Source organism: Lynx rufus, unplaced genomic scaffold, assembly GCF_022079265.1.
Source record: "Lynx rufus isolate CCGP_SWC_20201006 ecotype Redwood Valley unplaced genomic scaffold, mLynRuf1.p SCAF_25, whole genome shotgun sequence".
NCBI classification, from domain to species: domain Eukaryota; kingdom Metazoa; phylum Chordata; class Mammalia; order Carnivora; family Felidae; genus Lynx; species Lynx rufus.
Window position 1 is genome coordinate 14,802,680 of NW_025814840.1, and position 144,179 is coordinate 14,946,858.

At 45.2% G+C, this 144,179-nt stretch overlaps 1 protein-coding gene across 1 annotated transcript; it reads right to left on the bottom strand.

The window, feature by feature from the left end:
- Positions 1-13,855: 13,855 nt before the first annotated feature.
- Positions 13,856-68,254, bottom strand: KCNK1 (potassium two pore domain channel subfamily K member 1). The gene is made up of 3 exons (XM_047088719.1): positions 67,900-68,254; positions 18,179-18,574; positions 13,856-15,120 (listed from the first exon to the last, which is right to left on the bottom strand). The coding sequence occupies exons 1-3, from the start codon at positions 68,252-68,254 to the stop codon at positions 14,861-14,863; spliced, it is 1,011 nt and encodes a 336-aa protein (XP_046944675.1). The 3' UTR covers positions 13,856-14,860.
- Positions 68,255-144,179: the final 75,925 nt, after the last annotated feature.

Sequence of the window (144,179 nt, forward strand, 5' to 3'; positions counted from 1 at the left end):
GCCCGATGCGGGGCTCGAACTCACAAACCGTGAGATCATGACCTGAGCCGAAGTTGGACGCCCAACCGACTGAGCCACCCAGGTGCCCATCTTCTTTTTTTAGATTCCATTAATGAGTGGAAAATGGGTTCACTCTTTATTGGCTCATTTAAACATAAAAGTGGGAATTAGAGCATGGGAGGGGTAAGAAGTTTCACCCAACAGGTCAGCCACCTGGCACCCAGCGCTTTCTGAAAGAGGGAAGTTCGTGGGAGGTGAAGGTCTAGTTCCTTACCTGGTAGTTTTGCTGGTAGCTGTGTTGCACAGCCGGCAATGTGTTTAGTCAAGATGGATGTCTTTAGACACGGATGTCTCCACAACGAGAAAGCTCAGTCAGGCACTTCGGTTACAGAAGCAGAGGAAAATAGCAAAGCAGGAGAGAGAAGACAAGCAAAGAGCTACTGGAGGTTTAAATTTATGTCAAGAATAAAGAGAGGATGGGCGCGTGGGTGGTTCAGTCAGTTAAGCGGCTGACTCTCTATTTCAGCTCAGATCGTGATCTCACAGTTCCTGAGATTGAGCCCCGTGTCGGGCTCTGCGCTGACAGCACGGAGCCCGCTTGGGATTCTCTCTCCCCCTCTCTTCTCTCTGCCCGTCCCCCACTTGTGTTCTCTTTCTCTCTCAAAAGAAATTAATCAATTTTTAAAAAAAGAATAGAAGATACCCCTAATCAAAGCCTCTGCCCACTGCTTTCTTTTTTTTACCTGAAACGTAGATAATTTTATGCCAGTATAATAATATACACCTGTCTGCCTTCCTGTAGCCGCGGAGCTGGCTCTTTGCCCTGAGGTCCTATATGGCTCAGCTGGAGCTCTTGGACCCCCTGCATTTCAGACCCCCGAAAATAGGCTCGGCCATTTTCCAAACTGGGCCCGATGCTGACCCTGGGCAGCAGGAAGAAGCTAGAAGCAGGCCAGGGTCCTGGACTTTTCTTGCTTGCTACCAACTCTCATCGAAGTGAATTTGATTTCCTGCGCTTGGACAGGATCCTGCTACCCGCCAGCCTAGAACCCTTCTGTGACCTCTCACTGCGCTCAGGCCACAGACGCTGCTCCTTCACCTCCCCCTGGGTCTGCCCCTCCGACCTTGGCCCCCACCATGCCCCCACCCTCACTTTCTCTGCCGTGGCCACACTGATCCCTCATGATTGTCTTTGTGGTCCCTACTGTGGCTGGACCGTCCCCCCCCCCCAACCCCCGACCTTGTCCACATAGTGAGCTCCTGCTCATTCTCAAACCTTGCCTACGTCAAGTCTCTCCCTTGGGCTCCCAGGGCACCATGCACCTTTCTTTCAGGTCATCTGCACAGTTGCCACTCTAGCCCTTGGTCCTAGGCTGGCTTCCCTGGGAGGCTGGCTCTGAGCCGCAGAAGTCTGTTTGTGAGAAGTATGTTGGTGAGTGGTTACATGGGGTGGGGCTGCGGCTAAGATAGCCCTTGGAGTTTGTCTGGAATGGGGCAAGAGGGCTAGGCCTTTGAACCTGGCATTGACTGTCATCGGAGACTCCAGGGAGCAGGTGGCACCTTGGGCAAAGGCAGCTTTTGCAACGCAGGACGACAACTGAAGGACTCGGCGGTGAGCCATCGGCTGGCAACACTTCAGGCACTGGAAGGGGTCCTGGGCTGCCCACGACAGCGTCCACTACGGTGCATGTGCTATTTAGTCAACACCTCTCTTGGCCTCCACAGTGCAAGCTTCTTGAGGATAACATATTACTGTTTTACGAGTGCTTAGTGTAGTACTTGGCACAGTCCAGGATCTCCATAAATGCTGGTTGAAGAATAAATGAATCCAGGCTGAGTGACCAACCTTCCGGCTCTGCCAAGGGCCGTCCGTCCTGGTTTTAGCAACAAAAGCCCTACATCTCTGTAAAACCCTCAGTCCCAGGAAAACCGGGGCATCTGGTCACCCTGAGCCTAATATTCCCCAGTACTTTTACTGACCCTGATGGTGACAGAGTTCACCATCACTTCTGGCTCACCTGGTGGTCTGTTTGGCAGGGATTGGTTGGAATTATGTCACTAGCCTCCTTGCTCTTAAGTGAGGAGACAGACCTTGACTTTGGGTTAGGTTATCTGCTCCTAAGTCTTAGGTCCTACCACTCCTTTTCTACCTCAAGCCTCTGATTTCTGACCTACTTTGGTACAGCGTCAGTCTTTCCTATAACCCAGCAGGTCTGTCCAGATTCCTCATCTCAGGACACTCTGGTCTAGCTCACTCTGTTGCCATTTGAACATATAACACCGTGTGATATGTTGTGTGATATGTTATCTCACATTAGGTGCTACTTTACGAAGGAACGACTGTGTCCTTTCAAAACCGTAGGCTCAGTGGGAATCATGGGCTGGCCTGGGTCAGAGAAAGAATGATCCACCCGGGCCAACACTGCACAGAACATGGTGTGCTCCGTGTCGCCCTGTTGAGTCTGATCCATGTGGAGAAGTGGAGGGACAAAGAGACGCTTGGGAATATTCTTGTGTGCAAGGAACAGCACCGGGCTTTCTACAGTTCAGTCCTCAGTGAGGCTGTCTGATCCCTACAATCTTTTCCAATGCAAGCTTTTGGGGTAGAATCTGAAATGCAAAGATCTTGGCTTTTTGTGGTTTTTTTTTGGCAACTAGGATATTTGGCTCCATGGGTGCATTTCATTTTCACACTAAAGACCAAGACAATGAAAATAAGAATATCTCTTCCTCACCATGTAGCTCACGTCAGTGCTGTGCCTCTGTCCTAAGTGCCACAGGTCTTCAATGATCCCCTTTCCCCCTTGCACTTCCACCAAAGAAATAACTTACTTTTCTACCAATTCCCACTCCTTATAAACATGTCTAATGGGTATTTAAATAATGGTGATTGATGATGTGCCCAATAAATGTGGAGACCATTGGTATTTTGTTCCATTCTAAGGAGGAATAAATTTTAAGACAATTTTTAATGTTTATATATATACATATATATATATATTTTTTTTTTCTTTTTTTTTTGGGAGAGAGAGGGAGGCAGAGCATGAGCAGAGGAGGGGCAAAGAGAGAGGGAGACACAGAATCCAAAGCAGGCTCCAGGCTCTGAGCTGTCAGCACAGAGCCCAATACGGAGCTCAAACCCACAAACTGCAAGATCATGACCTGAGCCAAAGGTGGACGCTTAACTGACTAAGCCACCCAGGCACCCCATCTAAGGAGGAATAAATTAAAATGCAGAAGAGAGGGGCACCTGGGTGGCTCAGTCCATTAAGCGACTGACTCTTGATTTGGCCCAGGTCATGATCTCACGGTTCGTTAGTTCAAGTCCCGAATTGGGCTCTGCACTGACAGCGTGGAGGCTGCTAGGGATTCTGGCTCCCTTTTTCTCTGTCCCTTCCCCATTTTTTTTTCTCTCTCTCTCAAAATAAATGAATAAACTTAAAAAAATGTGAAAGCGATAAGTAGCCAGCCTGGCATCACCTAGCACACAGACCTAGCATTTTGAGAGGAGGAAGAAGAAATCTCTCCTGCCATCTTGGCATATCTACAGATGAAAACACAGTGTCTTCCTTCCAGGGTTGTTCACCTACAAATATCCACTAAAAGAAAGAAAATCAGAGATCTCGCAGTTCATACGTACACACTATCGACCAACTTTAAGAACTGTTTACCACAGTGCATATTTGCACCATTATTTTATGTAGATACAGTTGGGGAATGGTATGTAAATTTAATGGAGTAACCAAGAATAGTCATTACCAAAACATCACTGTGCAGTAGGCTCATGCAGAGCTACTCTATCGGATACGATTTCATATCTCTTTAATGATTCCAAAGGCACTGACATCTTCTGAATAGTCCCAGTGTAACTGTGACGAGCATTAATTATCATTTCGAAGCAAGAGCCAGTTAAAAAAAATTCCTAGTTGATAGCTGGTTTATTATTACCTGGACATATGAGGTTATAAACTGTCACATTTAAGTAGGCACAAGCAAATGTTGTTTCAGAATTATGTGGGAAACTCTTTCCCTCGTGGTAACTGATTTGAAACTGATCGTCACTGGGATCAGGTCCCCCCGCCTGAAGTGTGAGAGCTCACTGTGGGACCCGGGGACAACCTCCTCCAAATCTGGGTCTACCCAGGCGGTCATAGGACTAACACTTCGTCCATGAGGTCTCTTGGGTAGAGAAGTCATTCTGGAACTGGATGCATTTGCCAAATAACCTTCACCGGTTACATCGAGTGGAATAAAAATAAAATGTGTAGTATAATGCATTACTATAAAAGAGCTGTAGATGAAGTTGGTTCTGTAATTAGCCATCATTTTACCAAATTGGCTCCCTAAAATTAAGACTCTAGCCACATAAGAATAAAATGACTGGCATTAGATGTCGTGTGTGTGTGTGTGTGTGTGTGTGTGTGTGTGTAAAACTGGAATTTTATGCAGGATACAAAACGTTATTTAGATTATGGCTGAATATTTCAGAAGGTACAGGTGGATATATGTCTTTTGTTTCCAGTGATTCATATATGCCATTTAAAAAGTGGATCAGACCCACCGCATTATAGACATTAAGGCCACCACCCCTTCACTCTGGGTGTCTACACTGGCAGCCTCTCCTCATCCCCTTATCCCACGGACAGCCTCTGCTTGTCCCTTTATCCCAATTCTGCTTTCACAAAGCCGCCGAGTCCACCTGCTCGCTAAATCCAATGTCCTTTTGTTTAGCCCATTTGGAATTTTCCAGCAGTCGACACTTCGACCACTTTCTGCGTCTTGATACCTTCCTTCCAAATGGGCACCATACTAGGTCTTTTGCACACCTTCTATCATTCAATCCCTGGGAAGGTCTGCATTGTACCAAACCCAGCATTGTCACAAGCCAAACTCATCTTCCCTTCTCAGCTTGTACTTCTATCCTTCTTATTTGTTGGTTTGTTTTTATTGAGGAATAACTGACATACGATATCTTATTACAACATAGTGGTTCACACTGTGAAATGCTCACAAGATGTCTAGTTACTATCTGTCACCAAAGTGAATGCAATTATGACTATAGCCGCCATATTTATTATTATTAATAAGTCATCCCGTGGCTTATTTGTTTTATAAGTGGAAATTTGCTTCTTGACCCCTTTCACCCATGTTGCCTACCCCCCAATTCCCCTCCCCTCGGGCAGCCACCCATCTGTTCTCTGTGTTTGTAAGTCTAGGTTTCGTTTGGTTATTTTGTTTTTTAGATTCCACGTATCATCGGAATCATCTTGACGTTGGTCTTTCTCTGTCTGACTTATTTCACTGAGCATAATGCCCTCAAGTTCTATCCGTGTTGTCGCAGATGGCAGGATTCCATTCCTTTTTCACGGCCGAGTAATATTCCATGGGATATATACATACATCTTCTTTATCCATTCATCCACTGATGGACACGTGGGTTGTTTCCATGTATTGGCTATTATAAATAATGCTACAATGAACAGGGGGTACATACATCTTTTCAAATTCGCGTTTTCATTTTCTTCAGATACCCAGTAGTGGAATTGAGAATCATGTGGCAGCTCTATTTTTAAACTTTTTGAGGAGCCTTCATACCACCTTCCACAGGGGCTGCACGAATTTACATTCGCACCAACAATGCACAGGGTTCCCTTTTCTCCACATCCTTGCTCCCCCTAGTTATTTCTTGCCTTTTGGTAACAGCCATCCCGACTGATTTTAGAGCACGATTTTGGGTTTGGGTTATCAGCTTTTGTCCGCTTCTTCATTATAACTTTTATGAGTAGGTAGTCATGTTAATATCCCTTGAAAGTATTCTGGCCGTATTCCCTTACCGCTTCTTTCCTCCTCCTTTGTTTCCTTTTAGGAAACATGTTCAATCGGCACATGTCTTAGGACTGTGACAGGGTCCCAGCCGTCCTACCCAGCTCCAGTGCCCTTCCTGTGGTCTAGCCTGTGCTAACCTTCCTAGCACCACGCCTTCGGTGTCTGTGTTCTAATTCTCAGAGTGCACAGGCCCTTTGATGAAGTTTTCAAAACACCCTACCTAATATTTCTCATTATCCCTCATCATACGTACTTACCCGTATCATTATTATGTAAGAAACAAGCTGAATGTAGAAGCATTTGAATGTCGGGATTCAGAATGGTTATTAAATAATACTGGCACCTGAATTTTATTATGATGGGTCATGTGCCAGGCGCTGCACTAAGTACTTTTCAAGAAATCGCTAGGACCCTTACATCCCCAAAGAAGGTACTATTCTCCCCAGCTAGGAAGTGAGCCGACTGAGGTTAGCAGCAGCTTTCCCACAACCCCATGACCAGAGAAAGCTGTGCCTGGGGGGCAGGACCTGTGCCTCGAGCCAAGAACCCTGTATCACGAGAGCCCCATTCTACGGGCTGCCCGGCCAGGCTCGCATCTTGGCTTACACTGGCCACCTAGAATACCCTTACCCTCAGTCTCCAAGGCCCAGCTGCCCCACAAAACCTTTCCTACTCCTAAAGTGAAATACAAAATGGAGACCAGGCTTGAAAATTCCCTGAGCGGACAACAACATTTAAACCACGTGAGCCATTTAAACCAAGAGCTAACACTTGTCTATGTCGAGAACGTTGGTAAAACTTAGGTTATTTCTTGTAAATGCCTCTGGCAATCACGAAAGAAACTTAAGTCTCTTGCTAAATTGGTATGAGATAACCACTCTTCGCCAACCACCTGCCGTTTGGAAACCTCCATTGTAATAACCCATCATCGTGAAGGCTAAGCGGCTCCTCATTTTCACTTTCTACGCCATTCTGCAACGTCATGCCTCGTATCAGTTTTGGGTTCGAAAGCTCCCAGGTTGTTTTACGCACAACAAACTCTTCCCAGATACGAGTTTACTTACCCGGTTTTATTTTTCCCGGTTTCTGGACTTTTGACAATATCCACCCCCGCTCCCAGGGACCTCCTCCTCCTCTGAGTTCATTATCATTTTCTATCTGCCAGATACCACATTGCATTGGAATTTTATGGCCCTGTATTGCTAACTGGTGTGTGTTTATTCTCCACATAGAAGAGCAGGTGACTTCCTGGAGAACCTGCACCGTCCATCACTTCTACAGCATTAGCTGTCATCTTGCCTTTTAGGAAAATGTAGGAAAATGCCTACAATTGGTTGTAATGGTAGCAGCTAACAGTCACGAAAGAGTTTGCCACGGAAGCCCCAGGCACTACTGGCTCATTGCTTTGCATTCACCATCTCCTTACGCCCCCCGGAAACGCCCCCGGGTAGCCCTTGAGCTCTAACACCTGCACACAGCCCTTAGGTTCACCTGTTTCCACAAGAACCAAGCTCCTTCTAGAACCAGACTAGGGGAGATCTCCTAACCGCGACCCCTTCACAGCCTCTTTGCGTGAACTGGGGGCTCCACGGGCGATCTGGGCGGGGAGGCGTGAGCCATGTGCAAGAGAACTAGTAGGAAGGGTCCAAAACTTAAGCGTGCCAATGATGTCAAATTTTCTTGAATTTTTCATACACCCAGAGAGCCCATCTATTTACCTTTACAGGTAATGAGTGACTCACTGTGACACTGACTTATTTACAGTTTTGTTGTGATACTGAGTTTTAATCCCTGCTTCTGATAAATTGAAAAAGAAACGCGGGAAGTCTAGGCTTTCAGATGATTTTTGGCAGCTTAAATTGGATTTTTTTTTCTTTTCTGCATAAATAGTCTGTAACTTACTCAGGGGAACGCCTCATTCTTTCTCCGCCTCCAAGGATAGCATCTTTCTTGTCAGCTCACAGGTAAAGCTGGCAGGAGATGACCGTCACACGCACCCCTTCTTAGCAATCTGCCGCTCCAGGGGGATTTAGGGACGGGGATTCTCACGTTACGTATGTTACGTTACGTACACGTTACGGACGCGGGGAGAAAAGCCCACGTGATTTTGCTATTTTACCACCTGGGTGAAGAGCTATTAACAGCCACTTGACCTGATACTCCTCCTAACATGCGTAAGATACCTCTTTTCCTTCTGCCTTAGATGTAGCCATGAAAACTTGAGATTCAGAGACCCAAGTAATGCAGATCAGTCAGAAAGAAACAATTTTAAATATAGGTTATTTGGCTCTTTTCTTAAAGTCCCTCCACAGTGATCTGAAACATGTCTCTGATGGCACAGCCAGGTTCCCGCGGGCTGATATACGGGGCTCGTCTTTCTCCAGGGAGCGTCCCTTCCTAGGAACGGGTCACCAACAGGGACGTGTGGCGTCAACGTCTGGCCTGGCCCTGGGCTCTGCTGCTCTCTGACCCAAGACAAGGGCACCCAGGGCAGCCTGGTCTCTTACCTCCCCAGATTCAGAGGGAGCAGCACAGAGAAAATGATAGACCGTGAAAAAAAAAAGGCAGTCTATTATTTTACGTTGTCAGAGAGTTCTAACTGCTAGCTCGTGCCATAAATTATGCAGTGACCTTTAAAATCTAGCTTGGTCACTGCCAAATGGGTGGCAACAGGCTCAGTCCCGATGTTAAGTTCACATTGTCCTAAATTGCAATCACCACCTGGTAGATACCAAGTTGGTAACAAAGGCACCGAGGAAGGCTTTCATCATGCAAGTGAGGACATAAAAAGGGCACTCCTCCCACATTAATGTAGCATTTTAAAGCCATAATGTTTAGAGCAAGCACAAAGTGATGCAGGAGTTTCGGGTAAATTATGTTGATGTCTTTGAGCACCTATGGACTCTGGGAAATTAAATATCTCACCACCAATAGGCTCTGGATTTCCAGCCACAGCTTAGAAATGGAAATGAAGTGGCTGGGTCCAACCTATTCTTGATTTCTGCACAGGTCATCGTCTCATGGTTCATGAGTTTGAGCCCTGCGTCTGGCTCTGTGCCTGCTTGGGATTCTCGCTCTCCTTTCTGCCCCTTCCTGTTCGTGCACACACTCTCTCTCTCTCTCTCTCTCTCAAAATAAATAAATAAACATTTTTTAAAAAGTAAAAAAAAAAAAAAATGGAAAGGAAGTGCTGAGGTATATGTGTGACCATATACGTATAATGATCATAATTTATATAAATAATGGAAGAGGATGAAAAAAGCCCTCAGAACTCAATTTCTCCAACTAAAAATAAATAATATCTAATTTATTTATAGAAGTTTTTAGTGGTCAGGTAAATGACAGCAAGGCTATACATTCACAACCTTGCTATCTCATGCTGAAAAATGGAGAGATTTAGCCTAAATGAAGTTTTCAGACAGTGGAAGTTATATTTAAGAAGCAAGCCTCTTGGGGTGCCTGGATGGCTCAGTTGGTTAAGTGTCCGACTTCAGCTCAGGTCATGGTCTCGTGGCTCGTGGGTTCCAGCCCCACGTCGGGCTCTGGGCTGACGGCTCAGAGCCTGGAGCCGGCTTCAGATTCTGTGTCTCCCTCTCTCTCTGCCCCTTTCCTGCTCACACTCTATCTCTCTCTCTCTCAAAAATAAATAAACATTAAAAAAAAAAAAAGAAAGAAAGAAAAGCAAACCTCTTAAGGGAAGCCTGGCTGACTCAGCGGAGTGTGCAATTCTTTTTTTTTTTTTTTTAATTTTTTTCAACGTTTATTTATTTTTTGGGGGACAGAGAGAGACAGAGCATGAACGGGGGAGGGGCAGAGAGAGAGGGAGACACAGAATCGCAAACAGGCTCCAGGCTCCGAGCCATCAGCCCAGAGCCCGACGCGGGGCTCGAACTCACGGACCACGAGATCGTGACCTGGCTGAAGTCGGACGCTTAACCGACTGCGCCACCCAGGCGCCCCAGAGTGTGCGATTCTTGATCTCAGGGTTGTGAGTTCGAGCCCCACGTTGTCTGTAGAGATTACTTAAAATCTTTAAAAAACCTAACTTTAATCATTTTATAGGCAAACAGTAGTTGAACATTGTTAGGAAAATTACAATATTGAAATAACATGAACAAACAAATGTGCTAGCTATCCTGGGGGCTGTTTGTCCCTGCCTGGGAGGGCTCTGTGAGGCAGTTCCTTTCTGAGTCTGAGTCTGCCTTTCATGTTAGGCTCTCAACAGCCCTTCTCAGTGCACTTACTAGCTGTTAACACGTGGTTCTCCAAGCAGGTGGCACAGGGGATCCAAGTGGGGGGTGCAGGAACTGTGGACGCTTTTAACATTTATTTATTTTTGGGACAGAGAGAGACAGAGCATGAACGGGGGAGGGGCAGAGAGAGAGGGAGACACAGAATCGGAAACAGGCTCCAGGCTCCGAGCCATCAGCCCAGAGCCCGACGCGGGGCTCGAACTCACGGACCGCGAGATCGTGACCTGGCTGAAGTCGGACGCTTAACCGACTGCGCCACCCAGGCGCCCCCGTGGACGCTTTTAGAGGCACAGAGCCACGGCGTTAACTTTAAGGCTGCCTAAGGTAAGGACTGCCCAGTGACTCCTGCCAATTTGCACCGAGACTTGTAATTCTTTTGCCACCAAAAATTACAACACAAAGTACGCTAACTCCTACGTTGAGAACTATTGGGTAGCATTGCTCTCCTGTATTCTCTGTGGGTTCGAACCCAGAACAGTCACTTTATCGGAGCAGTGTGCAAAGTGTGGGTAAGCTATGAGGGAAGAAAAGGGGCTGGCTTATTAAATGTGCTTCACTGCCAGGCTGTGAAAATACTTACAGTTTTACTTCTGGGTTCCTTCCTGTGTTTTGCTTTAAATGTTTATTGAGAGAGAGAGAGAGAGAATGCGCATGTGAGCGAGTTGAGGGAAGGGTAGAAGGAGAGGGGGAGACAATCCCCAGCAGGCCTGTGCTGTTAGCACAGAGACCGATGCAGGACTCGATCCCACGAACCATGAGATCAGGACCCGAGCCAAAACCTGGAGTCGGAAGCTTCACTGACTGAGCCACCCACACGCTGCATTCTTACTGTATTTTAGAAAGCTGAGTTGTCCTGACAATACCTATTAGATAAATGTTTGGAAAGTTGTCTTCAGCAAACAATTTCATGTTTTGCCTTCACACAAAACACTCGGATGCACCCAATTTTCATAAAGTAGAACGCTTGGAAAAGAATACATCACTATGGGGAAAGCTTTAAAATTGTTAAAGAGACAGGTTGAAAATTGTACTGGGCAGCAGCAAATACGTAGCTGAGCTCCGTATGATTTCAGGCTCGGCATCACAAGGAAGTTTCGTTTCTAAATTTGCCAAGGCACGATCCGGTTGACCACGTACGCATTTCGGAAACTCGATCCCAGAGGACTGGTTTCCTCACTCGAGGATATCAGTATTTATCACAGCCCTCCTCGGCATGGGATGGCTGTATCATACGCCACACAATCACGAAGCCCTGCTCACTGCATTCCGAGTAGGAGACAGCTAATCTTACGGTCACCTTGCAGGGCGTGCTTGTTGGGCCAACTTGAAAACAAACTCTTATTCCAAGCAAAGATCCGCCGCTTTCACGAAGACATCGTACTACTGATAGCTTTAAAGGGTTTAAAAGGTTTTGCGTTGAATCTTTCAGTTATTTCGACGTCTCCAGATTTGTAAGTATCTCCCCATCCATTTTCCAAAAGGCACAGAAGGCTGGTTTGTGGAGTGTGGGCATGATTTTGTCAGGTGAGAAAAGTGACCCCGTGTCTTATTAATCTGATAACTCCCAGACGTTTTTTCCTTAAGTCACATCATATTTATTTGTTTGGAAAGCTTTCCCTTTTCCCACCCACGCATCTTCCTCTTCGACTTTTGAACATATGGCGTTCTAAATCTCCTGGGGGCATATGGAGACTACAGTCTCATACATGGAGTCATCTGGGCCAAACGTCTGTTTTGTGTATTTCCTTTATTACCTCCTTTTGGAGGCTGCTCCTAGCCTATGCGGTGCCTCTGACTTCTGGGAGGGTAAGAACGCTTCCTCCACCAACACGCTGTTCTCTGCTCACACTGAGCGTATCTGCTGCACCGAAGTCAACCTACCTACTGGACACACGTAACTTAACACTCACACGCAGGAGTGCTGTCCTTGAAGGACAAGGGTCTCTGCCGCTTCTCTATCCCGAGGGCCTTCTACAGGATTCTTTTTTTTTTTTTTTTTTTTTTTTTTGGGAGAGAGAGAGCAGGAGAGGGGCAGAGAGAAAGAGAGAGAATCCCAAGCAGGCTCAATACTGTCAGCACAGAGACTGATGCAGGGCTTGGACTCCAGAACCATGAGATCATGACCTGAGCCAAAACCAAGAGTCAGACGCTTAACCGACTGAGCCACCCAGGCGTCCCAAGATTCTTAAGAACTCAATTTAGAACACTCTAGCGCAAGAGCTGGATCCTTGGGCTTATCCTCTACTCATCACTCCCAATCGTCTTTGCTAGTATTCACTTCCACTTCCAGCTGCACCCTTGCTCGCCTCCAACTAGAGGGTTCCAAGGTCAGCATTGGCAGGTGCCGCGCTGGCCTGCTACACGCTGCTTGTCCTGCCCCTGTTCTCTGATTCACAGCTCGCTCCGCCTTCCGGACCACAGGGCAGCACCTGCCCACTGGTCAAGGACAAAAGACAAGCATAGAAAAGATACTCTGCCTTATAGTTTGCATCCAAAAGGGTGCGGGAGACAAAACTTGCCCCCCACGTTAGGACCCCCTGCTTCACATTAGAAACAACAAAAGCAATTTGAAGGGCGTTAAGGGTGTCTTCTCTGCAGCTTCATAAAAGCTTTGAAAATGACCTTGACACTTCGTTACTTGACGGCATCCTGATTCCAAGTTTTCCCGTTCTGCTCTTTCTCGTTCTCTGTAGTTTGGACTCGCCACTCAGATTAGTCAAGCGGTGGTGGCACCTGAGTTATTTTTTCCCGCATTGAATATAAAGACACTCTCCCCGTGTAAAATCCGTTTCTGCAATTTTTATCCTTCAACACCCCTACACCATACCAAGCACTGTGGTCACGGCGAACTTTCCGGACCCGATCATGTCCTTGATGCATGTCCCTATTTTCTAAAGAGTCTCTATTCCACTCCTTAACCAATCACCAACCCCGTCTAAGGGCAGTCTCCACCATGGGGACACGGTTGGCATGGGGTGCAGACAGAAACGTGTTACTGGATCACCCAGCATCACCCAGATCTAGAAAAACAGAACACGTTTGGAACTGAACACTGGAGGGGGGGGGGGGGGGTCTACTGACAGCATCACCGAAGCTCTGGAGCCAAGATACATCCTTCTTACAGCTTTGTTGCTCTGAGGCCAGATGGGATCTCCTACAACGAAGAAGGCCCTGCTCATCTAAGGCCAGCAGCCAGCAGGGCAAGGCCGGTAACTGTGTGCTCAGGGTGCACGTCATGGAGACGTTTCTGAGTGACGTCCCCGAGGTGAGGTCGCGCCACTCAGCTGCCTCACGAGCAGGGCACAGATTTCTATCAACATCTCGAGCACCACCTCCCAGGCAGGTACCCATGGGAGAGAAGACGCAGGTGAGGGGGTCACTGGGCATCAGTTGTCATGCAGGGTCTTTTTCTCTTCTAGAATTCTCGCTACAAAAAAAGCGTTTTAATGTTTATTTTGGAGAGAGAGAGAGAGAGAGAGAGCGCACAAGCGAGGGAGGGGCAGAGAGAAAGGGAGACACAGAATCTGAAACAGGCTCCAGGCTCTGAGCTGTCGGCACAGAGCCCGACGCGGAGCTCGAACCCCCGAGCTGTGAGATCACGACCTGAGCCGAAGTTGGATGCTTAACCGACGGAGCCACCAGGCGCCCCTCTCTTCTAGAATTCTTAAGTGTTCTGTGTGTATCACTTACATGTTGCCGTAATGGTTTCTATAAAGGAGTCCTTACATATTATTTGCATAGTCGAGAGCTTTCCTTGCTACATTAAAGCATAAAGATTGCAACCAGCTAGGATTTTTATTGATGTCAGCTTGTAAATTTAAAAAACTCTCTGATTAATTTGCCAGCATCTGTTCATCTGGGGCTTCTGTGTTCACGATCTGGGCTTTCGCACTAGGTGACTACGAATCACAAAATAACTTCCTTTACAAATCATATTCTTCATTCTTTGTCCACCTCCGGAGAAACGCTTACAGACATTTTAGACATCTGGTATCATTCCAATGCAAAGGGTAGAAACATTTATTGTAGAATATGACAGTAACTCACTCTTAAGTGTATTATTTCCCTTATTTTATTGTAGCAACTCTCGATTCTTCAGTATAAAGAGAAATCAAAAGGAAAAGTATCTACAATCTTGGGTTAAGAAGTATGCTGAGATCTGGTGACCTAAACCCTCTATGTACAAGATATAAACATATTTGGACTTGTTTGTACACAGTTAATGGCAACCTATTCATTATAAATAGTAGTTTTAAGTTAGATTCTACAAAAATAATGATCTTGGATGGGCACATGCAGACTGGTACACATAAACTTATTTATAAAACACATCTCTATGCCTCTCTCTCTCTCTCTTTTTTTCCTTTTAAATATAAATGTTCTATTTAGCCATCAGCTAAAACAATTTAAATGCAAATCCCCAAATCCCCAATTAAAAATATAAAATCCACTTCTCTCCACCGCAGTACACTTCTTCAAGTATTCTTTACCCATTAGCAAAGTCTAGGTAATTTTGTCCCATGGGAATCATAGGTACACATCCCATTTCTTCGGATATTAGACAGTCCTCCAGAGTAAAAGCTTCCTTTGTTCTGTTATTTTGGGGGGGTTTTTGTGTGTTTGTTTTTTGTTTTTGTTTTTTGTTTTTTTGTAAATATTTTGGACAGTAGGTATTTGTTAAAATACTTATCTTGGTGTCTACGTTCTCATACAAATAAACAAGACAAAGGGTCTCGCTCACTGCCCTCACCCGACTGCTCCCGGACAACACGGCAAAGCCCTTAGTTGCCTGCGGGGCCGTCGGGGTGGGCAGAGGATTGAGGGCCCACGAAAGGCTCGTTCTGCTTCCGGTCCTCCTTCGGGCCGGCTGCCTGGTCTGCGATGGACGAGAAGGACAGCTGGTCGTGCTCTATGATGTGCACTCGATCCTCGTCCTTGTCCTTCTTCACGTAGAACATTTTCCTGAATTTTTTCAGCTCGTGGAGTTCGCAGAAGGTTTCCAGAACTACCAGCATGGCAATGAGGCCAAGCAGAAGGTAACCTGAGTGAGAAAAAAAAAAAAGACAGTGTCCCAGTGGGATCGAGTCACGGATGAATCAAGGGACGCCACGGAAAGCGTGTGCGTGAAATCAAGTCATTGCCGCTTTCCGAATTTCTAGGAACGTTCTGAGGTCTGTGGCTCCAAGACGGGTTACCCACAGGAAAATGAAGAATGACTTACCCTTGTGCAAACGTGGGATGCTCAGGATCCCAGGGTGTAATTTTGGAGGAAACAAAAAGATGGGGTTGACCTGGCATCGTTAAAGGGAAGTAGCATCCTGCAATGGCCGCCACACAAGGGTAACGTGCCGGGGGAGGGCTCTCCACCTCGGCCTCATAATCAGCGGCTCTCAGAAAGCCAGTGACACACGTCAGAAGACTTTTTGATGGTCATGAGTGCTCAGAACAGAGGCTGACACTTTCTTAAGCACTCAATACTCGTGTCAGTATTTCCACTACCGAATAAGAAGTGCAGCGAGAGAAGTAAGCTAACTGAAAATCCTTCCAGGAATGGATGCAGACGGGGAACAGGTCTTGGCGTGTGGCGATTTGCACTTGACCGGGATCCAGCTGCCCACTAAGCTGTCCATTGTGGGACAGTTATTTTGGGGCCACGCGGACCACACTCACCGGTTGACTCTACCAGCTTCTTACTCCGAAATAAAAGATAACCCGTTGATTCAGGTTGAGTGGTGTTCTTTGAATTCGGTGAGGGGAAAATGGTGCTTTTAACTCAGTTCCTACACATTTAAAATCGGTTTCCAGAAAAAAAAAAAAAATTCCATCATGGAAAGGAACAGGAAAGTGGAAATGAAAACTAAAAATAACAAAAATTCCAATTTCATGGCCTAGTGGTAAAATGCTTGAGGACTGTCAGAAAACAAATGAGCGGGCTAGAAGGAGCGGCATAGTGGGAACGAGGAGGCGGACTATCTCAAGAATGCACGGAGATGTGGTTCTAGCATCTTTAGAATTTGGCTATTAAGTTTTGATGACAGCATGGTATATTTTAGAAATAGCAATGACATTGTTGAACTCATTGACAATTCCCCTCCTTTCCCTTTATCTAGTGTTTAGTGAAGCCTTGATCAAGCACTGGCAAAAATATCCATGGGGTTTCAGGTAAACACTGTGGGATTCTACCCTATCCACAACCCAATATGCCTCTGGAATATTCTTTTGCTCCGGTCAGCACATATGCTATGTAGACGGCTCCAGAAAACCCGGTTCATATTGTTACGAGCGTGAAGATGATCCGAAAGGATTTAGCGTCATGTGAAAAACTGAGGCGTGCGACAGTTGGGCAGAATTTATGAGAAGACTATAAACCCAAGAGAAAAGTAGGGCTAGCAAACACAATCTCAGAAACACTCAACTTCTCGGAGTCATAAACAAACTAAATTAAAACAAGGAGGTAATATTTTACCTGATGGGTGAAAAAAAAAAAGTTGAGATAATGTTTACCAGCAGTACCACGTGCAACAAGACCCTCCCTAATGCTACGGGTCTATACCACCCTGTGAGAGTGGAAACCGTTACGCCCACATAATTCTGGGGACGGTCTGAGCTCATAATGCCATTCGGAAAGCACCGGGTCACTGTGTTCTGTGAGTCACAGGACAGGCATATTCACTTTGGGCCGTCAATCCCACTTCTTGGAAAGACAGCAAAGTAGAAAAAGTGAAATGTACAAAAATATTTACTGTAGTGTTATTTATAATGCCCCCATGGCACGGTTAGATTATGGTATAGCCAGGGACGGAACATTATGTGGACATTGAAAATAATTACGGTAACTGGAGGAAATATGAAATCATCCTTGTAACCACTTGGTGAATATTTATGGAACTCGTATGGTAGCCAGGCATTGTTCAAAGCATTGGGGTTTGTGAGGGAAGTCTCTGTCCTGGGGGAGCCCGTGGTTTAATGGAGATGTGAAAATATACATAATTCAACGAAGCATGTTGTCAGGTTAAGACTACAAGACAGGGCCAGGACAGAGCATCTATTAAGATTTCCTAGGAGACATGACATGAGTCAAGTCTTGAAAAAATCTTGAGACAGCAGAAATGCAAACTGTTATACATCAAGATGCAAAAGATAGGAAAGGAGCACACAAAAATTAAGAATTTCTAAGTTCTTCATATCATACTGAATTTTAAGTTCTTACTCATTTACCTTGGGAGAAAGAGAATGTGCAGAGGGAGAGTAGAGACAGAGGGGGACAGAGGATCCGAAGCCTGCTCTGTGCCGACAACAGACAGCCTGACGCAGGGCTCGAACTCACGAACCGTGAGATCATGACCTGAGCCGGTCAGACGCTTAACCGACAGAGCCACTCAGGTGCCCTTCCATATCATACCGAATTTTAAAAAACTGTTTAAAAATTGTAAACCACTGGCTATCCGAATTTAAGATTTTCCTGGTAAATTGAAGAACACGATCGATTACTAATGGGCTACATTGTAGCCCTAGTTTTCTGGAACTTAAAACATTTGATAAAAATAGCAACTTTTCTTTTTTTAATTAAAAGTTGGTAATCCAGGGGCGCCTGGGTGGCTTGGTCGGTTAAACGTCCGACTTCGGCTCAGGTCACGATCTCACGGTCCGTGAGTTCGAGCCCCGCGTCGGGCTCTGTGCTGACGGCTCAGAGCCTGGAGCCTGTTTCGGATTCTGTGTCTCCCTCTCTCTCTGCCCCTCCCCTGTTCATGCTCTGTCTCTCTCTGTCTCAAAAATAAATAAACGTTAAAAAAAAAAAATTAAAAAAAAAAAAGTTGGTAATCCAGTATATTTTGTGTGGTGCATTTTTACGCTGTAATTTATAATGTTATTAGTAAGAAATTGATCAGTCATGTTATTAGTAAGAAACTGATCAGCAGTTTTAAGTACCTGGGAAAAAGTAAGTCTCAGCAGTAAGATTTTTGCATAAAGAGTTTGCAGATTTATCAGTGAAAAAGAGATCAGGGCTTTTATGAACGACTCCTCATTGGTAGGTGAGGAGGGGTGTGGGAATAGCAAAAGAGGCCAAGGAAGTAGAGTCCGGGAGCCTGGCTACTCACATGTGATCCCAATCTTATAGAGCTCTCTGAATTTTTGATTGTAGCCTTCTCCAGGAACGTAATCCCCTAGGCCAATGGTGCTCAGGGAAATAAAACAAAAATAAAACGACTCCAGAAAGTTCCAGTCATCCTCCAGGATGGAGAACACGGCCGCCGGGATGAAGAAGAAGCAGGACACGGTGACAAACCCGAGGAGAACGGCGTGGACGATGGCCACCACCTGCTTGGAGAAGCCCCAGCGGACATGGAAGTAGAGGACAGGCCTGCGGGTGACATGGATGGTGACACGCTGGACCACTGCCGTCAGGAACAGGAGGGTGAACGGGATGCCGATGACTGAGTAGATGATGCAGAAGGCCTTACCTCCATCTGACAAGGGCACAGTGTGGCCATAACCTGCAAGGAAGAGGGGGCCGGAAAACACATCTGTAAATGACAAGTGCCTGCCACCCACCCCTGCCCCCTCAAACCTAGGCAAAGAATCAGTCTTCGGGTCTGATACTTTTTTTTTTTTTAATGTTTATTTATTTATTTATTTATTTATTTATTTTTAATTTTTTTTTCAACGTTTATTTATTTTTGGGACAGAGAGAGACAGAGCATGAATGGGGGAGGGGCAGAGAGAGAGGGAGACACAGAATCGGAAACAGGCTCCAGGCTCTGAGCCATCAGCCCAGAGCCTGATGCGGGGCTCGAACTCACGGACCGCGAGATCGTGACCTGGCTGAAGTCGGATGCTCAACCGACTGCGCCACCCAGGCGCCCCAATGTTTATTTATTTTTGAGAGAGAACACAAGCAGAGGAGGGGCAGAGAGAGGGAGACACAGAACCTGAAGAAGGCTCCAGGCTCTGAGCCATCAGCACAGAGCCCGACGCGGGGCTTGAACCACGAACCATGAGATCATGACCTGAGCTGAAGTTGGACACTTAACCGACTGAGCCGCCCAGGCACCCCAAAGGGTCTGATACTTTAAAAGCTCCATCAGAATTTTTACTGCAGTAAAATTCAACAGAGGATGCTATTGCCCTTGATAAAACCTGACCAGCTCTTTCCAACACATCCGAGTCTGGTTTTGAATTTGCTGTCAGGCTGGAATAGACAGAGGTTCTGTGTGAGCAGGGGCTGATGCCCATTGTCCTAGACCAGCAGGGAAAACACACGAGATATGCCCCTCCACCCCTGCCTCCCAGGATCCTCATTAGTATCCAAACACCAGTCTACACTTGCATCCAAAACAGACTGCTCACAGAATTAGAGTTCTAACAGGGACGGCTGAACTATGGGCAGGCAAAGAAGACTCCATGAAGATAAAGACATCACAAAAGAAGAAAAAATTAAGATTTAAGCACACCAAGCCACAGGATGGAACGTTTCTTTTAAAATATTTTGCTCCATTATCTGGCTAAATGGCATATTCAGAAACTGTAAACTTTTTAAAAAATTTTTTTAACGTTTATTTATTTTTGAGAGAGAGACAGAGATAGAGAGCAAGGTGGGGAGGAGCAGAGAGAGAGGGAGACAGAATCCCAAGCAGGCTCCATACCCTCAGCGCAGAGCCTGATGCAGGGCTCGAACCCACAATCCGTGAGATCACGACCTGAGCCAAAACCAAGAGTCGGATGCTTAACCGACTGAGCCACCCACGCCCCCAACTGTAACCTTTTTTAGCCTTTACTCCCTCTTTGTTATTTCTGAAGGTTCCAAGATGCCATAAGTTCCCTTAAACAAACATTAAAGAAAAAACACATTAGGGCCAATGGTCAAAACAGAGGTCTGTTTGGCTTTCCACTAGGTTTGAATCATTCCCAAATTAAGCCATTCAAAAGACTCTTCGTCCAACAAATGCTGGCAAGAAAGAATCCAGGGGGCTGAGGCTCTGTGTACTATTTTTTTTGTTTGTTTTTAAAAAATTTTTTTTAATGTTTACTTATTTTTGAGACAGAGAGACAAAGTGTGAGAAGGGGAAGGGCAGAGAGCGAGGGAGCCACAGAAATCCGAAGCAGGCTCCAGGCTCTGAGCTGTCAGCACAGAGCTTGACATGGGGCTCAAAACCGTGAACGGCGAGATCGTGACCTCAGCCGAAGTCCGACACCCAACTGACTGAGCCACTCTGGTGCCCCTCTGTGTCCTGTTTTTAAAATTTCAGGAGCACTTCATCCTGAAAGGCCTAACAGGCCGCAACAAGTCAGTTCAGGAAAAAGCCAACAAAACGCAGTTTTGGGGGCTCCTGGGTGGCTCAGTCAGTTGAGCGTCTGACTTTGGCTCAGGTCATGATCTCACAGGTCATGAGTTTGAGCTCCATGTCAGGCTCTGTGCTGACAGCTCCGAGCCTGGAACCTGCTTTGGATTCTGTGTCTCCCTCGCTCTCGGCCCCTCCCCCGCTCATGCTCTCTCTGTCAAAAATAAATAAACATTAAAAAAATTTTTTTTAAAACGCAGTTTTTTGTGGAGCTGGGTTCTGAAGAAACCTCGTATGTGTGGTCACGACCGAAAAGTTCTTTCAAACCCTGATTTCTAAAACGTATCCCCCTTAAAAATAAACAACTCTGAAAACCCTTCGGCTCTAGATGCCGCGATTCCCTGCTCTGTGGCACCTGCTGGGGTAGGGCCCAGGTATGGGGGATGGAAGCTTTCCCGGTTCTGCCCCCGCACGATGTCAACACAACCGTCAGGAGGTTATCTGCTGGCCCAGAAGGCACTCCGGTTATGAATGCGCCGCAGGGAGTCCCAGAAACCTGCTGAAATTGTTTGCAGTGGGTCCACCCACCTGTCCATTTTTCTGTGACGACATTCTGGAATCTTAGATTCTCAAAAGCGTTAGGAACAGTCGTTCTGAGTGAGCCTCAGGGCCCAGAGCCGTGTGGCCTTTGCACACCCGACTGCTCCCGGCGTGGCGTGCTGGGTCGGGGCGCGGTAGAGAGGGAAGGGGACAGGTGGAGGCATCCGGGGAAGAGCAGGAAAGATGGGGCCAGCGTGCCAAATGATGTTCACGCCACAGAAGGAAGCAGGAGGAAGTGACTGTTTACTCTCAGGACTGAGCAAAGCTGCCACACGACGGGAGACCGGGGCCAGTAACCGCCACGAGAGAAGCGAGGCATCGGGAGGGGTGTTCCCGTGCTCAGAGACCTCTTGGAAAGGCCATCTTACTCAACCGTAACAAAGCCCCTGGAAAGTGATGGCAGACTTGGTTCTGGGCCTGTGCAAGTGCTAGGAGACCGAGGAGCCCGACAGAGATGCCAGGGAGGGCGTCCACCGTGGCAGGGATTTTGTGGAGGAGATGGAAGGCGGCGCACATCAGCGGGACTCGCCCAAAGCCCTTAAGTCCATGACTGTATTATGGGTCGTGGTAGTGTTTTCAAAAAGTATCTGTTCTGCAGATAGTAGAACACATCAGTTTCCTGTAGCCCACCTGTCCTGTGCCATCTGCTCTAACACAGTACCTGATTTCGCTGCTAGTAGGGAACAAAAGTGAACAAATGTCTAGTTTTAAAATATGTTAGGGTGTGATTTTCACTTCCAAATGACAACAGCTCTTTTCATTAGAACGTTAACTGAATCTCCATTTCCTAAAACATTATCCCCGAGCAACGGAGATCATCATTGCGAGACTCTACATCTCTCTCCGCAGTAAATGCGTGTTTGTGCCAGCAATCTGTTTCCGCTAAGAGATTTAAAATCAGCAGCACGTAGATTGCTTACTGAAAGCCCGTTTCTTCTCCTGGTGTTTACATAAATAATTTTTTGTTAATGGAAGACGAACTGTTAAATTTGCACTTCATTGGTATTCTCTATGCTTTCGGTACAGGCCATATTGGAGAATCCACTGCACAGCAATTCTTTGGCAATAGCCAGCTTAATGCATCACATGGAAACCAACCTTCAGTGCTACTGAATTTTTTTTTTTTTTAACGTTTATTTATTTTTTTGGGACAGAGAGAGACAGAGCATGAACGGGGGAGGGGCAGAGAGAGAGGGAGACACAGAATCGGAAACAGGCTCCAGGCTCCGAGCCATCAGCCCAGAGCCTGACGCGGGGCTCGAACTCCCGGACTGCGAGATCGTGACCTGGCTGAAGTCGGACGCTTAACCGACTGCGCCACCCAGGCGCCCCTCAGTGCTACTGAATTTTAATGAAGTGGTGAATAGTCTACTCAAGTTCAGTCAACTGAACCCCCCAGATAAATCATAAAGCAAAGTTCATATTTAAAAATCTCATAATTATATTCAAACCCATTATAAACTATGAAGAATGTAGCAAAATTTTAATAAACCTCACATATTTGGTGTTCTTTAAATTTTCTGAGGCTATTCACGTACTTTTGGGCATCGTAGGAGTGTATGTATAATGGAGGGGAGAGAGTCCTACATATGATAGTGTCCTAGTAAATATGGCTTCCCGTTTGGCCACTCTTACTATGACAGCCGTCACGCTATGCTAGCTAACATCCAATCTGGGGCTATGCCATGCTGGATCTGGGCCTTCTGGTTTTTCTGGTGTTTAAGTCCTCCCGAATGGAGTACAAGACAGAGAACCTTTGTGGGCTCCTGTTCAGTTCATTACAGCAAGTCACCGTGAGGCAACTTCCTCCCACCTATCAGATGTGTTTGGGAGAGGTACGGCTTACTGCTACCTCTTGTGACCCTGCACAGAGAATAAATATTGTCATTTACTCACATTCTTTAGTATGATGTCGTACAACACTTACATTTTCCATCAAGTTAGTCTGATACCTGCTTAAAAAAAAATCTACAAAAGAAGAAACTCAACTTCTGAAATCCACCCCAGTAGAGATACTGAAATAAATTACAGTGTTTCCTCTCCTCTAAAACAAGTATTCATTTGCAGTCCTGGCTTTCGCTTATTGGCTAATCTCTTTCCCAGTAGACCGTGAGCCTCTGATGGGGAAATCAGGTCCTTTTCTACTATGAAGCTCTCCAGGTTCCCCAACCACAGAGCCATCCAGTCCACCGAGAGCAATTAACACTGGAGTTGTAAGTGACTTCAAATTTGGGAGGGCCAGAAATTCACTAAGTGGCAACAAACAGGCTTCTGGTCACGTTGGCTTTGCTTGAAGTAAATTTTTGCTCCACAGTGTCAGTAAGTGGTTGACTTCTAGATACCTTGCACACAATAGGTCTTCATAGTTCATTGCTTTACAGCAATGTTTTCCAAAGATTCGCACGGGGATAAACTCTGTTCATCCCTTCCATCCATGTAGCTACAGGGCAGGGAATGCACAGCTTCTGTTACTTTGCTTATAACTGAAGTTGCTCACAAGGGAGAGAAGACTCCAGGGGAATCTAAACAGACTTGAAGAGAAATATCGGCAAAACCTGTTAGTGGGCTACATTCACTTCATGCGATGAAGGAGGCACGGATGGTAAGAGGGAACAGAAGTGAGAAGTCACTGGCGGTGCAAATGGCCATGCTTTTCTTGTTTATGTTTAGGAGCCCGTTCTTTTAGTATCTTTCGGATGCTTCTTGTTGATTCTACTCAATCACAGATGGTTTCTTGCTAACGTCCCAAGAGAGAGAGGCAGCGGTGTTCCTAGTTAGGACACTGCTCTGATCCTTTACCTTGGAGTGACCATTCTGAGAGATGGGCTGTATCAACACACTGCATTTAAAAACTACAGAATCCGGGGCGCCTGGGTGGCGCAGTCGGTTAAGCATCGGACTTCAGCCAGGTCACGATCTCGCGGTCCGGGAGTTCGAGCCCCGCGTCGGGCTCTGGGCTGATGGCTCAGAGCCTGGAGCCTGTTTCCGATTCTGTGTCTCCCTCTTTCTCTGCCCCTCCCCCGTTCATGCTCTGTCTCTCTCTGTCCCAAAAATAAATAAACGTTGAAAAAAAAAAATTTAAAAACTACAGGATCCTAGCAAATGGCCTGAATGTCATAGGTGGGAGCACCGTGCACGTTTTGCAATGTGAGTTTCAACCCAAAATGGCAGCACTGTGGAAGAGCAGTTAGAAATGGTAACGAGAGCAAAGGGGCCTCTGCCACATATCCATCAGCCTATGGAGACTGAGGTGCTAGAAAGGATGTAGGTGAGCTCAAAATCTCCAACAGGGCCACTTGCCATGTGTGTGTCTGAGTGTATGCAGAATTGCAAATTGCATGACAAGATTCAAATCCAAGAGTCATTATACACAGTTTACAGACGAGAACCCTTGAGTTTCTGAGAGCTTAGACAAGTTATTCGAAGTCAAAAAAGAAAAATGATAAGTAGAGCCCACAATCTTTCCATTTGTATCATCCATTTTGATACAAAGGTCAATGATGCCTCTAAAGCCAACTCAAGTCCTAACGTTATTTCTCAGGAGCTCGTGGTGACCAAGAGGCAGTGTTGGCCATCACCGCAAAAGGGCGCCATGTCTGGCCTGTGGCTCCATGGGGCTGCCTATGAGAAAATGAGCCTCAGGATAGGGCAGGAGGAAGGGAAACGGTGATCAGCAGGGACAAAGGACAGCACAGCGAGGTGACGGGGGAACGCGGAGCCTGGGTAATACTGCAGGTATCAGGGGCAGGTCGGCACAAAACCTATAAGGGCCATGGAGTGTGAGCACAAGCCAGGTGAGCCCCATGTTCTCGAATTCCAGTGGACCACCTGGGTAAATGGCAGGGTCATCAGTGGAGAAATGGAGAAGAGGACTGAGAAAATGAGAGAAAAACACGAAATCAGAACAAGTTAGGGGCGACCTTGGAAAGCAGAGTGTCTGCAGCAATAACTAGTATCAGGGATAGAAGCACAGAAAAAGGTTCACTAAAATTCTTATCTTCCCATTCCACTGTTAAGCATGTCGATAACCTGTGTGGAATCCCTGTCTGTAAACAAACATATACTTGCAGAGACACCGGTTAAATAAGACAGGCTGTCCAGTGGCCCAGAGAATTGGTTATAGTCCCAAGAATGTATAATATATATAGAGAGAGTATTTATAATATACATATCAGGTAATAGTTTAAGTAAAAATGATCACTTACTCAATGCATAAGTACATTTTCGTTGTGAAAGTTTCAAAAAAAATGACAGTGAAGGCGAAGTCTCCTTGGCCAAAGCTCCAGGTCAAAAGCAGCTTCGTTAGGGTACTCCGGTCCTTGGTAAGAGCAGCACACAGTGGTGAGTTGTGATCTTGTGATCACCAACATTCCCTTCTCGCCTTGTGTGCTACTCACGTTTCCAGCTCAGAAGAAAGCTTATTAGCAGAAACCTAAGAATAAATTCTACACTGCACGAAGAATCTACCAGCTCCCAGCAAAGGCCATTCCTGGGGGTTGACACACCCAGTTCCTAGGTGGTGCTGGCATAACCTAACTCCTTTTCTGGCACGGGTATGCAGGGACTGGGACTTCTGGGTGAGAACTGGCTTCCCTCGGGCCCTTTCACCTGGGCTCACTTTTATATGTGTCTGGTTTTTTGTTTACTTGGCTGATGATACTACCATTTTTTCCCTCTTGGCATCCTAGAGTCAACATATAATCTGTTCACATATAAACAACTGTTTGGTTTTTGATGATTCTGATTGAATATGCAGTTTTTCACAGTTTTCTACCTGTTATTACCCAACTGCAAAATAGTTAATTTTCTCATTGTATTTTAGTTTTTTTGATGTTTATTCATTTTTGAGAGAGAGAAAGACAGAGCACAAGCGGGGGAGGAGCAAAGAGAGGGAAACACAGAATCGGAAGCAGTTCCAGGCTCTGAGCCATCAGCACAGAGCCCAACGCGGGACTTGAACTCACGAACCGTGAGATCATGACCTGAGCCAAAGTCGGATGCTGAACCGACTGAGCCACCCAAGCACCCCATTAAATTTTCTCATTTTAAACTTTAAGTAGTTTGGCCAACTTAGGAATTCCTGTTATGGATGCTTTCTTTCTGAAGCATCACCAGTTTCCTGGGACTCTAAAACATTTTACCCCCTCCAAACTAATAATCCTAATACCTGACTCTCCTTGATCCCTACTGTTTCACTGCTATACATTCTCCCGAGCACTGTTTGACTATTTAGTTTTGCGATTTCTTACATAACCTCTTAAGCTCTCGATTTCAAATTACAATGATTCTTTGATGTGTTTCTTTTTTTCCTATTTCTAGAACTGTTTCTCCCTCATTTTTAAAGGCCTGTGTCCCTGTCATGTCTTCTCTCACACTGCCCTCTGCATAATTCTCACAAGCCTGGCTTCATAAAACTGTAGTTAGGAGACAGAAGTGAGCGTGCTCCATAACATTTTCAAACGACCCATCCTCTTTCCAGCCACTGCTGATGAGCAGGTAAGCACCTGGTGGACAGCCCGGCTTCCGATCCACCATCTTCCCTCGTGAGCCTAACTTTGTCAAGGTGCTGACGAGGCCAGTCACATTGTTCGGTTATGATGCGGGAACCCTTGCAGGAAGATGCTGTAAGTTACCCTAAGTAGAGGCACAGGGAACAATCAATCGGCCAAGGGCATTTTTTGCTTATCATCATAATTACACCTGCTCCCTGTGGAAAAAAAAAAAAAATCAGGTGATAATCTCTACCTTCCCAAACTCCAGCTTGTTCTATTGTCCCATCTGTTGAGCAGTGCGTTTGAAGGGCTTTGTTAGGTCACATGACCCACTACCCACCATGAGATTATAACCAAATTATGTCACCTTTTTAGTACAGCTTTCCCAGAATCCCAAGCAGTCACATTTCTTGGGTTTCCCCCAGGAAGGAACAGGAAAGGCAGGGTAAGCAGGCTTAGGATTGGCTGGTCTGAATAATGTCAGTGGATGTGGGTGCACAGAGACTGGCCCTAGTTGTCTAGCATCTGGCCCCGGGGTCACTAGGGCAGCAGGACAGTAGCTTGGAGGGTGAGAGCCCCAGAAAGGAGGTGCTTAGGGGTGTGGGCTCTAGATTGGTTGGGCTGTATATGAAAGGTGTGCTCACAGAGAAGCCCTTTATTATCTAAAATTGGTTAACCCTGCGAAGGGTGGTTCCTTCTGGGTCAGCAAGGCCCCAAGAGATCAAAGCATCAAATTGAAAAGAAATAATACAGGACAGCAAAGCAGGAGCCTACTTCTGGAAAGGCATGCCCAGAGCAGCGCCAAGCCTGAGGGGCCTGTTCTAGTAACCAAACCAGGAAGATGCAGTGGTCTGGATAGAGGGACAGAGAGACGTGCCAGAGAGCATTTTGGAAAAAAGTCAGAGAACATGGTCCATGAAGAAACTAACTTCTGTGCACTGAACTCCTAGAACCTTTAAATTCTCCCCAGGTTTGTTACTTGTTAACTCTGGGTTGCCCTTGCAGACCTGGGCAGAGTGTTCCAGACAGAAAAGTAACGAGAAGTGCTTGGTGTGTGAGCCCCAGGCACCATGCTGGGCGATTTATAAACACCATCTCCTTCAATCTTCATACCAGCCCTTGGAGATAAGCACGCAAGTCCCTCTTTTACAGAAAAGAGACTATGCAATTAGTTCTAACTGCGAGCATGTGAGGGAGGCAGATCTGAACCCTGCGTTTACCAGATCTTTTCAATCTGGCCCTCGGGGCTGTGGTGAGGAGGACGAAGGGAAAATAGAAAGGGGTGCGGCGGATTACATGGGAAATAAAAGCTGGAGAAATCCGTGGATACTTCCAAAGAGAAGAATACTCTGAGACAGACCTAAGACAATGACCGCAGGGCTTGGGCTAACCCAACCCTGGGCTTCCAGAAACTCTCCCGCCCTGCCCGGGTGATCCAGTGGCCCCAGGCTATGGGTGGGGGGGGGTGGGGAGAACACATCCTGGATCCTCCATTGACCTCAGACTTCTGTTTTCTAATTCTAATTTGTTGCCTTTGTCTTGGGGTTACTCCCAAGATTTCTTTCGGCCTTTGGTCTAACCTAAATGAAATCTCCAGGTCATCTCTGATCTGTCCGGTCCCAATTCCACGAGAAGAGCAAAAGAGGGCTTATCCGATTCTCACTGCGAATGCAAGCCACATAATCGCTCGCAGACATTAGCACCTGCCCAGAGGGGGCATTGCCATGGTCGTGCCCTGGTGTCCCCATGCCAGCTGCTGCTTATCATGCTCCCCCCCACCCAGCCCTTGTACGGGGGGTCAGCACACCTGCACGCGCCCAGGCTCCCACCTGCCTGTCACCCACGGCCCCACCCTTCCACCGCTGGGACATTGGTAGGAAGAGTTAACACTGACTCAAAGTCTGATCGTTCTTGAAAATGGCACAGCTGAAGAATCACACATTATATATACTCTTGTTGGTGTTTTTTATTATTTATTTTTATTGTCCCCTCTCACTCGTTCCTGACCATTTCTTAGGAATTTCTGTCAGCAGGACAACACAGTGAAGCTGAAGAAGGCCAAGGAACAGCGGGTCTCGTTTTTCCTAAAGCCCCAATATATTAGACAAGGCTTCCTGATGTAGAAACTGAAGCACTGTCCCCCCCACCCCTGCCACTTCCCTCGGGTTTGCCTTCGGGTTGGACATGATTATCCTGCAGCCATGACTACCACGAGGTTTAAAAGTGATTACACTGGAAAGGCTTCCCAGTGATACACTTTTACAACAAACTTTCACAATTCATGCTGTTGGCTTCCCTCCGCCCCCCCAACCCAGTATGCTGTGCAGGCAACTCAGGATTTCTTTCCCCCCGAAAGAGTTGGGCACCTTGCCCTGTGGAAGACTGGCTCAAAAGGTAATAGAAAAAGTGCGGGGTGACAAGGAGAAGACACGCCATTTACTTGGTGCTGAAATCCCGCTTCCCACCCATCACATTACGGATGGAGATCCTAGCCCGGCCCAAAGCTTAACTCCAGACTAGAAGAAGCCAAAGTATGTCCTAAACTCGCATGTGGTGTGAAGGGGCGGGGGGGAGCCCTAGACACCTGCTGAATCAAACCACATTTCCACTCTTCCCTTTACAGGGACTCAAAACAGTAATGTCCCAAGGGTTCTAGGGAGTCTGGGAGGGAAACAGGTGTCCATGGGAAAATGGCCTTGATGGGAAAATCTCTACACCTTTTGGAGGGAGAGCCTCCTGGAATAAAGTAAACGCTGTTCTTTTTCTTTTTCATCAGACTGTAAAGACTTGAAGGCTCTTGAACTTTGAGAACACAGGGTGGAAAGGTGCAAACAAAAAAAGTCCTTTGCAATACCACACTTGTCAACTAAGTGGTGCTTAGGGGAAGAGGAATCGGATTTCCTAAATGAAATCCAGGCTCTGCTTCTTACGAGCTGTGTGACCCTGAGAAACTTGATGCCTTAATTTCCTCATCTGTCAAATATGAATAATACTTCCTCCCCTCATAAAAGAACCCACATAGAGCCACGAGCACAGATGCGGGTGCATATGAAGTCCAGGGAAGTTAAACTTCTCTTCTGATGCTGAAAGAGATAGCTAATGGAATTATCTCGACAATACCTACACTCTTCCAGGTGTCTGTACTGTTCCTAGGCACAGTAGTTAGAAGTTCTCTTTTCTCACCTCTGTTCTCTGTACACATTTTAATTCTCCTCACATCCTTCCAGACATCTTTCACAGCAATGGTTGAAGCAGTCCCTCATAATGATTGAAGACCTAACAACAGCACTTAGGGAACAATTTGATATAGGAACTTTGTGGCCGCTCCATAGTTTGGGAGGCTACTAATGACCCGCCTCTCACCGCCCAACAGAAAAACCCAAAGACTCCCTTTCAGGTTCTCATTCCCTCCATTGTAAACTGACCCAATATGGTGGCCATTAACCAGTCACATTTCCAAGAGGAGATACCAGCAGATTCCAACGATCAAAGGTAGGTGAAAACTCCAGGTCCCCGCCCACAAAACTCCTCTAAGTGTGGTGTATTACAACAAAAAAGAGGCACAAAACAGTCATACAACTCGTTGTAGGCTGAGGGCAATTCAAACTCTCTACATTAGGTACTTGAACGAGTAGTTCGTTGAAAGGTCAGATGGAACGCTCTTCTTGAAGCCGGATTCAACTACCTTCTAGTCAAATCAGGTGACAAAATCCTCAGCTCCTTCCTTACGTGGCAGAGCACAGAACAGGACAGAGTCCTAGGCCTTGACTACCACTGTCAGGGACACCCATTTGCCGGGTGCATGAAGATTTTATGCCCGCTTCAGGCCCGGGGAGATGAACGACTTCTCTAGTTAATCCCCGTAAGTTCACCACCACCACTCTTAACTTGTGAAAAGAACCTCTAAGTACTCCTTATGCTAATTAATAGACTCTCTGGTCTAGCTATGGAGGTACCTGCTGAGATGGACTTAGGAAAGTAGATTCCTAGTTAGAGTCTTTCAAATGATAACTAACTTTCCCTCCAGCAGTCCTAATTAGCAACTTGGCAGGCTAACTCCCAGCCTCTGGAGTGCAGATTCCTTGAAAAGAGAGCTATCGCGTTCTCCAGGTATTAAAATGCAACATTTTTTCCTTCTGAGTGTCTGACAATGGACAGGCCTTTCCTTCTAGGGAATCTTGTTGCACTGGGTGCTGGGTTATGGCCCAGTCAGTGCAGGCTCCCCTTCAGGAGCAACCGTGAGTGGGGCCTTTGTGCTGGGAGGCCCGTAGCTGTAGCTGGTGTGTTAAATTCAGAATATGCAGATTATGATTTGCTGACTGAGGACGCACAAGCCACCCATATGAGGCAGCTCCCTCAGCATCCGAGCTCTTACTTGGGGGAAGAGAAAAAAACACAGGGTCATTCAACCCTGTGCAGTTTCAACCCACTAACCCGAAAGGAAGGAAGTCACAAGATTTAGGACTTACAGATCCCAGATACGGGAGGGGGGGGCGTGGTAGGGGGGCAGGGGGCTAAGCCAGAGGAAGGGCGTTCCTTCATCCTAGGTCTTGGGGGAGGCTGGGGTAGACAGCAGGCCAGCAAGCACCTGTTACTTACCAGATGGTTGGGGAAGAGGTCCGTAACTTTTTATGGGCTCGACTCTAAGGGTTATTTTCAAAGCTGCCCCAGGAAAAGCAACGTGGGAACACGGGGCAGGAATCCGCAGCTCAGGTCCTTATTTAAATGTCCAGACCCTGGGTGTGAGCAGGGTCATCGCTTCCCCAGGCGGCGACTCAAAATAGCCGTTTTCTCTTCACAGACTCAGTTTCCTGCCTTAGCCCCAGAGTATAAAGGTGGGGAGCAGGGTCACTTGCACCCACCCAGGACACGGACCTTTGTTACCATAAGCCAGGAGATTGGGGGGGCCCCGTCACCACAGCACCGCCTTGCCAAAATTTACTAATACGCCAGGAAAACATGAAAAGAAGGTGGGGGAGGCACGTGGGACGGATGAGGCACGGATGGTGGAATCGAGCGGGTGGACAGCTGGCCTGTGGGCACATGGAGTCCTCGTTACACAATTCTCTAATTTTGTACGAATTTTGTAATAACCTATCATAAAAAGTAAAAAAGTGGAGGCCTTGAAATGCGGACGTAAGGACAGCTTTTCATCTAGACAACCTCTGAGAGAGTTCTAGACTTTATTCATGCCTTGGAATCTCGCTTCTTACAGACAGCACTCCAAGTATAACAGAAGAATTAGAACCCAGAAGTGTGGCACATAACACACACTACAATCCAGCCAAATGTGATTTCTTAATTTAATGCCCTCTAAACCTACAATGATTCCATAATCTCCTTGGATGGAGGAGTTGAAACCTCACGTTGTTCTTTGAGGGCACAAACTCCTGGGCCAACAGCGACCTACAAGTCCAGGGGCTGACCAGATAGAGGGGAGTAAATTGTGGGTTTAAAAAAAAATTCTTTTTAAATAACTTTTTAATGTTTATTTATTTTTGAGAGCAAGAGAGAGAGAGAGAGAAAGGAGGAGGAGGGGCAGAGAGAGAGGGAGACACAGAATCAGAAGCAGGCTCCAGGCTCTGAGCTGTCGGCACAGAGCCCGACGTGAGGCTTGAACCCATGAACCACGAGATCCTGACCTGAGCCTAAGTCGGACATTCGACCTGAGCCATCCAGGAGCCCCACGCTCTGGGGTTTAAAGCAAGCCAGTGTCTGCTCCTGCACGTAGGACAGAATTCTTGGAGGAGCCCAGGTCCATCTGCCAGGCTGGAGGGGCGCCGCCCAGGGAGCAATCAACACAGGCTGAGCAACACACAGGCTGAGCCGGACGTCCGTCATCCTGTGAAACTAGCATGGCACACGAGGATGGAGGGCACAGCACCGGAGGAAAGGAGAGCTGGCGGCCAGCACCGAAAAGGCAAAGCCGCCCTCCCCATCAGCATCTGGCACTGGTGTTTATGAGATCACTGAGGGGCAGCAGGGTAGGGAAGGCGGTGGGTCCCGTGAAGGGCAGACACTCCCCCATCCGCCACGGCACGGACACCCTCCTCTCAAGGGACCTCACAGTGCTCACCCTGTTCTCCGCTGGGCAGTGTGGTCTGCCACGGGCTCACTTGAGCCCTAAACTTCAACTAATGTTGGCTGAGCCCCGACTGTGCACCAGGCGACGGGTCTGACAAGATCGTTTGTTTCCACGAGCGATTGCAGAGGCTCTGATTCATGAAGCTAGAACACCCTGGCTCGGGAGAAAGGACCCGCAGAAGCCAAACAATCACACGTACCCCTGGGAAGTACCGAGAGGATTTCATCCGCAGCAAAGTCCTATTTCGACGAGAAAGACTTAAATGAAATGAACAGAGGCGCAGATGACATCTCGTTTATAACACCGACAGGTTAATAAGGGGACTCGGGTACCACATTCCACAAGATTACACATTTGGTTCAACAAAGTCGTTCGGAATAAAAGTCTCTAGCTCACGGCTGGGATGGAGTTTGGGTGGAGAAAGCAGAGAGAGCGAGGCCTCACTGGTTGCCCCAGGTTTGGCGGGGAGATCTGCAAGCTCAAAACGCACTTCCCTTCAACTGGCTCGATCGGAGTTTTTATCCAAGCCGCTCCGGTGAGTCAGGTCTGCCTTCTCAAGGGCACCGGTGGTTTGAAAAATCCTAAAATCGGGGCATCTGGGTGGCTCAGTCAGTTAAGTGTCTGCCTCTTGGTTTCGGCTCAGGTCACGATCTCACGTTCACGGGTTCGAGCCCCGCGTCGGGCTCTGCGCTGACAGCGTGGGGCCTGCTTGGGATTCCTTCGCTCTCTCCCTGACCTTCCCCTGCTCGCTCTCTCTCTCTCACAGTAAATAAACTTAAAAAAAAAAAAGGAAGAAAAATCCTAAAATTAATTCTACCCTCATGTTCTGCAGTTTCTAAGCACCATTTGACCAAACCCGCTTCTCCTCCACCTTGAGACACTTTCTCCCTCGGTCTGAGACACACAGACTCTCCCTGGCTGTCCCCCAGTGTGTCCAGACTCTTCCCAGTTCCCTCCCCTGGTCCCTTCTCCTCGGTGGGCCTGCCACCTCAGGGCCCTCAAAATCCCCTCTATCTACACTCACTCCCTTTCCTGTGTCTTCTGCCTCAGGGCCCACAAAACGAGAAACACGGTGCTAACCCTAAACCTCTGCCCCCCCCCCCCCCCGGAGAGCTCAACGGGATCAGAGGCTAGCCGACCTGTGGCCTATTAGCAGCATCATCCGTTTTAGGCAGCTCCGCCCTGGGCAATCTCATCCAGACCTATGGCTTTCAACACCATTTACACCTGTGGCCCTTCAACCCTGGCAGGGCATTGACTTCACCGGGGGATGTCTTAAACACCATAGAAATTTCCTTTCAACTGCTCTAGGATGGACTGTGGGTATCAGGTATCTTTTTTTTTTTTTTTTTTTTTTTTCAAAGCTCCCCAAGAGTCACCAGTTAGGGCTGAGAACCAGTGACCTATATTTGATGACTCCCAAATGTACTTGCCTTCACCTGTTTCCTGAGCTCCAAATTCAGGCCAAACATCCAATTCAAAATCCCATCTGGGCCCTCTTGGGGCGCCTGGGTGGCTCAGTCGGTTAAGGGTCCAACATGGGCTCAGGTCATGATCTCACGGTTTGTGAGTTCGAGCCCCGCATCGGGCTCTGTGCTGACATCTCAGAGCCTGGAGCCCGCTTCGGATTCTCTGTCACCCCCTCTCTCTCTGCCCCTCCCCTGCTCATGCTCTGTTTCTCTCTCTGAAAAATAAATAAACATTAAAAACAAAGACAAAATCCCATCTGGAATGTGGCATAGGCACCTCAAAATTACCATGTCCACAAAAGATTTCTTGATTACGTCATGCTGAGGGCCTCCCTCCTCCCCACCCCCCCCCCCCCCCCCCCCCGCGCCCCGTCCCGCCATCACCTGTCACCATGGAACCTAGGCCCACATTCCCCTTGGTGGTTCTCATTTCAAGCAACAGCACTAGTATCTGTTTAGTTCTTCAGGCCAAGTACCAGCTAGATTTTTAAAAATTCTTCTCTCCCTGTCCCCAGCACATCCTATTGGTTCTACTTCCAGAAGAGGTTCTAAATCAGAGCACTCTTTATCATTCCCACACCTGTTGACCCAAGCCACGTGATTTCTTTCCTGTGTGACTTTCACACCCGCCCCCCCAGGAGCCCGTCCTCCACCCTCTCACGCACAGGAGACACTTGTGTCAGTTTCCCGTGGCTGCCGTCACAAATTACCACCCACGGGGCGGCTTAAAACAGCAGAAATGTGTTGTGTCACTGTTCTGCGGGCCAGAAGTCTGAAACCAAGGTGGGGGCGGGGCCCTCCACCCTCCACAGGCTCTAGGGAAGAGAGCCTCTTCCAGCTTCTGGTGGCTCCAGGCTTCAAGGAAGGTGGCTTCCTTGGCTTGTGGCCACATCACTCCAGTCTCCGCCGCCCGCTCCACACGGCCTCCCCTCTGCACCTTCTCATTTTCTGTCTCATTTCAGGACGTGTGTTGTCACTGTATCCAGGGCCCATCCAAATAATACAGATGATCTCATCTCCAGATTCTTCATTACATCTGCAAGGACCCTTTTCCAAAGAAGGTCATGGTTACCAGTTACAGGGGTTATGACCATAAATTTGGGGGGGGGGTGGGCACCATCAACCCAGTACAACACTGTGTCTTTTAATAGTGCAAATTATACCACATCACCTAGTTAGATTAAAGTGCTCCAACGCCTTTTCACAGCAAGTACCAGAAAGAGAATGAAATCCGACATTCCTTGCTGTTTCATAAAGGTTCTACAGGATTTGGCTCCTATCTGTAACCAAATTTCCTCCTACCATCCCCCTCACATATGACCCTGTGGACACCCCGGCCCTGGATCGACTCTTCAGCAAGTTCAAGCTCCGACCTCAGAGCCTTTGCACGTGCTGTTCCCCAGTCTTCCAGGACTAGTACATCCCCCTCCTGCTGGCCTCAGCCTCAGTATCACTACCGCAAGAGAAGGCTTTAAGGTCACCCTCTCTAAAGTAGCTCCATCCCCTTCCAGACACTGACGCCCCCTACCCTGCTGGCAGTTTCCTGCGGCACCAACCCCATCACGTGCCGACCGCCTCCCTAACCAAAACGGAGACCGGGGTCTCGTCTGTCGTGTTCACGGCTGCGCGCCTAAGCGCCTGGAAGAGCTGCTTCGCCAGTAGGGTGCACATCCCTCCACGTTCTAAATATTCTACCCTGAGCGTGACTGGTGGGGGTGGGGAGGGCCAGGTGAACTTAAACCACGCCCTGTCTGGAGAGGAGGCTATAGTTGCGGGGTCCGTATATGGACTCAGCCACATCACACCCAGGCAACAGGGGTGCAGGGGGGAGCCAATTTTAGCTACCCCTGCCCACTTGCTCTAAGACCCATGGGGCAGCCCACACCCATTGAAGAAATCCAGGTCTCCATTCACGTCTCTTCTGCCTTTTGTAAACGGGTCACAACAGGTACCGAGGGTAAGATAAGGAAGGAGAAGCACAGTGAGGGAGGAAGCACGGAGTTTAAAGGGAAGTCACTCTGGGAAAAGCCCGGTACCAAAAATAGGAGCTCGTCAGAGAAAATGGCACACGAGGGAAGCAAGAGCAAGACTGAATTCACACAGACAAGAATTCCAGTCAGCGCACGGTGGGTGGGCCCTTCCCTCACCCCCGAATTCCCATCCAGCCGTTTAAGTTCAACTAGTACTTACGTGCACCCCCCCGCCCCCTACACCAAGGCCCCAATCCGTACACACTCCAGGCCCCCACCTCTCTTCATCAAACCCAGCACCCCCCATTCCCACCCAGCTGGCCACGCCCCACAGCTGCCACTAACCCAACGTACAGACGGGCCGGTCAGCACCCCCCACCCCGCCCCCCGCCCTGCCTTCTCCAGGCTGGAGATCACCTCCACTGTCCACCCACCAGCTGCCTGAGAGTAAGCCCTCGCTCTTAACATCCAAGTGGACACCAAGGGCCATTGACTTTGGAAGACTTTCTCTCATTTACTCCTTTTTCTCTATCACCACCATGGTATCTTAGATGAGGCCTTTATCATCCGTCCCCCTGTAGGAACAGCCCCTGCTGGCTTTTCTCCTACCCTGCCCATCCCCCCACACTGCCATTTCTCACCACAAAAAGGGCTAAAATTCAGGTCCCTCCCGTGAGCACTCGGTGCCCGTGTGTCCAGCCTCACTGCTTGGTCACGGCTGGATCGAAGCGAACCCGGAGACGTTCTCAGGACACCCCGTGCCCTTTACACTTACGTGATTTTGCACACGCTGCTGCTCCCTTACCTGCTTCTGACCTGCCCCCGAGCCCCTCGGGCACTGGTCCCCACATAGGCTCCCACAGCAGCGGACACATGTTGTTGTGACAGCCACAAGGCACCCGGGACCCAGAGGTCCGGCGAAGCTGCGCATTTCCTTTCCCTGCCACCCCAGGAGCCAGGAGTGACCCCACGACATGGCTCTGACTAATGAGATCTGAGTGGGAATCTGCTGGAGGGAAACCTTTGTTTCCTCCTGCTTGGACCACCAGCAGCGTGTCTGGAGCTCAGGGCCTGTCTTGTGACTCTGAGGGCCTTGCATGAGGACGGAAACAGCCTGGGATGAAGGGACCAGCCACCTGCAGCAGCCAGCCCTACCTACGCCAGCAGCCGCTCACAGCCAGACCTTTATCATGGGAGAAAAACCGCACCCCCCACCCCGCCAATTTAAACCATTGCAAACTGCAATTTTTGTTTACCGTGGCTGAAAGGAATCTTAATTGGTATTCTATTATAACGATCCGTTTACAGGGTTCTTTAAGATATGCTTGATCCCTCGGGCTCTATCTTCTTTCTCCCTCTAACTCTGGAACCCAGCAAAGCCTGTCAAGTGGTGAGCCCCACTGCTACACGAGGCTCTGAGCATCGTCGCCCAGGAGGAAAGCAGTCCTACAGGCTGTTACAGGCAGACTGGAGGCAGACCTGACCTTTACTCTCAACGTTATTCCAGAAAAGCATCTCTTTTGGAGCAATTTACAGGGGTACCTGCCCAACAGATTACAAATACATATGGGGCGCCTGGGGGGCTCAGCCAGCTAAGTGTCTGACTTCTGCTCAGGCCATGATCTCGCAGTTCGCGCGTTTGAGCCCCACATCCGGCTCTGTGCTGACAGCTGGGAGCCTGGAGCCTGCTTTGGATTCTGTGTCTCCCTCTCTCTCTGCCCCTCCCCTGCTCACACTCTGTCTCTCTCTCTCTCTCTCTAATACAAACATTAAAAAAAAATTAAAATACATGTGCAAAATGTAACCAAACTTCCATCATGGGGAAATGAGTTCACATGATCACAAAATAACTTTCGAGGCTAATTCATTTTACCATTAACGTCTAACTATAATTAATTACTTCCATGTCTGTTTTATCCTTCAATGGAGATGAAATTAGCAATATAATGAGTCTGCTGAATTCAAGCTAATCACTAGGTCAAAAGCAAGGCTGGGCTTCCCCAAAGTCCCTAAGAGTTCAGCAATGAGAATGTGAATTACTCCTTTATTCCTCACCTGGCCAGCTTGCAATAAATCAGTCTGAGTTAAGCCCATAGCGACACCAATGCTGTGCAACTGTTAAGTCTTATAAGTGTTTCCACGACTTTTCAAATCTACCCCTGGTGCAAAAAAGTCAGATTTTATCAGAGGACTATTTTCCAATTTATTTAAATGTTACCGAAATGTTTAAAGCCTCAAACCAGGGGCGCCTGGGTGGCGCAGTCGGTTAAGCGTCCGACTTCAGCCAGGTCACGATCTCGCGGCCCGTGAGTTCGAGCCCCGCGTCGGGCTCTGGGCTGATGGCTCAGAGCCTGGAGCCTGTTTCTGATTCTGTGTCTCCCTCTCTCTCTGCCCCTCCCCCGTTCATGCTCTGTCTCTCTCTGTCCCAAAAATAAATAAACGTTGAAAAAAAAAAAATAAAGCCTCAAACCAGTATCATACGGCTTCCTCTCACTGCTGCTTCCCACACTCTCGGGGTGTTGTGCTTATGGTCTTTCTGTTTGGACAAGAGAATTCTCATCTTAGATCTCTCTTTGGATACGTTTGCTAAATCCCTTTTGCAGACCCTCAGGGGAAAACCAAGAATACTGAAGTTAACAGCAGCAGCCCCCCCAACAAACGCTTAATTTGTCATCAGTCTCTTTTCCGTTCATCCCCAACGCTCCAGGTTAGCAACCGCATAAAGCAAGAATGAGGCGGGAAGGGCCCCCCTGAGGATCTCTATCAGGTGACTTCCAACCTGGGCCACACATGTAACAAGGAATCAGCATTCAGTACTGCTTTGCAGAAAGGAGTTTTCAGGATAAAATTCAGGATTACAAAGTGAAAACAAACTGCAACCAAGCAAACATGAACAAGCCACAATGTCTAATTCACGGGATGACTGATAGCCTGTGGTTTTTTAAAAACTGGACAGCTTAAAAAGCAGATTCCGGGGCGCCTGGGTGGCTCAGTCAGTTAAGCGTCCGACTTCAGCTCAGGTCATGATCTCGCGGTCCGTGAGTTCGAGCCCCACGTCGGGCTCTGTGCTGACAGCTCAGAGCCTGGAGCCTGTTTCAGATTCTGTGTCTCCCTCTCTCTGACCCTCCCCCGTTCATGCTCTGTCTCTCTCTGTCTCAAAAATAAATAAACGTTAAAAAAAAAAAAAAAAGCAGATTCCTTTCCCCAGGATATTAATGGGGGGATCAAGTATTCAACATACACAGACAATGTTCAACGCTTTTTCAGCCGTTAGATTCCTCCGACTTTAAATGTTCTTGGCAGAGGAGTGAACAGGAAGTCTGCTGGTGAAAAGGAGGGTACCTCTTATAGGAGAGATTCCATCAGGTAACATAAAGTTGGCAGATACGAGAAATCCTCTCGTATCTAACCACAAAAAGCAGGAATATAGTTGTGCTTGTCAGATCTCTATGACACATCTACAATATAGCAAACACTTTCAGATGCTTTAAAAGCTGAAGGTTCTTCGAAGAAACAGGACCAGAGACATGTCCCCTCTTACCTTATGAAAAATAAAGATGTGCAAACAGAAAGAGAACATCTTAAAAAATGCAGAACAGTGGGGCAACTGGGAAGCTCAGGCGGTTAAGCGTCTGACTTCGGCTCCGGTCACGACCTCACAGTTGGTGGGTTTAAGCCCGGTGTCAGGCTCTGTGCTGACAGCTCAGAGCCTGGAGACTGCTTTGGATTCTGTGTCTCCCTCTCTCTCTGCCCCTCCCCTGCTTGGGCTCTGTCTCTCTCTCTCTCTCTCTCTCTCTCTCTCTCTCAAAAATAAACATAAAAAAAAACTTTTTAAAAATGTAAAACAGTGAATGATTAGGGGTCAGCTGAGTGGTGAAAAATGCACTCTATGATACAGAGAGAGGGAGGCAAGCACTACACGAGGTCAGTGGTAGACCTTTCTTTGATTTGGTCCAGATTCAGGGTCACATGAATGAAAAACTCAAATCCTGTATATCCCTCTCTTCTTTTGGTGCATCAGGACCTGAGCCCAATTGTAGGGCCAAAAGCCATGGGTAAAGACGCACGTGGGTGCAAAACTACAGGGAGCAGACTTTTGGTCGGAGGCAACTAATCATCATTAGGCTTACGGTTTACTCCTCCGAAGAGGGAGTGGTATCACTTGTTTTGTGGGCAATTACCCTGGGCTAGCAGGAAAAACCTATCTGCCACTTCCGTGGGTACACACTCTCCCCTTTAGAGCCAAACGTAGGAAGAGCAAGCTGCTTGGAGGAATCACGTGAATTCCTCCCTTTCTAAAAATACGACTTTCTGGCATAAAACACCACAGCGCATGGCTCAACTTAGTCACCCAGCCCGTGGCCAGTGCTGGAATGTGCATCACATCGCGCTCTGCACCAGCTGGGTCCCCATAGCCCTGCACCTGTGCCATTGGGCAGCTCGGCCAGAAAGGACGGCCATAAGACCGACCCCCACTTAGAGGAGGCTGGGAGGCTGGCAGCTTCTGGAATGTTCACAAAGCTGCTGCACGACGGAACTTATTCCGCAGGGCTTTCGTCCCATCCAAGGGGAAGGAAGCATTCTCATGTGTGCTAAGAAGCGGGTCAATTTTCTTCCTTCCTTCCTTTCTTTCTTTTTAATTTTTTTTATTTTTGGGGGAAATCGATCATCAAGCGCACACACATCTTCCCTTCCTAACCCGCTCTATGTGACATAAGGAAACAGCTGTCGTGAGCTCCCCGTGTAGGGCAGGCACGCTGTAGTGTCGGGGGAAGTGAAGGCACACGGGATCTCCCCACTTTAAAGCACCTCATCAGACACTCCATGGGCTTTGTTTTACTACTTAAGACACATAAGGGGTGACTATCCAAACCAACATTTCACTAACTTTTAAAATCAGGGGCGCCTGGGTGGCTCAGTCGTTTAAGCATCTGACTTCGGCTGGGGTCATGATCTCACAGTTCGTGAGCTCGAGCCCCACGTCGGGCTCTAGTGCTGACAGCTCGGAGCCTGGAGCCTGCTTCCCATTCTGTGTCTCCCTCTCTCTCTGCCCCTTCCCTGCTCATGCTGTGTCTCTCTCTGTCTCAAAAATAAATAAACATTAAAAAAGATTTAAAAAAAAAAATCAATGCTCCCTTTGGATAAACAACACAAGGAAAAGTAAACCCATCTCAGGAGAGAGTCTGGCTTCTCCGGGCGGGGGCAGGGGTGGGGGTGGGAGATAATAATACCCTTTTATGTTTTCTGTTTTTCCATAGCCCTGAACGTTCCATCAAGCATTAATTTCTATAACTGGCATGATAAATAAACATAAAATATGATACTTAGTATTCACACTACATATCCCTCCCCTCCCCCCTAGCTGCTGAGAGTCTCTGCTCTTAAGGGCCTTAAATGTTGAGTCTCATCAGCCCGATAAATAGAACCATTTAAAATGTAAAATGGTTTTCTAGGGCTTCAAACGACTGAATTGAATTCACTTTTAATGCAGAGGCTCCCAAAAGGACATTACATTCTGACCATTACAGTGTACCAAAAGAATAGAATTCCTATGGTGTAGGTTTCTACAAGTGAAAATCCCGGGGCGACTGGGTGGCTCAATATGTCCGACTTGTGATCTCGGCTCAGGACATGATTTCCCAGTTCGTGACTTAGAGCCCCGCATCGGGCTCTGCAGTGATAGTGTGGAGCCTGGTTGGGATTCTCTTTCTCTCATTTTTTTCTTTCTTTCTCTCTCTCTCTCTCCCTCCCTCCCTCCCTTCCTTCCTCCATCCCTCCCTTCCTCCCTCCCTCCCTCTCCCCTGCTAGCTCTCTCTCTCTCTCTCTCTCTCTCTCTCTCTCAAAACAAATAAATAAAGTTGAAAAAAAAAAAGTAAGAAAATCTCATCACTGGTCAGGCCCTGGTTAACCCACCAATCAGAAAGGTCGCCCTGAAAGCATAGTAGTTCTGTGTTTAAGAAAAGATAACCATCCACTGCCAAACAGAAATTCTGATTTGAAAGAGCTCTGAGGCTAGCTTGAAAGAAATGATGGTGAAAACTGAGAGATGGGCAGAAAAATCGGTAAATTATATCAGTGAGTTTTTTTCAAGTTTACTTATTTATTTTGAGACAGGGAGACAGAGCAGGGGAGGAGCAGAGAGAGGGAATCCTAAGCAGGCTCTGCACTGTCAGCGCAGACCCCAACGCGGGGCTCAAACTCACGAATTGTGAGATCATGACCTGAGCCGAAATCAAGAGTCGATGCTTAACCCACTGAGCCACCCAGGCGCCCCCGTATCAGTGAATTTTTAAAAATCCTTTTGTTTCCAATGCTCCTTACATTCTCCTCTCACTGAGAACACAGACGCCAACAGAAAAGAGCTCCCATAAGAACTCACTGGCTCATCTACCTACCGGTGACAATGACCTCCTCCCCCCCCCCCGCCCCAGCCTTTCTCTTGGGTTTCTGAGACCAGCTCTCCCCCCAAACCCATTCACCCACCCAAGGACACGGGTCAGCAAGTCTGCCTTCTTTCCATAAACATAGTTAAGTCTCCTCTAACCCACCACTTCCCTCCCAGCTACCGCCCATTTTCCTATTCCTCTGTGCAGCAGGATCCTCAGAAACCATTATCGGGGTGCCTGGGTGGCTCAGTCGGTTAACGGTCTGACTTCGGCTCAGGTCATGATCTTGTGGTTCATGGGTTGGAGCCCCGTGTCAGGATCTGTGTTGACAGCTCAGAGCCTGGAGCCTGCTTCGGATTCTGTGTCTCCCTCTCTCTCTGCCCCTCCCCCCTCATGCTCTGTCTCTCTCTCTCTCCTTCAAAAATAAACATTAAAAAAAAAATTAAAAAAAAAAAAAAAGGAAACCATTATCAACTTTCCGCCTCTAGTTCATCACCTCTCTCTCTCTCTCTTTTTTTTATAGACTTTACTTTTTAGAGCAGTTTTAGGTTCACAGCAAAACTGAGCAGAAGGTACAGAGAGTGCCCACATACTTCCTGCCCACACATGCGTGGTCTCCCCAGTTATCGGCATCCCCTACCACAGGAGTACGTTTGATACAATGGATGAACCCACACGGACACATTATCGTCTCCCAGAGCGTCCACAGTTTACAATGGGGTTCACTCTGGGTGTGTGCAGTCTATGGGTTTAGACAACTGTCTAATGACTTGTATCCATCATTACAGGGTCACGAAAAATAGTTTTGCTGCCCTAAAACTTCTCCGTGCTCATTCACACCCTGCTACCCAACCCCTGGCAACTGCCGATTTTTTTGATCGTCTCCATAGTTTTGCTTTTTCCAGAATGTCATATAGTTGGAATCATATGGCACATACTGTCTTCTTTCACTTAGCAGCATGCATTTAAGGTTTTTCCAAGTCTTTTCATGCGTTCGTAGTGCATTAGTGGTGAAGAATATTCCATTCTGGATGGACCACAGTTTATTTACTCATCCACCTACCTAAGGAACCCTCTCATTTTCTTTTGAATCTAACTCAGATTGGCCACTTACCCCCACCAACCCATGACCCTGCCATTGCTAAATCCAATAGCGATCTCAGCCTTCACCTACTGACCCATCAGCGGCATCTGAGACCACTACTCACACCTCCTCGCAACGTCTCCATCATTGATTTCTCGGCCTCCAGGCCACGGCAGTCACCTGGCTTTCCCATGACATCACCAATCACCTCTCAGGCTTTTCATTGGATCCTTCCTCTTTCCGACCTCTGATGTGGCATACCTCACACCCACACATCCAACCGCCTCCTCAGTACCTCCACTGGGCTGGCACATGGGCATCCAAAATTACCGCGTCCCCAGCTGAGCTCTGGGTCTCCCAACCTGCTTCCCTGGGTCTCTCTCTCCAGGCAGTGGCACCTCCGTCTCGCTGTGGCTCATGCCAATAACCCTAGTGATGCTCTGCTCTCTCTTCCACCTACGTCCAACCCCTCAGCCAATCCTATTGGCTCTACCACTAAAGAAGGAAGTCTGGAATCTGACCAATCCTCACCACCTCCCACTCTACGCTCATGGTCCGAGCCACGGAGATCTCTCCCATGATCACAGCACGAGCCCACCGATGGGTCTACCTGATCTGTGCAGCCTCCTGTACTCTGTTCCCCAAACAGCAGCACGGCGAGCTCGGGAAACAAGTCAGATTGTGTTACTTTTCTGCTTCAAATCTTCCAGCAGTGCTCACTCGCTCACGAGACCCAAGGCTCTCAGTATGGCTCATATGGTCCTACATGACAGGACCCACATCACCTCTCTCTAACTTCATCTGCTATTACATCCTGCTGTGTGCCCAGCTCCAGGGACACCGGCCTCGGAGCTCCATGACAGGCATGCTCCTGACTCAGGGCCTTCGCACATGCTGTCCCTGCTGCTTGGAATGGTCTTTCTTCAATTATCCATTTGGCCGGCTTCCTCAGGGACTCCGGGTCTTTATTCAAAAGCTGTCTCACTCAGAGAAGCCTACACAAGCCACCTTACGTAAAATATCAATGATCCCCTCAATTCAAACCTTACCTCACCCTTCCCCGCTTTATTTTTCCTTAGCATGTATTTTATTTACTTATATTGATAATATTGTCATTCTTCCCTTCTAGAATGTATATTCCACGGTGGGCATTTTGGTCTATGTTGTTTCCTGATGTCTCAGTATCCAAAAATGTGCCTGGCACAAAACAGCTGCCCAAAAGGTATTTTATGCTAGTAGTAATGAATGCATGAGTGAATGGGAGAGTAAATGAATTTCCCTTGGCTGAATCAAACCCGTAGCTTAATCTCTAACAAAAACCCAAGTTACTGGGCATTGGTACCTCATTAACATGGTACCGATCACACGGGAAGAAGTTCCAAACTTTCAAATAAAAACATACAGCTGTGATGTTACACTGGCTTAAACTTTCCATTTTATCAGCCACTTTTTAAAAGTATGAAAAACAACGAAAACATGATGGTTGGAGCCAGGTTCCCTTTGGGCTAGGAGTGTATTTGATCTGTTTATTCCCATATTTCAAGCCTAGCAGAGGTCAGCTCACAGTGGGAACTCACGAGATATTTGTGGCTTGAATGAACACTAAATGTGACTTTTATTTTGGTGAGCTGCCATTAGTTATTGAGTGTGCCAGGGTGAATATACCTCAGGGGTGCCCTGCAGGGCCCCTCCCTCCTATGCAGGTATACACGTAAAACCTTTCTATGGAAAAGATGATTATCTTTCCACTCAAAGGCTGATCACTGCTATTAGCAGCATTAAAGTGGTTCCTGAAATAGAAAAAAAAAAAAAAAAAAAAGGGTATTTACCCAGGTCAGAGATCAGGAGAATTACGTTGCTGAAAAGGCTTTGTACTTGAGACTGGTTTTAGGTTCAAAGCAGAACTGAACAGAAGGTACAGAGAGTTCCCATACACCTCTGGCCCTCACTCATCCACAGCCTCCCTCACTATCGACACCGCCCTCCCCTGTGGTACCTGTTACAACTGACGGACCTACGCTGCATCGTCACACAGAGTCCGTATTTCTCTAAGGGCTCACTCGTGGTGCCCCACGATCTACGGGTTTGGACAAATGTACGGTCCCTGGCATCCATCGTTACAGCATCACACAGAGTTAACTTCAGTGTCCTAAAAATCCTCTGTGCTCTCTGCCTTTTTATCCCTCCTCCTACCTCAAGATAATTCCATCTTAAAGAACTGGTCTATACGATGGACAGGTTAGACCAGAGGATAACTTACATTTAATTCTTTTTAATGTTTTTATTTCTTTTTGAGAAAGAGAGAGAGAGAGAGAGAGAGAGAGAGAGAGACAGAGTACGAGCAGGGGGAGGGGCAGAGAGAGAGGGAGACAGAATCTGAAGCAGGCTCCAGGCTGTGAGCTGTCTGCACAGAACCCAATGCAGGGCTCGAACCAATGAATCATGAGATCATGATTTGAGCCAAAGTTCGACACCCAACTGACTGGGCCGCCCAGGCGCCCCAAGAGGATGCGCCCCAAGAGGATAAGTTACGTTTAAACCTTCTGGAGTTGGGCCAAGGAGTGGAAGCCTTGAGTAACAACGAGGGTTATAATATGTCAACTTAACTTTGGAAGGAAACAATTGTTTCTTCTAAGTTTTTTTCAAATTTATTACTTATTATTTATTTTTGAGAAAGACAGAGTGAGAGCAGAGGAGGGGCAGAGACAGGAAGATTTTCAAGCAGGCTATCTGCTGTCAGCACAGAGCCTGATGGGGGGGCTTGAACTCACGAACCATAAGATCGTGACCTGAACCGAAATTAAGAGTCGGACCCTAAACCAACGGAGCCATCCATGTGCCCCAACAATTATTTCTTTCTATTTAAAGGGTTCTATCTGGGGGCACCTGGGTGGCTCAGTTGGCTGAGCGTCCGACTTCGGCTCAGGTCACGATCTCGCAGCTTGTGGGTTCGAGCCCCGCGTCGGGCTCTGTGCCGACAGCTCGGAGCCTGGAGCCTGCTTCGGAGTCTGTGTCTCCCTCTCTCTCTGCCCCTTCCCCACTCGCATTCCGTCTCCGTCTCTCTCAAAAATAAATAAACATTAAAAAAAATTTTTTTTTTTTTTTTAAAAGGGTTCTATCTGGATAAAACGATCACTTCATACTTAGATGCCTGAGTAGGATGCCCTGGCAAACTGAAAAATGTACTCTGGGATCTATCTACTCCCCAGGAAATGACGCTCTTGATTTTTCCTTCAGCTTTTCATTAATGGATTTGAAGGAAGCATAAGTATAGGATCATTAGCCCCAGTAGAGGTTTCTGGTGATGTTTCTCCCAAAGAGGAACCTGAGGCACATCAAAGACTGAAGGTCACCATACGTAGGGCGGCGGTGGCCACAAGACCATGAGCCCGGCTTCTACTTAACAGCCTGCCACTAAACCTTGTCAGCCCTCTCGGAATCTGTCAGAATCTCTCAGAGTCCTCCCAGGGCTGCCAGAACATTCCGACCGGAGTCCCCATCCTGCCGCTTCCTAATTGCTTTAGGTTAAACAAGACACTTACATTCTCCGGCCTCAATTTCGTATCTGTAAGACCGGGTTGATTAAGGTCTGCTCTGCTATCCACACACGAATGGTTTTGTTTTGTTTTTCCTTTTTAATGTTTATTTATTTATTTTTGAGAGAGAGAGAGAGCAAGCAGGGGAGGGGCAGGGAGACAGGGAGACAGAATCCCAAGCAGGCTCCATACTGTCAGTGCAGAGCCTGATGTGGGGCTCGAACCCACAAACCGTGAGACCATGACCTGAGCCAAAACCAAGAGTCTGGCACTTAGCCAACTGAGCCACCCAGGTGTCCCTCCACATACGAATGTTTTAACAGTCAAAGAGAGTAATTTCAGTGAGAGCAGCCGGAAAAATTTTAAAGCAATATCGAAATGGAGATATTCTTATGAAGTATTTATTGTTCCCTCCTTTATCTTATTCATGGTCATTGCCAAACACCTGTTGTCACAATCTCGTGTGCCCAGAAAATACTTGTAAGAGAATACACAGAACTACTCTTTTGTGTGGACTGTGGGCAGACGGGTATTCTAACACTCCACCCCACAGCCTCTCCTCAACGCCATGATGGTTTTTTCTTGGCATCTGCCATTAACAATTAAATCATGTGCTTCTTTAAATCAAATCATTTCCTTTCAAATCATCTCCCCGAACCTCAAAAACAAACAAAACATCTCCGCCAAAACAAAACATGGAATTTTAGACACTGGAAACTATTAAAACTAGTCTCCTTTTCAGACTGTTTCTACCACTGAACAAATTTACCATTTCATAGGGTATCACTCAAGATTTTAGACAAATTAGCACCACAAGTTTATTCTTCTATAAGGATCAAATAGGACTCCAAATTCTGTCTCACAAAATTGGCAGTTTAAGGAATGTGATAAAAATCAAATATTCTTAGATTCAAGAATTAGTTCTTGAATTCCTCAGAAAAACAACCATGGGTTTAATGGGCTATCAACATTTCCCAAGTATATTATGTTAATCTGGCTTTTTAAATGTATCAACCTAGAGGGAAATGACCTGGGGAAGAGCCCTCAAATACATACTCTAATGAAGTTTTCTTCTTAAAATGTCAGGTGTTTTTCTCTTTAAAAAAAAAAATATTTATCTATTTTGAGAGACAGAGAGAGCAGGGGAGGGGCAGAGAGAGACAGGGAGAGAGAGAATCCCAAGCAGGCTCCGCACTGTCAGCATAGAGCTCAATGTGGGGCTTAAACTCACAAACCAAATCGTGAGATCATGACCTGAGCTGAAACCAACAGCTGGACACTTAACTGATTGAGCCACCCAGGTGCTCCAAAATGTTAGTTTAAAAAAAAAATATTTTTAACATTTATTTTTTAGAGACAGAGACAGAGCACGAGTGGGGAAGGGGCAGAGAGAGAGGGAGACAGAATCTGAAGCAGGCTCCAGGCTCTGAGCTGTCAGCACAGAGCCGGACGTGGTGGGGCTCAAACTCACGAACCGCAAGATCATGACCTGAGCCGAACTCGGATGCTTAACCGACTGAGCCACCCAGGTGCCCCTGAAAATGTGTTTAAAAAATTTTTTTAACGTTTATTTATTTTTGAGACAGAGAGAGACAGAGCATGAACAGGGGAGGGGCAGAGAGAGAGGGAGACACAGAATCGGAAACAGGCTCCAGGCTCTGAGCTGTCAGCACAGAGCCGGACGTGGGGCTCGAACTCACGAACCACGAGATCGTGACCTGAGCCGAAGTCGGATGCTTAACTGACTGAGCCACCCAGGTGCCCCAGATGTCAGTTGTTTTTTTTTTTAAACATACTTTGAATACTTTCATACCTGTCAGAGGACTGGTCCGTCTAATACAAGATAGACTTCTAAGGGTCACAAAATTACCCAGGATTGACTGTAACCTCTTCTCCAGCCCTGCTTCTCGAGGATCTCACTGCTATTTTCACACAACTCACTCACCAGTAATCAACACTGTTTTCACTGAAACACAGGGAAGCAAACCCAAGTTAACAATGGACCCCCTAACCTTTGAGGGGCCAACGAGGAAGCCCTGTGGCACAGCAGGTGCACGCCAGATGCTGCAGAAGTCAAGCTGCCTGACATTTCTGGGAACAGACAGTACAGTCTTCTGGCTCCTCTCTTTAGAGGACAAGACCGGTAAGAGAGGAGAGGCTCCGCCAAACTAAGTTCTGAGAGCTGAGCTGCAAGGGAATCTGAAGAGGAAGAAAAGCCGGAGGGAAAGCAAGCAGAGATGTGGACCAGGAAGTGCACCCGGGGTACCTTCTGGGAAGAGGCACAGACCCAGGGTAATGAGGAAAGAGCGGCTGTGACCTCGAGATCCATACATGGACGACAGAGGCCCCCAATTACGTGAAGGGCAAAGCAGCATGCCCAGTGGCCAGCCCCCAGCAGGTGGTGGGCAAACAGTCGTAATTACTGGAATCACAGGACCAGACCCCTTGTGAAGTCCAGGCAGCAAGCCGGGGACAAACCTCTTCCAGGAGAGCCAGCAGCAGCGTCTGCACTGATCTCAAAAACAAAGACAGGGACGCCTGGGTGGCTCAGTCGGTTAAGCGTCCGACTTTGGCTCAGGTCATGATCTCACGGTTTGTGAGTTCAAGCCCCACGTTGGGCTCCGTTGTTGACAACTCAGAGCCTGGATCCTGCTTCAGATCCTGTGTCTCCGTCTCTCTCTGCCCCTCCCCCGATCATGCTCTGTCTCTCTCTCTCTCTCTCTCTCTCTCAAAAATGAATAAATGTTAAAAACAAAACAAAACAAAAAAAAAAAAAAAAACAACAAAGCTAAAACCCAGTACTGGTGGGATCATGAAAAAATGGTCCCTTGAATCTTAAAGTCCATTAACTGGCCTTAACCATCTCACGTGGTCAAAATGACTAATCAAACGTTCTCTGTGATTTCATCAGGTAATTTGGCTGTTTGCATGTCAAATCTTACGAGCTTCAAATCAGAGCTGATAATTTCAGGGGGAGAAAACAGTGCAACTCCATCCGTGTAAAAATGAGTTTGTGCAAAACACATCACGGAAGGAATTATTACCTTAGGCAGCAGACTTTGGGGGAATAATGAGAACATTCCCTGAACTGAGTGGGCAGGGCACAGGTTGACCCACGCTAAGAAGCTCTTCAGACAAATGTCATTTTGCCTTGTGTTAACAGGACACAGAGCCGTGTTTTCCTTCTGAGCCAAGCTAGGAGCACACACGTAGAAGCAGAGAACAAGGTGGGTACATTCTGTCATGGCGTCTTGGGCAGACACCATCTGCTGGGGGTGCTGCTGGGGGACACAGTTGGGCGTCTAGGACCAGGGCCTCTGGAGGCACTGGAACAGCAGTGCTCTGGCCCCGAATGGAAGGAGGCCAAACTAGAAGACAGTCCCAGTTGCTAAAGTTTCTAGAAGCCACAACTCTCTCTGCCTTGGCATTTAATGGGAAATAGGGAGCAATGTGTTTGGGGAAAAGGTGGACCCCGTGGGCATCTAATGAGACCAACCATAGGAGTGAGCTCGATGTGTGAGAACACCAAGGATGTTTCTTTAGGAACACACAGCTCGGTTCTAGCTTGGCCTCATTTCACTGATGAGGAAGTGAGTGGGGGGGGGGGGGGAGAAACTTGAAAACAAATAAATGGTCTCACCGTGTACCCCAACACACGCAGAGCACCACCTCCCAGAACACGCAGAGCAGATAAATAAGGGTGGGTGACTTTATCCCGCTCTGAGACAGAAGGGAGAGTGGCTTTCAAAACCACCCTGCACACAAGCCAGCAGGAATGCAATTAAATTCACGGTGAGCTCACATACGTCCTTCAAGGTGTTAGGGCACAACCAGACTTTTTTTTTTTTTTTTTTTTTTTGCTTCTAAGGAGAAACATAATGAAGCACGCCTAACCAAACTATGCCCTGATTCTCAGCCTCCCCCCAACAGCTATACAAACATGAGCTAACCAGTGAGGAGCTCACTCCCAATGTCAGAACCCTGCCATTCGGCGGCAATGGGAATCACTCGGATAGTCAGTAACCATCACGTCTATTAGAATTACTACTTACTGACAGAGGTATAAATAAGGCAGACCGTGGATGACACATGACTCTCCGGGCCCGGCTTCTTCCTTTTCTTTTTAAAAAAATTTCTTGAACACTTAATTCATTTTTGAGAGACAGAGCGCACACAGAAGAGGGTCAGAGAGAGAGGAAGACACGGATTCTGAAGCAGGCTCCAGGCTCCGAGCTGTCAGCGCAGAGCCTGATGCGGGGCTTGAACCCATGAACCACGAGATCATGACCTGGGCTGAAGTGGGACGCCTAACCAACTGAGCCACCCAGGTGCCCCAGGGTTCTTCCTTTTCAAGAAGGCATGTTAGAATGGAAGTAAGGGTGACGTTGCTATAGGAATAATACTCAACCCACTCTAATTGTTTCAAGTACATCTTTTAGAAATGCAAAGTTCACCTGCTGCAAGCAGCGGTGAATCAGGCGTCTGTGGCACTTGACTGCTCTGGGGTGCAGATGACCCAGGAGCCCTGGAGTGCGGGCCGTGTCTAACCCTGAGATCCACCAGAGCCCATGCTCAGAGCTGACGCAGCAGGTTTTGAAGAGATTAAACAATCTGATCAACTTTGCTTTGCTTTCCAAACATGCCCGCGGACTGGTCTATGTCTCGGGCTTGCCTATGAGCTATGGCAATACCGTGGCTAAAAGAGCGCTTTTCCTTCGGTCTAGGAGTCACCTACCCTCATCTGTCTGCTCTGCGTGCACATGTGGGTTCAACAGGGAACTCAGTTCTTGAGTTTTCACGCCTTTCAAATCAGGTAGCAAGGGGGAAAGGAGTCTCTGCAAGTGTGATCATGTGTGCACTTTAAAAAGATAAAAACCAGGGGCGCCTGGGGAGCTCAGTCAGTTGAGCATCTGACTTTGGCTCAGGTCATGATCTCGCGATCCCTGAGCTCGAGCCCCGCGTCGGGCTCTGTGCTGACAGCTCGGAGCCTGGAGCCTGCTTCGGATTCTGTGTCTCCCTCTCTCTCCACCCCTCCCCCGCTCACAGTCTCTCTCTCTCTCTCTCTCTCTCTCAAAAAATAAATAAATATTAAAAAAATAAAATAACAATCACATCTGGGGTGCCTGGGTGGCTCAGTTGCTCCAGCGTCTGACCTTGATTTCAGGTCAGGTCATGACCTCATGGGTGGCGAGGAGCCCCGTGTCGGGCTCTGCACGGACTAGTGTGGAGCCTGCTTGGAATTCTGTGCCTCTCTCCCTCTCTGTCTGCCCCCTCCCTGCGCCCCCTCTCAAAATAAATAAAAACTTAAAAAAATTTTTTTAAATCACATCTGACGAGAAAGAAAAGAAGATTATAAATGTAAAGATTTGCGCTAAGTGGTGCCTTTTCCTCAAAGCATCCACGAGGTTCACACAGCAGCTGTCATCACAGCTTTCCCTGTGAAGGAAGAACAGACTTGGGATACTGGACACCCTGAGGCAAAAACTGAAAACACTGAGCGATTAAAGAGAGGCCAGACATCTTCATTCTGAGTCCAATACACTGAGAAATTCCCTTGAGCAGTTACAAAATGCAAAGAACCGTATTTACGATACCTGTGTTTCTTTTTTTTAATGTTTTACTTACTTTTGACAGAGAGAGAGAGAGAGAGAGAGAGAGAGAGAGCGAGAGCGTGAGTGGGGGAGGGGCAGAGAGAGAGGGAGACTCAGAATCCGAGGCAGGTTCCAGGCTCCAAGCTGTCAGCACAGAGCCCGACGCGGGGCTCGAACTCACGGACTGTGGGATCGTGACCTGAGCCGAAGTCGGACGCTCCACCGACTGAGCCACCCACGCGCCCCAATACCTGCGCTTCTTTTAACAACAAAAGCTTCCCTAAGTCACAGCTTGGCCACTCGGGAGCGGGGCTGAAGTGGGGATTTTGGTGGGTCAGAAAAGAATTTCCTTAAAGCAGGTTACCAGCAAGGCCATGATACAGGGAATGGCTATTTTACTGGACTTCCTCGATCCATTGAGAAATGCTTGTTTGCAACGAACTGAAATACCAATCACAAATGCCACTTATAGCCACAGCCTCTACAGCTTAGTCATTATCTTATGGCTGAACCCGTGAGAACTGGGGCTGGAGGACCCTGGCCCCCACAGCCCCCTGTGTCCCCCAGAAGCACACCCGGTGTCTGGGGTCCGGCTAACCACGCATGTGTGGGGAGGTGAAGGAGCACAGACTGGGGCTCTTCCCTACAGTGCTCCCTGCCCCGTACACACCTGGAAAGACCTCACACTCCCATGTACGGCAGCCACTCAGCTTGTCCCTCAAGCCTCAGGGTGGGCGGGCTGCGGGGTTCGGGCTGTGGCATTCGTGGTAGGCCAGCCCGGAGTAACCCCTCTTACGCCATGGTGCCCCAGGGCCTAGGAGTCCCCATTTAAGCCCACCGAGGGGCTCTGTGGGGGGTCCTCCCCCGGCTCCCCCCACCCCGTCCCCACAAGTCTGCATGTCCGGGTGGTCTTTTGGGCAGTTCTCACTCTTCTTCAGTGCAACTCACAGCTTGCGTTCGAGCGACCGCCATGCCTCAGAGCCATGCTGCCCAGCTTCTCCTGTTCTCAGCCAGGCTGCAGGCCAGACGGTAAGAGCACATTCAGGAACCGACGTGGCTCCCTCTTGCCGGCCGAGTGAAGCGCAAACTCCGCTTGCCATCGTCGAAGCCCTCTGCCTCCACCTTTCCGCCTCTTGTCTGCCACTGGCCGATGCTGCCTGTTCACCTGCCATCGGTCGATGCCGCTGCGAGTCCCCTCTTCCTCTGCACGCTTCGGCCCAACTGGCCTCCCCCTGGAAACCCCGCAGCCCCACACGAGTCAGCGGTTAGCTCTCCACGAGTCTTTACGTGTACGTCTCCCCCCGCTAGACGGCAGGCCTTTTTTTAAGGTCAGGGATTATCCCTTTACAGTATTTTTTCTGTGTCCTCACGTGTGGGGTAGACAGGGTAGACAGGTTCTCGGCCAACCTTCCAGGGGCCTAGAACCCCCAAAGCCTAGAGCTGGAGGAAGGTCTTCTTCAGCCCCTTCACTTGTTATCGAGAGGAAACGACTCAGCTCTGGAGAAATTATCAGTGAATTTTTGTTGCCAGTGACTTGGCAGAAGAGACCCCAGGCTGCCCGCCCCCAGTCCACGGATCGATGTTTTTGTGCCTCTTATACCGGCCACCCTTCACTTAAGCCCCGGGGCTTATTTTTTTAAAGCTCCCTAAAATACACCTCTAAGCAACATTTACTTCGTTTATGTAGGGTTGTTCAGTATATCAGAAAATAAAAACTCCCCCTAAAAATAATGCATGATCTTCACTTTTCACTCAATCAGGCCGTATTTTTCCTTCTTCTTTTTTTTTTTTAAATTTTTTTTTTTAACGTTTTATTTATTTTTGAGACAGGGAGAGACAGAGCATGAACGGGGGAGGGGCAGAGAGAGAGGGAGACACAGAATCTGAAACAGGCTCCAGGCTCTAAGCTGTCAGCACAGAGCCTGATGCGGGGCTCGAACTCACAGACCGCAAGATCGTGACCTGAGCCGAAGTCGGCCGCTTAACCGACTGAGCCACCCAGGCGCCCCTCCTTCTTCTTTTTTAAAGTTGTTTTATTTATTTATTTTGAGGTGGGGCCGGGGTGGGGGGACACAGAGAGAGAATCCCAAGCAGGCCTCGTGCTGTCAGCTTAGAGCCCGACGCGGGGCTCGAACTCATGAACCGTGAGATCATGACCTGAGCCGAAGTCAAGAGTTGGACGCTTAAGTGACTGAGCCACCCGGGCGCCCCAAGGCTGTACTTTTCTAATATGAATTCAGTCTGATATCACAACAATCGAACTAGACAACTCCATTCCCTGGCTCCCGAGGGAAAAATCCGTCCCTTGAACCCCGGCTATGAGGGGACGCTGCTGTGCGGCCCTCCTGCCCTTGGCTGGTGGTGTACTGAGGAGGGGACAGAGCAGGATGGCCAAAGAAACTCTCCAGACACCCCCGACCCCCGCCAGCCAGGGGGAACAGGACGCAGCCTCACCAGGAGGAGGCGACTGCCAGCATGAATCGACACACAAAACGTAGTTGTGAGACATGAGAGCAGGAACCTGAACGTACAAGTTCAGGTGCCAGTGTGACATTTCAGCCACATCCAGATTACCTTCGCAAATGACAGGTGGGCAGCCTGAGTTGCTGGAAGAACAAATGTGGGTGTAGGTCATGTTCCAGAAACTACCATTGGCGGTGTGCTGCCTTTTTTCCCCCCTTTGTTAATTTAGTTTTGCTCTTTCCACCTTTGTTGGTTCGATTTTTAAAGGGAAGATGCACTGCAGAGTAGCAGGGGCAGGGAGGGAGGATGGGCCCGGCCGAGCGGATGACAGATTGCGTGTCCACACACGGGTGCTCCTCCCTGCTGTTTAGGGGCGTGAAAGCGTGGGCCTCATCCGCACCCCCTCCTGAGCGGTGCATCTGTGCAGGCTCCCCGTGGGCGAGCTCGTGTCCCGACCCCTGGGTGGCAGGTAGGTGGTGACGTGGGGTCTCCTCTCCCAGCTCAGAACTCAGGGAGGTCCTCTGATAGGGAGGCAACCTCTCCGGACCGCCTTTAATTAACTTAATCCCCTAACCACAGCCTTTAAATAATTGAGCTCCTTGGTAACCAGTGTTCAAACATTTAAAGAATTTTAGCTACAAGAATGCTTTAACCTTTAAATTCTAGTTTCAAACATTCCACTTTGCCTCCTGGTAAGTCACAAGCTGGTGGAGGTAGGGGGGAGGCTTGGACAAAATTCAGTGTTTGGGAATAGAGAGGGCACCTTAGATCATCCAAGAGTAGCTGGGAGCCCTGTTATTCAAATGACATCATTTCAAATGGTAATTATGGCAAACTTAAAAACAAGCAGAAGTGAAAATTACTCAGGTAGTTTTCCGGGTCCCATGATAACTTTGCCCTCTGTCACAAACTGTAAATACTCTTATTTGAAGGTGATCGACCTCCTAAAATTCTGAGATTGATTCCTCGTGGAAAAAAAAATTATGTTTTTCTTATTTACTTTCTAAAAACAGAAAAGACCTACACTGACTTCTTGGTAATTTATTTAATGTTAGGTGCATCTAAAAACCACACTGGAGAAGGTATTTATTTATTGCTGTTCTCTGGACAGAATATAAATTTTAAATTGAACTATTATGTCAGATACTAAATATCCTGTTGTTAAAATTTTAAGAAAAATATGAAGCAAATCTTCCTGTCCCGCTCTCCCAGTTTTCCATATGGCCCTATATAATATTAAATTAGAAAATAATATTACAGTTTAGAGACTGTTTCTTAGCCGGGAAGTTGAAGTATTTAAACTATTGTTAAATGAATTAATCAAATGGCAACTTGGTCGAGAGAATTCACATGCTTCACCTGCAATACGTTCTCTCTATTCTCTACCTATGGACATGCTATTTCTCAAGGCCAAGTTCAGGTATCACCCCTCAAAAGCTTTCTTCAAGTCTGAGTCACTAAATGACACACAGATGTGATGTGAAATCACAGCACGCGGCTCCAGTGCAAGGACGGCCCTGGGGACGCCACATCAGAGTGAGTGCAGCCACGTGTGGACCCCGAACACTCAGCAGGGACCTCAAGTCTGACAGGCCCATGACTGAGCTCCAGGCCTACCCCAAACCTGCTCCTTCCCCGGCCTTCTCTGTCTCCAGGCAGGGTTCAGATCAAAACCCTTGGGGTCATTCTTCATTATTCTTTTTCAACACCGCACATCCAATCTATTGGCAAAGCCTGTTGGTTCCGCCATCCATTTGTGTCTGAGATCTGACCACCTCTCACCACCTACTTCCTCCGCCTGCTCTAAGCATCTGGGATATTGGAAATGTCCTGCTTTACGCCCTCGGCTTCCTCTCTTGCCTTCCTCCACCAGCCTGAGTGAACTTGGTAGGACAATCGGTCAGATCACGTTACCCTTGTGCCCAAACACAAGGGGGTGATATCTGAACTTGGCCAGGGCTTTCCACCTCGCTCAGAGAAAAGCCCAAAGCTTTGCAGCGGCCTGGGACACCCTACCTCGTGTGCCCGCTTCCCTTCTCCTTGACCTGGTCACGCGCTGTCTTACTCAGCACCAGCCATGAGGGCTTTCTCGCAGCGCCTCCGATACGGGGATTGTGTTCTAGAACAGTTCCCCAGATAGCTGAATGATGCACTATCACCTCCTCTGGTTCTTGACTCAATGCCATTTACTCAGTAAGGCCTTTTGTGACTTCCTTATCAGAGACCACAGTCCTGGACCCCCCCCCCCCCCCGCCCCGCAACACACACCCAAGTCTCCCTATCTCCTTGGCTTCCTTCTCTGTTGGAGGGGATGCTGCTCCTTAGCAATCCATCCCCACACAACGTGCTGTGCATTTTACTCCATTCAGTGTACATCCTGCACCTCTTTCACTCCTCACACAAAACATAACACTTCTGACACCTCTGGTCGCCGTATGCGTGGATGGTTTTTTTCTCCACAACAAGCAATTCTGCACGACAGCAGCTGGTGTCCTGTGAGTCAGTCCCATTCCGACACTGTCTACTTGGAGATGGCATCAGATCCCACAGGTGAAGGGCTCGGTCCCGCAAAGCTGTCCTCACTTCCGAAGTCAAGTCCAGCTGGCAGCTGTACTTCTGACTTAGCGGCTATAAATCAGAGTTCCCACGATCCCTTCCTCAGGGTCAATTTGCTAGAAGGGCTCACAGAGCAAACAGTCCGTTCACTAGGTCACTGGTTCCTCATTTTATGACTCAGGAACAGCCAGATGGAGAGATACATGGGGCGAGCTGGGAGGGTCCCAAGGCAGGAGCTTCTTGTCTCTGTGGACTTGGGGTGTGTCCCCCTCCTAGCGTGGATGCGTTCACCAACCTAGAAGCTCCCTGAATCCCATGCTATTGGGATATTTATGGAGGTGTCCTCACAATGGCATGACAGATCATTAACTCCATTTCTAGCTTCTCCCCTCTCTGGATGATGGGGGTGGGGCTGAAAATTCCAAGCTTCTGATCATGGCTTGGTCTTTCTTGATGACCAGCCCCCATCCCTAGAGCACACGCAGAGCTGCCTTCCGGAACAAAAGATTCTCCCAGTGCTCTAATCAGGAATTTACAAAGCTTTTAGGAGCTCTGTGCCAGGAACCTGGGGCAGAGACCAATATATATTTTCCATTATCTCACACTTAATCATCTTATTTACAGGATCTCCTTCCTCCTACTAGACAGACATTCAGTTAGGCAAGATCCCCAAGTGCCTGGATCAGTACCTGGTAAACTTAAGTGCTCAATAAACATTTGCTCAGGAATGCATGCCTTTCTCCTCGCTTTGGATCACTTAGAGTCTTCCACAGTGCAGTGAGTAGACACGAGGCACTCAGATACAACTTTTTATATAAATAACTGTAGGAGGTCATTTAAGCAATGTGGGCCTCTGTTTCCTTATCAAGACAATGACAATATATCTGAGGTCTCTTGAAAATGAGTAACATCTTTAGAAATCTCCTTGCTTTACAGAAGAGCAAACAGACTCAGACAAGGGAAGAAACGTGCCTTCCTTTGCCTTTAATGAGGACCTACTGAGTGCTAGGGATGCCACAACGTGAGGCCAAGACAGCGCTCATTCTCAAGACCACCCTTGCGGGAAGAGAGACGTGAAAACAAATAATTCTGTCCAAGGTGGTAAGTGCTGTACCAGAAGAAGGGGATAGTCCGACATCAGGCAGGACACAAGATGCTGTGGGAACCAGAGAGGAGAAAGAGCAGGAACAAATGGGGTACACGTCTGGGAAGACGGGGAGCACAGCCAGCTTCTGTGCAGCCCCCAGGCCTGTGTGTGCCCAGCTCAGGATGCCGCACTCAGGGTGGCACTCTTCTCTTCTCCGGGACACGGGTGCCTCTCCTGTCTCCCCTCCTCGGTGCGCCTTTGGTCTAAAGGTCTCCTTCGGACTGTGCTGCAGACTCGAACCAGAGCCTGAATAAACCTCAAGAGGCTTCCACGAAGCTGAGCAGAGAGGGGGCGAAGGCACCACCTTGAGTAAATAGCTTAATTTGGGTCCCCATGCCGCTCTAAGCATGAATAGGGGATGAGCACTTATAATTGACCCTCCAGTGCTTATTTTTCTCTTGCAACTTAAGTATAATTAACACACAACATTGCATTACTTTCAGGTATACAACATGGTGTTTATACCAAAGTCTATATTTCAATACCTTTTTTTTTTATGTTTTATTTTATTTGTTTTTGAGAGTGCGCAAGACGGGAAGGGGCAGAGAGAGGGGGACAGAGGATCCGAAGCAGGATCTGTGCTAACAGCAGAGTCCCACGCAGGGCACAAACTCATGAACCGCGAGGTCATGACCTGAGCCGAAGGCAGATGCCCAACCGACTGAGCCACGCAGGTGCCCCTCAGTTCTTTTTTTTTTTTTTTTTTTTTTTGAGGTGCTATCCAGTGTTTTTATTTTTTTTTAATTTTTTTTCAATATATGAAGTTTATTGTCAGATTGGTTTCCATACAACACCCAGTGCTCATCCCAAAAGGTGCCCTCCTCAATGCCCATCACTCACTTTCCCCTCTCCCCACCCCCCATCAACCCTCAGTTTGTTCTCAGTTTTGTCTCTTATGCTTTGGCTCTCTCCCACTCTAACCTCTTTTTTTTTTCTTCCCCTCCCCCATGGGTTTCTGTTAAGTTTCTCAGGATCCACATAAGAGTGAAAACATATGGTATCTGTCTTTCTCTGTATGGCTTATTTCACTTAGCATCACACTCTCCAGTTCCATCCACGTTGCTACAAAGGGCCATATTTCATTCTTTCTCATTGCCACGTAGTACTCCATTGTGTATATAAACCACAATTTCTTTATCCATTCACCAGTTGATGGGCATTTAGGCTCTTTCCATCATTTGGCTATTGCTCAGAGTGCTGCTATAAACATTGGGGTACAAGTGCTCCATCAGTACTCCTGTATCCCTTGGGTAAATTCCTAGCAGTGCTATTGCTGGGTCCTAGGGTAGGTCTATTTTTAATTTTTTGAGGAACCTCCACACTGTTTTCCAGAGCGGCTGCACCAATTTGCATTCCCACCAACAGTGCAAGAGAGTTCCCGTTGCTCCACATCCTCTCCAGGTGCCCCTCAGTTCTTATTGGTAATATGCAATCCACTGACCACACTCGGAGAAATAAAAACTAGCATTTTTTTTAATTGTGTGTTTTTGTTTCCTCTGCTCAGCACCCACAAACTGTGCTTATATTGACTTTACATTACCTGGGTCACTGAGTCCCTGGGGAGCTTTCTGCCCAAACCTCACCACCGGGTACCATAACTAAATCTACAAAGGCTTCAGAGCTCGGGCTCTCATCTCACAAAGCATGTCAACTTGAGCCACAGCACCCAAAGCAAACAGAACCTGACGGGGAATCAAGCAGATAGTAGCCAATGAGGAAACACGGCCAATGTCAGACACAGCCCAGTTAATCTCTTTAAGAACCTATTCTGTTTCACAGATTAAAGAATGGAAACACAAGTACAATCAGAAAATACAAGACTGCTGGGTCTGCTTCACACCCAGGGAGAGAATCACGGTCCTTCCGGTTCTACTTCCTCTGTGCCTCCAAATCCCCCTCAGCCTCTTTCTTCACTTTGACCTTCGGTCAGGGGCACGGCCCTGCGATGGAGTGGCCACCAACTCTGAAGGCAAGGAATCCACCCAGAATGAATAAAGAAGTCAGAGCACAAACTGAGTCTGGGAGACAGAAGCATCACAGAAGTCTAGAGGACACCCCCAAAGTTGTCTGCTTTTTGAGAAGGAGACAACCCTTAGCTCCCACCAGTAACAGACAAGGTGATCATGGCACAGTCAGCAGAGAAGAGAAGGACTTCAGCAGTTCATGGATTTGGCTACAGTTGAGACCGAGTGAGGTTTCTTGAGAATAAAATCTAGCACAGTGCAATTCTATGCCAAAGAGAGGGTACGGTATAAACGGTTTCTCTGTCCCGGAAACCAGCTTGCGGGAAGTCGGACCACATGAAATCGCCGTATGGGTCAAAACAATGAAGCAATTTCACATGCTCCAACTTCAGAGTCCTCTTCTGTGCTAGAGACAACAGATGGTCTCCCCACCCTCAGCAGTCCAACGTGCGGTGCATGAAACAACTTGTCCTGAAAGGCACCAGATTTCCCACTGGGTTACCGGTACAAGAGAAAATGCTATCTGGACTAGATTTACAGTTATGTCATAAAAGCAAACGCATGCTTTCTTTCAAGTTATTATCATTTATAATGGCAACAGGATGTCCCGAGTGCCATAAAATAGGCATAGATAATAGCAAATGTATAGTTTTTGGGGAAAAAAAAACCCTTCAAAATGCTAAAGAAGCGATGTTTCAGAGACAGGGATGGGCTGACACATGAGTATTAGTAAATACTAATACATACTCTTTGACCATTAGTGGCTGGAAATATTTCTAGGATTTATGACACATTTCTCTGCCTTCCTAAATAGAGTCAGGTTGAAGTATTATTCCTGATCATTCAGGGATATCGATTATTACAATGTATCCTAAAATAATGGTGTCTTATTCATGCATATGCAATTGTTGGCATGTCATACATGGCAAAGACATAAAAATTCTGTTCCTTGTGTTCCTATATTTGTTTTTTTGTTTCTTTGTTTTAGCACAACAACAACCAAAAACCACAACAGTACTTCTGTATTACCTTACTAGGGCTACCATAAAAAAGTACCACAGATTGGGCGGGTTAAACAACAGAAATTCATTTTCTCATGGTTCTGGAGGCTAGAAGTTCAAGATCAAGGTGCTGGCAGGCTTGGAATCTTCCGAGGTCTCTCTCCTTAACTTGCAGATGGCACCTTCTCATCGGGTCCTCATTTTAACTTAATCACTTCTTATTTTTTAGATTTTTTTTTTTTAATGTTATGTATTTTTGAAAGAGAGAGCACAAGCAGAGGAGGGGCAGAGAGAGAGGGAGACAGAGGATCCAAAGCAGGTTCCCTACTGTCAGTGCAAAACCTGATGTGGGGCTCAAATTCACGAACCTCGAGATCATGACCCGAGCTGAAGTCGGATGCTCAATAGTCTGAGCCACCCAGGCACCCCATTAGTCACTTCTTCAGAGGATCTATCTCCAAATACATAGTCACATTCTGAAGTATAAGGATTAGGACTTCACCATTCGAATTTTGGAGACACATTCAGCCCATAACAAGCCCCTATGCCTAGACACTATGCAAATATCAAGCTCTTAACCCAGACACATCTGGACTCAAAGCAAGGCCACTACTAGTTTTGTGACCTAGCTAAGGTCCCTGAACCTAAATTTTACTTTCAGCCTCTTTTAAACTGAGGATAATGACCCCTACACCTCATTAGCTCTTTGACATAGGGGTACACATAAAGTGTTCAATAAAAGTTTGTTTTTAATAATATTGCTTTGGGGTGCCTGGGTGGCTCAGTCGGTTGAGTGACCGACTTCGGCTCAGGTCATGATCTCACAGTTTGTGAGTTCGAGCCCCGCATCGGGCTCTGTGCTGACAGCTCAGAGCCTGGAGCCTGCTTCCGATTCTGTGTCTCCCTCTCTCTCTGCCCCTCCCCCATTCATGCTCTGTCTCTCTCTGTCTCAGAAATAAATAAACATAAAAAAAATTAAAAAAAAACAGCACTCTCAACAATAGCCAAATTATGGAAAGAGCCTAAATGTCCATCAACTGATGAATGGATAAAGAAATTGTGGTTTATATACACAATGGAGTACTACGTGGCAATGAGAAAGAATGAAATATGGCCCTTTGTAGCAACACGGATGGAACTGGAGAGTGTGATGCTAAGTAAAATAAGCCATACAGAGAGAGACAGATACCATATGTTTTCACTCTTATGTGGATCCTGAGAAACTTAACAGAAACCCATGGGGGAGGGGAAGGAAAAAAAAAAAAAAAAGAGGTTAGAGTGGGAGAGAGCCAAAGCATAAGAGACTCTTAAAAACTGAGAACAAACTGAGGGTTAATAGGGGGTGGGAGGGGGGGAGGGTGGGTGATGGGTATTGAGGAGGGCACCTTTTGGGATGAGCACTGGGTGTTGTATGGAAACCAATCTGACAATAAACTTCGTATACTGAAAAAAAAATTTTTAAAAATAATATTGCTTTATTTTTCTGATGTTTGAAGTATTTGTCTTTTTGGGACCTTTTGCTTAGGCTTGCTTATAGCTGTACGTTTCCTTCTTCAATCCACTAGGGGCTTTGAAGCCAGAAAATTAAATTTGTTAGAATTAAACATAAAGGCTCCAAATCAAGACCAAAGGCTCTCCTGCACATAAAGACCACAGACTTCAGCACGTGGGATTTCAGATCTCTCTTCCAGGTCAATAGTTTGCTTGGCTGTTTCTGGGGGAATTCCTTTCCTCATTGGCATTTCTGTTCCAGATAGAATACAGTACCAAGCATGTTAGATAAGGCAATTCCAATGTGAGGTGTGGCTTTGTCACCATTCCAAATTTTAAAAAAAAGGGCGGTGGTGTCACAGATTTGACCAAAATCTAGTGACATTCTACAATAAACAATCATTTGTTTTGGAAATGGTTGGGATGGTAGCTACTAATCTAAATGCTGCATACCCCTGAAAATTTTAACCAACTAATTTAAATGCTGCATGCCACAGTGCAAAGAAGTCTCAGATGCTAAACTGTCTTCTGGAAAGTTTTCCCAAAGGAAGTACAGCTCTTAGAACTCCTCTGACTTAATTTTCAGGCTTATTCTAAAGCTGGGTTCGGCCAACTCTTTCTGCAAATGGCCAAGCTGTAAATAGTTGAGGTTTGGGGGCCACATGGCTCCTGTCACAAACCTGCCTTTGCAGCGGGAAAGCAGTCATAAATGATACCAAACAAATGGCTGTACGCCAACTCAAAGTTTGTATGGGTGCTGAAATGTGGTTCTTGTAAAACGTCAACGTGTCAGGAAACATGACTTTTCTTTTGATTTCTTTTTAGCCAGCTGAAAAGACGAAGACCATTCTTAGCATGGGCCGCAGAAAAAGAGGCAGTGGGTCAGATTTGGCCCAGAAGCTGCAATTTGCCCACTGCTGTTAGATTCTAAAAGCTCAACCCGTATTTGTTGTTAACCATAACCCAGTTTTCCTAGTGAAAATGGTTTCAAAGCTAAGGGTCAACCTGGAACCCCTGTTTCCTTCTCCCATGTTCTCTTCCTGAAAACGACCAATGCCATAGCAGCTCCCTACCTGACCGGAGCTGTAAAGGCCACTGTAAAACAAACCAAATTAGCTTCCTTTTCTGAGCACTCTATTTATTTATTTATTTTGAAGTTTATTTATTTAGGGGCACCTGGGTGGCTCAGTCAGTTAAGTGGCTTGAGTCTTGGTTTCAGCTCAGATCATGATCTCACGGTTTGTGGGCTCGGGCCCCACATGGGGCCCCATGCTGACAGTGTGGAGCCTGCTTGGGATTCTCTCTCTCTTCCTTTCTCTCTGCCCCTCCCCCCACTGGCTCTCTCTGTCTCTCTCTCTCAAAAATAAATAAACTTAAAATTAAAAAAAAAAAATAAAGTGTATTTTTTTAGTTTGAGAGAGAGAGAGAGAGCGAGTGCCAACAGGAGAGGGGCAGAGAGAAAGAGGGAGAGAGAGAATCTCAAGCAGGCTCTATGCTATCAGGGCGGAGCCAGGCGTGGGGCTTGAATCCACCAACTGCGAAATTATGACCTGAGCTGAAACCAAGAGTTGGATGCTTACCTGACTGAGCTAGCCAGGTGCTCCCCCGTTCTGAGCACTTTAAATAAAAGTTTCAAAACCTCTCTTCGTAAACAGGGATAAGGAAGGCAGCGTCGTGATGCAAGGCCCCATGCTTACAACTGACAGCAGCAGGGACTGAGCTATCATCCAGACGCCTATTTACAACACAGCAAAAAAGTGACAGCCTTACAGTCACATGCACACAAAACTTACTTTTACCAAACATCTGCATGATATAACCTTGCTCAGGGGGATGAATAAAGAAGTCACCTTACAGTAAACTGACATGTTCTTAATTATTTCTTCCTTCCCAAGCGTTCCTTACTCCTCGGGGAAAAAAAAAAAAATTTCACGGTATAAAAGTTACATGGGAAATGCCTCAGTCTATAACGCCTCCTTTTATTTCTCTACAGCCCTTCCCTCTGAAAAGGTAAAAGTGTACCACAGTTTCCCCTTCCACTCTCATACGGTTCCCACGCAGGTGTTGCTGCATTTTTTTTTTAATCAAGGAAAAGTAAAGAGACGTTCAGTTGTTTGAAATAATTCCCAGAGTCCTTGGCAGAGCGGAGACTGCAGATCATCCCTGAATCACCAACCTAAGTCTTCTTCCCAAGAGACCACCAAGCTCCTCGCATAAACTGGAAGCCTGGACTTTGTGAGATGCGAAGGTTCTGCCGTAGACACATCCCGTTCCTGTATCAAGGTGATGACCAGGAGAACAGCAACTTTGTAATCCCCACCGTTACCATTCTAGGCAACCATTCTAGGGTTGGCTGTACTGACTGGGTGACAATAAGCTCAGGGATTTGCCACCTACAGTGCGAGAGGAGTTAACCAAGCAAACCAACCACGGCCACAGCATGTCTACCATCTACCCGAAAGACAGGCACGAACCATAACTCCAATTCGAGTTGTCTAGTGTTTTTCTGGAACATATTTTTCTAGTAATGAAGTATACTGGCTTCACCCGACCAACTGTCTGACTTCCGGCCATGAGACCGGTGTTTTGCTACCACGTGGAACATCAAAATGTGTCAGATACCGGGTCGACACAAAACCGGGAGAAGAGTAGCTTTGATTTAGGGAATTCTGAAGTTTGCTGGAACCCTATCTGAATTAATGAAGTCAATTCTATCGAGGACAAGAATTCATTGATTTGCTAATGTTACGAACTGAGAGGCACCTTTTTCATCTAGTTTATCCTTAAGTGCCCCTTGCACCGGATTTCCTAAATGAACTCTTGTTTTGCATGAATACAGACTTTCTTAGGAACTACAATGTAATCTGAATACCAATAATAAGACATCTATCCCCACCTTTTTTCTTATTTAAACAGGAACAGCATTTTTCCTAATTAAAAAAAAAAAGAGGAGGAGACACAATCTAGGAAATAACTGTCTAATCGAGATGTAAACTCATATTTTTTTGAGACTTAATTAGCTGCTTATGATGAGGTTATACATGAGCTGTGCCAGTCCTAGAAAATCCCACCCAGTAAAAGCAAATGCATTCTTTTCCTCGCAACACTGTTCTTAGACTGTTCTACTCTTAAAATACCATTACTTAGAAGGTACTGAAAGTGATAAACTCTTCCCAATGTTCACTCAACACCGTGACCCAGTTGTAGACTTTCTGTAACCCAGTGGAAAGAGTTCTGCAGAGAATGAATATTCTCCATTCAGAACAAAAAAATGTACTGCAAAGGAAAAGCACGGTGACCTCTAAATGTTCCCAGAAAGGGACCCAGCTAAAGACAACGGAAGCGAACACTTGGGGACATATAGCTAAAGAGTGGTGTTGGCAAAGGTGAAAAGTAAGAGAATACGTCTTGTTTAGGGCTAAGGTTTTAACGTATCACAATACAAGCTAGAATTCTGTTTACTACAATTCAGAAATTCACCTCAGACTTCTAAACCATTGCTTTACAGGATCTTGGTGGAAAGTGTACTATTTACTATTACTCAGTACCACTTATTACTAAAACAATCCACTGGGTTTAGCCCAAGGGGAATATAAACAAATAAACCCTGGGAAGTGTGGAAGGGGTGGAGTGATGTAAGAGTTGGCACCACAAGAAGTTGATTCACCTGCTCCGGAGGTGGGGGCAGGGGCGGGTCCAGTATCCCGGCAGGGATCACTCCAGGCCCAGATTCTAGGACTACACTGGGAAGTAGTAAGTGTGTGCCCTTGTGCACGCCAAGATGGATTGTTCAAAGACTGGATCTCGTGGAGAAAAGGGGGGCTTCGCTGAGCATTCTTTGGGATACTTTCCAGGGTTCAAACATCAATTTATAAATGTCTCCAACCAAGTGTGTGTGCCCCACTTAGCCGCTGGGAAAAATGCAGCCTTCATTCACCTAATCCCGCAGAGTACGGGGCGCCCTGGGGCACTTGCCGGCCTCGGCTTTCACCCGAGGACGCTCTTCCATTCGTGAGCGTCCTGCTGGGTGAGTAGTGCGGGGTGGGGGAAGAGTCGCTGCGAAGTTGAAGGGTGGCCTCGCACACCTAAAGTTGAAAAAAACTGCTGAATCAGGGTGCCCCCATTTTGCCGGATCCTAGGCAATCGGATGCTCCCTTCCCTCACCCCTCCTCCTACTCTGAAAAGAAACCGGATCCGCCTGTCCGCTCGGAGGTCACCTGCGAAGAGCAGAGTGATGTCACTCGGCTACCCCCACAACCTCCCCCCAAACAGCAAAAAGCCGGGAAATCTATGCATCACCCAAAGAGAGGGCACCCTCCGGAAGGTGACCCTCCAGAGCGGCCTCGGCCCTGCGGGACGGGGTCAGGACGAAGGTGAGCGCCCTCGGAGCAGTGGACAGTTTCCAGCATCCCCTCGCCTCGCCGCGCGGCGGCCGGGATGCTCCGGATTCCTACCGGACAGTCTGGTGCAGGGCACCGCGAAAAAACAGGACGCAGCCCGCGAAGCCCCCGCAGCCACCCGGGCCGAAGGCTTCGGGGACCACTTCCCAAGAGTTACGGGAGGCAACACCCAGGGCGTGTTCCGCGGCCACTGCACCGGCTTCCGGCTCCGCCGGGTGTGCGCGCCGCGGGAGGGCCCGGGGCGCCGGGGCGCGGGCGGCGGGCGCGGAGGGGGCAGAGGGGTGGCCGCGGCGGCTGGCCCCTACCTGTGGTGGAGAGCACGGTGCTGGCGAAGAAGAGCGCGGAGGTGAAGTCCCAGTTCCAGTTGCCCGAGGCGTTGCTGAGCACCGACACGCCGTAGTTGCTGGCCTCCAGCACGCGGCCCAGGAACTGCTCGAGCTGCTGCTCCGACAGGCACTCGTGCTCCTCCAGGAAGCGCCGCTTCAGCTTGCGCAGCTCCTGGCGCAGCAGGTCCTCGTAGGGCAGCTCCACCGACGAGAAGACCACGGCGCCGAAGACCAGGTAGAGCAGGTAGCCGAGCACCAGGAAGCCGAAGCACCAGGCCGAGCGGTGCCGCTCCACCAGGCGCACGCACGAGCTGCCGGCCAGGGACTGCAGCATCTTCCCCCGCCGCCGCCGCCAAAGCCGCCACAGCCGCCACAGCCGAGGCCCACGCCGCAGACCGGCCCGAGCGCGGCCCGCCGCCCCGCCGCCCCTCGGCCCCGCCCAGGCCCCGCCCCGGCCCCGCCCCAGGCAGCCCGGGCCCCGCCCCCGGCCCCGCCCCCGGCCCGCCGCCCACTCCCCCACGCGCGCCCTCCGCGCTCCCCAGCAGAGCCGTGTGCCTGCGATTGGCTCGCCCGGGAGTGGTTTTGCTTCCTTCTTTTCCTGTTCCCTCGCACTGTAAGAGGCCCCGATGATGTGGCGCTGACGTGGCTGGCGGCTCAGGTAACCCGCGAGTCGGCCGAGACCGCGAGGCAAACTTGGCTGGAGCGCCGGGGCTGGGCGCGCGGCCCCGGGGCCCCCGCCCTTCGCGTGGTCCCGCTGGCCGGGCGCTGGCGCTCAGACCCCCGAACCCGCCGCCGCGGCCACCCGCTGCGTCCTCCCCCCTTGGGTAACCACACCAGAGCGGACCGCGGGCGGGGTGTGACAGCGTGTGCGCGTGTTGCGTGGGACCGTGCGCTGCCTGTCCAGGCCTTCGGCCCCAGCTACAACTTGCTTGCCACCTATTTTTTGTTAATCAAAGCCTGCATTTCCAAGTAGCGAGCACTGGAATTCTTTCCTTCGTCTGCCTTATTGGTCCAAGCAAGGCTCGCAATCTGGTGCCAATGCTGATGGTGAAAATATCAGAACCTCAGGGTTGGAAGGCACTTTGGACGTTAGAAGTCTTTTTCCACCCACCCACCCACTCAACTCCTTACAAAAAGAATCCGAGAATTGAAGAGAGTTGGAAAAGTCACATTTCTGAACTCTTCCCTCTTTAAAACATAAAGAGGGGAAGAACGGTCCACAGAAGAAACTGAGCTTTCCCGAATGCTCTTTTTAAGGTGACAGGGTCAGTGAGCCACTTTTTTTTTTAAGGTGACGGTGGGTGAGAGTAAAAATTGGCACACCCTCCTGGAAAGGCAAATTGGCAAATGCTTCTAGAGCCTTGAACATTTTCTGTACTCTGACTCCATGATCTGTCCTAAGAAAATAATCAGGCAAAGATTTATAGACAAGACTATCCATAAATAGTGTATATGTATATGTATATTATATATATGCAATACACGTGTATATATTATGAAATAATTAAGGATCAAGAATAACCAAAATGTTCCAAATAGAGGAATGAATGAATTATGGTATCACTATAGCATGGATATTGTATAGCTATTAAAGATGTGTTTCAGGGTGCCTGGATGGCTCAGTCAGTTAAGCTTCCGACTCTTGATTTCAGCTCAGGTCATGGTCTCATGGTTCATGGGATCAAGTCCTGCATCAGGCTCTGTGCTGACAGCATGGAGCCTGCTTGGGATTCTCTCTCTCCCTCTCTCCCTCTCTCTCTCTGCCCCTTCCCCACTCTCTTGCATGCATGTGCTCTCTCTCTCTCTCTCTCTCAAAATAAACATAAAAAAGACGTGTTTGAAAACCAGTGAAGCATAAGCAATTGTATGTATTGAATATATACAGTCTTATGTATAGAATCTCAAGTAGGTAAATTAGCTCCCAACAGCTGTCTTTGGGTGATAGTGGAGAACATAAGTGACTTTTATTTCTTGTACATTTTTATGGTTTTCCAATTTTCTGCAGAAATGTTTTTTTCTATGTAGTTGATCTGTGAGGCAGATGCAGTTCTATTTTATAAGACAAAATACAAATATTTTCCATATTTGAGTCTCTCCCAGCTGAACCTGGCCTAACTCATGAGATACAAGAACATGGTTGCTGTTCTCAGCTGTTAAGTTTTGAGATAGCTTTTTATGCACTGATAGGTGCCTGGAACAGCATGCATTTGGATTATGCTGAACTTTACAAATCATCGTTAGAAGTTTTCTTTGGATGAATTTGTCATTGTCTGCCATATTTCACTTCTCTGACTTAGACTCTACCTTGGTTCCATATTACAGCTAGGCCAGGGATACCAAATACTTGCAAATCGTATGTTACCCTCAGGCTATCGGTAGAAATTGGAAATACCATGTGAGTGGTCTGGTGGGGACCAGGTCTTGCTGCACGGGGTGACATGTGTTGAGTGAAGCCTGGAGATGGGAGTGGGCTGGGGAGTGTGGGTATTTCTGTGGTTTTGGCTCTCAGAGTTGACCCAAATCATGAGAATCAAGGCTGGCTGTCTCCCATCTTCTTCTTGGCCCACTGCTCTGGATACACTATTCACCTGTCTTCAGGGTAGTTAGCAATCTCAGCAATGTCAATCAAGACTAGGACTTTTGTCGACTAGCTACATCCCCCCTGTGACCATGCGAGCTGGAGCTGAGATCCCTGACACCCTACCCCCACCTCAGCATGGCAGAGGACATTGCAAGCATTTCTCAGGGGGGTAAAAAGGAATATGGAAGAAAACTCAGAGGAAAGGGTAAAGATTCACAAGAGGGGAGGAGAGTGGGATGAGAGGGGGTGCAGTGGGCGAGAGAGGCAGTGAGGTGCTTTCTGCAGGGTGTTCACATTAATTAGCATAATTTGGAGACAAGTTGACTAAGCTTTGTGAGAAACAAACCTTGCACTAGGCAGAGCCTTGCAAGTTAATCTGACACGGAGCTCATGATGTAAATGATCACCGTTGTGCTATATGATAATTAGGCATAAATGGCAAGCAGTTCCTGTAAATAGGTTTTATTCTCTCAACAGGTTGAGACAATGAGAACTATTTATAGACAGGGTAGCTCTCTAGGAAAGTGTTTCACTTAGAAAAAGTGAAATTCACCAACACAGTGTTAGGGAAACCCAGCCAATCAGCAACACATACACAATATTAGCATTTATGATTCCTTTTCTGGGTTTATACCCAAACGAATTGAAAGCAAGAACTCAAAGAGGCATTTATGCAGCCATGTTCACAGCATTATTCACAACAGTCAAGGCGTGGAAGTACCCCAGTGTCCATCAACAGATGATAGATAAGCAAAAAGTAGTATAAATTCACAATGGAATATGTTTCAGTCTTAAGAAAGAATGAAATTCTGGGGCACCTCAGTGGCTCAGTCGGTCAAGCATCCGACTTCGACTCAGGTCATGATCTCGTGGTTCGTGAGTTCGAGCCCCACGTGTGGCTCTGTGTTCACAGCTTGGAGCCTGGAGCCTGCTTCGGATTCTGTGTCTCCCTCTTTCTCAGCCCTTCCCTGGCTTGTGCTCTGTTTCTCTCTTTCAAAAATAAATAAACATTAAAAAAGTTAAAAAAAAAAAGAATGAAATTCTGACACATGCTACAATATAAGTGAGCTTGAGAAGACCTACGTTAAGTGAAATAAGCCAATCACAGAAGGGTAAAAACTATATGATTCCATGGTAAGAAATCTAGAGGAGTCAAATTCACAGAGGCAGAAAGTAGAAGGAATTGTATTTGCCAGGGGCTGGGAAGAAACGGGAACCAGGGAGTTGGTGTTTAGTAGGAACAGAGTTTAGTTTTGCAGGGTGAAAAAACACTGGAGATGATGGTCATTCTTGCACAGTAATGGGAATGTGCTTAATGCAGCTGAATTGCACACTTTTACCATCATTTAAAAAAACGTTAGTATTGGGGTGCCTGGGTAGCTCGGTTGGTTAAGTGTCCAACTCTTAATTTCGGCTCAGGTTTTGATCTCAAGGTTTGTGAGATCGAGCCCCACATTGGGCTCTGCACTGACGGTGTAGAACCCGCTTCAGATTCTGTCTCTCCCTCTTTCTCTCTGCCCTTCTCCCCTGAGCTCTCTCTCTCTCAAAAATAAATAAACATTTAAAAAAAATGTTAGCATTTGGGTTGACAGTAGGAATGTGGTCATTAAGACTGGGTTGAAGCTGTCCCACCTGCCAGCAAGCAGCTGTCTCCCTGATGTGGGTCCTTGAAGAAGCAGACATCGTTCATCTCCAGAGAGTGTTGGGACAGTGTTGAGACAGTCCAGGGAACTGGGACAGTTCCTCAGTGATGTGGCTCATACCCAGATGAGATACACGAGGCTGGTGGTGGATCCGGAAACTCAGCCTGGAGAAATGGTGGAAGGAATCCAGACATTTGCCCTGAGGAAAAAAAATTTAGGATGATCGGATAGCTGCATGCCAAGAAAAAAAATGTGAATTTATTTTGTGTGTCTTCAAAGGGTGTAGGACTTAGAAATCACTCTAAGAGAGAACATTCTAATCATGACTTGACCACCAATGGAATGAGCTGCCTCTGGAAACAGCTCCTGGCCCTGAGCGTTGGAGCAGAAGGCAATCAATCGCAAATTAGCAAGATACAATGGAGATCGTTTAGCGTCTTCAGGCTCCTTCCAAGTCTGAGATTTTACCGTTGCAGTGTATACAAGGTCAAGTGTATGAGGAGATCAGGAGTAAAATAGGTGAGACACAAAGTTGCCCTGAGATTCTTCTTAAAATTACCGATTCCTAGCCAGGAACCCCGACACGCTCCGGCCCTTGAGCTGCCAGCTCCTGGTGGTGTCATGACCACGTGTCAGGGAACCCCGACACAGTGGACCCCCCCCCAGCTTCTCTGCCATTTTTGGCAAAATGGTGGGATGGTGTTGCCATCCCCCCTGACTGTGGTGGGAGATGTCCATCCTGTGAGAAGTGCAGATCAGGTTCAGCGTGTAGATAGCGTCTGGTGTTAGAGCAGTGAGCGACAGATGACTCCCCTTCAGGTCCTCCCTCCCACGCCACCCTGTGACAGGCTGTCCACCTTGACCTGAGCAATGCTCACAATTTCCCTGCTCTCATCTCTGTCTCTTAACCACGCCTCCAGTCACACTTTACCTGTGCATGTTAAAACAATTGATCCCTGCTCACCTGTTATTTGGCATGGCCTCCATGGGTGCAAGGAATAAGGAGGGAAAGGAAAGGAAGATGGGGCTCTCCTGGAAGCAAGAGAAAGAGATCAAATAGAAGAGGGAGAAGCTGAAGCTTAAAGGAAAAAAATTTTTTAATTAAAAGAGCTATTTTAGAGAGTATTCTTTTTTTTAATGTTTATTTTTGAGAGACAGAGACAGAGTGCGAGTGGGGGAGGGGCAGAGAGAGAGGGAGACACAGAACCCGAAGCAGGCTCCAGGTTCTGAGCGGTCAGCGCAGAGCCCCACACGGGGCTCGAACCCACCAACTGTGAGGTCATGACCTGAGCCGAAGCCAGATGCTTAACCGACTGAGCCACCCAGGCGCCCAGAAGAGTATTCTGATGACATCTGCTGCTCTGCCGTGCCATGCACATTGGGACAGTGTTCCCCACCCCCAGCTGTGCACTTACCTCCACCACGGTCCCCCACCATGCTCTGCCTCTGAGCTCCTGCTCACCTGAACTGAGGTCCCCGCACTGTTCACTCAGTGCTTCATCACTGTCCAAAACCAGGTCATGTGTCTGAGCAGAGGAATGGCTTGGTTATCCCATGTTTCAAACTACTACACAGGGTGGGAGGTTATTGCCCTAATGCCAGAAGAGAGAGAGAGAAAAAAGAGTTGGACAGTATCTCTTTTGCCTCTTGGAGTGGTCCAGACTGGGTGCTGGTTATCATCAGTGCTCCTGCCGTGTGACAGGACCTGGCCAGCAAGCTCTGTGACAGCACACTGTACTTCATAAACTATTGCGTTTGCACTCGAGACCCCAAGTGTCCTTCAGGAAGCTCTCCAGCAGAGAGTGACTTTATGCTGAAGGTCAGTGGTTTAACTTTTCAAGAACCTACCTACTCAGAAAATCTTCAAATCTGGGCACACTGAGATTCCCCCTTGGCCCCCTGAATCTCCCCGAACTAGAGCCAGGACTTCAAATGAAGTCTATAAATGCTCAGTCCACACACTTCTGAGTTTGCTATATTAGTACCTTCCCTAGATCCTAGAATAGTTTACTTTCCTCCCTGTCACACTTCTGCTTAAACTTTCCTGTATTACAAGACCCCATTCAAATCTGCCCCTCAGGTCACCTATTTAAATTATCTGAACACACAAAACTCTACCTCTCCCCTCATGCTACACACATGACCTGTTTGAGCCTCCTGGTCCCTAACATATAGCTCCCAGTGTTCATTATTTTTATGAGTACAGTGGACCCTTGAACGACGTGGGTTTGAACTTCATAGGTCCACTTACAGACTTTATACAGCACAGTACTGTAAATGTGTTTTCTCTCCCTTATGATTTTCTTAATAACATTTTCTTTTGTCTAGCTTCCTTTGTTACAAGAATGCAGCGTGTAACACACAGGACATACAAAATGGGTATTAATCGACACCGTTTATGTTATCGGTAAGGCTTCCGGTCAGGAGTTGGCCATTAGTGTTTAAGTTTGGGGGGAGTCAGAAGTTATTTGTGGATTTGCAACTGCACGGGGGGGATTGGTGCCTCTAACCCCTGCATTGTTCAAGGGTCAACCACAGACGCTTTGTCTTGCAATGAGGGTGTACACTCTTAGGAAGAATCCCTATGTCTCTTAGTTCTTTGTATCCTTGATAAAGCTCAGCACAGTTTTTTCACATGATGTATGTACCGCAAATACCTTTGATTGTTTGATTAATAAATAATCACAATGATTACACTTTCCCCAGCAGGAAAGATTTGTTTAGTGAGAAATATTTTTAGAACCATGGTCAACTATCCATGTTTATGCAGTTAAGTATTTGTTATTGCTTTTAATGTGAGGAAGCTGGTTCTTAGCACAAGGACTTGCCCGAGGGGCCCTTGACAAGGAAATGATTTATCTTGGGGCTAATTTTGTTCCATTGAGATTCTAGGATTTTGCATATATAAAGAAGACTTCTCGGGTTCTTTTTTATTCGATGGAAGGCAAAGGTAGTCTGTTAGACTTTAACTTTGATCGTTTGTCCTGAGCACCACCTTTGAAACAAGGCACAACAGAACAGCACACACTCTTACAGATTCTAGAAGGAGCAGAACTATGGCCATGACCCAATTCCTAACGTGACTGATTGGACTAGGGATAGAGTTTGAACCAAAGCTGGTCAAACCAATGATTATCTCCCCACCAACCAGATTCCCTACAATTATTTGAAAACCCAGTGGGGATTCTCAGGCACTGGCGGTGCTGGGACTGAAAGGGATCAGGTTCAAGAGAAGGAAACTGCCTGCATGAAAAGCAAGAAAGGAAAAGATGGAAGAGAAAGCTTCAGTGAAATGAGAGAGGAGGAGGGAGATTGTATAGATTGAGCAGTAAATAAAGAGTGAGAAAGCAGAAATAGCTGGTGAGATAATTAATACCTCCAAAATGTTTGACTATGAGAAGGGATGAGAAAGAACAGAAGTTAGGGGAATGAACAGAGTGTCATCTATCATTTTAAGGTGAGATTTTAACAGAAAGACATTGGAAACAATCAAGAAAGGGACTGGGAAGTGGAGCAGGAAGAGAACCGGGGGAGAGTGGTGACCTGTAAGACAAAGGAGGAGAGAGATTAACCAGGAAGATACACAAGAGGGTTGGATGCTGTAGGAGGACACGCAAACAGAAGGTTGAAGTGTGACCATCATGGAGTTGTTGGAAACGCTACCCAGTGCAGTTGTAGAGGGCCCAGAATTTACTGTAGTTAAGAAGAGGGAGGTGGAGGGCGCCTGGGTGGCTCAGTCGGTTAAGCGTCTGACGTCAGCCCAGGTCATGATCTCAGAGTTCGTGGGTTCAAGCCCCGCATCAGGCTCTGTACTGACAGCTCGGAGCCCTGGAGCCTGCTACAGACTCTGTGTCTCCCTCCCCAACTCCCCCCTCTCTCTCTTGCAAGAATAAACATTGAAATAATAATAATAATAATAATAATAATAAAAGAAGAGCAAGGTGGATAAGTGAAGACAGTAAGCTCAGAACATCTAGCTAGCCCATGGAGAAAAGGGAGCCACTAATGGGGATACAGGATGGGAGGGGGGAGTGGTTGTGGGTGTGGACTTGCTGTATGCTTAAGATGGGAGAGAATTGAGCATGACTGGGTATTGCAGGGAAGTAGCCAGTGGAGAAGTAGGGTTTAAGCAAGAGAAGAAAAAGGAGACACTTAATAAAGAATGGTTTCAGAGCGATCTCGCGGTCCGTGAGTTCCAGCCCCGCATCAGGCTCTGGGCTGATGGCTCAGAGCCTGGAGCCTGTTTCCGATTCTGTGTCTCCCTCTCTCTCTGCCCCTCCCCCGTTCATGCTCTGTCTCTCTCTCTGTCCCAAAAATAAATAAACGTTGAAAAAAAAATTTTTTTTAAAAGAATGGTTTCAGAGCAAGTAGGCATGACTGCACTCAATAGCATAGAAGTAGACAAAGAAAGAGAGAAAAAAGTTAAGTGGTCGGTCTGTTCATTCATTTATTTATTGCTTCATTTAACACATAGAGTTTGGATACCGACCATGTGGCAAGACTTGGCTAGGCTCAGAGAATGTAATAGTGAGCAAGATGTTTATGTTTCTTGTCTTAAAGGAACATATTCAAATGTGACAGTCAAACATTAACTAAATACAAAGAGCAAGGCCCAGGGACCTATAAAGTATCTAACAGGGAACTCTGTCGGAATATGGGAACAAGAAGGGCTTCCCTGAGTCCATGCTGTTTGAGCTGAGCTAAAAGGTGATAGGAATTGGGGGCACCTGGGTGGTTCAGTTAGTTAACCTTCCAACTTTGGATCGGGTCATGATCTCACAGTTTGTGGGTTCGAGCCCCACGTTGGGCTCTGTGCTGACAGCTCGGAGCCTGGAGCCTGCTTCAGATTCTGTCTCCCTCTCTCTGTCCCTCCTCTGCTTGCACTGTCTCGCTCTCTCTCAAAAAATGAATAAATGTTTAAAAAATGTTTATAAGATGATAGGAATTAACTAAAATGAAGAGGTGGGCCTGCAGGAGGGTCTGGAACTGGTGGGAAAACAGGCTATGAAGGCAGTGGGGCCAGATCACACAGGACCTTCCTTGCAGGGCAGCTTAAGAATACAGGTCTTTTTCTTGGAATCCAGGGAAGGGTTTTAAGCATAAGAATTTACATTTCAAAATGGCTGCTTGGTGGTGTGAAGAATGGGTTTGAGTAGAGCAGGAGTGGGTGCCATGGGACCACTGGAGTTCCCAGGAGGCAAATGATGACAGGTTACCTCCTTGTGTGAATGCAGTAAGGGCAGGGATCACCGTCTGTTCAGTAGCCAACAGGATTGGACACATAGTGGGAGCTACGTGCTAAGTTGGGAGAACGATCAGGTTTGCACAAGAAGCTCATGATCTCAGTTTAGGACAAGCTGAGTGAGTTACTTTTCAGATGCTCAAGGAAACACATCCCACTAGGCAGTTGTGTATACAAGCTTAGAGCTCGGAGAATTCTGGTGGAGATGTAAATCCACATGGTGGGTTATCCAATTTAATATTCATATATGGAACACTTCTAGATAGTGACCGTTTTGGCTTTGCAATGGAAGTGAGTGACTGAAGTTTAGTCAAGGTATAAGATTACTGGCATAAAGAAGGTCAAGAACACAGATCTCTATGTTGGTTGCTGGATGGGACGCCCACATGGATGTCAAATATTTCCCAGGAAGATGGTGGGGGTTGGTGTGAGAGACAGCATAAACCTAGTGCCAAAGTCCTCAGGGACCTGAGGAGTGATAGAGGAAACAAGGGGAACAGGTTGAGAAATTGTCGCCAAGTGCTTTGAAGGCGCACAGGTCAAAGGAAGGTACGAGACTAGGTTTCAGAAGACGCTGTTTCTACCTCCATCCAACTATGCAGCTTGAGTAAGTCATTGAATGTCCCTCAGAGTGGTAATAACTCATCACCTGTCTCTACCTACAATGGGAATCAAGGAGAATAATTTTTATATAAATATGTAATTGAGCACTATGGAAAAGTAAGGCATGGCTGCACTTAGTTTTCACACCTGAGCTGTGATAAAAGCCCCAAGAATTCAGAAGATAAAAGATATTGTGAACTGCCTTGGGTTACCCAAAAATGTCTTCTTGAGTGAAGTCGTTCTTGAGCTGGGACTTCAAATACCAGGTGGTAGATACCGACCTATGTTAATAAACAATTTAAGGAAAATATTTGCGACAAGAATTAGCAAACCACAGATTGACCCTAAAATGAAAATTCAATAGAAGGCAGACTCTGAGTGAATAAACAAAGTAGAAATAAAATGTAGATAGGTCCGCTACTGCTTTCTTTCAAATGTGGTTTTATTCTCCAAAGAATAGAAAATGTTTGTCTATTCTTTTGGGTATGAAGTAGTATCAGTGTCAGTATTCAGGAAAGGATAGAAATGTCATCGTTAGCGTGTCAGAGTAATAGGAAGAGAGCCTGTAGCGGGTGTGTGTGCATCATAGGCTCAGCAGATAGATAATATCAAGGGCTGAAATCCGAGCTGTGTAGTGCCTGGCCCAGCCCCTTTCTCAAAAGCTCACCTCCTGCTCAGCCTCGTTAGATTTTGGTGAAACCATATCCCATAACTGGCTATCTTTTGAGACCCGGATCCGCGACGACATCCCAAATAAAGAGGCTTTGTGTTTCTTCCCTGTGGTGACTGAGCCGTTCCCACAGAATGCAAAGTTAGGACTGCTGTGGTACCTTTTTATTCCCTGAAGTGTCCAGAGTTTTGCTCCAATATTTTGTATGCTTGCCCTGTACTTGCTTTTACTTTTTTTTTTTTTAATGTTTATTTATTTCTTTGGGGAGAGACAGCTGTGGGGGGGCAGAGAGGTGGGAGAAAGAGAATCCCCAGCAGGGGTCAGTGCAGAGCCAGATGCAGGGCTCCAACTCCTGAACTGTGAGATCACGGCCTGAGTGAGATGAAGAGTTGGACACAACCAACTGAATCACCCAGGCGCCCCCTTGTACTTGTTTTTAAAGCAAACCTGCTGTATTAGTGGTCCCCTCCTACTGGCCTGTGGCCACCTGCAGTGCTGAATCAGGACACCAAGGCAGCCCCTGAGAATTTGCCCCTCACCCCGGGCTCTTCAGTCAATACTAACCCAGGCACTGCTGCAAAGGGACTTTGCAAATGGAATTAAGGTTATTAATCAGCTGACCTTAAAACAAACAGATTAACCCGGATCATCCAGCAAGGCCCAGTGTAATCACAGGAGCCCTGAAAATCAGAAGAGGAAGGTCAAAGAGTCCATCAGAGAGAGAGGTGATGAGGCAAAGGAGGGGTCAGGGAGCTGGTGAAGCCAGGAAACTGGGATGCTTCTAGAAGCTGACAGCAACCCTCACCTGACAGCCAGCGGGGAAATGGGGACCTCAATGAACCACAGGAACCGGGTTCTACCCACATGCTTCCCTGGCGTCCCTGTTGATGTTCTTTCTGTTTAGGTGATCGGTTCATTGATATAGAAGGGTGTTACAGCCCCCTACAATTATTGTATTATTATAGATTAGTTCCTTTATGTTTGTTATTAACTTTTTTAGAGATTTTTTTTAAATTTATTTTTAATTATTTTAATTAAAAGCAATTTTTTTTAGAGAGAGAGTGAGCATGAGCAGGGGAAAGGAGCAGAGAGAGAGAGAGAGAGAGAGAGAATCTTTAGCAGGCTTCACATTCAGCACAGAGCCTGATGCAGGGCTCCATCCCAAAACACTGGGATCATCATGTGAGCCAAAATCAAGAGGTGGACGCTCCACCGACTAAGCCACTCAGGTGCCCCATGTTATTAACTGTTTAATGTATTTTGGTCTTCCTATGTTGGAATAAATATTTATGTTGGCATAAATATTTCTAATTGTTAGATCTTCTTGTTGGATTGTCCCCCCTTTATTATTACATAGTATACTTCTTTGTCTCTTGTTACAGTCTTTGTTTTAAAGTCCATTTTGTCTGATATAAGAATTGCTACTCTGGCTTTGTTTTGACATCCATTAGAATGATAGATGTTTCTCCATCCCCTACTTTCAATCTGCAGATATCTTTAGGTCTAAAATGAGTTTCTTCTAGGCAGCATATAGATGGGCCTTGTTTTTTTAGCCATTCTGCCACTGCATCTGTGTCTTCTGATTGGAGCCCTTAATCCATTTATGTTCAAAGAATTATCGATAGATACATATTTATTGCCGTTTTATTACTTGTTTTGTGGTTGTTTCTGAAGATTTTTCTCCTGTCCTTTCATGTCTTTCTCTCTTTCATGTTTTGCTGATTTTCTTTATTCTTTAAATATTTATTAATTGTTTTTGACACATGGTTACCATTAGGTTTGTATACAACCTCCTCTGCATATAGCAGTCTATAATAAGTTGATGGCCACTTAAGTATGAATCCATTCTTTACTCCTCTTCTCCCACATTTTAGGTGTATGTTATTGTATTTTATATCTTTTCCTTGTGAATTCCTTGACTGATATAAAAAAATTTTTTAATGTTTATTTATTTTTGAGAGACAGAGAGATACAGAGCACGAGTGGGGAAGGGGCAGAGAGAGGGGGAGACACAGAATCTGAACCAGACTCCAGGCTCCGAGCTGTCAGCACAGAACCCAATGCAGGACTCGAACTCACAAACTGCGAGGTTATGACCTGAGCCAAAGTCGGATGCTTAACCGACTGAGCCACCCAGGCACCAGCCCTCTGCCGCTTGACTGATTTTTTTTTTTTTTTTTTTAGAGAAAAGTTCATTTTTACTGCTTTTGTGTTTCCAGCTTCTATATTGTCACTTGTGACCTCTCCTATCCATTCAAAGAGTCCCTTTTAATATTTCTTGTAGAGCTGGTTTAATGGTCAAGAACTTCTTTAGCTTTTTGTTTGTCTTTATCTTTCCTTCCATTCTGAGTAATAGCCTTGCTGGATAGAGTATCTTGCTGGATAGATAAAGGAAAGTCTTTATCTTTCCTTCCATTCTGAGTAATAGCCTTGCTGGATAGAGTATTCTCGGCTGCAGATTCTTCCCATTCAGCACTTTGGTTATATCACGCAACTTCCTCTGGCTTACAAAGTTTCTGTTGCAAAATCTCCTGCTAGCCTTATGGGTTTTCCCTTCTGAGCTAATAACATCTTTTGTCTTGCTGCCTTAAAAAGGTTCTCTTTATCACTATATTTTGCAAATTTAATTACAATGTGTCTTGGTGTTGGTCTGCTTTTGGATTTTGTTGGGTGTGCTCTGTGCCTCCTGGATCTTTTATGTTTCCTTCCCCAGATTAGGAAGGTTTTCAGTGATTATTTCTTTAAATAAATTTTCTGCCCCCCTTTCTCTCTCTTCTTCTTCTGGGATTCCTGTAATATGAATGTTATTATGTTTGATGGAGTCATTGAGTTCCCTAAAGTCTATTCTTGTTTTGCTTAATTCTTTTCTCTTTTGTTCAGCTTAATTACTTTCCATTACTCTGTCTTCTAGGTCACTAATTCATTCCTCTGATTCTTCCTTCCTGATGTTCATTCCATCAAGTGCGTTTCTCATTCATTTATTGCGCCCTTTATCCCTGTTATGTTGTTACTTATCGCTGTGCTAAGGGCCTCACTCACGTCTTCCACTTTTCTCTCCAGTCCAGTGAGTATCTTTATGATCATTGCTTTAGATTCTGTGTTAGGCATGTTACTTATATCTTATTTCACTTAGATTCTCCAGCCATGGCCTTGTCCTGTTCTTTCATTTGGAATAAATTTCTTTGTCTCCTCATTTTCTCTGCCTTTCCATGTCTGTTTCTCCATGTTAAGAAAGTCATCTGTGTCTTCTGCTCTTGAAAGTAGTGATTTTATTAAAACGAGGTCCTGGAGTGCCCTGCAGTCCAGTGTCCCCTGTTCAGCAGAACTTGGCCCTTCAGGAGAATATCTTATGTGGGTCTCTTACACCCTGCTGTTTTGTCTGAGTCAGTTTTCCTTTCAGTGCCATCATCTGCGCTGTCTCTCAGCCTCGTGGGCTGTGCTTGATTTCTGTGGTGTTGGTTGGGACACAGGCAGGACACCTTTGGAGGAGGGGAGCATGCCCCTGGGGAACTTGGGAGCAGGGCAGCGATTCTAGCAAAATTCGCAGTAGGCCACGAGTCCCGTGCTGGATCCCTTTAAGTGCTGTGGTGGCTGGGCCTTGTTTGGTGGCTGGGTGTGGCATGTCAGACGTGGACAGTGGGTGTGGAAGCTGTGCACAGGTTGGCTGGCACGGGGCCACGGGGGCACCTGCACAGCGTCGGCAACATTTGCTGTGAGCCCAGGGCCAAGGCTGGGAGGCTTGGAGTGGGCGAGTCCTCCGGAAAACTCGGTGTGGCCCACTGCTAGTGGATTAGGTAGCAGGTGTCTGTGCAACACCACCTCCTGGAGGTGTCTCTATGTTTATGCTGGGTGGGGGAGGAAGAAGGCACCTCCCTGCCAGCTCCCTCATTTTCAGAGACCTCCCCCAACACGCTCTGAAATCAGCATGAACAGATGTGACTTCTGCTTGCCCCTGGCATTGTGTGAACTATCATTTCCGTGCTGCCTTTCCACGTAGGCTGCTGTCTCTTTAAGGGCAGAACCCAGCTATCACTCACCCTCCTGGTGCCCAGCGCTGAGTCAGCTGACTTTTAAAGCTCCCGGGTCCAAGTCCCCCCCTGGTTATACAAAGTCAGAATATTCAGCCCCTCTGGTTTTTAAAGCCAAACGCACGGGGATTCATCTTCCCAGTGTGAGCTCCCGGGTGCGATGGCTTGTTTCTTTGTCCTCTCTGTGGGCAGGTCCCTCCCCTGGGTGGGCAGCCTCTCTCCTCCTTTGTGACCTTTTAGCTGCAGCTTCTTCTCCATATTGAGTTGTGGTGTTTGTTCTTCCAGTCTTCTGATCGCTCTCTGGTTTATTGACTCGGATGTGGACGATATCTAGCTGAAATAGTAGAACGGGCTCAGGGCCCTCCAACTCCACCATCTTCCCAGGCTCCTCTCCGGGTCTGTAATTTAGTCACTGGTGTTGTACCAATGTTGATTTCTAAACTTTTAATAATTGTACCAGGTCTGTACATGCTGTTAACATTAGGGTACGCCGGGTGAAGAGCGCAGAGGAAGTCCTTGTACTACTTTGCACCTTTTCTGTAAGACTAAACTTCTTTCAGAGTGAAAATTAAAAGAGAAAAAGACTCGCGATATCAAGTGCTGTCGATGACAGAGAGTAGCTGGGAGGCTTCCTGTATTGTCGGTGGGAATATGAAACGTCGCAGTCAGTTTGGAAACATCTTAATACCTTCTCATCGAGTTAATCCTGCAAATTTTCCTCTGACCCGGCAATTCTATTTCTAGGTATATATTCCAGGAAGATGAAAACAGTCATTGACTATAGTTGAAAACACTATATTGTAGAATTGGAATTTGCTAAGAGAGGAAACTTTCGGGTGTTCCCACCAAACACACACACACAAAAAAACGACATATGTGAGACGGGGGATGTGTTCATTAACTTGATGGGTGCAAGCCTTTTACGATGTATACATTTATCAAATCATCACTCTATACACTTTAAATCTTGCAATTTTATTTGTCAAGTATACCTCAACAAAACTCAAAAAAAAAAAAAGGAAGGAAGAGCTCTTAAAAACAAGAAAAACGTCGCCAAAAGGCTTGTTTTCAAATGTTTGTAGTAGCTTTATTTATAATACGATTTGTTTAGAGTGTAGGAGTTCATCCAACGGAGTCGTCCCCAGCAATGAAGGAATGAACTGTTGATACACGCAGTATGCGTGAATCTAAGGACAATATGTTGTGTGAAGAAGCCGGCACGACATAACATGTACTGTGTGGTTTCATAAATATGAAATTCTAGCAGGTGAAAGTAATCTGTGGTGGTAGCTATCAGGTTGGTGGTTTCCTGGGGTGGGGGAGAGATTGACTGCACAAGGGAAAAAGAAACTTTCTGGGGAGAGGGAAATATTTACACGTTGTCTAGAGCGGTGGTTACACAGGGGTATACCCTCGCAAAAGTGATGCATGTGCTTAAAATATATGAATGTTATTATTTGTAAATATAACATATTATATGTAAATAGTATATGTTAATAGACCACAGTAATGATTTTTAAAAGTAAAAAGAAACAGATCTATTAAATATCTACTCAGTTCCAGAAATAAGGAAATATTCTGGGTATTTAAAAATGTTCAAAGTGCTTGCCTTCAACAAGCACACAGGCTGTAGGATAAACAGACAATTACAACACACTGTTGTGACAAATGAGAGCTTGGACTTCTGTCGGATTATCTAGGTTAAAATATCATTTCCTTTATTTTTTTTTTTTTTTTTGGCAGGGGGACGGTCAGAGAGAGAGGGAGAAAGAGAATCCCAAGCAGGCTCTGCACTGTCAGCACAGAGCCCGACCCAGGGCTCGACACCACGAACCCTGAGATCATGACCTGAGCTGAAATCAAGAGTCAGACACTTAACCAACGGAGCCACCCAGGCTCCAAATATCATTTCCACCATCTATTGTTTTGGGTTCTATTTTTAAAATATTTTTTTATTTTAATTTTTTTTTTTCAACGTTTATTTGGTTTTTTTTGGGACAGAGAGAGACAGAGCATGAACGGGGGAGGGGCAGAGAGAGAGGGAGACACAGAATCGGAAACAGGCTCCAGGCTCTGAGCCATCAGCCCAGAGCCTGACGCGGGGCTCGAACTCCCGGACCGCGAGATCGTGACCTGGCTGAAGTCGGACGCTCAACCGACTGCGCCACCCAGGCGCCCCTTTAAAATATTTTTTTAACATTTATTTTTGAGAGAGACAGAGAGAGTGAGAGCAGGGGAGGGGCAGAGAGAGAGGGAAACAGAGAATCTGAAGCAGGCTCTGTGCTCGAACCCATGAACCATGAGACCATGACCTGAGCCAAAACCAAGAGTCAGATGCTTAACTGAATGAGCCGCCCAGGAACCCCTCCACCACCTATTGTTAATGTAAACTTTCTGTAAAATTATATAACCTTTCTAAGCCTTGTTTTTTTTCCCCCTTTTTCTGTAAAAACGGGAATAATAAATGTACCAACCACTTAGGGTTGGGAAGATAAACAAGACATTGCATATAAAGTGTTTGCACAACATGGGACACAGAATAAGTGCTCCATAAATCCTTCCACTTGTAAAATTCCACAGGGGCAGGGACTGCATCTGGTTTGCTCACGTGGAAGCTATAGAATCTTTTATGGTGCCTGTCGTGGAGCAGATGTAAAATGAATATTGGTGAGATGAATAAATGGAAGAACCAGGAGGAAGCCATGAGTAGGGAAGTGAGAATTGGGGTTTGGGCTAAGGGAGGGTTGCTCAGTGCGGGTGGTGGCTGTGCTTTGTCTTCCCCTCTGGGGCCATCTTTCTTCCCCTGGCCAAGCACTTCTTAGAAATGGTTTCTTGGGCTGTCTGCGTGACTCAGTCGGTTGAATGTCCGACTCTTGATTTCAGCTCAGGTTGTGATCTCAGGGTTTGGGGGATCGAGCCCTGAGTCTGGCTCTGTGCAGAGCCTGCTTGGGATTCTCTCTCTCTCTCTTTGCCCTTCCCCCGCTCTCTCTAAATTAATCAATTAATTAATTAATTAATTAACTTAAAAAAAAGAAATGGTTTGTCTTCAGGAACATCATGCCTATTGCCATTCTTTCTCTTTTTGCTCCCATCTAACTCTCTGTCAAGAAAGACCGCCCTCTTGGTAATCCCCCAGTTTAAGGCCTACTCCTCCAAAAGTCTTCCCTTAGGTGTCTGAAATTTCTGACGTGAGCACCATGAAAGCTCATTCATTTGGCACTGTGATTCTCACCTTGTAAGGTACCATGTTGTCTCTTGGTCCCTTACAAGATGCTCTCTCATGAGACAGACGGATAGGAAGGGAAAGTCAGGCAACAAAAACACGTGCTCTCTTCCACAGAAAACAAGTGGGAAGTGGAGGGAGTTTATGTGACTTCTATTTTATCTGGGAAGTAGGAGGTGAGATCATCTGCTAAGTGTGATTAGGAGGATGATGAGTGCTGGGTCTGAGGAAAGAAAAACAGGAGAGAAAAGTGACAGAAGGAGCAGAGAATGTTGAGACATGTGGAGAACGCCATCGAGGTTGGAGACTGTTTGTAATGGCCATCACCCATTCAGTTTGCATTTTCTGCCACAGTTTTCAGTTCTTTGAATGAGGTCAAAGTAAAGTTTTTCTGGGGATATGGAAGGGTGAAAGAATAAGACTGAAATGTTCCCTCACAAGGAAAGGAGTTAAAATGATGTACTGCGGTGTCTGCAAAGTAGCACAGAGAGGGAAATGAAGGAAGTAGGGAGCTAAAAGCTTGGAAAGAAAATGGAGAATTAAGCAATTAGTGGTCTCCATGAGGCGGGAGGCTAGGAATGGTCACAATATGGCAGTGGGGGAACAAAAGGAGAGCCAGTGGTAGTCACAAGAGGGGAGATCCATTCTAGAAGCGTGGAGTGAGTTCTCGATGACGACAATTTCTAGGATTTAGCCATTGCCAGAGTGGAGGGAAGAAAGCCACCGGATGAGCTATGAGTCCAGGATTATGTCTTTTGACATTGAAGACATGTGAGACAACGCCAGAACTGGGGAAGAGAGAGACTACATCCCAAGAGCAGAAATCTTCAGGGTTTCAGGAGTGCATGGGAGATTAGTAGCTAACCAAGATGGCGGTCAGAGGAAGAAGTACTGCTTTTGGGACTGACCCCCAACTGAGGGTCCTTTTACTGAAGAGAGAGATTGACTGGAAGTTGATTTAGGAACTTGGGAACCACGCTAATCGCTTCTGCAGCCCAGACATGTAGTAAAATGAGTGGCAACCACCAGGGGCTGCTGTACGTATGCCAAGAGGACCAAGCTACAGGAAGGCAGAAGGAATTCTGCGATTGGCATAAAGAAGTAGACGCAGTGGGTTTGGGGAAGGTCACAAAGGGTAAAATAGAAACTGTGCACAGGAGAGGAGCAGCAGAAATCACAGGTAGAGGAGAGGAAGGCCGGAACAAACTATAGGTGAGAGCGCAAAAAAGCATGGATATGCAAAGGAGCCTACGTTTTGCAAAGTGACCGAGATGATGGAGAAATGCAGCAGTGCAGAATTAACGGGTTTCAAAGCAAACTGTGGTACCAAGCAGGGGCAGGTACAAGGTGCAAGGTGCGACTCAAGACTGTGTGGCCCTATACAGAGAAAGACAGATACCATATGGTTTCACTCTATGTGTATCCTGAGAAACTTAACAGAAACCCATGGGGGAGGGGAAGGGAAAAAAAAAAAAAAGAGGTTAGAGTGGGAGAGAGCCAAAGCATAAGAGACTCTTAAAAACTGAGAACAAACTGAGGGTTGATGGGGGGTGGGGGGGAGGGGAGGATGGGTGATGGGTATTGAGGAGGGCACCTTTTGGGATGAGCACTGGGTGTTGTATGGAAACCAGTTTGACAATAAATTTCATATATTGAAAAAAAAAAAAAAAGACCGTGGCCCTGGCTTGCAGTTAACCTGGCCACCAGGCAATGCCTTCTGCCTCTGCGCACCTCCCCTCCGCTCCCCAGATGCACCTTCAACTTGAGAAATACTGTCGCGGTAAACCGAACACCAGCCTTACCCCCATCTGTGTTACTGTTCCCTGAATGGAGGTTGCGTGCTAGATGTTTTCATTCTAGAATGGCTAGTAAAGTAATTTCAGAACACTTTTTTTTCTTTTAAATACCTTTTACTTTTCCTTCCCCGCCCCCACCTTTTTTTTTTTCCATTTTACTCAGTGCTTTAACGTTTGTAGGTCATTTCCATGTAAATCATTCATTAGAGTAACTTCCTTACAGTAACTGTGGACGTAGACGAGGCATTACTCTCCAGTTTTTCTAGATGAGTAAATAAAGAATTTGTGAACTGCTTTTTAAAGGGCATCTTGTTCAATGCTTTTTCAGTGTTTTAAAGGGGCCTGTCCTTTGAATACAAAGTCATGGAGAGCACTTACGGCTCTCACACATGCCTAGAAAATGATTATGATGTACTCGATGATATATTTAAAAATGAAACCTAAGGGCTTGGTAATAACAGCTTCCTGTCACTGTTACTTTGTCATCGTTCAAGGACTTTTAAATCACTGAGAAATATATTTGTTCTGTGCTGAAAAATTACATAAACGCAGGTGCAAGTGACAGATAATCAATAATGAAAATGATTACTAGCGGTGGCTGTATTTGAAACAATGAGCATGTTTGGTGTCTATTGTAGACAATAATGAGTAGTCGCTGCGAAAGAAGCTGATAGACTTAAGTCAGTGGCTCTGAGAGTTTTATAACTCTGAAAGACTGCCTTTTCAATCCAGATTTTTAAAGGGCAGAAACCTCCCTCAGTGAGCAACTCTTAGAATGGATACGGCCCTTAGGTGTTTGGAGATCAGGGAAGGGGAGCCTTTTGTTGTGGTTTTCAATCTCATCAGAACAAACTTGGCCAGAAGTATAAAAGGTAAAAATACCCAGTGTCTGAACCTTTAAGTGAAATAGATAAAGATTAGGGATTTGGCATAAAAGTCATTATAAAATCGTAGGGACCCCACATTTTTACTTGGGCTTTCTAGTAAGTATTTTATACTTTAAAACATTCAGTTGAATTGTATGAAATGGCTTGTTTATAAGTAAAAGGAAGGTCAAATGCAAGCAATTTCATATGGCTCAAAGTAACATTTATCTAAACTATGAGATGGTTAGAACCTACACTATGCATGATACATGCTTCTCTGCAGGAGCCTTAAAATAAAAGCTTCTGTTAGGGTGTCTGGGTGGCTCAGTTGGTTAAGTATCTGACTTTAGCTCAGGTCATGATCTCACGGTTCGTGGGTTCGAGCCCAGGGTCGGGCTCTGTGCCGACAGCTTGGAGTCTGAAGCCTGCTTCAGATTCTGTGTCTCCCTCTCTCTCTGCCCCTTCCCTGCTTGTGCTCTGTCTGTCTCTGTCTCAAAAATAAATAAATGTTAAAAAAAATATCAAATAAAAGCTTCTGTTTACCTTCTTCTTGGTCAGTCTTTTCTTTCTTTATTTGAAACAGGGAACTTGTAAGGCCCAGCTACTCCTTACAAATCTGCATTTCCACTCTTTTTTTTTTAATTAAAAAAATTGTTTAAAAACATTTTTTTAATGTTTATTTATTTTTGAGAGAGACAGATACAGAGTATGAGTGGGGAGGTGCAGCAAGAAAGGGAGACAGAATCGAGAGCAGCCTCCAGGCTCTGAGCAAGCTGTCAGCACAGAGCCCGATGCAGGGCTCGAACTCACAAACTGCGAGATTGTGACCTGAGCCAAAGTGGGATATGCTTAACCAGCTGAGCTACCCAGGTGCCCCATGCATTTCCATTCTTGATGCTTTGGGCTGATACTCCTATTTACCCACCCAGATCATGTTCTTCGAGTCATTTCCAAAAGGAAAGAGACTGGAACCTGCAACAAAAGACCTAGGGCCCTCAGATTTCCTCCCCAAGAAATTCTTAATCCAGCCATAATTAATCGATACATTATTGGTCTTTATGAATTTAGCACCTGCAGTCATTTAAGTGGTAAATAAATATCAAGTTATGTCTTCTCCTTTCATTGATTTTTCTAGACTTAAAAGTGAACAGGAATAGAGTATTCTTTTTTCCTCCACAGCTCTATATTATACCTGGTTTGGGAAATTATTTTTATATCATTTGAAATGCTATGACTGTGTCCCATGGTCAGCTAGACCATGTCATGAAAAGTGCTTATACACGTGTTGTGCACTAGGAGACTAAAGATATATTGCCGTGGAAACTTTGATGCTGAGTTAAATTTTTTGTTTTTAATTTTAGACAGAGGAGGGGCAGAGGGACAGGGAGATAGAGACTCTCCACACAGCACAGAGCCCCACACAGGGCTCGATCCCATAACCCTGGGATCATGACCTGAGCTGAAATCTGTCTGAGTCCAACACTCAACCGACTGAGCCACCCAGGCGCCCCTGATGCTGAGTTTTTAAGTGTAAAATTTTCATTTGTGAAATCATAGCTGTAAAATCTTTATACATGAAGTTGTTCCCTTTATCAGAAGCAAGGAATTATCTTCCTGTTTTACTAATCAGCTACATTGAACTTTATTCTAAATGGTGAGAATTGCCTCTTTTTTTTTTAATGTGATCTCAACCAAACTGGGTGTTTTCCAATCGAGGCATCAGTGAAAATACTGAAAACTCATGTTGTTAAGTGTATCGGCTTCACTTACAAAAGATTTTCAGGGAAAATAAGTTAAAAGGAGAGGACCCCAGAAAACATTTTGCTTTAGTTCAGTAAAAATTCAGCATACTAGTTTTCAAAATTATTTATTTATTTTGAGAAAGAGAGAGAGCTCACGTGAGTGGGGCAGGGGCAGAGAGAGACAGAGAGAGAGAGAGAGAGAGAGAAAGAGAGAGAATCCCAAGCAGGCTCCACACTGCACGGGCCTGACCCCACAAACCGAGGGATCATGACCTGAGCCAAAATCAAGAGCCAGATGCTTAACCATCTGAGCCACCCAGGCGCCCCTGAGCATACTATTTGTAATTGCTAAATAAAGAGATAATGGCCTTCATCCTCACATCTATATTTCTCTATGAAGTTGACAGAGAAAATTTATATAAAAACATGAATATTTGGCTAATCGTCATTGCTTCAGTGTGTGTTCAGGTGTTGTATTGTATTCAAGTGTATTCAAGTATTCAGTGTGTATTTAAGTGTTTTCAAGTGTAGCGGTTGTATTTATCCATTCTCTGGCACCTCAGAATAATGAATGTTCGAGATTTCTAGCAGGTTTGGCATTAATGATGGATTAGGGATTTTCTTTTTTTTTTTTAATTTTAATGTTTATTTTATTTTTGAGAGACAGAGAGAGAGGAGGGACAGAGAGAATGGGGGACACAGAATCCGAAGCAGCCTCCAGGCTCTGAGCTGTCAGCACAGAGCCTGACACAGGGCTTGAGCTCACAAACTGTGAGACCATGACCTGAGCTGAAGTCAGAGGCCTAACCTACGGAGCCACCCAGGTGCCCCTAGGGATTTTCTGTAAAAGAGGTTAACTGGTGATGTGGGGAAGTAAGGACAGGAAATCTGAAGCAAAAATCTAGTCTAATACAGACACTTACATGGGCCATGCTTTAACACCAGCCCATTGACAGAGATTACATCTGTCATGAGAAACTTAAAATAGAAGGCGTTATAAGAATGACATCATTTTTCCCACATGCGTGAGAATTATTAACAAACGATGGAAATATGGCTAATAGAATTTATAGCCCTTTTATACAAGGTTAGATATTTTATTTAGTTAGTAAGATATTGTATATAAAGGAATGATGTCTTTCTATATAACTTGTCTACGATATACGTGTATACTTACATATGTGTGTGTGTGTGTATGTATGTGTGTGTGTACTTTAGTTACACTGACAGAGCAAATTGCTTTTTCTAACTAGTTTGTTCCAACCAACCAAAACCTATTTCGCTGAAGTGCATCTGGCCTAAATATAATTTTAATTCATTCTGTGATAATAACTATATCACTATTTCCAATAAATTCCTGTCTGAATTTGTCAGGTGGACAGACATTTTAAAATGAATGTCATTTAGGAATTGGATTTAGACAACCCATGAGCGTTATATTTAAACATTCTGCGATGGAAGTCCTATAGAAATATACACAGGGAATGAGCAGGAAATGATAATTAGATCACTACCAAACTGAGTTGGTATCATTGAACTTAGCCCCATTTTTCTTACTGTCCTCTTGCTGCCCATGTCAACTCAAATAAATGTTTTTTGAATTCTATATTAATTTACAGTAAAGAGTCATAGCCAAGAAGCATATTAGTATCTGTTCAGTTTCCACTTTCAGCCTGAATTCTGTCTTCCTTCTCAGTAGTTCCTTATAACAAGCATCTGAAACACAAGGCACGTTTAGGACATGCACAAACATAAGCTCAAAATGGACTAAAGCCCTAAATGTGAGATCTGAAATCATAAAAGGTCTAGGAGAAAACATAGGCAGCAATCTCTTGGACGTCAGCATTAGTGAAATTTTTCTAGGTTTGGCGCCTCAGGCAAGGGAAATAAAAGGAGAAATAAAGTATTCAGACAACACCAAAATAAAACGCTTCTGCACAGCAAAGGAAACCGTCCACAAAACAAAAAGGCAGTCTATTGAATGGGAGAAGATATTTGCAAATGATATATCTGATAACAGGTTAATATCCAAAATACATAAAGAATTTATGCAACATAAGACTCTGAACCATCTGATTAAAAAATGGGCAGGGCACCAGGGTGGCTCAGTCAGTTAAGCGTCCGACTTCGGCTCAGGTCATGATCTCGTGGTCCGTGACTTTGAGCCCCACATCGGGCTCTGTGCTGTCAGTTCAGAGTCTGGAACCTGCTTCAGATTCTGTGTCTCCCTCTGTCTCTGCCCCTCCTCCACTCAGCTCTGTCTCTCAAAAAATGAATAAATGTTAAAAAAAAATTTTTTTAATGGGCAGAGGACCTGAATAGACATTTTTCCAAAGAAGACATACAGATGGCCAACAGACACATGAAAAGATGCTAAACATCACTAGCCATCAGGGAAATGCAAATCAAAGCCACAAAGAGACATCACCTCCCACCTGTCAGAATGGATAAAATAAAAAAGACAAAAAATAACAAGTGTTGGCAAGGATGTAAAGAAAAAGGAGCTCTTGGGGCGCCTGGGTGGCGCAGTCGGTTAAGCGTCCAACATCAGCCAGGTCACGATCTCGTGGTCCGTGAGTTCGAGCCCCGCGTCGGGCTCTGGGCTGATGGCTCGGAGCCTGGAGCCTGTTTCTGATTCTGTGTCTCCCTCTCTCTCTGCCCCTCCCCCGTTCATGCTCTGTCTCTCTCTGTCCCAAAAATAAATAAAAAACGTTGAAAAAAAAAAAAAAGAAAAAGGAGCTCTCATGCACTGTTGGTGGGAAGGTAAATTGGTGCAGCCACCGTGGAAAACAGTATGGAGGCGCTTCAAAAAATTAAACATAGAGATACCATATGATCCCATAATTCCACTACTGGGTGTGTACCTAAAGAAAACAAAAGCACTAATTTGAAAAGATGTATGCACTCCTATGTTTACTGCAGCATTATTTCCAGTAGCCAAGATATGGAAGCAACCCCAGTGTCCATTGACAGATGAATGGATAAAGAATGGAATATTACTCAACCATAAAAAGGATGAGATCTTGCCATGTGTGACAACATGGATGGACCTAGAGGGTATTGCACTAAGTGAAATAAATCAGACAGAAAAAGACAAATACCAACAGACTTCACTTATACGTGGACTCTAAAAACAAAAACAAACAGACCCATAAATACAACAAACTGATGATTACCAGAGAGGAATGGGAGATGGGCAAAATGGGTGAGAGGGAGTGGGAGATACAGGTTTCCAGTTATTGAATGAGTAAGTCACTGGGATGAAAGGTACAACATAGGGAATATGATCAATGATATTGTAATAGTGTTGTATGGTGAGATATGGTAGCTACCCTTGTGAGCATAGCACAGACTATGGAGTCGCCCAGTCACTATGTCATACACCTGAAACTAAGGTAACAATGTGTGTCCACTGTACTTACACACACACACACACACACACACACACACACACACAGAGGCACATGAACACAGAACACATTAAAGAGTATAAAAACAATATTTCAACTAGATCAAAGAACGGATAAAGCACTGATAGAGAACTGATAAAGACTGATTTATATGGTCATTAGCTTTTTGACAAAGGAGTCAAAGTAATACAATGGGAAAAGAAAATCTTTTTTTAAATATTTATTTGTTTAAATTTATTTATTTATTTTGAGAAAAAGAGAGAGAGAGAGCACAAACAGGGGAGTGGCAGAGAGACAGAGAGAGAGAGACAGAGAGAGAGAGACAGAGAGAGAATCCCAAGCAGCCTCTGCACTGTCAGCACAGAGCCCAGCAAGGGGCTTGATCTTATGACCATGAGATCATGACCTGAGCCCAAATCATAAGTCAGATGCTGAACCGACTGAGCCAATTTTATATTTAATCTTACTTGATTAGGCTACATTCCCCAGATATTTGGCCAAGCACTAGTATAGATGTTTCTGTGAATATGTTTTGTAGATAAGATTAGTATTTAAATCATACACTGAGTAAAGCAGATCAATCTCCCTGGTGTGGTGGGCCTTGTCTAATCAGTTGAAGTCTTAGGAGGAAAAAAGACTGAAGAAGAGGCACGAGGGATGGAGATTTCCACAGGCCCAGAGACCAACCTACCACGGAGAAAGGAAAGACTGTATTTTTGTAGACACCTGGAAGTCTCCACTGTCTAGGGACACTATGCTGAAAGTCTTAAGAGGAAGTTGTTTTTATTGAATGTTGCACAAGTAAGAAATTGTTTATAATATGTGGAAGGCATAAAGCAAAACAATTGAATAGAAACTGAGACGCTCAGCGCCCAAACTTAACAAATAGAACCATTACCACATTCTTGGAAAGTCCCTTCCCAGTCCACTACCACTTTTCACACTGCGATTCAAGCCCCTCCCACATGCAAAACACATTCATGATCTCCGAGATTCCTGTGGGTCTCATCCTGGTACAGCATTTGGCTCAAATCCTCTAATTCAGGTGTGGCTGAGGTTCCTGAGTGTAATCCATCTGTGCGCCTGTGGGAGCTGAAGAGGCAAGTTATCTGACCCCAATACACTGAAAATATAATTGTGGGACCAGCATAAGATAAGAATATAGACATTCTAGGCCAATCAGTGAGAGAATGGAAGGTAAAAAGGAGGCCCTACACCATACGAGCTCTGAAATAGAGAATGACAAACACTTAATTTTCTTCATCACGTCTCCAGATTTAGGAATAATTCTCTGTGGCACTTGGTTTGACGCTCTAAGTTCTTGGCTCCGCCCTCTGGTTGCTTGGTCCACCCTTCTGGGCTCTTGGCTCCTCCCCCTGGGTTCATGACTCCACCCTCTGGCTCAAGGCTCCTCCCTCTGGATTCTTGACTCCTCCCCCTGGGTTGATGGCTCCTTGCCCTGAGTCATTCTTCATTACTCATGAAACGTATTGGCTATTTATAGTTGAGTAATTTTGGGGCACCTGGGTGGGTCAGTCAGTTAAGTGTCCCACTCTTGGTTTCAGCTCAGGTCATGATCTTACGGTTTGTGGGATCGAGCCCCACACCGCTCTCTGCTCTGACAGCTTGGAGCCTGCTCAGTATTCTCTCTTTCCCTCTCTCTCTCTGCCCCTCCCTCTGCTCATCCTCTCTCTCTCCCTCTCTCTCTGTCTCTTAAAATAAACAAATGAACTTTATAGTCAAGTAAATTATATTCTCTCTGTCCCGTTTTGTACCAAAATTTTTTTTGCACACTTTTGCTGAAGCAATTATTCTCAGGAACTTTGTGGACTCTGCATTGATTTCAGGGGAATTCGGTCCATTAGACAAAATCCACATCCACAAATGCTGTTCAGATAAGCCCGTCTCTATCTTTAGCTTCTGCTGAGACAGCTGAGAACCCGGCAAGCTTCCCAGAGGACCTCTGCTTCGTTTGAGGCGATCTGTGAGGCACCCCCTTGATCTCTTGAAGGGGACTTTTGTGCCATCTCCTGACCCTTCTGTGGTTTTAGCAGAAGCTGTGCCATCAGTCACACACTCAACCTTGTCGCCGTGACATGCTTTTGGCAGGCCCTGCAGTGTCTGTTGCCATCTGGAGAGGCTGAGGATTTAAAATCTCCCAGTCTTTCTTCCTTTTTGCTAAGTAGTTCTTTCCCCGATTTCTTTTTCTCCTTCATGCATTTTATCACAAGCGCATGGTGCGAAACCCGCTGTGGGCTAAGCTTCACCAAGTCTGGAGGCCAGTGCTGAGTGCCGAGCCATGATTGCAACGAGGTGGTGTTCTCAGCCTAAGTGAGGATTCAGAATGAAGGAACACTTTCCAAGTCACGTTGTGCTGTCAGTATAACTGTGACCCAAAACCAGATGAGGACGTTGCAATAAAGAAAAATTATTATGCCAAGATTCCTCAGGAACACAGATGCAAAATTATAGCAAATCAGATCCGGCATTGCATAAAAAGAATAATTTCTCATGACCCATGGGTTTATTCTATGGATTTATAACATAGGAAAATCAGTGTTTTGACCATATTAATAAGATAATGGAGAAATTCATATGACCATTTCATAAATGCAGAAGGATATTTCATACAATCCAATACTGTCTTATGCTGAAAACGCAGAACAGTGGCTCAGTCAGTTAAGCGTCTGACTTCAGCTCAGGTAATGATCTCGCATTCTGTGAGTTCAAGCCCCGTGTCGGGCTCTGTGCTGACAGCTCAGAGCCTGGAGCCTGCTTCGGATTCTGTGTCTCCCTCTTTGTCTGCCCCTCTCCCACTCCCACTCTGTCTCTCTCTCTAAGATGAATAAACATTTAAAAAATTAAAAAAAGAAAACATGGAACAAATTAGGAATAGCAGGAAATGCCAGAAAATTTTCCAGGGAAGCTTATCTATAAAATACCCATCACTAACATCATAGGTAATAAACAGCAAGCATTGAGTGCTTTCCCTTGAGTTGAGACACATGGGTGTCCACTATTAATCATTTCTATTTAACATTATGCTAGAGTTGTTAGTTGGTGCATTAAGAAAAAAACTATATGTATTACATTTTAAATGTCATAAACTTTAAAGCTGTCATTATTCAGAGATAATGTAACTATGTACACAGATTATACAAAAGAATCTGTTGGGGCGCCTGGGTGGCGCAGTCGGTTAAGCGTCCGACTTCAGCCAGGTCACGATCTCGCGGCCCGAGAGTTCGAGCCCCGCGTCGGGCTCTGGGCTGATGGCTCAGAGCCTGGAGCCTGTTTCTGATTCTGTGTCTCCCTCTCTCTCTGCCCCTCCCCCGTTCATGCTCTGTCTCTCTCTGTCCCAAAAATAAATAAACGTTGAAAAAAAAATTTAAAAAAAAAGAATCTGTGACTTATATTAAGTAGTACATGAATTTAGGAAAGTCATTATATACAAGGTTAATATGCAAACATCAACTGAATTTCTGCTTACTTGAAACAATTAAAAGCCAAAATTATAAAAACATTTCCAGTAGGATCAAAAGACACTAAATACCTAGAAATAAATTTAATGAAACTTGTTATGACAGATGGGATGATGCCCCCCCCAAAGATGACCATGTCACAATCTCTGGCACCTGTGAATATAATACCTTACATGGCAAAAGGGACTTTGCAGAAGTGATGAAGGACTTTGAGATGGAGAAGGGTGGTAGCCTGGATTATCCAGGGGAACTCAGTATGATCACATGGGTCCTTAAAATTAGAGAACGTTGCCTGGCTAGGTTCAGAGAAAGATGTGAGGAATGAAGCAGAGTCAGAGGGAAGCAACATGGCCGGCTTTGGAAGAGCGGGGAAGGAGGCCATGAACGAAGACGTTCAGGAAGCATCTGAAATCCAGAGAAGGCACCTCAATGAATTGTCTCCTAGAGCCTCCAGAAAGAACGTGGCTCTACTGACCCCTTGATTTTAACCCTGTAAGACCCATTTTGGACTTCTGACCTCCAGAAGTATAGGATTATAAATTTGCATCATTTTAAGTCATCATGTTTGTGACAATTTGTTAGAGCCACCATAGGAAACAAATGTAGACTTTGTCACCATTATTGGGGTGCTACTGGAACAAATACCTGAAAATATGGAAGGGGCCTTGGAATGGGGTCCTGGGTAGAGCATGGAAGATTTGGGGAACGTGATGGAAAAAGCCTAGGCTGTGCTGAATAGACTGCTGGAAGAAGTATGGATGTAAATGACTTTGCTGGTGAGGGCTCAGAAGGAAGTAAGGAGCATCATGGAGAAATCCCAGCATGTCTTACAAAGTATGTAAATCATCATAGACCGACCACTTGTAGACACATGAACGTTAATGGTGCTGCAGCTGAGGGCTCAGGAAGAAATGAAGAACATGGTTTTGGAAACGGAAAGAAAAGAGAACCTTGCCAGACAGGGTAGAATACTTAGCTGAGTTTTGACCTAAAGTTATGTGGAGGGAGAACTTTTTTTTTTTAAATATAATTTATTGTCAAATTGGTTTCCATACAACACCCAGTGTTCACCCCAACAGGTGCCCTCCTCAATGCCCATCACCCACTTTCCCCTCTCCCCCACCCCCCATCAGCCCCCAGTTTGTTCTCAGTATTTAAGAGTCTCTTATGGTTTGCCTCCCTCCATCTTTGTAACTTTTTCTCCCCCTTCTCCTCCCCCATGGTCTTCGGTTAAGTTTCTCAAATTCCACATATTAGTGAAGATGTGATATCTGTCTTTTGTTGACTGACTTATTTCACTTAGCATAATACCCTCCAGTTCCATCCACGTTGCTGCAATGGCCAGATTTCATTCTTTCTCATTGCCAAGTAGTATTCCATTGTACATATAAACCACATCTTCTTTATCCATTCGTCAGTTGATGGACATTTGGTCTCTTTCCATAATTTGGCTATTGTTGAAAGTGCTGCTATAAACGTTGGGGTACAAGTGCCCCTGCCCATCAGTGCCCCTGTATCCCTTGGGTAAATTCCTAGCAGTGCTATTTCTGGGTCATAGAGTAGTTCTATTTTTAATTTTTTGAGGAACCATCACACTGTTTTCCAGAGCGACTGCACCGATTTTCATTCCCACCCACAGTGCAAGAGGGTTCCCGTGTCTCCACAATCTCTCCAGCATCTATCATCTCTGGAAGGAGAACTTGTATGGGACGACCTTGGATATTTACTGAGCAGCTTTCCAAGGAAACTATGGAAGGTGCAGCCTGGTCTCGTCTTGCTTCTCACAGGGAAATGTGAGAAGGAAGAAATCAGCTGAGGGAAGAACTAAATCAGCACCTATAGGAGCAGTGACAGCACTGACTCCGTCTTGTTCATGTGCATGCAACAAGGCCCCTTGGAGGTTACTGTATGCCCAGACTGCGGTGCAGGAAGGCTTGTTCTGAGGCTCCCTAAAGTGATACACAGGTGGCACACTTTAGACAACTACTCTTTGACCTCCCCACAATGCCTCTTGCTCCATAAAGCCTGTGGATGCAGGTCCAGATGGGGGGCAGAGACTAGGCGCCTAATGCTTGGTCCATTTGTCCACCTGATTCCCCGCCCCCCACCATTGGTAAGTTACCTTGAATAAAACTCTGTCAATGGTCCAGAGTGGCTTGCACTGTTTTTCCATCGCAAATTGCCTTCTCTATCTGGAGGATACTTTACTGTCCCTCCTCCACCTTCTAATACCCCATGATTTGGGAAATTCCCAATTGTTTCAGACTGCAAAAAATGCTAAAATTTGGAGATTTGGAGGAAAGTGTGCTCTGGAGAGGAAGCCAGGGGAGTAGCTGGACAACATTTTGCTAGTGCCTGGGAGGAACAAAAGATCACAGTATTCAGTCACACGGAGAACTCTTTGAAGGGATTCCATACGGGACTCATGGATCTCCTCAGCCCTCTCAGCAGAAGCCACCAATAGAGGCAGGATTATCTAGAAAAGACCTATGGATGAGCCTTTTGTCTAATAGTGTCATTCTCTGTGATCTACGCAGGAGACCCCAGCTTCTTGAAAATTTCATGTACCACCAGAAACCCTGCCCCCTTGGACTGAAAGGGACATAGAGTGAAATGAAAGAAGGCTGTTGGACTCTTAAAATTCTACAGACAGAAAACAGACTGATAAAACTACTCAGTGTCTAATACATGCTTCCTTTATTAAAGGACTCAGAGGGCAGAGCTGGAAACCCAGAGAGTAAAAACAGAGCCCAGAGGGCAGAGCTGTGAACCACGAAGGATTATTTCCAGGACTTAAACCTAACGTTGTTTTCCCAGCTGGATTTTGAAATTGCTTGGGACTGAGGATTCCTTTTTTCCTTCCCCCTCCCACCCCCTTTTACGAGGCATGTCAGTAACCCGTATCCATGTCTGCGCCATTTTGCATTTTGGAAAAAGAAAACATTTTCTAATTTCACAGATCTGAAAATGGAGGGGAAGTTTGCCCAGGATGGATCATAGTCAGAGTCTCAACTATATCTGATTTAGATCATCTAGATGAGATTTTGGACTTTGAGTTGATGCTTTGATGGGCTGAAACTCTGGGGGATGTTGGGATGGGGTGAACATAGTTGGCATGTGAGACAGATGTGCATTTTTAAGGATCAGAGGTGGACCGTGGTAAGGAACTGAAGTCTCCGTCCATCCACCGGCAAGAACTGCACGAGTGGGTTGGAAGTGTATCTTAACGATGACATCCTCAGATGACCATCACTCTGGCCGAGACCTTGACTAAACCCTCATGAGACACCCTGCACCAGAACCATGTCACCATTATGTTCCCAAATGTCTGACCCTCAGAAAATATGTGAGATAATTAATATTTGTTATTATTATTGTTTCTTGAGAGTGAGTGTGTGTGCATGCATGTGCGTGAGTGAGGTAAGGGCAGAGAGAGAGAGAGAGAGAGAGAGAGAGAGAGAGTCTTAAGCAGACTCCACCTTCAGCTTGGAGCCCCACTGGGGGCTCGATCTGGTGACCCTGGGATCATGACCTGAGCCCAAATGAAGAGTCAGATGCTCAACTGACTGAGTCATCCAGGTGCTCCAATGTTTGTTATTTTAAGTTGCTTAAGTTTTAGGGCAATTTGCTATGCCAGCAACAGATAAGTAATATCATTATTTAACAATTTTATTTTACTTATTTGTTTTCAATTTTTTAATGTTTCTTACTTCTTTTTGAGAGAGAGACACACACACAGAGTATGAGCAGGGGAGGGGCAGAGAGAGAGGGAGACACAGAATCCGAAGCAGGCTCCAGGCTCCCAGCTGTCAGCACAGAGCCCGACAGGGGGCTCGAACCCACGAACCGCGAGAACATGACCTGAGCTGAAGTCAGATGCTTATTAACCAACTGAGCCACCCAGATGCCCCCATGATTTTATTTTAGAAAAGAATTCAAGAACAACCCAAATGACCATCGGTTTGTGAATGAGTAAGCAGATGTGGTATATCTATACAATGGACTATTATTCTGTCATAAAAGGATGAAATTGTGTATGCTACACTATAGATTGCTGTTGAAAACATGCTGAAGAAGCCAATGTACAAAGCTATATACTGTATGATTCCATTTATGTAAAATGTCCAGAACAGGTAAATCCTTGGAAACAGAAAGATTAGTGGTTGCCAGGGGCTGGCGGAGGGGAAGTGGAGAGTGATTGCTAATAGGTATAGGATTTCTTTTTGGGGTGATGAAATGTTCTGGAATTAGGTGGTGCTGGTGGCTAGGTACAACTCTGCGGATATGCTTTTTACTACCGTTGAATCGCATACTTTTTTTAAAAGTGTGAATTTCGTGGCATATGAGTTATACTTCAATTTAAAAAGAAAGGGGGAAAAGGCGGGGGGGAAGGAGCGTCTTTTGATAGATTTAACAGTTAGAGTTGTTAGCGAGGATTTGTGTTTGTCCGTTTTTTATTTAAAAGGCACAGAGGCGGGGCGCCTGGGTGGCGCAGTCGGTTAAGCGTCCGACTTCAGCCAGGTCACGATCTCGCGGTCTGTGAGTTCGAGCCCCGCGTCAGGCTCTGGGCTGATGGCTCGGAGCCTGGAGCCTGTTTCCGATTCTGTGTCTCCTTCTCTCTCTGCCCCTCCCCCGTTCATGCTCTGTCTCTCTCTGTCCCAAAAATAAATAAACGTTAAAAAAAAAAAAATTAAAAAAAAAAATAAAAGGCACAGAGGCTGCAGCACTGTGGCTTGGCAGTGGACACGCGGGGAAAAAGAGAAGGTGTTAGGAAACAATTGTTGAAGACTGTGTTTCCTTCCTGGCATTTAATCAAAAGAGGTAAAAGACTCAAGCAGTTTGAAAACAGTTTTCTGGTGTGTGGACTTTACCACCTTCTGAGACTGAAGCACGGGGGCCATGTTTTACTGTTGTTATTATTATTGTTTTGTTACTGTAATTATTATTTTAAGTAGGTTTCAAACCCAGCGTGGAGCTTAACGCGGGGCTTGAACTCACGACCCTGAGATCAGGACCTGAGCTGATCAGGACCTGAGCAGCTCAGGAGCCCCGTGGGGCTATGTTTTTTTAATATTGCAGAAGTAGAATGAATGGTTTCTGCAAGCAGGGTATTTAACCTTTCTTTTGTGGGAAAAAGATTAATAAACAAGTAATGCAGTGAGATGCACAGTTGAGCACAAAACTGCAGAATACAAATTCTAAATCTGTAGAACCTTAGAAAGATCAAAGAGAACAACTGATACCATCCCTTGTTACTATAGTGAGTTTTGTGTATTTATAGGAATCCGAGGGACACGCAGAGATCTCAGTTGTCCTGATGGCTGACCCACTAATCCCCACTAACTTCCAATCAAGTTACCAAATATTAAAATAAAACCAAAGTCTGAGTTTAGCTTTTCAAAGAGGAATATATGTTTACAAGGCGTACAAAATTTCAGAAAATACATTACTGTCTATTTGGATATGAAGTCCTGAAGCCTCAGATTTTTGTGCCCTCTAGTTTCCAGCAATGATTTTATGTGGAGTTAAGTCCCTGATACATCGGTTATTGGATGCTGAAACCCAGGTCTGTCTGGCCTTTGTTTACTATCAACCCTCTCTAGGTGTTTAGCATTCCAATGAGCTCTTTCGCCAAATTGCTTACAATTGTGTTTCTCTGCTCTGAAAACCATTATATCTTGTGATTCCTACAAGTTATATTTAGCTGCATTTACTTAGAATATTCAAGATATAAATACTCTGGAGATCCTGGAGAAATAGGATCCTTCAGGGAACATGATGCTGATTATATCTTGGAGTGTTTTCTACTGCCTTGATCCTCAGTATTTATATTCCTAACCCCACACCTTCCTTCATGGTCAAGGAGAGACCCAGCGTCAGAGCCAAAAAAACCTGTACAAGGCCAAGTCATTATGGGAAATTTTAAATGACTGTAAGCCAAATTTCCCATGACTAATGGGGAGCTTCAAACCTTTCTGATTTCTCTGGGGCCAGAACCTGGGGGATGTCCATTGGGTAAGCCTTCTTGAGAAGCAGTATAGCAGAGTGGGTCAGAACCAGGATTCTGGAGCAAGACCCCAATCCTGCTACTTACTAGCTTCTTGGCCTTAATTACTCTGTGCCTTGTTTTTCTTATCTGTAAGATGGGGGCAATAATGGTACAACTATCAATTAGGGTTGTCTTCAGGATTGACATAATGTAAAGCTCTTAGGGAAGGATTTGCACACAGTGGGAGTTATAGAAGTGTTAGCTGTTATTATTAGTATTGCTGGAGACTGCAGCATCTAATGGAACTATTGGAAAATCTTTGCTCTGGGGAACTGAAATATTTATCACATCGCTCTACGTTCCTGGGCGAGACAGCAGGAGCTGCGGGAAGGTTTGGCAGTATATTTACATCATGTAACTTACACTTGATTCCTAGTTGTGTTGAACCAACGGTGTCAAAATACACTATTCATGGAAAGCATTAAGCTGAGTGATGTGACCTATAAATCTCTTCGTCCTTTTACTCTTTTATTTCCTCTCCTCCTTTACCTCCATGCCCTATTTCCCCCTTCCCCTCACTGTTTCCTTCTGTCCTCTTACATTTCTTTGATTATAATCTCTTAAATCTGTGCTAAAATGTTTTCTGTAGCGAAGCTAGGAAATTGGGAGCCCCTAAAAGAGGTAATATTGAAAGCACATCTGAGTCTGATGTTATAACCAGGAAATTAAACTTTGAAACAGTTATTCTGCCTTGAAATTATTTTTCTGATTCGTAACTAGGGAGAAGAGCCGTCTGCTTTAAATATGGCTGCATTTGACTACAGAGGAAATTTCTTTCCTTTCGGAGGTTTGCAAATCTGGATGCACTTATAATAAAGTGTGTTCAAACCGAACACAAATTGCATTTGCTCTCCTTTGTGACAAAATTCCCCTTCTCACATACTGTCATCCCAACTTGCCCTAATTTTAGGGTTTTTGAAATCAACCCGATGATTGGTGCTGTATTAGAAGAGGTTTTTCATTGTGTGTCAATAGTACAGTTTGTGTTATTTTCTGGACTTTAGTATATTTCTGTGTACTTGCAACTATTCGTGAGAGACTAGCGTTGGCACTGAAAAGGACAGTGTAAGACTCATGACAAAGACATGAGGATTCAATTTAGCATGTTATTTCTTGGTTTTGAAATGGCACTGGAGTTTGAGTGGCGACCTACCATTGTTGTATTCCCAGCTCTTTTCCCACAAATGGAACCCAGAAGCAGTTATATTGTAACTAGGAAAAAAAAATAATTAACTGGAAGGCAGTGATCGGTTATAGTCACCATGGTAACCCAGCGGCCTGCAAAAAGGGAAAATATAATCCCACCACCGCAGTGCCTCTTACACATCAGACAGGCATTAGTGACCTAACTCCGGGAAGAATAACGAAAAAACCCAAAACCCATGCACTCACTCAGTACTTTTTTGAGAGCTCCCCGGGGTAAGAGCAAACTTCAGATGTGAGGTAATGAGTTAGCAAAGATAGAAAGAGAAAGGCTCCCTGTCCTTAGGGACATTCCCTGTAGTTCACTTAATGATGGATTTATTAATTTCTTTGCAGTTTTCCGTTTCAATTAATTAGCCCAACTATATTCTGCCAGACGCAGAATACAGGAACAGATGTATGACAGTTTCTACCCGTGATAGAAAATGAAAACACAGTTTACGACATTATATCATTAAGACCTAAAGGTCTTTTTGTTCTTTCTATTCTTGTTTTCATTGTCCTCAAATCCATCCCACCTCAAGGGGAGAGATACTGCCCATTTATCTTTATATTTCCAGTGCCTGGCGCTGTGCCTGACACATGGTAAAGATTCAGTAAATCATGTTGAAGGAGGAATGAACGCATTTCTCCGAAAAACCAAAGCTCCCTCCGAGCAGACATCTCATTTTTCAGGCACTGTGCCAGTACTGTGCAAAACTTGAGTTTTCTTTGGCTTAAGTCACTACTCCTAGTAATAAATTAGAATCAGTATTATCAAATATTAGCAAATCATTGCCTGTGATCCTCATTTATTATCTGGAATACCTCATTTTCCTAGGAACAGTTATTAAGTCTGGAAGTCATAGAAACCAGAAGAAATATAATTACAACTCTAGTTCAATCTCATAATTGTCCTTCTATGATAGTTTAATAGGATGTTAATCGGTTTTGCCTTGGTCCGGTACTGCCTGGCTCAAGAAAATATACACCAAGCTTCTGAACATGGGAAAATCTATTAAAAAAAAAAAAAAAAAAGACTTTCTGCTTCCAGGTCCTGTACAGAAATTGCATTGATGTTTTAAATGCATAAATGTTACCTTTCATACAGTTATCAATTTACGTTCCAAGAACTTAATGGAGCCCTATTAATGAAACATGCAATACCTAAATTAAGTCTCTAGCCAAGTACTTATCGAGAAGTTGGGTTTTTTTCTTCTTGAAGGTATGGGTCGTATCTCGGAAGACAAACAAAACTTTCTAGGCGTTGCAAACCCACCTGTCTGCATGCTCGTGCCTGAGGACATTCTGCCAGAAGGCCAGGTGCAAGGCACAGGGGACATAATGAAGGCTGAATGAGTTGGGGCTGATGATCGGTCCCTAGGCGCTGAGACACCCAGGACCTCAGGGAATAAGATTCGCTTCTCAACACATTGCTCTGGCCTGTAAACTCAGTCTGGGAGAGAAAGACAAAAGTACGCCCCGGGGAACACTGACATCAGGTCACACAGTCAGGGGTGAATACGAATCCTCCTGTCAAGGTTCTTATTTTATATTCCCACTGGACCAATTCCCTTCCTACTCCTTCCTTTGAAAGATATACGTATACTCAAGTACAGACCCAATACTGGGGGCTAGTATGGTCTTAACTGTTGAGAAATGAGACACAGTTCCACAATTCCTTAGCTAAAGCTCTTGAGGCTGTAAATCAGCTCACTGTTTGTTTTTGTTTTTGTTTTTGTTTTTTAATTCTGTATTATATCACACTCCAACAGGGCCCGGGGCAGAACCCAGAAATCAAACACATTAACATTTCTTCCATAAAATGCGTGCATATTTGCACTAAATAAGATGAAGATTAAAGTAGCCTCGTATTATTTCAGGTTAGATTATGTTGCCAATTGACCTGTGAAAAAGTGTTCAGTTTTCAGATCATTTTTGACTTTGGAATTGCAGGTGAAGTCTTAGAAAGCACTCAGCCACTCCCCATCTCCCAGGTTAGCCTGGTTGTGCACCCACCTCATGCCATCCTGCCCCTGCTCAGGTACATGAGTCATAGTATGTCTAAAGCACAGTCTTTGGTCTCATGCCTGTTTTGCCTGGGAAATTTACCAGAAAGATAAAGACGCTACAGTATCTTTGCCATATTCAGGAAGCCCTCTTGCGAGATTTAGTTCTTCCAGGTCAGCCGTTTCTCTCAGGTGTTGTGATTTCAAGCATCTGAGCGCGTTCGATAACAAAAGGTCTGTGGGGAGGTGGTGGTTACTCAGCCAAGGGATAGGAAAGGCAGAGGGTGGAGACACCAACATATCCCAAGGGCAGGGGGGTAAAAGCAGGGTGGTTTTGAGGAATCACGAGTAGTTGTGCAGGGCTGGAGGAAAGGATGGATGTAGGGACATGGCTGGACGAGGGGCAGATGTAAGGACAGGAGTGGATTAAGGGTGAATGTGAGACAGGCAGCACCAACAATGGATGTAAGGTCAGGTCAGGAGAAAAGGCAGGCAGTGTAGAGAAGCTGGCCTTGGCTGTCATGTAAAATGATCCTTTATCCTGGAGAGTGTTGGGGAGCCATTGACAGGCTTTAAGTAGGAGAGGAGCATTGGGGCGCTTGGGTGGCTCAGTCGGTTATGCGTCCAACTTCGGCTCAGGTCATGATCTTGTGGTTCATGGGTTTGAGCCCCATGTCAGGCTCTGTGCTGACAGCTCAGACCCTGGAGCCTGCTTCTGATTCTGTGTCTCCCTCTCTCTCTGCCCCTCCCCTGTTCATGCTCTGTCTCTCAATAATAAATAAACGTTAAAAAAAAATTTAAAGGCCCCGAATAGCCAAAGTAATTTTGAAGAAGACCAAAGAAGGAGGCATCACAATTCCAGACCTTAGCCTCTACTACAAAGCTGTAATCATCAAGACAGCATGGTATTGGCACAAAAACAGACACATAGACCAATGGAATAGAATAGAAACCCCAGAACTAGACCCACAAAAGTATGGCCAACTAATCTTTGACAAAGCAAGAAAGAATATCCAGTGGAAAAAAGACAGTCTTTTTAACAAATGGTGCTGGGAGAACTGGACAGCAACATGCAGAAGGATGAAACTAGACCACTTTCTTACACCATTCACAAAAACAAAGTCAACATGGATAAAGGACCTGAATGTGAGACAGGAAACCATCAAAACCCTAGAGGAGAAAGCAGGAAAAGACCTCTCTGACCTCAGCCGTAGCAATCTCTTACTTGACACATCCCCAAAGGCAAGGGAATTAAAAGCAAAAATGAACTACTGGGACCTTATGAAGATAAAAAGCTTCTGCACAGCAAAGGAAACAATCAACAAAACTAAAAGGCAACCAACGGAATGGGAAAAGATATTTGCAAATGACATATCGGACAAAGGGCTAGTATCCAAAATCTATAAAGAGCTCACCACACTCCACACCCGAAAAACAAATAATCCAGTGAAGAAATGGGCAGAAAACATGAATAGACACTTCTCTAAAGAAGACATCCAGATGGCCAACAGGCACATGAAAAGATGCTTGATGTCGCTCCTCATCAGGGAAATACAAATCAAAACCACACTCAGATATCACCTCATGCCAGTCAGAGTGGCTAAAATGAACAAAACAGGAGACTATAGATGCTGGAGAGGATGTGGAGAAACGGGAACCCTCTTGCACTGTTGGTGGGAATGCAAACTGGTGCAGCCACTCTGGAAAACAGTGTGGAGGTTCCTCAAAAAATTAAAAATAGACCTACCCTATGACCCAGCAATAGCACTGCTAGGAATTTACCCAAGGGATACAGGAGTACTGATGCATAGAGGCACTTGTACCCCAATGTTTATAGCAGCACTCTCAACAATAGCCAAATTATGGAAAGAGCCTAAATGTCCATCAACTGATGAATGGATAAAGAAGTTGTGGTTTATATATACAATGGGATACTACTTGGCAATGAGAAAGAATGAAATCTGGCCTTTTGTAGCATCGTGGATGGAACTGGAGAGTGTGATGCTAAGTGAAATAAGTCATACAGAGAAAGACAGATACTATATATTTTCACTCTTATGTGAACAGAAGTCCATGGGGGAAGGGAAGAAAAAAAAAAGAGGTTAGAGAGGGAGAGAGCCAAAGCATAAGAGACTCTTAAAAAACAGAACAAACTGAGGGTTGATGGGGGGTGGGAGGGAGAGGCGGGTGGGTGATGGGTATTGAGGAGGGCACCTTTTGGGATGAGCACTGGGTGTTATATGGAAACCAATCTGACAATAAATTTCATATTAAAAAAATTTTTTTAAAGGTAGGAAAGGAACACGACAAGATTTGTGTTACTTTGAAAATCCTTTGCTGTATCATTGAGGATGTGCCATGAGATGCATCACAGGGAAGGGCTTTACTATTATTGTCCTTGTTTTAACATTAGTAAGGGACAGGCCATTTAGGGCATATAAAAGAGAAGATTAGTTATCCCCCAGTATGTGTCTTCCCTTTCTTCCTTAGAAATAGAATCCATGCACAGCTGGAGAATGGCTACATTTCTAGTCTCCCATCCATCCAGGTATTGTGGTGTAAAAAAGCTTGCAAAATTAGATTTTAAAATAAGTTTTTCATTGGTCCATTAAGTATACAAGTTCAATTTAAGAACTAGCCTCTAAGAATTGCCTTGTGATCTGCTGGGAAAGAAGTTCCCTGTACTTGACAGGTTCAAGAGGATACGCTTCCTTACACGTAGCAGTAAAGGGAAAAGTAACCCAACTTCAAAAAGACTGTTTGGGGGTGCCGGGGTGGCTCAGTCAGTTAAGCATCTGACTTCAGCTTAGGTCCAAATCTCACAGTTCAGGGGTTCAAGTCCCAAGTCAGGCGTCAGGCTCTGTGTAAACAGCTCAGATCCTGGAGCCTGCTTCAGATTCTGTGTCTCCCTCTCTCTCTGCCCCTCCTCCACTTGTGCTCTGTCTCTTTCAAAAATGTTTAATAAACATTAAAAAATTTTTTTGAAAAAAAGACTGTTTGGAAGAGGGTTTAATTACTTACATGTACTAGTCAGCATTTGTCTAGTAAAGCATTAAGGATTATCATTTTGTTGAAACCTTTTCTAAGTACTGACATGAGCCATTGTTTCCTTATGGAGGATCAGGTGACTAAAGTCTAGCCAATGGGATGTAAGAAACAAAGGTATACAGGGAAGGGGCTTTGCTTTCCCCTCTTTGCTGCTTGCTGGAGGATGGATGGGGAACACCAAGAGAAGAAGCCTGCACTCCCACCCCTGTGCAGATGCAATGTCCTTTCTAGAATACCTATATCTTTTTTTTATGGGGCGCCTGGGTGGCTCAGTCGGTTGAGTGTCTGACTTTGGCTCAGGTCATGATCTCACAGTTCATGGGTTCGAGCCCTGTGTCAGGCTCTGTGCTGACAGCTCAGAGCCTGGAATCTGCTTCTGATTCTGTGTCTCCTTCTCTCTCTGCCCCTCCCCTGCTCGCGCTCTGTCTCTCTGTCTCTCTGTCTCTCCCTCTCAAAAGTAAATAAACATTAAAAAAAAAATTAGTATGCCTATTTTTTTAACTTGTTAAAAGTTTATTTATTTATTTTCAGAGAGAGAGAGAGAGAGAGTGAGCACAACTAGTGGAGGAACAGAGAGAGAGAGGGAGAGAATCCCAAGCAGGTTCTGCACTATCAGGGCAGAGCCCAATGTGGGGCTCAAATCCACGAACTCTGGGATTGTGACGTGAGCCGAAATCAAGAAAATCAAGAAACTTAACCGACTGAGCCACCCGGGCGCCCCCAGAGTACCTATTTCTGGACTTCTTTTATGAAAGAGAAAAATAAATTCCATCTGTTTGAGCTACAATTATTTTGTACTATCCTGTGTAATCATATATAATTCTAACCAGAGTGGGAGTTACTGATCATTTGGAGTTCAGCCATCTTCTTTGTTTCAAAAGCTGTTAGTTTGGAAAATTTTAAAAAGACAGGGTCTTTGTTTGCAGAAACATAAGCCAAATATACCCTCACTATTTGGAGGAAAAAAAAACAACATATAGTCACCGCTTTAGATGGAAGCAAGATTAAATGGGATAACAGTACCTAGAATGTAGTATAATTCAACAATATTTCCTTCACATGTATACCTTTGATATTTAAAAGAAATTTAAGTAATTCATTCAGTAAGATCAATGATCACTCTTATTTGCCATCTATGGAAATTCAAATTTGTATTGAGTTTGACTGAAGAGAATTATATTTCTATCTGAGTGAACTTTTAAATGGTATAATTCATCCTGATGTGTCTTTTATATTTCTGTGAGATTTAAAAAAAAAAAAAGGAAAGCCACCGAAGAAAAGGTCATCCATTGAACAACTCTGAATTATTTTTAAAAAACATTCTTTGTTCCTTGGCATTAGGCAAGCTCAATAAATAATTTTCAGCAGGTTAGGAACGGGAGAAAATAAAACCTCTCATGTATATGGTCACGTAATTCAAACAAGGGAAACAAGACCACCACTCAATGAGAAAACGATAGTCTCTTCCACAAATGGCACTGGGAAAATTGAAATCCACCTGCAAAAGAATAAAGTAGGATCCTTACACCATATACAAAAATGAAAATAGATTAGAGACCTAAGCATAAGACCTAAAACCATAAAAGTCCTAGAAGAAACCTTAGGGGAAAATCTTCACAACATCAGATTTGGCTTGGATTTTTTGGCTATGACACCAGAAATATAGACAACATTAGCAAAAATAGATAAATGTGACTATATCACATTTAAAAACTTTTGTACGTGAAAGGACACAATCGACAGACTGAAAAGGCGGTCTCTGGAATGGGAGAACATATTTGCAAATCATATATCTAATAAGGAGTAACAGCCACAGTGTATAGAGAACTATAATTCAACATCAGTCAAGAACAATGACCCAGTTTAAAAAATGGCCAAAGGACCTTAATACAAGTTTCTCCAAAGATGATATGCCAATGGCCAACAAGCACATGGAAAGATGCTCAACACCATAAATCATTAAAGAGATGGAAATGAAAACCACCATGAGATATCACCTTATACCCATACAAATACTTGATGGTTCCACTTCTATGAGGTAGCTAACATAGTCAAATTCATAGAAACAGAAAGTAGAGTGCTGGTTGGGGGGGACAGAGGGATGGGATTTTTAGGGGATGGGTAAAGATTTTCAGTTTCGCAAAATGACAAAATCCTGGAGATGTGCTGTTGCACAATGTGAGTATTCTTAACACTACTGAACTGTATACCTAGAAATGGTTAAAGTAGTAAATACTACAGGATTTTTTTTTACCATAATTAAAAATAACAATGCGGCGCCTGGGTGGCTCAGTCGGTTAAGCGTCCAACTTTGGCTCAGGCCACGATCTCGCGGTTCATGAGTTCGAGCTCCGTGTTGAGCTCTGTGCTGACACCTCGGAGCCTGGAGCTGCTTCGGATTCTGTGTCTCCCTCTCTCTCTGCCCCCTCCCCCACTTGTGCTCTGTCTCTCTCTGTCTCTCTCTCTGTCTCTCTCAAAAATAAATAAACATAAAAAATTAAAAAAAAAATAACAATAAAAAACAGTCCCAAACAAACAAGTATAAAGGCTATTTTTCAGAAATAAGACCATTTGGCATTAGGGTATTTATCCTGAAATTGAATTCACAGGTAAGGTAATTGGTCTGAGGTGCTTAGAAGTTGTTCCAGGTTTCTGTGCTGACACACATCCTGGTGTCCCTTTGAGTGTGAATAGTTCTGTTTCTGTTCCTCGTCCTCTTGCCCTGGTGGAGCTGCCACCTTTAGCTCCGTGATTTTGTAGAAAAGAGATACTGAGTACATTCAAAGCAAAATAATTCTCAGCAATAAAGAAAACATCACAAAATGTTAAGGTGGTATTGATTAGTAAAATTCCCCAAATGGAGTGCCAGATCTGAAGCAGCCTTTCAATTTTTTTTCTTTTTTTTTTAATGTTTATTTATTTTTGAGATAGAGCACGAGCAGGGGAGGGGCAGAGAGAGAGGGGGAACAGAGGATCCGAAGCGGGCTCTGCACTGACAGCAGAGAGCCCGATGTGGGGCTCGAACTCACGAACCGTGAAATCATGACCTGAGCCGAAGTCAGAAGCTCAACCCACTGAGCCACTCAGGCATCCCAGCAGGCTTTCAATCTTTAATAAGTTCAGTCCTCATGGGTGGCACAGAATATAGGCTGCTCATTTCGACCACTTGAGCAAGCAGATAAACCAACACCTGTTGAGTTTTTCTAGAGAATTCTGATTTCTTAGAAACAATGAATATAAATGACTGTTTCATCCAAATCTTACCATCTGCAAACTTTGACCACTCTGTTTTTTCCCAACCTTTCCCAGCCATTTCCGTTCCAGGGTTTTTTGGTTTGTTTCTGAACTCCTCCAGAATTCACAGGGTTTGCATACCCAATGGAGTTCATAAACGATTGGTGTAACTGGTTGAATGCCATATCGTCACATGTCAGTTGTTCTTGGTTGAAAGATCTTTGAGAGCAGGAACTATGTTTTATATTTCTTCTCGGACTCTGGTGGTACAGACTACGTATATTTCTTCTGTGACACAGCCTACGGGCATTGTCACGTGACCATGCTGTTATTTCGGTGTTAACAGTGATAGCTACCCCTCTCCCCAAAATGTCTTGGTTTACTCACAAGCTATATGGCATGAGGGAGATATTAGCCTGGTTCTCCAGAGCGGGGGATGGCATCTGGGGAATGTTTCTTCCAAAAACATTAGTCAGGTTTCCTACTTCTTACAGCCGCTCATGCTCACCTAGCACTTCCGTACTGGACTTTTCCCAAGGTTCTGTATCGGCCACCAGGTTGCTTCCTGTTGGCTTCCACACGCTGCCTCCACAGGCTGAGGTTTCATCTCTGCTAACTGTGAACTCAGCTGTCCATCCCTGCTAACCACTTGTCCATCACTTTCCCATCTTCTCAAAGTGGGTAAGCACATTGACTTTTTTCCCCTCATCTATGTATGCCTTTGCTTTGTTGCCTCAGTTATTCATGGTTTAAAAACTCCTTTGCTGTCATCTTAGCAGGAGCTGGGGAGGGATAGGGGACAAAGGCGTGTTTTCTGGCCATCACATTTAACTGACTGCCTCTCTGTGCCTTTATGAAGAAAGTAGAATTTGGCCCTGAGAGTGGTCTATTTCAGGGAAAGGTGGTATGGCCATGGAGTCTGGGAATGAGGGTGGCAGGGAATGAGATTTTTAAGGGATTCTTTTAGCCTGATAAGGATTTTGTACTAAATTCAGAAAGTACTGCAGAGCTTCTGTAGAAATTTAAGTGTGGAGGCTTATGCCTAGTTCACTTAAAAAAAAAAAAGTTGTTTATGTATTTTGAGAGAGAGAGGAAGAGTGAGCAGGGGAGGGGCAGAGAGGGAGAATCCCAAGCAGGCCCCATACCTTCAGCGCAGAGCCCATTGCGGGGCTCGATCTCACGAACCAGGAGATCATGACCTGAGCCAAAATCAAGAGTCAGAGGCTTAACCGACTGAGCTACCCATGCCAAGTTCACTTTTAACATGGTCCGGTTCCTTTCATCTCTGAAAGGATTTCTAGTTGCCAGCCCAGGGCAGTCAACAGAACTGTCTGAGGTGATGGAAATGTCTGTTATCCGTGCTGCCCAATATGGTGGTCGCTAAGCCACGTGTGGCTGTTGAGCACTTGAAATGTGATTGATCAATGCAGCTAAGGAACTGAACTTATCATTTTAGGTAACTTTAATAACTTAAATTGAAATAGCCACATGTGATTCGCATCTCCTGAGTTAGAAAGGATAGCTCTTGCTTTTAGAATTTGATTGTGGCATTCCCTAATTATTTCACTTGTGTCTGCCTTGTCACTCCAAAGAGATTCTCAGACCCTGCAGACAGTGACCTGCTCAGATGATAATCTTAGCTCACAGTTCAATAATGGATAGCACAGAGCTGGACTATAAATGGAACTACTGACTCATTCTCAGAGCGGGGGAAGGAGCTCGGAGCTGGGAGTCAGGAGGTCTCGTTCTGATTCTCCCGCTAACAAACTAGACAACTTTGGGAAAAGTTATTAATTCACTGATTCATAATCCCGGAGTCAAAAAATAATTATTAACTGAGTCCCAAGTAATTTGTTATCAATTGTGGTTGTCAGGGTTCTCTGGAGAAACAGAATATGTGTAAGTTATGTTGATATATATGATATTATATGTATATGAATTATATTAATCATATATAAATGCATATTATATAAATATATAGTTGTATATATTATTACACTGTACAGGGGCTGGCACTTCGAGAAGTGTTTTTGGAGTGTGTTACATGCGCTTTCTTGTTGCGTATTTGTCTGCTGTATCCTACTCGTCCGTCCTCTACAAAGTTTCTCCTTGCTCCTAGTGGTGGATTGTTTGGACCTTCTACCAGGTGTATAATTGTATATATTATTATACAACAATTAGAGAGAGAGACTTATTTTAGGAAATTGGCTCAGGTGAATTGGCTCACATGATTAGGGGGGCTGGCGAGTTCAGAATCTGCAGAGGGGGCTGGCATCTACTCAGGGAAGAATAGATTTTGCAACTCGAGTCCAAAAGGAGTCTGAAAGCAGGATTTCCTCTTTGACGGACGTCAGTCTGTTTCTCTTAAGTCCTCCAAATGATTGGATGAGGCTTACCCATACTATGGAGGAGAATCTACTGAAAACCTACTGAATTAAATGCTAATCTTATCAGAAAAAAAAAGAAAGAAAGAAAGATGGAAACACCTAAAGCAAAATATCGTGTACCTTGGCCCAGCCGAGCCACATACAAAATTCACCACCGCCCCCCCCACCCCGTGATATGTGAATGGTCAAACTTTGCAAGTATGTTGCTCTTCCCAGTAAATGAGAGGAGCTGTTCATCCCTCTCAGCTTTGCATTTCTGATACAATTGAATGGGACAATGGCTTGTTTGGAGCACCCTTGGGAATGTACGCTGGGGAAAGGTTGGATGTAGTATCGGAAAGGTCAAACAAGAAATCTGCACCTTATATTGCCCTCTCTGGAAAACTTTAGTAGTTGTGGACCTCAGCTCCCTTCTGAGGAATTTCCTATGCGTTGGACAACATTCAGCATACCAAATGCCCCACTACCCTGAAAAAGTGGATTTGCCTGGACTGGCATCCTTTGATAAGCAGAGAAGGTGCATCCGTTTAGTCTGGTAACTTCCTGAACCAATCAGACCTTTTCGGGGTGAGTAAGAAGGAGGTCGAATGTTCTATGGAAAGAATATAACCATTAATAGTGTGAACATGCTGAATGATACCTAAAAAGACCTTGGAAAGCAAAGAGCAGTAGAAACGATGATAGGTAGACATCATCAGAGGAAGAGAGGGACTGTGAGAAAAAAAGCTAGAAATGGTGGAATGACTGAGTCACTGGGATGTCAGTATTAAAATTCTGAGTGGAGGCTGTCTGTCACTGAAGACACTTCAAGATCAGCTGGCCACCAAATTGCCTCCTAAATGACCTGAGTGTATCTGGTGTCCACTGTGTTTCTTATTTGCCATTGTCCTTACTTTGAGGTGACCCATGGACTACTACCTTGAAATAACCTAAGTACCTCGCTGTTCCCTAGCATCCTAAAAAAAGCCTAATGCAGAAACGAACGCTGACTTCATCAGCATTTCTGGGCTCACCTATCTCAGAGACAGTGTTCTGGGAATGAACCAGATCATCTTCAGATTCTCGTCAGCTGTGACTTTTATTTTGACACAAGGCAGTATTGAGACAAGGTGGGCAGGTCACACACCAGTGCTCCAAGAATGTGAAAGAAGAGAGGTCACCACTGTCTGGGGTTGTCACTCCTGGCTCTGTGGGGAGGTCACTGGCATAAAAATGTTGCCATGACGTGTACCTGATCCTGCATTTTAAAGAAGCTCGGATTGGACAGTAGATGTCAGCTTGCTCGATCCTTTTGTGTTGCTTGTCACTGTATAAACAACCCTTTCTAAAAATGTGTGGGGTTTTTTTTTTTTTCAATTATAAGAAGAGGAAAATAATAGGACAATCACTCCCACTACTTAGAGATAGCAATTGTTAATAAATTCAAGTATTTTTCTCCTCACGCTCTTTTCAACCAACCTTGCGTCATGAATGTCTTTCTGTCTTTGAATGTTTTATGCAAATTAGATTTTCATAGCTTCACAGCATTACATTGTATGGATATACCAAAATTGTACTCATTCTGTTATTGAAATCCCCCCCCTTTTTTTTGCAACAGTGCCCTAAAGAATACATTTATACATGCATCTTTATGTACATCTCTGATACTTTTTTTGAATAAGCCACTGAAAACAGATTCTGGACATTTATAAGATATTTGACACCCACTGTGAAACTGGCCCCCAGAAATGGTGTGCCAATGTATGGTCCTAGAAGGAGACTATAAAATCTCCCTACTTCCTTATTTCCTTATACTCAAGTCATTATTAAGTACTACTTGTGTTTCCCCCAATTTGGATCAAATCGCCAGATTTTTGTCAAATATGAAATTTCATTGTAATTTGCATTCCTTTGATAATTAATGACATAAACCTGTCTTCATATACTTAAAGCCCACTTAAATTTCCCCTCTCATGAATCCTCTCTTCACATCATCTGCCTATTTTTCTACTGGTGTGCTTATATTTTTCTGGTCGATTTAAAGAGCTCTTTATATCCATTGGATGTTATGATTGGTCTATGTAAATGTTAAAAACAAACAAAAACAACCTTGAATTTTCCCTGTTGCTAAACAGGATAAAGACTTCTCCCACCTCTTTTTTTCAGAGCATTTCCTTGGAAATAACTTCCTTCCTCTGTCCCTTTGATATGTATACAAATCTTTTTAGAGTCTAAATAAGCCTCTCGCTAGCCTTACAACTCAGGGCTGTTTCTCTTATAAGGGCTTGGAACCCTCTTTTTGAAATGCAAATATCAAGGAAGAGAGTGCCTCACCTTGGTAAGTTCACCTGGCCACCAGGCTCTAAACCTCCTGCTTGACTTGGGATACAAGCAATTTTCTTTTTCCTTCAGATAAAGGCACAGATGGCTGCCCCGATTACCAGGTAAATATTTAACACAGGGTGTAGTCAGGTCTCCCTACAGGAAGACAGAGGAGTACAAATCCCGAGAACCTGTGAGCGATGGGTTTCACCTGCTAGGTTATATACAAAAGTGGGGTTCCTTTGTCTTTGTGATCTCAGTAGCATATTCTCTGGGATGTGTGTGGCAGTCTGCTCCGATGTGAATTCATTAACAAACCTGTTATCTTAATTTTGTATGTGTGTGGAGGATATTTTCCAGGACAGATCAGAGATTTTATTTTACTTTTTTCCCCATCATGCTATGTGTTCCAAACGGATTTTGCACTGTGTTTATTTCTATGTGTTTTATGTATTCATGGACGTGCAGATGTCCTGTACTTGGATCTATCCACCTTTCTTTCTTATGGTTTCTTTCTATGCTTTTGCTCAAGAAAGTTCTTCCTATCCTGAGAACAAATATGTTTTCCATTATTTTTTTTCTCTTTTATAGTTTAACTTTTTACATTAAACACTCAGTTTTTAGGAATTCAATTTGATGTGGGGAACAAAGGCAAAAGAAAAAATTAAGTTTCCTTACCACTTGCAGCCCATTGACAAGTCCTTCAAACAAACAGAGTGACCTTCATCGAAGAACTCAGCTGCTTCGAGGCCACTCTGCTAAGGGCAAAAGGCAGTCTTAGCTTAACATTATCCCTGACCTCCGGGCTCCTGTAAGTCTTCTTTAACACATAAAAATTCCTTTAGACACTTCCTTTATCTCCACCCCCCCAAGATACATGTTAGCAATCATCCTTGAAGCATATGGCCCCCTGAGACACATCTGAAGGGTCTCATGACTAAGGTTTTTTATTAGGCAGTAGTAGACAGCCTCTTCCTGACAACAGCTAGCCCCCTTCAAGGCCCTGGAAGCCTTGTTTCCAAAATTCCTTATGCTGATCCTAAGCCCCTCCCACCTTGAAGGTATACAACCCCTGGTTCCTCGCAATCCCAGTACGGCCCTTTCTGCCCACGGGTCCTGTCCCCCACTGTGTTTTTAATCAAACCCCTATCTGCACCGAAGACATCTCAAGAATTCGTTCCTTCCCAGGCTCTCTGAACCCCAACATTTCCACATCAATTCTATGTATGTAGGGATAATGTCACACTCTCCCACCTCCCAAATCTAATACCAATTATCAGACACATATTTAACTCCTTTGTTATGAAGATGAGACCTATGAGAATTGTACGTGCCTGATGTGGTGATGTGGAAATCAAGTGGCATTCAATCAGAAGACAGGCTTCCAGCTCAGCTGAGACAACAACTACCAAAGATGAGCCATTTTCTTGCCTCCTCTAACTTCTTCATAAGCACATGGACAAACTCGGCTTTGCCATATTTGTGTGACATAGGGCAAATTCTTTACCTTTTGGTGCGTCAGTGTTCTCATCTCTAAAATGGGGGTGATCATATACTTCCCTCATAGGATTACGAGTAAGGATTAAATCAGTTAACACACATAAAGAGTTTAGAACAATGCCTGATACCCATAAGCGTGCAAAGAAATGCTAGTTAATATGATTACAATCATCTCTTTAGTGATAAATATGCTTAATATGAGGGCGTTCCTTTTCTTTTTTTCTGGAAAAGGCGCTGTTACCCCAGTGAGGACTCTTTGATGTTAACGTTACGGATGGAGGAATAGTACTGGGTCTGTGAATCTGTTCATCCTTGGCGCTTTAGTTTGCTTATCTGTCATTTCCTCACAGCTCTAAGGTGACCGTGGACATTAAAGTACACAGTGTATTCATTTGCTCAGGTGCCGTAACAAAGCCCCACAAACCAGGGGCTTCCACAACAGGCATTTAGTGTCTTGGTTGTGAAGGCCAGAATCTGAAATCAAGGTGTTAGCAAGGCCGGTTCCTTCTCAGAGCTGCGAGGGTAGGATCTGCTCTTCTCTTCTTGGCTTATAGATCTTCCCGTCCACAAGGGATTCTCTGGTGTGGCTCTGTGTCCAACTTTCCCTGCAGTAGTGTTGAATTGGAGCCCACTCTAAGGACCTCACTTGGATGCGATTACCTATCTCCAAAGAAGGTCACGTTCTGGTGCTGGCACTTAGGACTTCAACATACGAATTTGGGGGGAACACAATTCAACCCGTAACACCTGGTGAAGTCCTGTAGCTATGTATGACAACTGATGGGGAGAACAAAGGCAAAAGGAAATGCAGATAAAATGAAATTTCCATATAACCTGCGGCCCACTGACAAATACTGGAGGCGGGCAGAGTGTAGCATTTCTCCAGGAACTCCCTACTGTCTTAATGCTAATGCTTTGCTAGAGGGAAAAACAACCTTAGCTTGACAATAGCTGGGCCTCCAGGATCCTGTGAGTTTTCTTTAACATAGGAAAATCCTCTTGGAAACTTCCTTCGTCTTTACCTCCCCCAGCTCCAAAGTATATAATAATCAGTTACTCCTCACAATCCCCAGGCAGCTTTCTGCTCATGGGTTCTCTGTCCCTGTGCTGTAATAAAAACTTTTTTTTTTTTCACCAAAAATGTCTCCAGCATTCTTTTTTGATGTTTCTCTCCCGGACCCAACATCAAATCACATCAACAGTAGCAGCAGCACCGAGGGAAGACTCCCCACAAGGCATTTCCACAGCAGACAGTGTTGATGCACGAGGTATATGTTCTCAACTCCATTTTAAAGAGGTTTCCTCTTGACTTGAGGGACGAGCTTTTACTAGAGAAACAATCCCCATTTGAATTGTTTTCGCCTTCACCTCTTCTTTCTGTATCTATCAACTAAGAATGAAATCTCACACAGGTGGACTCTAAATAAAATTTAGAGGAAATGAGAAACCTTTTGGGTTAAAACCCTTAGTAAACCTTTGTGTATCCAGGAAAAGTGTCCAGTTCTAACATGATTCGTATGAAACTTACAGGTCTGGGGAGATTTTTCTCCTTTTGATGACAGACGGTGCTTGAATGGATTTGCCCACATTAGAGCAAGGATGAATGGAAAAACAATACCATTGAGACTTTTTTCTTCTCCAGGCAGCTGTAAATCACATCGAAATCGTCATAGTAATTATAACTGGTGATAATCTGACTCAACAAAAATGCCATCAATGCTGTGACACTTCGGTGTCTGCTCCGTGGCTTAACACATGAATTCATGGGGAGCTTGTGCAGAGAATTAGTCATGAGCATGGATAGAAAAAGAAAAAGTGTAGGAAGGCATGCGATCTTTGCAGGACCTGTCTACTCGTGAGAAGGAGGGTGTGGGTGGAATTGTTCACAGTCCTTCTTCTCTCATTCTTTCTCTTCCACCTGACTGTCCTCCCAGGCTAATTTGGAACATCTACTGACAGCATGAGAAGAGGGAGCAAGTGGGAAGTTCACAGGGTGGAGAGAGGGAAAAATAGCTACAGACTACCATGGGGCCAGTTAAAGATCTGAATGGCAGAGGGGACTGTGGGCTTGTTTTTGTCCATCGCAAATGATCAGCACTCAAAATGGCACAATTATTTCATTTGAAGTTGGACCCAGGCTGGACTCCTACCCCTTCCATATTGACTTCAAGTAGTCACTTGGTTTCCCTAAACCCTGGAGTGAATGATGCCCACGCTGCAGAATTACGGTGAGGGCTGACATATCCCAACAGATGTGGGAGCAACCAACAAATGCCCAGCCTGAGCTCAAGGTTCATCCCCAGGCAGGTAAGGAAGTAAAGGATATGATGAGTCAATTCCTTAAGTTATGGCAAGGCAGCCATGGTGTGCTCCCTTTGGTTGAGTAGACAAAGGGCTTAGTTCCTTCAGGGAGGATGGAATGGGAGTGAATTTCTAACAGCAGTTAGAACATGAGTCCACCATCAGAGGCTGGATCCGGGTCTTATACCTGCTCTTCACAAAGACATTTGTCCCGATTTGTAATTGTCAACAAGTGGATCATTAGAAAAACTCTCAAGTAACGGGTGGACAGTTAATTGCTATTTGATTGTTGTCAACAGAGGAAAACACTATGATACGACTCAATCACCAACCACACTGTGGTTTCTTTAAAGAAGGATCTTGTTTTGCTGGTTCCACAGTTGCCTGGAAAGGAGGCTTGGGAGCGGAGGAGGTGATATGCTTCTGTGTGAATGCAGAAAGTGGTAGGCTGGAAATTAAAATTCTGCCATTGTTTTCTTTTAGGGGCCAAGCTGAACGAAGGAGGTGGGAGCCACTTGGGTGGCTGCTGGGATAGAAAAAGCAATCTCTAAAATAACACTTTAAATCAAGAATGATGCACTCTCCCCAACACATTGTATCTCGTCTTTGCTTGTTTGCTTCCAAATTTATTCTGCATAATATAACCTTTGTTTCTCAATGTTTTCCCTAGAGGCAATTTATATTTGACTTTGCCAATGGTTGCATTGCTGGAGTACTTTATCCTGGTAGCCAGCACCCCCGAGGGGTTTTTAGTCTGTGTATATACATCCAGTTCAAAACCGTGTTGAGTTTCTACTGTGTTTCAAAGACTGTCTCATAATGGGCACTGTAGACACAACTGAGACACAGCTCATGCTCACTAGGGTATCAGGCGTCTTTCCAGGAAGAAGACAGGATTAGTCACGATGGTCGGGAGAGAGAATGTCTGGAAAGGTTTAAATAAAAATTTGAAGGATGGGGGGGGGGCATCTGGGTGGCTCAGTCGGGTGAGCATCTGACTCTTGATCTTGGCTCAGGTCATGAGCTCGTGCCTTTTGAGTTCGAGCTGATGTCAGTCTCCATCCTCGGCAGTGCGCGCGCGCTCTCTCTTCCGCTCTCTCTCAAAATAAATACATAAACATTTTAAAAGGTTTTTTGTTTTTTTAATTTGAAGGATGGATAAATACGATGGGAAGTCATTCTAGACTGAAGAAATGGATTGAGCAAAACCCAGAAGTGAAAGTGATCATGCATGAAACAATTTAAGCCATGTTGTTAATAAATGATCATGTCTTTGTATGCTACCTTTCCATCTCAGCAAATGGCAAGGCCGGTGGGAGATATTTGGAGATGGAGGGGGCCGATCACTGTGTTCTCCAATCAAACTGGACAGGAGTGGGAGCTGGCCAAGTAAAATGCGGACAAGACCTTTACCTTTGTTCCATTTGGCCTAGTTACTTGAATCTTTTTAAACGATGCGATTTCAGTTTTAATCTTGCTTTTTAACTTTTTTTTAAAGTTTATTTATTTATTCTGAGAGAGAGAGAGAGAGAGAGAGAGAGGAGCAAGTGGGGGAGGGGCAGAGAAAGAGGGGGAGACAGAGAATCCCAAGCACACTCCATACAGTCAGAGCCCAATGTGGGGCTCGAACTCACACACTGAGAGATCATGACCTGAGCCGAAATCAAGAGCCAGATGCTTAACTGACTGAGCTGCCCAGGCACCCCTTAAGCCTGTTTTTTTTTTTTTTAAGCTTAAGTCAACAATCCACAAAAGAAGAACAAAACTTTACTTTGTGTGGGTGATTGCCCATAATGATCAAAGAACAGGGGTGCCTGGGTGGCTCAGTCAGTTGAGCATCTGACTCTTGACTTTGGCTCAGGTCATGATCCCAGGGTCATAGGATTGAGCCCTGAGTTGGGGCTGATGCACTGATGGGCATGGAGCCTGCTTGGGATTCTCTCTCTCTCTCCCTCTCTCTCTCCCCTTCCCCTGCTCTCCTGCTGCTCTGTCTCTCAAAATAAATGAACATTTAAAAAAAAAATGATCATATAGCAAAATGCAGTGAACATGGTGTATACAATTACGACGTAACATACAAATGTAAGACATTTTCATTATCATTACTCTATTGCACACACAGCTAGTTCTGAAGGCTTTCACAGGGACACTTTCTCAGTGGGCTTGCTGTGAAGCAGAGTATATACAGGGGACGTCCACTGTGCTTACTGAAGCTTTCAGGTCTCTGAGAGTCCTCTGGGAAGGAGATGGGGAAAAAGAGAAAATAAACACTATTATATTTGTTCTCCTTGTAAAACCAAAATCCCCACTGTTCGGCATCACGTAGGAAACATGCATTTTCCCAGTCTGTGGTTCCTCAACTCAAGTGTGATGTGCTATTATCACTAAGAACCATGGGTGATTTTCTGATGATTCATTATCAGCAATATTGATTCACATATGAGCTGGATTAGAAAAATATGGAATCATTTTCGACTTAAGTGAGAATAATAAGACGTCCCCATCTTTCTCTTATTTGTTCTCTAGGACAATTTATTCCATTTTCACTTTCTTTTTATTGCTTCATTTTCAGAAAGAACAGGTCAACAGATCAATAACTGTCATTTTCTCATTTGCCTAAAAATCACAAAGTGAGAGTACAGATTTCAGCCTTCCAGGCATAAGAATGCATTGGATTGCCCAGCATTAGGCACCTATTAACATCACAGCCAGATATGATAATATCATGTTCCATTACAAGAAGTGATTAACACTCCTTTTTATCCCTTTTCCTTTCAACAATTCTCTTTAGAATTACCCTGTATTTAAAAAATTTTAATCTAAGTGGAAATTACTCCAAATGCTACATATATGAGATTAACACTGACAACAAATTCTTACTGTGCTCATGTGTCTCTGACAATCGGGACGGAACAAGGTCCTAGAGACTCCCCAATCCCCTTGCTTCACAGAGCCTCTGATGTCAGCAGAGAAGGTCGCACTGAATATTTTTCAGCAGAACTAGTAACTAGAGGTGGACAGGTAGCCCTGCCCATGTAAGCTGGCAGGGAGCTGGGAGGGGGCAAGACAGATACCCGCGTGGACAAGAATTTTCAGTGGACTGTCAAGGAAGGAGGAGGGAGGCAGGTGTAGGGGAGGGGCAGGGAAGAGACACTGTTGTCTTTAATGTCGGTCCCCTTAGTGGCCGAGGAAAGAAGGTGACAGAAGGAGGCTGCCAAAGTCCAGGAGCAGCAGCCGAGCAAGAAGGAAGTGGCCGTAGAGAGCCCTGGAGGACAAGGGACAAGAGCAGACAGGAGGAGTCTGCAGTGAAGGTTAGACACCAGCACCCCTTCCTGAGACGCAAAGAGCTTGCTGAAGCAGACTAGAATAGAAAGAAAACCCGAGGGCACACAAGGGCAGTACTGAAAGTAAATAGTCAGCAGCCAGGCCCCAGTCTGTGGTCCAACAGTCGGGCACAGGATCGAGGAGGTCACTGGACGCTGCTAGGTTATGCCAAGGCCAAAATTGCAGGTGCTCAAGGCCACAGTTCGCAGAAGGACATAAACACACGGGAGCCAACATGGTCAAGGAGTTACAGGGGAACGGGGTGGGGGTAGAAGCCGGAATGTGGAAACGGTTGCTAGAGGGTCCAACTAATTCTGCCAAACAGTGTTTTCCTTACTTGAGACTAATTTGTTTGGAGAGGACCACAATGACTGAGCATTTCTATGCCAGAGCAACCCTGTGGAGGAAGTACTCTGTTAACCCATTTTTTTTTAGTTTTATTTATTTTGAGACAGAGAGCGCGCGAGCATGAGCAGGGGAGGGGCAGAGAGAGGGAGAGAGAGAACCCCAAGCAGGCTCCACACTGCCAGTGCAGAGCCTGATGTGGGGCTCAAACTCACGAACCCTGAGATCATGACCTGAGCTGAAATCAAGAATTGGTGGCCAAAGTGACTGAATCACCCATGTGCCCCTCCCACGAGCCCATTTTTACCCATGAGGAAAGTTAGGCACAGTGGAAGTAAGCTACTCACCACAGCTCACGGTGACAGGACGTGCTGGGATGAGACCCAAGCCTGGTCTGATGCCGGAGCCTCAAATGTCCGTGACTCTGCTTCCTGGCTCCACCAAGGTGATTGAACCAGGTTTATTAAATTGAACAGAATTTGCAACAGGGAGACAGGAAGGGCTTCCAGAGGTGAAGCAAATGCCAGCATGGATGATCAGGGGCCACAAGTAAGGGGCCACATGCTGCCTCCCTACCCTCCTGTGGATAGAACTTACTTTAAAATATAGGTTTTATTGTTATTCAGCTATGGTAAGTCCCATGGTTCAGAAGATAACTGCCATTGAAATGATAGTTTGTTATAGTTCCCAAGACGAGGGGGCACGCCATGCCATGGGGTGGGGGGGGTTCCAGGGGGATTCCCAGTGTCAGTCACAAAGCAGAGGGAGAGGGGAACTGTGAGCCAGAGCCTTTATTGTGGTCTCTTTGGGAAGGAACATGACAGGCAGGATAAGCAGGCTCAGGATTGGCTAGTTTGAATCGTTTCAGGGCTCTGGGGCAGAGGGTCCATCCCTGGTTGTCAGATACCTGGCCCTGGGTGATGAGGGCAGGTGGATGTGGCCCGGAATGAGAGCCCCATAGAGGAAATGGCAGAGGTGTGGGCTCCAGGAGTTGGTTGGTTTGCATTCGAAAGGTGTGCTCGAGGGCTAGTTTACTCTCTGTAGGAATTGGCTGACTCTGGGAGGACTGGTCTCTCTAGTGTTAGCAAGGCCCCAGATGTGAAAGCATCGGAACCACAGAAAATACAAGGCACAATCAATACGCGTATCTCCACTAACATTACACGACTATCCTCGGAAAGGAAGTGGCTTGTTGTGTGGGAGTTTGGAAGCAAGCTGGCATTATTTCCATCCTCCTCCCCTCTCCCCCTTGGATGGGAACCTGGCTTCAGAGAACACGCCCTCTTCCTGTCAGTCCTGGGGGGAAGCTTTGCCACAGAAGCCTCGCCCCTGTGGTGGAGGGCGGCGGTGGCCAAGCACTGGATGGAGAGAGAGTATCCGATCCTGTAGCTAAGTATCAGCAAGTCCACTTTCCTGCAGATCTCAGCTGCATTCACCAACCCCAACCCGCTCAGCAAACGTTTGCCCGATACTGGGCCACATCTCTTCATTGGTTCTAGTGAGGGATAGATGTATAATATTATTGCGTCCTCCCCAGGAACTTAGAAGGGTAACAACTGCAGATCAGTAGGGAAATAGCTTTTGGTCCTGAATAACACTCAGGAGAATGGCTGGGGCCCCCAATACCTTTTCCATCTGGCAAAAATGAGTGACTCCAAGAATCTTGGCTGATGATTTAACTCCTGCTAAGTTCTGGTTGTTGTGCCCTCTTTTTAAGAATGCGTGACCTATTTTTCTGTCTCACACACAGCCTCACACTCCAAAAAGACCCTTTTTGTCCCTAGTCAGTTAATCTTGACAGAATTGAGCTCTTCTGTCCATTAGGGTGAGCACACATTAGGGTGACTATCTCGCCCAAGACAATCCAATGATGAGCCACCAATACCTGGGTCTTTCCTCTTCCTTCAAGAATCTTAATCCAATGGCCAACTCCAGATCCTGGAGTCTTCTTCATAATTCTTCCCAGGCACCCTACACCATCTTCTAAAATTGCACTTGGCATTCCTTGACATGCCAGAGTTGTCCCAAGATGGTAGACTCCTCAATTCAGAGGTGAAGAGGTGGAGAAAAGGGAAGAATAAGGTTACCTGGTTCCTTCACTACATTTTGTTTATCACAAAGCACTAAATTAGCCCAATCTTGGAGGTAGTTTTTTGCACAATTAAATACATACGTAAGTGTCCACTTTGATGAATTTTGACAAATCGGACCACCATGTAAAACAAGGTACAAGATCTTCTCCACACCCTTCACAGTGACCTGCACACACACACACACACACACACACACACACACACAGAGGCAACTACTATTGTGATTTGTGTCAACATAGCTTTGTTTTTCTTGCTCTAAAACTTCATAAAGTCAAATACTGTGTTTTTAATAGCAGTGAAATAAAGCTAGAGGAATGTAAGGGTGGAAGGACTAAGATAAAATATGGAGTACGTAAAATAGATACTGAGCCCTTTGGTGTACAGTTGAGGCACAGATTTGTCGTACTTTGGCAACAGCATTGATCATAGCAATGCCCTTCCCATGGCCCTCACTCCAATCTGGTAACCAGGCCAATGGCTACTATAACTTCATCAACCACTGTGAGCTCTGTTTTGGAGGGTTAATATGGAAACTAAATTGACTGAGATGTTGGGTGAAAGAATAGTCACCAAAATTACTCTAATTCAACACAAATAGGTTGTTTATTTGGAAAAAAAAAAGCCATTTGATCCATCTGGAATTTTAAAATATCAAGTGAAATTAGTACGTAATGAAAAAGTCAGTATCTCTTAGTATAGGACTCATCACCATTATATAAGATAATGAACTTGATATTTAGCTATTCAACTTGTCATCTGAAATATTGTACTTTATATGTACAGTTTGGGTGAGTTCTTTTCATCGTAAGAAGAAGCCTTGAGAGGTTTCCTTCACTGTTGTGGGTTTTGAGTGAGCTTCAATTTGCAATCCCCTTAGCACGTTCAATACATTTTCCAAAATTGTTTCTTAGTTTTGGCAGAACGATGTGGAGGAGGGAATTGATAGAAACTGCATCAGAAATACTAATAACTCCCCAGTAAGTCTCAAATGTTCCACAGCCTCCTCATTACAAGGCCAGAAGCAAAACAATCTCTGAAAATATTCATGCACAGAAAGCACTGGAAAAATCCAAGACTCTATCTCTTTCCGTGCTACCCCATGTATTGCTCTGTATACAAAGCCTCCACATGAACTATTACAGAGGATACTATGAATTACTCCTGGCTCTGCAGTCAGGTCAGGGCTGTGCTGACCATGGGATGGATGGCTGTGTTTTGGGAGCCCCCGTTGTGCACGGCTGCCTCCCCTGGGCATGCAGTCCACAGCTCCACGGGACTCTACCTTAGCTTCAGAACTGAATTCTGTAGCAGGGAGAGCAGAAAAACCGTGAAAACAACGCATCTCACTCGTTTGCCTGGGGAATAAATAAAACAAGCCTGGAGGGGAGAATGACATGATGAGCAGACTTTGGTTACCAGGAAGGCCAGTTCCAGAACGATGAGGTCACCCAGTTTTGCCTGTAGGGTCTCCCGCTCTGTGTACCCCTGCGCTCCCTAGAATCATCCTGCCGCAGCCCTCAGGACACCCCACCTCACACTACAGATATTTCTCTTTACTTCCCTCTCCTTCTGCTGAAAGACAGTGTCTGTAAGGGCCACATTCTTCGCACCGCGTGTACAATAATCTGGCAACCAAGTGTAGAGGACTGAATTTTAACAGGTTACCTCTGGAGTAACAGAAATCTAGCCCATGGAAAGGACCTAACTATGGCCTGTTAGGAAAAAGGATTTTGAGGAAGGAGGCACCTTCAACACTTAGAATGTCGTCGACCCAGCCATAGGCAGAACAACCCTAGGGATGAATGGACAGCATATTCTGTGGGTTCCCCAGTTCCAGATTACATGAAACATTTGAGGTTTTTAGGCAACACCATATGGAGTCCTAAAACATAATTAACATGTTTCGTTTTCAGTTTATAAAGTGGTAAAATATCTTGCCCTAACGAGCTTCACCAACTCACTCGTGATGAGTGATCCCAGCCACAGGGCCCATAGGGGCAGGAAAGCACATTCTAAGATGGTGTGGCAGGCAAAGATGTCCACACCCCAGTCCCCAGAATCTAGGAGAATGTTGTATTACAGGACAAGGGAGAAATAAGGTTGCTAATCCACTCAACTTAAAGTAGACATATGGATCCTAGATTACCCAGGAGGGGCCAGTGTAATCAATGTAATGTAAAACTGAAAGAGGGAGGTGGGTGATGTGCCATTGAGAAGGGCACAGTTTGCCGTCACTTCGTTGGCTTTGACAATGGAGGGAGGGATCTTGGAGCACGAGATGCGGGTACTTCCTGGCATCTGAAAAAGGCAAAGAAATGGATATTCCCATACAGCCTCCAGAAAGGAATGTCGTTTTGCCAACACCTTGATTTCTGCCTAGTGGGACCTGTCGGACTTCTGGCCTCTGGAACTGTTAATACATTTGTATTGTTTTAAGCCTCTAAATTTGTAGTAATTTGTTACAGCAGCAATAGGAAACTAATGCAGGTGGGATGTTGGAGCAAATGGTTCCACATAGGAACCATTGTGTCTGAAGCTCCTGTCCTGTGAAGGACATGCATCAGCTCCCCAAAACTGTCACCTGTAAGCTCAGAAATACTGTTCTACTATGTTTCTTCTCCACGCCCTGTCACCATCTTAGTTTAAGCCTGCATCATCTTTTCCTGAAAAATGTTGCCAAAGCTCTCGAATTGGCCTCCCTTCTGTCAATGCTCACTCACACTCGAGAAAGCAAGCTTTCTAGACATATGTCACCGCCCTAGATAAACATCTCCAGAGATGCCACTGCCCATAGGCAGAGACCTTGTGCCACACAGGGTCCTCCACTGCAGGCTCACCTCTAAAGAGTAGAGCCAAGAATGAAAATAAAGGCTCACATGCAATGTCTGTAGATGTTATAAATCAACTTATCAAACTGGCAGACAAAATGTGTTTTGTTCTCCCGTTTCAGAAATCCAGGCTTGAACTGGCAAGTCTCAGACTCATCTGAGTTTTAGGCCAGAACATGTCTGCATGGAGAGAGCTGGTACCTGGGCCCAAGTCTCTGGCCTGCCTCTGACTCCCTTCTCACCTTAGTTCTGCTTCCCTCTTATGCCACACAGGCCACGCCAACACCAACTTCTAACTCCATCCAAAACCTTTGCCAGTAGCCAGCCCTTGGTTACCTATCTTGCCCACAAACACATGCTGGTGGGATGGTCTTACCTTGGGTGTGGATCCAGAAAAGAGCCCACCCAAGCCGTGGAAGCAGACTGGGGACCTTCAGGCAAGGAATACTGCAGTGCTAGGTATTCAGATCTTTGTCTAGAGGGTAAGGCAATGGGTTTCAGGTGGGCATGTGTCCTTGGTCCTGCATATTTTCTCCCCAAGGGGCAAAAGGTGGTCCAAAGAGGTCCAGAGCAGGATGTTCTAAGGTTTCGGGGCCAGAGCAGTGGCTCTCTTTCAAGGGTACTGCTTTTCCACCTCTCTAGCCACCTCCACCCCACTTCCCGCCTTGTGCCTCGAGTATCAGAGCGCTTGTCAGATTTTGTACTAATGTTGTGTTTTCTCAGTGCATTCGCTTGTGCAACAGCCAGCTATGTGCTATAAAGCCGTAAACCATTCATCTCCTTGGACTATATTTTCTATTTTCTGTATCCCCAAACTTTTGGGCATAACAAGTTGTCAGTTAATTCCTGGCCACTGAGAACTGACCTGATTTTGTGACATGAAAATGGAGGGCACTAATTAAATTAAAGAATGGAAAAGGGTCGTGTTTTTCCATTAACAACCGGTAGAATGTCAGGCAGCCATGCAGAATATAATCCACTCAAGTATCCAGCTGCTTTCTCATCAGGTATGAAAGCATGAGAAAGTGACCGTAATAAAGACGTGGTTCTGAAACAATAACACTCAGGTCAGTGGAGTGGAATTAGACGGGAACAAAAGGTCTCTCCTGGAATCGTGGTCTCAGCATAGTGACTGGGGTGATGGCAAAGGTGCTGTCATTGCTTGAATGCAGTGTCAGCAAGATGACCTAGAGACCGAATCTTGGGCAGGGAGTTGGAGTCCAGCTGGCCATTCCCATCAGGGGGTCCTCTGTACAGTATTTTGCCTTGGTTTATGTTCAGGAAGGTGGCATTTCCCGAAGTCCAAGAAGGTTGAACCTCTAACCTGGCTTTTCCGCCAAAGTTAAAACAAAGAGAACGCAATAAGACAGTGGCAAAACTACTGCTTTGGGGGCCCCTGGGTGGCTCAGTTGGTCAAGCATCTGACTCTTGATTTCAGCTCAGGTCACGATCTCGTGCTTCGTGGGATTGAGCCCTGTGTTAGCCTCTGTGCGGATAGTACAGAGCCTGCTTTGGATTCTCTCTCTCTCTCTCTCTCTCTCTCTCTCTCTCTGCCACTCCCCTACTCATTCTCTCTCTATCTCTCACAATAAATAAGAAAAAACATTAAAAAAAAAACCTACTGGTTTTTAAGATTTAGGGGCACCTGGCTGGTTCTGTCAGTAGAGCGAGGGACTCTTGATCTCAGAGTTGTAAGTTTGAACCCCACGTTGGGTGTAGAGATTACTTAAAATAAAATCTTAAAAAAAAAAAAAAGATGTGGATTTCAACAAAGAACATGCCCTGTTCACCTATAGAAGAGCCCAGCATATGGAATGATGCCCCTAACCCAGGGTGAGAGCTGAGTGCTGAGCTTGTAGGAGAACTATCATCAAGTTCTGAGGAACATACAGGTGCATAGTATATCTTATAAAAATATCACAGTAAAGACCTAAGTGCCCACCGATGGATGAATGGATTAAGAAGATGTGATTTGTATATACTGTATATTCTCTCTCTCTCTCTCTCTCTCTCTCTCTCTCTCTCCACACACACACACACACACACACACACACACAGTGGAACATTGCTCAGCCATAAACAAGAATGGGTTCATGCCATTTGCAACAACATGGATGGATGAAGAGGATATTATGCTAAGTGAAATAAATCAGATAGAGAAAGACAAACGCCTTATAATTTCACTTCTGTGTGGAATCTAAAAGCCAAATGTAGAAACAAAAAACAAAAACCACAAACAGACCTATAAATACAGAGAACAAACTGGTTGCCAGAGGGGAGGGGGGGGCCGGACAAAATGGGTAAAGAAGAGTGGGAGGCACGGCTTTCCAATTATGGAATGAATATGTCATGGGGATGGAAGCTACAACACAGGGAATACCGTTAATGATGACTTTTTTTTAAAGTTTATTTTTGAGAGAGAGAGACAGAGCACAAGCAGGGGAGGGACAGAGCGAGAGGGGTACACAGAATCTGAAGCAGGCTCCAGGCTCCAAGCTGTCATCATGTAGCCCGACGTGGGGCTCAAACCCACAACCTGCAAGCCAAAGTGAGACGCTCAACCGACTGAACCACCCAGGCAGCCCCAATTAGTGATACTGTAATACAGAGAACAAACGGGTGGTTGCTAGTGGGGAGGTGGGTGGAGGGATGGGCAAAATAGGTGACAGGGATTAAAAGGTATGAACTTACAGTTGTAAAATAAACTAAGTCACAGAGGTGAAAAGTACAGCATAGAGATTATAGTCAGTAATACTGTAAAAACATATGGTGACAGACGGTGACTACATTTACCATGAGTAGAATTGTCGAATCACTGTTTTGTACACCTGAAAGTATATGTCAACTATATTTTAATAATAACAATTTGAAATACGATAAAATATCACGGAAGACTAAGATGACTGAGAGCAGGTAGAAATATTTGCGTGTATAAAGCGTGTCAGCTGGGCAAAATTGCAATAATGAAGTTGAGCGGTGGCTAGAGGGATAATCATGGGAGGGGAAAAGAAAGAACTACTACGTTTTATAGACAGAAGTCTCGGATTTAAACACCAGCGTTACCCACTTGTAATTTGTACTACCTTGGATGAGTTTGAGAAATGTTTTGCATCTCTGGATTCCTCTCTTTTAAAAAAATGCATCGTTATTAACTGATACCAATATCATAAAATTTGCATTCTACCTTTCGTAATCTGGTAACAATTAAAAAAATTTTTTTTAATGTTTATTTATTTTTGAGAGAGACAAAGACAGAATGCGAGTGGGTTAGGGGCAGAGAAAGGGGGAGACGCAGAATCCAAAGCAGGCTCCAGGCTCTGAGCTCCGAGCTGTCAGTGCAGAGCCCAAGGCGGGGCTTGAACTCAGGAGCCGCGAGATCATGACCTGAGCCGAAGTCGGACGCTTAACGGACTGAGCCACCCAGGCGCCCCAAATATTTAAATCCTAGGACTGCTTTGAGGATTACACGGAGTAACCCTTAGCTTTCAAGTCACCCAACAGTCCCTGGCACAGAGATAGAGCCATGATTACCTGGGTGTCCTTTGCTCTTCATAATGTAATCGTTTCCTTAGTTGACCACGAGGGGATCCTCTTTCACATAAATTAAAACATGCAGATGTGCAGATTGGTGAGGTCTGTCAATTATATATGACTCTGTAACCACTGTGTAAAACAAAATAATACTTCTATCACCCCCAACAAGCTCCCTGTGTCCCTCTTGGTATGTTTCCCACTCTCAGAACTGAACTGTTAGCATCAGTTACTCTCACCTGCCTTTTGAGTTGTATCAATGAGATTATATGACATCTGCTTCCTCTCCTTTCCATTTGCCTTATTTCACTCAATGTGATGTTTTTGCAATATATTGTTGCCTATTTAGGAGATTGGTAGATTGTTTGATCGCTGAGTGTGAATAAAGTACAATATGTTTAGCTATTTTCTTATGGCCAAACATTGGGTTATTTCCAGTTTGAGGCTACCTTTCTTGCACAAGCTGTTTTGTAGCTATGTGTTTTCACTTATTTGAGGCAAATACCTAAGCATGGAATTTCTGTGTCATAGGGTAGATGTATGCTTAACTTTATCAATGCCAAACAGTTCTCTGGGGTGGTGGTATTATTTTGCACCCACAGCAACAGTGTGTGAGAGTTCGTTTGCTCTACACCTTTGCGGACATTTGATGTTACCAGTCTGTTTCTGTTTTTAGCCATCCTGGTGTATGCAAATAGGAGTTCGTTACAGTTTCATTTGAATCCCCCTGACAACTAATAATTTTCAGCACCTTCCTTGTGCTTATTGGCCATTGATCTAGCTTCTTTTATGTATGGTCTTTTAGAGACTTGACCTACTATTTTAAGAACTGGGCCTTGGGGCGCCTGGGTGGCTCAGTCCGTTAAGCGGCCGACTTCGGCTCAGGTGAGTTCGAGCCCCACGTCGGGCTCTGTGCTGACAGCTCAGAGCCTGGAGCCTGTTTCGGATTCTGTGTCTCCCTCTCTCTGACCCTCCCCTGTTCATGCTCTGTCTCTCCCTGTCTCAGAAGTAAATAAAAAAACGTTTAAAAAAATTTTTTTAAGAACTGGGCCGTTTGTTCTTTTAATTACTGGTTTAGAGGGTTTTAACAACTATATTTTGAATAAAAGTGCTTTGCCAGATATATGTATTGTGAATAGTTTTGGAGTTGGTGGTTTGCCTTTTTACTGTCTTGATGATATCTTTTTAAGAGCAAAGAAATTAATTTTGTATAATCCAATTTCTAACTTTTTCTTTTACGATCAGGGCTTCTTGTTTTATAAGTCCTTGCCTAAACCACATGTGCAAAGATATTTCTCTATGCTTCCTGATAGAAGCTTTGCTATTCAAGCTTTTACATGTATGGCTGTGATCCATCTTGAATGAATTTTTGATCGACTTAACGAGAACTTTAATTTGGGCTCTTTATTTTTTATAGTTCTTAAGGAAAATATATTAAATGCTTAATATAACCCTTAGGTTTCACACAGGATCGGAGTACAGAACTACACACTGGGAATTGTGAATCACTTTCCGTATATTTTTATTTACATTTTGTTAGTTACTAGTCCAGGAACGTGGACAATATCAACAGGGGCATCTAGCAGGCTGAGAATTGATCTTCCTGGCCCTGAGAATAAATTAGTCTGTCTCTTGACAACCCATTTTCTCTCATCAGGGAGGAATTGTCATCCCAAGGACTTTCTCTTCCAAATGTTATCACAAGGACTTTGACAAAGTCATTTATAAGTGCAAAAAATAAACACCACACCCTCGATCCCTGATGGGTGGGAAGTCTCCATGTTTACAGGGGTTAGACTCCGTGACCATCTCATCTTTGCATAGATGTAAAAGAAAATTCTAATGATTTCTTGCTCCTCAATTCCATTTTACCATGATTTCTTTTTTGTGCTGAACCAAGGAATTACTTGCAATGAAATGTCTTCATCATTGTAGCAGAGATGTTTTCAGAGCAAAAGTTCTAAATTTTGATGGAGTCAAATGCATCAGATTTTCCTTTTTGGATCATATTTTGGGTGTCAATCCTTTGCCTGAACTCTTTGCCTGCCTTACGTCTCACAGATACTCTCCTCTTTTTCCCCTAAAAGTTATACAGTTTTGCATTTTACGTTTAAGTCCTTAACTCATCTTTGTAAAAAGATGTGAGACTTTAGGTTTTTATTTGTTTGCCTTTTGCCTGTAGATATCCAGTTACCGTGCAATAATTTGTTGGAAAGGTGATCTTTCCTTTATTCAGTTGCTTTTGAGTTGAGTCTATCCACTGAATTTTTATTTCGGTTGTCGTACTTTTCACTTCTCAAGTTTCCACTCAGCTCTTCTTATCTTCTGTTTCTTTGCTGAGACTTGCTTTGTTTTCATTTGTTTTTAAGCATGTCTGTAATGGCTTGTGAAACATTGGATGCTTTAAAATCTTTGTCAGATAATTCTAACAACTCTGGCATCTAGGTGTCTATTGATTATCTCCTTAATTCAGTTTAAGATCTTCCTGGTTTCTGCTATGACAGGTGATTTTTCAGCTGAAACCTGGACATTTTGGATATTATGCTCTATGACTGCATCTTATTTATGCCTTCTGACTCAGCTGGTTTTCTCACACACCTCTCTGGCAAGGGAAGGGGGTGGGGTACAGCCTTGTTACTTTGAGATTGCAGTGAAAGTCCAGATTCCCAATCTTCTTTTCAACGTTTATTTATTTTTGGGACAGAGAGAGACAGAGCATGAACGGGGGAGGGGCAGAGAGAGAGGGAGACACAGAATCGGAAACAGGCTCCAGGCTCCGAGCCATCAGCCCAGAGCCTGACGCGGGGCTCGAACTCACGGACCGTGAGATCGTGACCTGGCTGAAGTCGGATGCTTAACCGACTGCGCCACCCAGGCGCCCCCAGATTCCCAATCTTCTATTCTACCGCTACTTGAGAGGGTGGAGAAGGGGTGCTCCTTCTCCCTGTTGGGTCCAGGTTGGAGCCCAGGTTTCTCATATGGTCTTTACTAATGCTGCTGGGGTAGCCACTTCCTTCCCACTCAGTGGGGATGAAAATGTCCTCCTTTTCTGGCACTAGTCCTATGGAAACTTGCAGTGGTTTGTCATATGCTCTTGGGAGGGTGGAGGTCTAGACACCTCACTCAGCTTTTGCTGGCATATGTGGGATGAAGCCACAGATTTATGTGCGCATGTGTGTGCTTGGGGGTGGGGGTCAGTTGCAATGGAGCCATTATTTCTGAGAGTTTCGTCTTGGGACAGACTAGGCAGCATTTTTTTTTTTTAATTTTTTTTTTTCAACGTTTATTTATTTTTGGGACAGAGAGAGACAGAGCATGAACGGGGGAGGGGCAGAGAGAGAGGGAGACACAGAATCGGAAACAGGCTCCAGGCTCCGAGCCATCAGCCCAGAGCCTGATGCGGGGCTCGAACTCCCGGACCGCGAGATCGTGACCTGGCTGAAGTCGGACGCTTAACCGACTGCGCCACCCAGGCGCCCCCTAGGCAGCATTTTAAAGGACTTTTTTCTTTTCTTTTCTTTAAAAAAAAAAAAAAAACAACCAAAACCCTATGCCTGTTGATGTTTGTATGTTGTTGGCTTCTTCAGCACTGACTTAGATTTGAAACAAAAACAAAACCCAGGGAACTCATCACCATGTTGCTCTTCAGCTGTTAGCCTGTCTTCCTCACTCCACCTTTCAAAGTCAACTTTTGCTTATTTATATAGAATATCCAAGGATTTTCATTGTAATTATTGGAAGGCATCTGGAAAAGTATGTCTACTCCATCTTCTTGGAAGCAGAACCTTGTTTTTGTTTTTAACGATCTTTCTCTTTCTAGTACTTTTTTTGTTGTTGTTCCCGTCAAAATGTACTGATATAATGGCATGCCGAAATGTTCAATCCACCGAAAAGATTTTAACATACCTGGAGCCTACTTTTACTTTCATTGGTTGGAGCAGATGGGGGATGGGTGTTCACAAAATTGCATTGGGATCTCTAGAGTTGTTAAAATCAATTTGAGGTTGGAAGGAGGAGAAAGGAGAAGGAAATGAATCACGCCCCCTCCCCAATAAATACTGGCATCCCATGAGGTACCACAGCAGTTCTAAGCGCCCCAAATAGAAGTAGGGTGGGAGGTCTCCACCAGGCAGCCATCAAAAATAGCCATGTAGAAACTTCCCTGCATTATCATTCTTGTCTCCGGTGTGTCTTTTACCAAGTGGATTATACATAAACAAGACATTATTATTATTTTCTCCTTCTCTTAGGCATATCGCTCTGGAGACCTAGGCACCTGTAGTTGGAGTCACAGCCTTTCTGTCTCCTGTCTTGTAACTCTAGCCTGGAAGAACCAGCCCTACACTAACCATGGATGCCTGCCCAGGCATTCTTTAAAAAAAAAAAAAAAAAAAAAAAAGCTTTTCTTGGCTTTCCCTTTTTTTTTAAAGAAACATTTTTTAATATTTATTTTTGAGAGAGACACAGACCATGAGCGGGAGAGAGGGAGACACAGAATCCAAAGCAGTCTCCAGGCTCTGAGCTGTCAGCACAGAGCCAGATGCAGGGCTCAAACCCATAGACTGAGAGATCAAGTTTAGCCAAACTTGGCCACTTAACCAACTAAGCCACCCAGGTGCCCCTCTTGGTTTTCCCTCTTTAAAAAGACGCCATCCTTTACTTTTTCTTCTCTAATTCCTTTTGCATGGATTGTTCATCCTGCGGTTAGCATGTTGTTAACCCCTCCTTTTCGTTCTCATTGTGCAGTAGTGTGGTAACAGCAAAGGGTGCAGACTCAGGTTCCAGGCCATCAAGGTTAACGTTCCACCTGTGCCATTCTCAGGCTGGATCACTTTAGCCTGTTTACTCAACTTCTGTGTTTTGTCATCTGTGAAATGGGGATGAGAGTAGTAATCTCCTCAAGGGGTCATTGTGAAAATTAACTGAATTCACACCCACCAGCCAAAGACCACCGGGAACACATCTGTGGTCAGAACTGGTTTATTATTCGCCATCAGTGGTAATAATGGAGGCAATAAATGAATAATAAAGAATAATAGCTGAAGAGAGATACACCCTGGGGGGAACTCTGAGGCACCATGGCGGCATCTCAGGAAGAGGGTGGTACCATCTCAGGAGGGAGAGGATTTCAGTTTGTATAGAGTGGTTTTGGAGAGGGTTTGAGAAAGCAGGCAGTTGCTTTCGACTGGATGCTGTCAGAAAGCTGGGACAATTTCATGACTGGGTAGCTTGCATTTTTTTTTCTTTATCTAGAGGGTGGAGGACCAAGGCTGAAGCCGTAACTGAGAAAGCAGCAGCAGTCACCCCCGTTGGCCAGGAGAGAGCAAAGCTCAGTCATTTTAGTGATTTGCATCGTGTTCTCGTTTTTGTCTTTCCTCAAGCATGATTATGGAGGAGTCTTGGACACAGCGACCTCGTCTGACGTTAGTGGTCTGTGAAATTGTTTATGATTAGCAGGAAAACACTCTGGTCTAGCCTCGAGTGTCAGACCAGCTACCAGCTACTAGCTATCCGCCCCCCAGAGCTGCTATCCGCCCCCCAATTTTTTTAAAGTTTATTTATTTATTTTGAGAGAGAGAGAGAGAGAGAGAGCGCATGCACACATGCACACGCACAAGTTAGGAAGGGACAGAGAGAGAGAGAGAGATGGAGAGAGAAAGAGAAAATCCCAAACAGGCTCCACACCACCGACACAGGGCTTGAACTCATGAACGGGGAGATCATGACCTGAGCTGAAACCAGGAGTTGGATGCTTAACCAACTGAGCCACTATTGTTTTCCTTCTTAAAATGTAAGTTTTTAGGAGAAAAATGTGACACAGTATGGCTCGTCCTCTATCTCTCCGTATCGTTCGGGATGTATATGCTTGGTCTCCCCAGACACAACTTACGTGCCTGGTAGACAGTGACCCATCTCACACGCTCCAGCTCTGCCATTGCACTTGGCCTCATGAGCAGCACTTCATAGAAGCTCTTGTCCCTTCCGCAGGGTGCTGCATGATTCTCTGCTGCGGTCTATCCTCCACCTTCCGTATTACCATTTGAACGGACAATCCTTTCTGAAGTATCAAATGACACAGAATATAAGGTAGGCCTTGTGCAAAGATTACCAGACACCCCTCATCTTTGCACATCATGGCAAAAATGGGTGAGATATTTTCTACCTTAATAGAAATATATCAATCTCTGTATTGCCCCTACTATATACACAGTATGTGGCACATTGCTGTGTATAGGATAGAATAAAACATGTAAATAAAGATGTTAACCTAAGTCTGTAAAAGCACAGGGTTTCCAAACAGCCTGGAAATCTCTGGCTAAGCTGCTCTCTTCTCCCACATTTTGTCTTTATGAAGGCATCAGCTGGCGGTGCTAGCATTCCCCTGCCGCCATTTTCCTTTGAAGGCCATTACTCTCTACCCTTAGAAGAAGTTCCCTCCTCAGAAGCTTATATCATGCAGCTAATTCAATTTAAGATTCAAGTTGAATCCTAAAGGAATATTTCAGTTACAGCTACACATTAGACTGCGTCTGGCATAAATTGTTACTAGGGAACAAACACATCTGGTTAGACTCTTGGGTTACTTTAAATGCGTTTTCCATCGAACTTCCAATGTCCATTTGTAAAAATGTGTGTGTTAACGCTCACGGGGAAAAAACAGAGTGTAAAATTGTACTTGCCCCTAATCATAACTTGCAAAAATGATATAACTACACAGATAAATTCCATGAAAGAACATGGAGAAATGGGAAATATTCACTGTGACGATATCTATCTATGCACAAAATAAGAGAAAAACATGCATAAGTGTAAACCTGTGGGACAGGCAGGTATCTAAATATTCTGTTACAGTGAAATTTTCCCTGATGCCCACTCCTCTCAAATCGTCTCCTATGTTCCCACAACTCCTTATGCACACCATGTAAAAATAGCAGACATCTTGTGTATAATGTCTTATTTGTTTCATGCCAACCTGTGTACTCTTTGTCCTCAGGCCCCATCTCTTATTTATATTGAGGTCTGTAAGGTGCCCACATAGAACATAGCAGTTACTCAAGAATATTTCTGTGTGGGGGTTGGTTAGTTATTTATTTTTGAGAGAGAAAGAAAGCGTGTGCACAAGTGGGGGAGGGGCAGAGAAACAGGGAGAGAGAGAATCCCAAGCAGGCTCCACAATGTCAACACAGAGCCCAACTCAGGACTTGATCTCACGATCCTGAGATGGAGACCTGATCTGAGATCAGGAGTCAGAGCCACTCAAGTCAAGAACAAGAACACTTGTTATTCAGTGATTTAACTAGTTACATTCCACCGGGTGGCTTTAGCCTTCAATTTCAGGAGCTTCTTTTAAGAGCCCCATAATACGGGGTGCCTGGGTGGCTCAGTTAGTTAAGCATCTGACTCTTGATCTCAGCTCAGGTCTCGATCTCAGAGTTGTGAGTTCAAGCTCCATGTGGGGCATGGAGCCCACTCAAATAAAAAAGAGTCACATAACTTCACTTACCAGATATACTCGAAAACATAGTCACACAGTGACAGCTTTGTGACAGTAGATCTGAGACAGGAAAAGCACCCATGACACTACCAATTGTCCTTATAATCCTCAAATATTTTTGCCCACATACCTCCTAAAAGAATTTCAAAAAACAATAGTTTTTTAAGTTGACATAGAAATTTTTTCATCTTAGGGCACTTGGGTGGCTCAGTTGGTTGAGCATTTGACTTTAGCTCAAGTCATGATCTCATGGTTTGTGGGTTTGAGCCCCATGTTGGGCTCTGTGCTGACAGCTGGGTGCCTGGAGCCTGCTTCAGGCAGGCTCTCTCTCTGCTCCTCCCCTGCTTGTGCTTTCTCTCTCTCTCTCTCGAAAATTAATACATAAACATTAAAAATTTTTTTCATCTTAAATTTGAGTTGTTGCAAAGTATGCTAGCTTAGAGTTTTAAATATGTTTTGAAAATATATAAATAACAACTTTATTATGATATATTTGTATAGTGTTATTTTGGATTTATAGAAATTAAAATTGATAAAATAAAACAATTATTTTCATTATACTCAATGGAATATGGATATCATTTACCCATTGAATTCTAAATACCAGAGCAATTTGATATCCTCCAACATACATAAATATGTATATACATGTTTTTTTTAAAAAGGTGGTGACCCCAGGGTTCACTGTTAAAAATATTTTCTTCCTGGGGGCGCCAACTCTCGATTTCAGCTTGGGTCGTGATCTCACAGTTTATGAGTTCGTGGGTTCTGTGTTGACAGTGTAGAGGCTGCTGGGAGTCTTTCTCTCCCTCTCTCTATGCCCCTCCCCCTGTCATGTGTGCATGCTCTGCCTCTCAAAATAAATAAATAAACATTAAAAACATTTTTCTTCTAGATTCAATTATACTTATAAATATCAATAGGATGATATCAATGAAAATAAAACAATTATTTATGTACTTTGATAACTGCTGTGGAAAATATAAACTTTTATTAGAAAGGTCTTTTTAATGAGTTGGGTAGGGCTTTTTTGGGATTAGTTCATGTTTCCGTGGGTGAATATTATATACTGCTAGCATGAAACAGTGTTCACCATCAGTTTCATTCCTATCTTTCATGTTTTATATGCAAACACTACGAAGCACACATATCAGTAAATGGGAATAGAAGGAATTTGTTAAACAGTGTCACTGTTTAAAAAATGTTCTTCTTTTGAGTTTGAATGCCAAAAGTAGCAAAGTGATCAATGTATTTATTCCCTTGCAATTGAAAGGGTCAGTTTTATTTTTTTAATTAGAAAAATTTTTAATCTTTATTTATTTTTGAGAGAGAGCGAGAGACAGAGTGCAAGCAGGAGAAGGGCAGAGAGAGAGGGAGACACAGCGTCCGAAGCAGGCTCCAGGCTCTGAGCCTGAGCACAGAGCCAGATGCTGGGCTTGAACCCACGAACCGTGAGATCATGACCCGAGACAAAGTCAGATGCCCCACCAACTGAGCCACCCAGGTGGCTCCCCAGGAAAAGATCAGTTTTAAAAGTCAGGGGTGGTTAGAGACAACTGGGACTGGTCTGATGCCTTGACCCCAGATGCTTGTTTCGGCAGCTCACTCTTAGAACAGACTGTGTACATGGAGGTTGAAAAACTGGAAAATGATCTCTGTGGCTTCCTTGGAAAGCCTTCATGTGCTCCTGCAATTACGCCTACCCGTGGTTGGATAGTTTTGACCTCAGTATCCATTCTTCTCTTCATGGTCACTTGCAGAATCTTAATTGTCTTCAGGGTGGCATTGTACACAGCGAAAATATTCACCTTGCCAGACCCGGTTCTTGCCAATGAAATCTAAGCTGAGTTGCTGGGGCTGGGGGCTGTCCTTGGAGCATTTGTTTTTCTGAGAAGATGGGACCAAGTCAGTGGGCACAACCGCTGCCCTTTCACTCTCCCTGCTTTCTTTTCTTGGAATGGCAGCACAACGTCAGGAGGTGTGGCAGCCATCTTGCAAACAGCAGCCACATGTTCAGAATGGAAGGACCAGTTCATTGAAGAAGACTGGGTCTATGTGGACAAAACTTGTGGGGGCTGCACCTGTCCTATCTGCCTACATCTAGATTGTCACTGCATGAGAAAAATAAACCCCAATTGTTTAAGCCTTTGTTGTCAGGTTTTCTTTCTTTATTTCTTCTTCTTCTTCATTTATTTTTTTATTTTATTTTATTTTATTTTATTTTATTTTATTTTATTTTGTTTTGTTTTGTTTCTTGGCTCCAAGTGCTAATGGCAACAAAAGATTATTCTTTTATTCACACCTTGGGGAATACATGAGTTATTTTTCTGGCCTCAAAGATCTTGCCAAATGCCGTAGGGAATGCTAATGAACTGTTATACAATCACATTTACATTTTATTACAGGCATTCGTTTTTCTGACCTAAATAAGATAAATTTATAAAATACATGTTTTGAACACCAGCCAAAATATTAAAAGGTTTTTTACACAATCACATCTTTTAATTTTTGCTCTTAGAAATAGTAGGCAGTCAGTAAATATTTCTCCAGTAGAGGACCATGAAGAGTAAAAAGGCCAATTCTAACATTATTTTTTAACTTAATAAAAGGTATTGTAATAAATATTTGAGAGTGACTTATGAAGAACTATAAATTCAATTCCAGCTGTTTATGAAGTGGTTATAAATCACAATATCTAGGACATTGGAAATAAGATACAATGTCATATGGTATTTGAGTAACTAGGGAAACATCACCTGAAATGAGAATGGTGATTTGTGACTCGGGGATTTAATATATTTATGAAAATTTATCGGTGAATTTCATCTAGTGCTATCCTAGATGACAAATTGCCTGAAAATTTCAAATGAATCATAATAATTACTCACTGAGGAAATGACTAAATGTGTTGGTAGAATTCTCAAAAATGGCACAAAAATAACATTCTCAGATATAAAACAATAATAGTAATATTTCCGAGCACTTTAGATGTATTATATGCATCTATCCTTTCTGCAACTCTAGGCATGAACATGGATAACACTATTTTTCCATTGTACAAAGAAACTAAGATACTGATAAATTTTAAAACGTGCCTAAGTTCACACAAGTAATAAGTGACACGGTGGGAGTTAAACCAAAGGAGTCAGTTGCACTGATGGTGTGGCTGAGTCACCTTCTATTCCCAGTGATGAACGTTATCAACAACGGATGCAACGTAGAACAACTCCCCAGTGCTCTGGGGAGGAAACAACTCCCCAGTGCTCTGGGGAGGCAGGGCCTGGAGGGAAGCCAACACCCAGAAGGAAGAAATCTCAGGGAGTTAGTCTCCCACGTTTTATGGCTTTTA

What these genes read in the sequence shown, in the direction of transcription:
- KCNK1 (XM_047088719.1), bottom strand. Translation starts at nt 68,254, where the DNA reads ATGCTGCAGTCCCTGGCCGGCAGCTCGTGCGTGCGCCTGGTGGAGCGG. An exon ending in CACCGTGCTCTCCACCACAG is followed by an intron (nt 18,575 to 67,899) that starts GTAGGGGCCAGC and finishes TCTTCCTTGCAG; the next exon opens with GTTATGGCCACACTGTGCCC. An exon ending in CTATAAGATTGGGATCACAT is followed by an intron (nt 15,121 to 18,178) that starts GTGAGTAGCCAG and finishes TTTCTCACTCAG; the next exon opens with GTTACCTTCTGCTTGGCCTC.